Source organism: Tachypleus tridentatus, chromosome 5 (assembly GCF_004210375.1).
Source record: "Tachypleus tridentatus isolate NWPU-2018 chromosome 5, ASM421037v1, whole genome shotgun sequence".
Classification (NCBI taxonomy): Eukaryota; Metazoa; Arthropoda; class Merostomata; order Xiphosura; family Limulidae; genus Tachypleus; species Tachypleus tridentatus.
In genome coordinates, this window is record NC_134829.1 from 49,047,158 (window position 1) to 49,162,999 (window position 115,842).

The following is a 115,842-nucleotide window of genomic DNA, read 5'->3' on the forward strand; positions in this document are numbered from 1 at the left end:
ACCGAAGATGGGTTAATGAATTTCGACTAGTGGCATTTAGTGACCTACTTTCAGAGCTAACAGATAAATATATTTCAAGGGTTTTCAAGTTTTCTTTATGTGTGTTCCAGGACTGAATAAAATAAGAGATATACCATTAAAGTTCCATTTATAAGCCGAACCTTACTCGCTATGGATACCTTGAATGTTCTACGTTAAAGGTTATTTTTTGCCACGTATTTCTATACATGTAAACTTGCGAGCGAAGAAGTGGACACTGGGATTCTTTATATTAAAGCAGCTGTATACGAAGGTGTCTGTGTGTTTTCTTGTAGCAAAGCGACATTGCGCTATTTGCTGTGTTCACTGAGGGGAATCGAACACATAATTCCAACGTTGTATATTGGAAGATTTAACGCTGTCCCACCAGGGAACCCGTATATGAAGGAAGCCACGCATTTGGTTACTGTAACGTTAAAACGTGTTAATAAAACGAAACCAACATTAACACATGTTTAGTTATTTAAGTAAAAAAAGACAGTTTTAACTACAATCTCTGACATAGTGTTTACTACAAGTTTGTCACGGAACTTTGAAAACAACTAAACCTAAAAATACATAAGTCTATCCGACAGTACACGATTGTTTATGTACACCAATAGGAATACACTTTTTACTAAAATGGCTGATAATTTACAAATACGAGGATAACGTATAGGTATCAAGAAAATCATGCTAATATAACTCTGTGTTAACTATAGAATGATGCCACACCTCCAATATAACTACAGATTGCGCCCTTATGAGAAGTTGATATTACGTTACTACCGAGACTTATTAATTAACATCATACGGTCTTAACGTATTTTGTGTACACTACATGACATATCACTAGGAGTTATTAAATAGAACCAGAATACTTTCATCCCAGAAGGCATATAGTAAGACGAATAAGTTGGAAGAATAAAAAAATGTTAATGGACTTTCAGTTTCAATAGAAACCACAATGTATGCGTCATTGGATTACGTATGAACTAACTCGTTACTCAGCTACGACTTCCATAATAAATGTAACAGACAAATGTTGGGTTTTTATTATCCTTTAATGGTTGAATTTACATTGACATTGATTAGGTAACAGTGGCTTTATTCTGATATATGTACATATATATATATATGTATATATATACGCATATCAATGTCTATTTATATATATATAGACACATATATACACACACACCCACACACATGTATATATATAGACATCCCTAATTCAGAGCTATTGGGATTAAGATATCAATACATAGACTGATAAATAGACATCTTGTTTGAAAATAATTTCATATTTCGGGTTAGTTTGTACACTGGTGTTCACAATAAAAAACAAGAGCACCGCAATAAAAGGGAGAACGGAGATTAAACGATACGAATATATTTAATTATTATATTATATATATATATATATTTTTTGCCTGATAGAGAACTGGATGATATGTAAGTACCTGCGGGATAAACTTGATATTAAGGTCAGGTCAAGGGTATTTCTAGAAAATTGAGATTAAACTGACCAGTGATGTACGTGGGTGCTAGATATTAAGGCTAATACTGAGTAGATTCACAAGAGACTTACATTAGTTTAATAAAGGAAATTGGGGCCACAAGAAATTCGTATAGGATCGACTTGAGATCGAATGAAACGTGAGACAGACATTAGATCAAGGTCATTTAAGGATAAGATCAGTAAGTCCTATCAGTAACGAGCGAAAATCCAGGTCAGATTCTACCTGGTGTCAGGATAAATATATTAGATAGTCTGAAAAAGGAGAGCTTGAACTCGGGGTCAAAAATAACGCGGAGACTAGATATAAGACACAGAGTTACAAAGTGGACAAAAAGAGTTACAAAGTGGAGAAAATAAACAATAAATATTTTCTTGCTGGTCAGACGAGGGAATCGCTTCTTGAAAGCCTGTTTTACAAGGTAAACCACGTAAATTGTTTCTGTTGTCATAGAAACTAGTTTGATGGTAAATTGAAATCGTAGTATGTGACGGGCACTTGGTAGTCCAAAAGTTAGAAACTGAAATAATCTCGAACCTGGCAAGTCCTCTTGTTCGTGGTATCCAGAGTACCTTACTTAGCTTTGCTTCCTTCACATTCTGACTGTCCTCGAAGTTTCCGGATATATACGAGGAATTCCGATATCTGCTGAAGACAATGGCTTATCCTGCCACATTCCATAGACATCAGCCGACACTGTTTAAAAATAAAATATATTATCTATCCATATGTCTATTTTATTAACACCAGCAACAGAAAGAAATCCTTAAGATCAATATCAAGTTTCAGTTATCACCAAAGACCTATTTTATCATCTTATGTTGACGATATAAACATTTATGTTGGACAGGAGTCAGAATTCAATGTTATTCAAAATACAACAAAGGAATTTGAAGCGTTTTTTGGAATCAAAGTTTAACAAAGAAAACATTCTTTGGTTTATGGTTTGGCGCTTGGAAAACACGAACCAAAAATAAAGTAGGCTATATATGGTCATACCAAGAAATAAAATGTATTTGAAGTGTATTCAGGAAATTCTTTTGTATGGATTCACAGAAACTGGGGTGAAATGAAAGAGAAGTGTAATAAATTTATTGCAATCCAGAATAGTTTGCAATCTTTTTTTTTATCATTAAAAGGAAAAATATTAATTCTTAATCAAACTATTATTAATATTATATGACACAGATTTCAGGTATTAGAACCGCCTAATGGCCCGGCATGGCCAAGTGTGTTAAGGCGTTCGACTCGTAATCCGAGGGTCGCGGGTTCGAATCCCGGCCGCACCAAACATGCTCGCCCTTTCAGCCGTGGGAGCGTTATAATGTGACGGTCAATCCCACTATTCGTTGATAAAAGAGTAGCCCAAGAGTTGGCGGTGGGTGGTGATGACTAGCTGCCTTCCTTCTAGTCTTACACTGCTAACTTAGGGACGGCTAGCGCAAACAGCCCTCGAGTAGCTTTGCGCGAAATTCAAAACAAACAAACAAACAGGTATTATAACCGCCTAACAGTTTGATAATTAATTTTCGAAATATTTTTATGTAATTTGTTCGAAGGAAAGATCACCAAGTTGATAGCAGTACTTTACCTTTTAAAGAAGATGGATTGAATATTATATCCTTGAACAATAAACTATTTTCTAGGATTCGTTACTCCGAACGTGTATTACAAAAACAACCATTACGAATTTCAACTCAAACTATTTCTTAAACTGGCATATCAACGATTTGAATCTCTTACAGTTTTTTTAATGTATCGTATGGAACCACGAGGAATGTTTTATGTCCAGTGTTAGAAGGAAAATTTAAAACTATTCTGTTGAAGTATTTTTATATAACCTTTTTTTTTGTTAAATTTGTATTTATTAGGTAATGCAGGAAGTTCATTTTCTTGTTTTTCGTGGCTGATAAATAATGTGATAACAGTATTAGACATTGTAGATAAAGAAAAAAATAGATGGAAAACGTAAGGTTAATCTTGACGTTACAATTACAGATGGTTAAAAAATGAAGGTCGTTTGAAACATAAAGTGACTGCGATTACAATACAATTTTAACATGTTAATTCTATAAGATTAACTAATAATGAACCAGTTAATACTTCTAGTTTATGGCCGCCAATAACAGAACAAGATGCAAAACTTGTCCAGAAACTTAGATAAAAGAAAAGAAAAAAATTTTTTATGAATGACTATCATTCTCAATTACCATAAAGTATATAATATATAGGATATAATACATAGAATATAATACATAGAATATAATATGTACAATAGATATGTACAATTCTATATATAGAATATAATACATAGAATATAATACATAGAATATAATATGTACAATTCTATATATAGGATATAATACATAGAATATAATACAAAGAATATAATACATAGAATATAATATACAATATAATATATAGAATATAATACATAGAATATAATATGTAGAATATAATATATAGAATATAATACATAGAATATAATACATAGAATATAATACATAGAATATAATACATAGCATATAATATATAGAATATAATATATACAATATAATATATAGAATATAACACATAGAATATAATACAAAGAATATAATACATAGAATATAATATGTACAATATAATATATAGAATATAATATATAGAAGTCGGGCCAAGAAACGTGACGTGGATATACAGGAGAGACTTATGAGGGATGCATTACCTAATCCAGTGCGTTTAAAGATAATAAACGTGACTAACAACGAATTATGTCCGTATTGTAATACCGTCATAGGTGACAAATGACACATGTATTTAAAATGTATCACAAATGAATTTTATCAGACATGAAGTTTAAGTTATACCCAACAGTTTTGGTAAGAACATGTGAATCGTTTGTTGTTTGTTGTTAAGCGCAAACTTACAGTGGCACAGCGGCATGTCTGCGCACTTATACAGCTAGAAACCCGGTTTTGATACCAGTTTTGGTCAGAGCACAGCTAGCCCTTTTATGTAGCTTTCTGCATAATAACAAACAATTTACCTTTACCGGAGCCTTCATGGGGTAACAGTGCATTGTTCCCGGATGTAGGTTACGTACGGTAAGAGAGCCGAAATATCTCAATAAACATATGCAAACGAAGAAAGATGTCTATTTATAATTCATCATATTAATTTATTTACGTAATGAGTCTTAAACAAACCAGCTATTCCATAATGTGTCTACTTTAACGTTTTAAGAATTGTTGGAGAAACATCTCTACATGTAGAGAGAAAGTGGTTCAAGTTTTTATTAGCCTGTAATATTTTAATGTTCCTGTAAAAAGAAAAAAAAATTCAACTAAATATTTTGAGCCTGTTTGTAAAACGACTATATGTAAATTATACTCTGTATTTATAAAGCTTAGTTATAAACAAACACTTTTTCTTGCCTACAAATTCGAGACACAATACAACACTATCCACGTGTTTCGCTCCTCTATATAGAGCTTTCGGTACCCATACCAGCCGTTTATATATATATATATTTAACACTGTCCATGGTTATCGTTCTAAACAAGCCATCTATAACTAGAACTTACAATAATATCTAGGTTGAGACACCAAAAGTATACTTATAGTGATCTTGTGAACAGCGATGGTTTATCAGTGAACCTTTATCACATAAACAAACAAGTGTAAAGTTAAGTAGCAATGAAGAACTAACTCCTATAGTGTGATGTTTTTGTACGTGGTCCTTACAAGGGAAGCAGAATCAATGTTTTAATATAGTGTTTGTACCCTGAAATTAAAAACCGTAAAGTTTGTTGGTTGGTTGTTTTTGAATTTAGCGCAAAGTTGCACAAGGGCTGTCGTCCCTAATCTAGCAGTGTAAGATTACAGGGAAGGCAGCTAGTCAATTTTTGGTCTACTTTTTTACCAACGAATAGTGGGATTGACCGTAACATTACAACGTCCCCACGGCTGAAAGGGCGGGCATATTTGGTGTGATGGGAATTCGAACCCGGGACCTTCAGATTACGAGTAGAGCGTCCTAACGACCTGGTTGTGCTGGGCCATAACCGTAAAGGAAAGAGAAACAGTTTTAGATTGTACGTGACCCTTCCAGGTCGCGATCAACAACATGACCAAACAATGAGTCCAGGGGAACAACAACACTATCAAACAATGAGTCTAGGGGAACAACAACACGGTCAAACACCGACTCCAAGAGAACAACAACACTACCAGACATTGACTTCAGGGAAACAACAATACGGTCAAACACTGACTTCAAGGTAACAATAACAGTACCAAACACTAATCCAGACATACTGAAATGGATAAGGATCTCTACGTAATCTCATGTTAAAGTAGTGCTACGTATTTCAAGAGTCCAGTTACTTAATTGTTTACTTAAATAAGCTTCGTTAAACTTTTAGCTTATAATTTGCTCAGCAAGTTTAAGTCTCTACTGATGATAATAAGAAGTGTCATATTTCGTTTACTTTAAATATATTTTATTTTAAACGCCATGTTACTAGAACACTTCTCCGAGAGGTATTTTAAACTACGAATACCAAACCGTGTTTGATGATGGATGAGATATTCTTACAAAAATTGGCACCGTTTGAAGTTTAATCAACTTTTTCTTCACCAGCTGCTATCCAAAATGACTGCAGTAGTGACGTCAGTTACAGATGTGTGACGTCAAGATACACATTCTTCAAAACCACGGTAGGTGCAGAATTTAGAGGCGCGAGCTTTGTAAGCGCTTGTTTATTGAGTAAAGTTTCTTTAACAGCGTCTTCACCACGAAGAAAGATACAAAAAAATATTTAAACCACAGAACTGATTGGAAGTTTTGGTTTTTTTTAATTTTATTGGAATTGCAAAATCTTCTGTCATTTGGTGAAGTTAATGGTTGGAGAGAAAGCAGGCTGAATAATATCTAATCCATGCATTATTAACTAATTATTATTAACTATTTCACGGTCCCTTGTATCTTTGTCTTTGATTTCAATATTTATTTATATTATTTCATTATTGTTTTTTAAATTTTATTGTATAATAAGAACTAAAATATTTGTAAGCAAATGTTTTTATTTCCGGAAGCTGGCCCGGCATGGCCAGGTGGGTTAGGGCGTTCGACTCGTGATCTGAGAGTAGCGGGTTCGAATACCCGTCACACAAAACATCCTCGTCCTTTCAGCCGTGTGGGCGTTATAAGTTACGGCCAATCCCACTATTCGTTGGAAATAGAGTACTTCAAGAGTTGGCGATGGGTGGTGATGACTAGTTGCCTTGCACTGATAAATTAGGGAGACTACTAGCACCGATAGCCCTCGCGAAATTGAGAACAAACCACTCCCGAAGCTGGAAGAATTGTTTTCAGGTTTACAGATCATTTTATAGTCTGTTATTAAGGATTTATTACAATGGTGAAACAGGATACTTACTCATAATCACAGGCTTTCTCTCATTAATTATATGTTTAGCATGTACTCCGTAAACATTTGTTTCCACGTGATAACAATTCATGTGTTTTAAATCAATTCGATAAGATAAATTCAAATAAATCAAAGTTTTTGACGGACTTTGTTGAAGTAACTAAATATTTATCGAAGGAAAAAAATTATAACGCCGGGAAACATTTGTTTTTACTGCTTTTCGGGCTCAACATACAAAACAAAACTTGTAACTGTTGTCATTTATGCTGTACTTTGCATTGAATGCTGTACACGAAATGTTCGTACGACTTATTGCAGACCCGTATATTTGACGAGGTTCCTCGTCATTGTGCTGAGCCTACTACGCAGGAAATGATGTATGGTTTTGTCATAAGTCACAGCTCCGTCCTCTTGTAGGCCTGGCATGGCCAGGTGGTTAAGGCATTCGACTCGTAATTCGAGGGTCGCGGTCTCCAATCCCTGTCACACCAAACACGCTTAACCTTTCAGTCGTGGGGGCATTATAATGGTACGATCAATCCCACTATTTGTTAGTAAAAGAGTAGCCCAAGAGTTGGCGGTGGGTGGTGATGACAAGCTGTCTTCCCTTTAGTCTTACACTGCTAAATTAGGGATGGCTAGCGCAGATAACCCTCGTGTAGCTTTGCACAAAATTCGAAACAAACCAAATCAAATCCTTATAGCTATCTTTAAAACCGAATAGAACAAGCGATGTGACCTGTAGAGGGAAGACTTTAAACCCATAAAAAACTCAACAAGAACAACGCATTAGAACTCGCACATATTAATCCACGATTTGGTAATCTAAATATCAAACTACAACAATTTCTTTAGATGTCATCTTGAATATCAAGTTTGGGTTTTCAAATTTGTAATCATATCTGTTGATTGCGGTTGTTTGAAAACAAATTCTAGCTCGAATAAACACTGGACTAAAATAAAGCATTAAACGTTGCTGTTTGTTTGTCGAGTTCAGCACAAAGCTACACAACGGGCTATCTGAGCTCTGTCCACCACTGGTATCAAAACTTGGATTTTAGGGTTGTAAATCCGCAGACATACCGCTGAGCCATCGGGGGACGGTAAGAATCAAACAAAAATGCTCATTCTAAACTACTGAATATTTGTGACGCAAGGTGTCGTTCATGTTGGGAATTCTAAGTGTGAAAGAAAAACTTTAACATTTCCGTCAGTTTAAGTTCAAACATCCAACGAGCGACAGTTTATTTCTTGGGTCAACAACAAACAAATTGTTCCCTTGTAATACGAAACATTTATTACGTACTTTTAGAACCTGAGATGCATTAACTGATGATGTATTTAATATTTACGTTCTTACTAACCCTTTGTGTACTTCCTGACAAACTGTTCACGTTGGAGTTTCTTCGCAGCGCCGTGCTGGATTATAAAGTAATATTAATGTATTAATTCTGTACTATATCAGATAACCGCAAAGTATAAATTTGGGTATGAGACTTAGAGAGTGTACGGAACTGTGGAATCAAATTTGTTTGCCCAGTCAGACAGAAGATTAATGGTGTTTCAACGAGTTATCACTTACTGTCACAAAATTTAACTGGCTCCAAGCTGAAGATGGTCGTTCTTCTAGAGAAAACGTTTTGGTCTCATAAAGAAATATTTCTTTCAGAAGTTCTTTTGCATAAATATTTTTTCTTGATTCAGAAAATATAACTTTTTACAAATTATCATTAAAAAAGTATTTTCAAGTTAATAGCAGTTTATGATTTAAATATGGCGGCTTTAGCAGAAACAGTTCCTTTCTAGTTTATAGTAGTTCTATTAGGAACAGTTCCTTCCTAGTATATAGTAGTTCTATTAGGAACAGTTCCTTCCTAGTATATAGTAGTTCCATTAGGAACAGTTCCTTCCTAGTATATAGTAGTTCTATTAGGAACAGTTCCTTCCTAGTTTATAGTAGTTCTATTAGGAACAGTTCCTACTTAGTATATAATGGTTCTATCAGGAACAGTTCCTTCCTAGTTTATAGTAGTTCCATCAGGAACAGTTCCTACTTAGTATATATTAATTCTATCAGGAACAGTTCCTTCCTAGTATTTAGTAGTTCCATCAGGAACAGTTCCTACTTAGTATATATTGGTTCTATCAGGAACAGTTCCTTCCTAGTTTATGGTAGTTCTGTTAGGAACAGTTCCTACTTAGTATATAGTGGTTCTATCAGGAACACTTCCTTCCTAGTTTATAGTAGTTCTATTAGGAAAAGTTCCTATTCAGTATGTAGTGGTTCTATCAGGAACAGTTCCTTCTTAGTATTTATTAGTTCTATTAGGAAAAGTTCCTACTCAGTATGTAGTGGTTCTATCAGGAACAGTTCCTTCCTAGTTTATGGTAGTTCTATCAGGAACAGTTCCTTTCTAGTTTATGGTAGTTCTGTTAGGAACAGTTCCTACTTAGTATATAGTGGTTCTATCAGGAACAGTTCCTCCTTAGTATTTATTAGTTTTATTAGGAAAAGTTCCTACTCAGTATGTAGTGGTTCTATCAGGAACAGTTCCTTCCTAGTTTATAGTAGTTCCATCAGGAACAATTCCTACTTAGTATATATTGGTTCTATCAGGAACAGTTACTTCCTAGTTTATAGTAGTTCCATCAGGAACAGTTCCTACTTAGTATATAGTGGTTCTATCAGGAACAGTTCCTTCCTAGTTTATAGTAGTTCTGTTAGGAACAGTATATAGTAATCAGGAACAGTTCCTTCCTAGTATTTAGTAGTTCTGTTAGGAACAGTTCCTATCATATATTGGAATCAGTTCCTTCCTAGTTTATAGTAGTTCTATTAGGAAAGTTCCTACTCAGTATATAGTTTTATCAGGAACAGTTTCTTCCTAGTATATAGTGGTTCTATCAGGAACAGTTCCTACTTAGTATGTAGTAGTTCCATCAGGAACAGTTCCTACTTAGCATATATTGGTTCTATCAGGAACAGTTTCTTTCTACTATATAGTAGTTCCATCAGGAACAGTTCTACTTAGTATATAGTGGTTCTATCAGGAACAGTTCCTTCCTAGTATATAGTAGTTTTATCAGGAACAGTTTCTTCCTGGTATATAGTGGTTCTATCAGGAACAGTTCCTTCCTAGTTTATAGTAGTTTTATCAGGAACAGTTTCTTCCTAGTATATAGTGGTTCTATCAGGAACAGTTTCTTCTTAGTATATAGTAGTTTTATCAGGAACAGTTTCTTCCTAGTATATAGTGGTTCTATCAGGAACAGTTCCTACTTAGTATGTAGTAGTTTTATCAGGAACAGTTCCTTCCTAGTATATAGTGGTTCTATCAGGAACAGTTCCTTCCTAGTATATAGTAGTTTTATCAGGAACAGTTTCTTCCTAGTATATAGTAGTTCCATCAGGAACAGTTCTACTTAGTATATAGTGGTTCTATCAGGAACAGTTTCTTCCTACTATATAGTAGTTCCATCAGGAACAGTTCTACTTAGTATATAGTGGTTCTATCAGGAACAGTTCCTTCCTAGTATATAGTAGTTTTATCAGGAACAGTATCTTCAGGAACAGTTCCTTTCTAGTATATAGTGGTTCTATCAGGAACAGTTCCTTCCTAGTTTATAGTAGTTTTATCAGGAACAGTTCCTTCCTAGTATATAGTGGTTCTATCAGGAACAGTTCCTTCTTAGTATATAGTAGTTTTATCAGGAACAGTTTCTTCCTAGTATATAGTGGTTCTATCAGGAACAGTTCCTACTTAGTATGTAGTAGTTTTATCAGGAACAGTTTCTTCCTAGTATATAGTGGTTCTATCAGGAACAGTTCCTTCCTAGTATATAGTAGTTTTATCAGGAACAGTTCCTTCCTAGTATATAGTAGTTCCATCAGGAACAGTTCCTACTTAGTATATAGTGGTTCTATCAGGAACAGTTCCTTCCTAGTATATAGTGGTTCTATCAGGAACAGTTCCTTCCTAGTATATAGTGGTTTTATCAGGAACAGTTTCTTCCTAGTATATAGTAGTTCCATCAGGAACAGTTCTACTTAGTATATAGTGGTTCTATCAGGAACAGTTCCTTCCTAGTTTATGGTAGTTCTGTTAGGGACAGTTCCTTCCTAGTTTATAGCAGTTCTATCAGAAACAGTTCTTAAGTACTATACAGTGGTTCTATCAGGAACAGTTCCTACTTAGTATGTAGTGGTTCTATCAGGAACAGTTCCTTCCTAGTTTATGGTAGTTCTGTTAGGGACAGTTCCTTCCTAGTTTATAGCAGTTCTATCAGAAACAGTTCTTAAGTACTATACAGTGGTTCTATCAGGAACAGTTCCTACTTAGTATGTAGTGGTTCTATCAGGAACAGTTCCTACTTAGTATATAGTGGTTCTATCAGGAACAGTTCCTTCCTAGTATATAGTAGTTTTATCAGGAACAGTTCCTTCCTAGTATATAGTAGTTTTATCAGGAACAGTTTCTTCCTAGTATATCGTGGTTCCATCAGGAACAGTTCCTACTTAGTATGTAGTGGTTCCATTAGGGACAGTTTCTAGAATGGACACTGTGGCTTCATCAGAGACCATTTTGGTTAGAATATAGCGATTTAATCATGGACAATTTCTAGAATGAATACCGTGGATCCATCAGAAATAGCTTCTAGTGTGGATGCTGTGGCTCCATCGTGGACATTTTCTAGTTACAATATAGTGGTGGCTTTAGCAGGGACAATTTCTGATTAGAACATAATGATTTCATCAGGGAGAGTTTCTGGGTAGAAAACATTTGCTGGTAACATTAAATAGATTCTATGTGCTTGCATTGCAAACAAATATATGAGATATTTACAACATCTTAAATGTAAATCTTAGAAGTGACTTTAACTTACATTTTTATGTACACGATTAGTTCTTATATGCGGGTAACAACGTTAAATAAATTGTACCACTTATAGCTATTAATTGTACTTCTTGTACGGAACGTGGTAGTCCGCAGTTTTGCTCCGTTTGTATATATTTTGCATGTCGTCTTAAGGTAATTAATTACGTGAGCTTTTGATGATTCAAATCAGTTATTTCTAATATTTTCTTTCTAAACAAGTAGTGACTGATGACTTTTAAATAAAGAGTAGAGTCACGCTGTGACCGGAGAAAAGGTTGATCGTCAAACAGTAATGAAAAAATCCCACGAGCACATAACCGCCACATGCAGCTTCGTGCTAGAACCAATTATCCCCCGCAAGCAGCTCAAATCCCTGTCTTTAAGTTGACGTGAGGAATTAATGTAGAACATACGTAAGCCAGTTGGTTTTGTGTTATGTCAGGTTACGTAAGAACAAAGTTTAGGGGCAGTTGTGAAAGAATATGTTATTAAGCCAGCGATTGTTATAGGCGACAATGTACTACTATTATGTAAAGCCGACTTTATCTGTCCGCTTCACTCTTCTAAGCAGTCACTGATTGGTTGTGATTTCGGTGAAGTTAGTACGTTGTAGCGAATCAAAGAATAGGATAGGTTTCAGTGAAGAAATGAAATTAATTATATAAATAGTAAACTGTGATAGATTCCAAACAAGAATTGTCAAGCATTTAGAACACAGCATTAATCTTTATGAAACTTTTACACACTTAGTGTGGAAATAAGACAAACATTAACCTAGACTGGTTCATATACATAACAACATGTATTTATTAACCAAGACTGACCCACATACACCTCATAACAATATGTATTTATTAACCAAGACTCACCCATATACTCCTCATAACAATATGTATTTATTAACCAAGACTCACCCATATACTCCTCATAACAATATGTATTTATTAACCAAGACTCACCCATTTACTCCTTATAACAATACGTATTTATTAACCAAGACTCACCCATATACTCCTCATAACAATATGTATTTATTAACCAAGACTCACCCATTTACTCCTTATAACAATACGTATTTATTAACCAAGACTCACCCATATACTCCTCATAACAATATGTATTTATTAACCAAGACTCACCCATATACTCCTCATAACAATACGTATTTATTAACCAAGACTCACCCATTTACTCCTTATAACATATACTCCTCATAACAATATGTATTTATTAACCACGACTCACCCATATACTCCTCATAACAATATGTATTTATTAACCAAGACTCACCCATATACTCCTCATAACAATATGTATTTATTAACCAAGACTCACCCATTTACTCCTTATAACAATACGTATTTATTAACCAAGACTGACCCATATACTCCTCATAACAATATGTATTTATTAACCAAGACTGACCCATATACTCCTCATAACAATATGTATTTATTAACCACGACTCACCCATATACTCCTCATAACAATATGTATTTATTAACCAAGACTCACCCATATACTCCTCATAACAATATGTATTTATTAACCAAGACTGACCCATTTACTCCTTATAACAATATGTATTTATTAACCAAGACTAGTCCATATACTCCTCATAACAACGAATTTGAAAGAGATGGGAGAAGAATTATCTGTTGTGAGTTGAAAACTGATTTACTTGGAGTCATCTGATCAGATGTGAAATATGTTTAAATATTCCAGATGAACATATAACAAAGAAAGGAAGGTAACAAAAATATGTTGGTTCAAAAAAAAGATTAAATTAAAGAAAAACTTTCTAAATTAAAAAAAATAAATTCAATGGTATTAAAGAAGGTTTAGAAGATTATATTAGATGAGGAAACGGGAAATTATGACATCAAAAAGGGTGTATAAAACGTAACTATTAACAGTAATAATTTATTTAAGGACATTAGGAGAAGCACAATGTTAGGATGGAGGTAGAATTCTTGTGGAATGATAAAGGATTATGAGATAAGCAGAATGTTAGGAAGGAGGAAGAATTCTTGTGGAATGATAAAGGATTATGAGATAAGCAGAATGTTAGGATAGAGGTAGAATCCTTGTGGAATGATAAAGGATTATGAGATAAGCAGAATGTTAGCATGGAGATAAAATCCTTGTGGAATGATAAAGGATTATGAGATAAGCACAATGTTAGAATGGAGGTAGAATCCTTGTGGAAAGGTAAAGGATTATGAATAAGCAGAATGTTAGGATGGAATTGAACACTTGTGGAATGATAAAGGATGCAGATAAGCAGAATGTTAGAATGGAGGTGGAGGAAAGATAGATTATGAGATAAGCAGAATGTTAGGATGGAGATTGAATACTTGTGAATGATAAAAGGATTTTGATGTTAAGATGGAGGTAGAACCCTTGTGGAATGATGAAGGATTTTGAGATAAGCAGAATGTTAGGATGGAGAGTGAATCCTTGTGGAATGATAAAGGTTTTTGAGATAAGCAGAATGTTAAGATGAAGATTGAATACTTGTGGAATGGTGAAGGATTTTGAGATAAGCAGAATGTTAGGATGGAGATAGAATACTTGTGGAATGATAAAGGATTTTGAGATAAGCAGAATGTTAAGATGGAGGTAGAACCCTTGTGGAATGATAAAGGATTTTGAGATAAGCAGAATGTTAAGATGGAGGTAGAACCCTTGTGGAATGATAAAGGATTATGAGATAAGCAGAATGTTAGGACGGAGGTAGAACCCTTGTGGAATGATGAAGGATTTTGAGATAAGCAGAATGTTAGGATGGAGAGTGAATCCTTGTGGAATGATAAAGGTTTTTGAGATAAGCAGAATGTTAAGATGGAGATTGAATACTTGTGGAATGGTGAAGGATTTTGAGATAAGCAGAATGTTAGGATGGAGATAGAATACTTGTGGAATGATAAAGGATTTTGAGATAAGCAGAATGTTAAGATGGAGGTAGAACCCTTGTGGAATGATAAAGGATTATAAGCAGAATGTTAAGATGGAGGTAGAACCCTTGTGGAATGATAAAGGATTATGAGATAAGCAGAATGTTAGGACGGAGGTAGAACCCTTGTGGAATGATGAAGGATTTTGAGATAAGCAGAATGTTAGGATGGAGATAGAACCCTTGTGGAATGATAAAGGATTATGAGATAAGCAGAATGTTAGGATGGAGGTAAAACCCTTGTGGAATGATGAAGGATTTTGAGATAAGCAGAATGTTAGGATGGAGATAGAATACTTGTGGAATGATAAAGGATTTTGAGATAAGCAGAATGTTAAGATGGAGGTAGAACCCTTGTGGAATGATAAAGGATTATGAGATAAGCAGAATGTTAGGATGGAGGTAGAACCCTTGTGGAATGATGAAGGATTTTGAGATAAGCAGAATGTTAGGATGGAGATAGAATCCTTGTGGAATGATAAAGGAATGATAAATATTATGAGTGATAAGAGGCAGCTTTTTAACATTTTTAAAAAGTTTATTATTTAATATTTTTAGTTTAGTTCAGAGGATAAGAAAAGCCGCGATGGGTTAATAGGACCTTTGTTATCCCAAAACATTATGTTAAACACAGCCAGTAATGAGAACCAACACTGTAATTTGTGTTCGTTTCCTGCTTTAGTTTTGTTAGAGCTGATAAATTAACTCAAGGAAATTATTCTACGATTTTGAAAACTTTGAAAAACTTTTAATATGTTGTTGTCAATACGTATACTGAATTATATTTACATCCATAAATTGTTTCATTCGTTGAAACGACTTACGCGCGCACGCGCAGTTAAATAATACGGTGCAGAAGCATTTTCAGGACAAACAAAAACTACTATATATTACTACTATAGATTAAAACATCCTCCGATGCGACAGTGGTAAGTCTTCGGATTTACAACGCTAAAATCAGCGGTTCGATTCCATTCGATGGACGAAAAGATAGCCCGATGTCGCTTTGATCTAAGATTTTGACGAACACAAATACATAGATTAGAAGTTGTCATCAGCGTACATCGGCACTGTTACATATAACATAGCACTGTATTTCCTCTAATTACTTAAACAATAAAGCGTTTAAGGCAATGGTCGTATTTAAATGAAAGAAATGACTTCTTAATATAAGTTATGTTACACACACATCGCTGTGTTAATAAATACTAAATTTTTTATTAGTTTCAGGTTTACTTCTTCCTCTAGCAAATGTAAAAGTCATTTGACGCGTAAACAGTTGTTCTATCGTAATGAGCCATAGCTGAAGTACAAGAACACGTTTTATGAAGAGTAACAGACAGACAGAAATTAAACAAGGAGAACACCACCAAAACATAGGGGCAATTACCCAACTAGTTTACTCGACTTGTAATCCGAGGGGCGAGGATTCGAATCCCCGTGACATCAAACATGCTCTCCATTTCAGGTCTGGGGGACACTATAATGTTATGGTCAATTACACTATTCGTTGGTAAAAAGAGTTGGCGGTGGATAGTGTTGACCAGTTGTCTTCCCTCTAGTCTTACACTGCTAAATTAGGGACGGCTAGCACAGAGAGCCCTCGGGTAGCTTTGTGCGAAATTCAAAACGAACCGTACGTAAATATCATAAAATGCTGCATAGCTTGTTTTGAGGATATGTATTAATAGTAAACAATGAATCAGGTTCATAAACATAGGAGTTGAAAGCAGTCACATGTTAGACTCAGTTAAATGACTTTCGCTGTATTATCAGTCGCTAAAGATTTTTTTAAAGAGTTATTAAGAGTGAGGAAAGCTTAGGAAATCTCAGGAAAAAGGTACCCGCAGGTACAGCGGTAAGCCTACCGATTTATAACGCTACAACCAGGGATTCGATTGCCCTCGATGAATTCAGTAGATGACCCGATGTAACTTTGCTATAAGGAAAACACACACACGCTCATAAAAATATCCTACACACGAGGTCACGAGCAAGGTTATAGGTTAAGGGTTCCTATGGTTACTGGTTCTTGTTCTTTACGGGTATCATGAGTTTAATGTTCATCGCTCTATGGTATATTCTAAATAAGATTAATTAATACCAAACGGGTGCAGAAGTACTGAATACGGCACTATTTATGTAAGATACTACGTCGAATGAAGCAACACATAACAACGGTTTTGTGTTCGTTTTAAACATTTCAAATCTTATCTTAAACATACGTATTGTTTTGGAGAGGATATTGCCTAATGGACATAAGAGAAATATTATGCATGAGTAAGCTAAGCTGCTTTACAGCACGCAGATGATGACGTCTGAGAACACGTGAGCTACGTATTTTCATCTCTCGAAATGAAATTGAGCCTGAAGTCCTGGTGACTATAGATAAGCTCACATCTGGTGCTCAGCTAGAGACATTGTATTTATCCATACTCACTGGGATTTGATTGTTACGTAAATACGAAACAGGAAATATAATACATTTCATTGAAGGAGGAAGTTCGGAACAGAACGAAACAACTGAACATCTTGATTAATATTTTTCCTTTAGTTTAATTGCAAAAAGCGACCTCTAGAGACATTCATTGATGAAAACACCATAGATATTATATATATCACTTCAAATAATCTACTATATTTATTTCTTTGCTTTCTAAGAGTTAAAAGTTTCATTACCAGTTATTTCTGTAATTTAAAGATTTATAAATATCATTTCAACACCATTTTTGTAGACTTTAAAAGTCTGTATTTTCAGCACTTGTAGTTTTAAACTATAGTAATCAAAAGAACCACTTGTTTGGGTGGTTGGAGTTAACGGTACTAAAAAAAACGTTTGTGAAAAACAAACAGTTAAACGTATCTTGCCTGATAATTAGAATACTCGATTTGCAATCTGTTGATTGTGTGTTCGAATCTTGCACCTGACCGTTCACATCCTTTCAGTTGTGGGGCGTTATAATATACGATCAATTCCACCTTTCGTAGAGTAGCCCAGCAGTCGGTAGGGGTCATGTTGGCAATCTGTCTCTAGTCTATTACTGCTAAATTAGGGAGAACTAGCGCAGACTGCTTTCGAGTAGCTTTACGCGAAATTCAACAATCAAACCAAACAATTTTCTCAACTGCCCCTATGATGCTTTCTTTCCAGCAGTGATACAGTTGGGTAAAACGCAGGTAGCTGTATTATTTAGTATAAAGCTCCTGAGATTTGATTAGATATTGCATGTTCAAAAATGTCTCCAAGTTACAAGTGAAATAAAAACGTTTCTTTCAAGAACATAGCTTGATATTAACCCTTTTATCATGTCATCAACCACGTCATTGATGACATCAATGTCTTGTTTTATTTTCAAGATGGATTCCGCTTCTTCGATTTTTTAATTTTAAAAAATTAAAAGTTGAAAGAAATGATGTATGAATTATTTTCTATTTTGCTTTTAGGAGAGACAGCAATGTGATGGAAGTGTATATAACTTCTTTGGATCTTTCAAAATAATCAATGAAAACAACAATCACATGGTTTAATCTCTTGATATTAACTACAGTATAGTTGTGTTGTTCTTTTTTCTAACTAGAGAGAAGAAATTTATATGTATTAGAGACAGTTTGTAGCTTTTCAGTGCTACGTTCATAAATAAGCAGTTCTTTTAGTCCTAGGTTTTTTTTTGTGCATACATTTCCTAACTTATCCGACACAAGATGGAAAGTTTAGATGAAAATATAGCCCTTATTCACGGTAGCAGAAAATTCCAAACTTTCAAAGAAGTGCTCTAAAAATATCCATGGTCGGTAAAGAGTTATTCTAACAATAAACATGGAGAGGGGGTTAATATGTGAATTTGTCTCTGATGGCTTCAGACTTCTAAGAAAGTGCTCTGAAGGATATCCATGGCAGATAAAGAGTTATTCTAACAATAAACATGGGGGATTAATATGTGGATTTGTCTCTGATGGCTTCAGACTTCTAAGAAAGTGCTCTGAAGGATATCCATGGCAGATAAAGAGTTATTCTAACAATAAACATGGAGAGGGGGTTAATATATGGATTTGTCTCTGATGGCTTCAGACTTCTAAGAAAGTGCTCTGAAGGATATCCATGGCAGATAAAGAGTTATTCTAACAATAAACATGGGGGATTAATATGTGGATTTGTCTCTGAAGGCTCAAACTTCTAAGAAAGTGCTCTGAAGAATATCCATGGCAGATAAAGAGTTATTCTAACAATAAACATGGGGGGTTAATATGTGGATTTGTCTCTGATGGCTCAGACTTCTAAGAAAGTGCTCTGAAGGATATCCATGGCAGATAAAGAGTTATTCTAACAATAAACATGGGGGATTAATATGTGGATTTGTCTCTGAAGGCTCAAACTTCTAAGAAAGTGCTCTGAAGAATATCCATGGCAGATAAAGAGTTATTCTAACAATAAACATGGGGTGTTAATATGTGGATTTGTCTCTGAAGGCTCAAACTTCTAAGAAAGTGCTCTGAAGGATATCCATGGCAGATAAAGAGTTATTCTAACAATAAACATGGAGAAGGGGTTAATATGTGGATTTGTCTCTGAAGGCTCAAACTTTTAAGAAAGTGCTCTGAAGGATATCCATGGCAGATAAAGAGTTATTCTAACGATAAACATGGGGGGTTAATATGTGGATTTGTCTCTGAAGGCTCAAACTTCTAAGAAAGTGCTCTGAAGAATATCCATGGCAGATAACGAGTTATTCTAACGATAAACATGGGGGGTTAATATGTGGATTTGTCTCTGAAGGCTCAAACTTCTAAGAAAGTGCTCTGAAGGATATCCATGGCAGATAAAGAGTTCAGTCAAGAATAGTAATGTGTGGAAATGCCTCAGATAATATAGTATACAGATAATATAGTATACAGATAGTAGAGTATACAGATAATATAATATACAGATAATATAGTATATAGATAATATAGTATACAGATAATATAATATACAGATAATATAGTATATAGATATTATAGTATACAGATAATATAATATACAGATAATATAATATACAGATAATATAGTATGCAGATAATATAATATACAGATAATATAGTATATAGATAATATAGTATACAGATAATATAATATATAGATAATATAGTATACAGATAATATAATATACAGATAATATAGTATACAGATAATATAATACAGATAATATAATATACAGATAATATAGATAAGATATATAGTATACAGATAATATAATATACAGATAATATAGTATACAGATAATATAGTATACAGATAATATAATATACAGATAATATAGTATACAGATAATATAATATACAGATAATATAGTATATAGATAATATAGTATACAGATAATATAGTATACAGATAATATACTTGTGTATTTACTTGTCTGATTGTCAGAAAACAATGGAGATGTTCGTCATTTGATCGCGTAAATAGAAACTTATGTGTATATATGTATGTGTTGGAAACATAGAGGACAGAGAATACTGTTGATTAAGTAGAAACAGAGAGTATTTTGGCCAGCTTTGGTCTTGTTTGTGTTGGAAACAGAGAGAACATAGAACATTGTTGATTTATTTAAATGGAAACAGAGATTCTGTTTGGACGAGATATTTACTTGGCTCTGTTGTGAGTGTAGTGGCACAGAACAGTGCAATTTTCTGAACTTATAGGAATTATAACAGTTAATACTATAAGAACATATTTACAATACAGGCCACAACGCTGTAGATTGATTGGTTGAAAAAGACTGAACGGTTAAAGAAAACCGTTGGCAGTGTTGTATTCAAACCTTTCCACCAGGGGAGGAAATATCAGTTGGGGAGATGAATCAATTTTAATTTTCACAAAATTAAAAAATGTGATTCTAAAGAGGTAAGAATATTCATACAGGGTTGATTTACCCCCTTCCCTACACTCCTTGAATTTAATACTGGCTCAAGGTAGATGACTATTCTTTTAAAGTTATTGTACGCAAGTTAATTAGATGAATATTTTTAATTGTTTTTACGTCTGTTCTTAGTTAGATGAATATTTTTAATTGTTTGTACGTCTTTTTTTAGTTAGATGAATGTATTTGAATTGTTTGTTCGTTTGTTCTTAGTTAGATGAATATTTTTTAATTGTTTGTACGTCTTTTCTAAGTTAGATGAATATTTTTAATTGTTTGTACGTCTTTTCTAAGTTAGATGAATATTTTAAATTGTTTGTACGTCTTTTTTAAGTTAGATGATTGTATTTGAATTGTTTGTTCGTTTGTTCTTAGTTAGATGAATGTATTTGAATTGTTTGTACATCTGTTCTTAGTTAGATGAATATTTTTAATTGTTTGTACGTCTGTTCTTAGTTAGATGAATATTTTTTAATTGTTTGTATGTATGTTCTTAGTTAAATGAATATTTTTGAATTGTTTGTATGTATGTTCTTAGTTAAATGAATATTTTTGAAGTGTTTGTACGTCTATTCTTAAATGAATATTTTGAATTGTTTGTACATGTGTTTTGAAAGGTTGTAGGTTCATTTTGTGTGTGATGTATGTACATATAAAAATCATAACATGTGAATAACTAAGGTTATACAGGTAAATACAGGTATCCATCCATCACAAAGAAAGTAACAATTACAGAAATGGTTACCTCTTTACGACAGACGTCAAGCCAAGCAACTATCTCTAAATATTTCATGCCATGTGAGACCTGATGGTTAGCGTTCCACGAGAGGCGTTGATAAGCGCTTTAAAACGTGTGGGTCTTCGACTCACAGGCGCGAGAATTCTCGGCGTTTCAGTACGACACCGATTATGTTTTCTGTTCTGATTTTTCAAACCACCATCTGAGAATTTGGGGTCCCGTCAAACAGAATATGGAGGGGGGGCCCCGTTTACGATTCTTACATCTAGAATTGTGGGGGGGAGCACTTGACCATGGCAGCTAATTCCACGACATGATTGTTAATAACCGTGCACACATTGGATGCTGCAGTCAGTTCACTTTATCTCCCGTCAGAAGCACCCAAACAGTTACAATATTTTTATCATTCAGTAATTTAACACCTCAATTTACTTCCGACATGTTAACGCTTTAACACTTTGGTTCGCTCATTCGATTTCTATATTATTTCGCGCAAAGCTACGCGAGGAACATCTGTGCTAGTAGTCTCTAATTTAGCAGTGTAGGACTAGAGGGAAGGCGGCAGCTGGTCAACACTATCCACCGCCAACACTTTTCACCAACGAATAGTGTAATTGACCATAACATTATAGTGTCCCTCAGACCTGAAAGGGAGAGCATATTCGGTGTGAAAGGGGATTCGAATCTGCAAGTTGCGAGTCGAGTGCCTTAACCACTAGACCATGCAAGATGTGCAATGAATACAGTTCTTTTCATTGTTATTTGATGCAAATTCCAGAACTTGTTTACTTTCTTCGCAGCTTCAAATTGCATATCCCTGAAACGTGGCGTCCATCACTTACATGTTGTTTTTTTTTTTTCTGGTGTTTTTCGTTATTATTTTATACAAATTCTGGGCTAACATAAAAATGGTGTTCATCGTTCATGTTGTTTTGTTTTTCTGGTGTTTTTCATTAAATTATTTTCACACCAAGCTATTAAAATTCACATACGGTTTAGTGTTAGTTTGTCAGACGTTGACACAGATTCATTCGTCATTCGATAGTCATTCGTGTCTAAACACGTAATAATTTAATAATAAAGTTTGTGGATACGAACAAACACGTTTCGTACAATACGTCACAGAGATTGAAATGACCAAATACTACACTTTAAACATTTCTTGGATGGTTATAATATCAGTTGTCTTTTGGCGTGATAGCTTGTCTGAAATTACTGAATAAATTTGTAACACACAAATTAATGTTGTTTTCTTTTATGTAATAACTCCACCTAGCCAATATATCAGGCAATAATTGTTCATAATTTACCTAGTCGCGTGGTTGATTTAAATTCTTAGTTACAACTGTAAATGTTATAGATGTGATTAACAACAAAAACTGTAAAAACATGTTCGTAATATAACTGCCCCTACAGAACCAACGAATATATTGTATCATAAGCCACACGCTGTCGCGAAGGTACTGTTGCGCGTGGGAGGCAGAGAAACGATCAATGGGGTCGGCAAGGCGTGTGCACTCAGGCAAACACACGCGATTTTAGTGAACGTTGTACGCGTCCATTCAGCCGCGTTCTGTACTCGAGCTCAGCCTTTCATGAATGGCACCTGCACGAGAAATCAGTTCTGGAACGATGCCAAAATCGTAATCCAGCGCACTGGACCGTTCAAGTCCTTCCGCTTTTTAAGTCTTATGCCAAACCCATTTTGGCAGCGTAATCGCTCGTTTTAAAGTCTCAGCGAAGAAAACAGTCGAAACGTTCACAAAGTTTCTCCCCTATCGGTTTGTAGGAAAGAAAGAATAATAACCACAATGAGAAGTGCTGTAAAACTAGCTGTTATTGCTAACCATTTCTGCCAGCATCCCGTGTTCAATTGTCTCGCATGTTTTCATAGGTTAAACAAGAAAACCAATCAAGAATCGATTTAACGAACCAGGGGTTTCTCTAATGTGCAGTTGGTCACAAGTTGTACACTTGTAAAAATATTTGTACAATTTAAAATTTCTCTATGTAACTAAATTCAAATGGATAATTAAAAAAAAAAAATTAAGATTAGAAAATTCCATTCCAGATTTGAAAATAAATGTATTTTCTGGAATATTCTTCATGTGTTCGATCATTTGTTACTAGGACTGAGAAACATGAGTTGCAATACGACGTCGTGTATTATAAAATGATTATGTTAAAAAAAAATATAATTTTGCAGTTGAAAAAAAATCTTAGGAAAGCTCTGTAACCAACAGTCTTTGGGTCATGAGTTCCTTTCTTTTCAAAGAATCAGATAAGCCTAGTAATGAAAATCAGCGAAACAAGTGACTACATGAAAAGTCCCTCTAAAACGAAGCACAAATAAGATTCAGTAATAGATAAGAAGTGATATAAAAGAATCAAGCAGAACAATGACAAATTCATAAATATGTACGATCATATATTTCGTAAAGATAGAAAAAAAATACAAAAACGATACCCTTGAAATTCCAAACAACAACAATAACAAAATGGCTGCATAACATCAATCAAGAAACTATGTTCATGTGAATAGTTCTTCAATCAAGAAACTATTCATGTTAACAGTTCTTCAGTCAAGAAACTATGTTCATGTTAACAGTTCTTCAATCAAGAAACTATGTTCATGTTAACAATTCTTCAGTCAAGAAACTATGTTTATGTTAACAATTCTTCAGTCAAGAAACTTTGTTCATGTTAACAGTTCTTCAATCAAGAAACTATGTTCATGTGAATAGTTTTTCAATCAAGAAACTATGTTCATGTTAACAATTCTTCAGTCAAGAAACTATGTTCATGTTAACAGTTTTTCAGTCAAGAAACTATGTTCATGTTAACAGTTCTTCAGTCAAGAACCTATGTTCATGTGAATAGTTTTTCAATCAAGAAACTATGTTCATGTGAATAGTTTTTCAATCAAGAAACTATGTTCATGTTAACAATTCTGTTGTTTTCCCTAGCCGGAAGCTACGCAATGGGCTGTCTGCGCTCTGTCTACCAGAGGAATCAAACTCCAGATTTTAGAGTTGTAAGTTTACAAACTTACCGCTGACTTACCGAGCGGCAAATTGAATGCAGTGTTTCACTGTGTCCATCGCATGGTGTCGAACCTGTACTTCAGAGGTACGGGTTCTGGAGCTCTTTGCTGAGCCATCCGAGTAAATAAATGAACAACGACAAAAAACTGAGAAATTCACTGAGAAAACAAATGAAAGGTCAAAGTTGAAACATGCATGGCATTAAAGAAAACAAACAAAATACAAATCTCGTATCAGAGAAATTAAGGAATGTTACACTTTTGATAACATTAGTTTTTTTTGTACGAGTTTCGTCTCACAATCTAACACTCGATTGCCATAATTAGCATTAATCTATATTTGTTTCCGACACGTTCACAAAACGTAACAAATAATAATAATTAGCGAGAAGAAATTAATTTACCATCATCACAAAATCGATATTTTTTTTTTTCCCTCTTTTCACAGACCATTTGCGGAATTCTTGATAACTCAGTGTTTTATAAACTTTCTTATTTAAAAGTGATAAAAAATCTACAATTTTTTAAGCTTCTCTCTGATATGTAATTGATTTTTTTCATTTTTTTCGATACGACACGCGACATTTTTCGTGTGTTTGCACGAGACAGTTTTTAATCTACCACCTATTTCGTCATCAATAAACTTATTGGTTTGTTTACCAAACGTTGTCTTGAAATGTTGCAAACAGTTATACGTTTATTGTACAATATCAAAAAATGCAACGTATAAGACGTTGTTGAAGAAAAAGATGGAAGGATTAAGAGACGTAATGTGAATTTTAACAGTTTTTCAAAGGGTAAAAAATCAAAAACTTACTTTTAGCTCAGTAACTGAAGAACTTTTATTTTAAGTACATTTATTTGTGTGTTTAGAAAACTTCAACGGTTTGTTTGTTTTTTGAATTTCGCGCAAAGCGACACGAGGTCTATCTGCGCTAGCCGTCACTAATTTAGTAGTGTAAGACCACAGGGAAGGCAGCTAGTCATCACCATCCACCGCCAACTCTTTTACCAACGAGGAGTGGGGATTGACCGTCATTTATAATGCCCCTACGGCTAAAAGGGCGAGCATGTTTGGTGCGATGGGGATTCGAACCCGCGACCCTCAGATTTTGAGTTGAACGCCTTAACCCACCTGGCCATACCGGGCCTAGCTTCAAGAGCATGCACTTGACAGTTTTGGGAGAATGTTATATATATGTATATATATACTCGTTTTATCACTTTAAAATACTAAAATAGGTTTTGACCTATTACTAGAGTGGTGAAAATGTAATTCTTAGTGAGATGCTAATTTAATATGCTTTAACCGTTTTTTTTTTTTTTTTTTAATTTCGGAGAAAACTGCATTTAGAAATCGTAAACTACAGCCATCTATTGGCTACGTATTAAACTATTATTTTCAAACATGCTTACAGATAACTTTAAACATCAAGTGCTTTTGAAGAATTATATGTTTTTCATTCTGATAAACGTTCGAATATCTGCTGCTAATTCTTCATGCGAATACATCTAAAGCTATTTCAATGCCTCCGTTTGTACGTTTAATTTATATACATGGTATTTGGAACAGTTTCTTTTTTTAAACCAGGGCGGTACTTTATGGGATACATGGACTAAAATGGCCAGTTCAGAGACATTTAAGGCATAGTCATTCTTAATCCAGAACCAGTGATCAGAAACACACGCCGCCTGCACAGATACACTTCATTGAATAGAGGGAATGACTGCTACAGGCTTTAGCAACATATACGGACACAACTCAGAATATTTCATGGATGAAGCTAATGGATATTGCACCTCAGATGGGGAAGGACACAACTCGGAATATTTTATAGTTGAAGATAATAAATATTACACCAAGGATAGGAACACCATGTAATATATTTTACAGATAAGCTAATAAATATTATGCCATAATTAGGAACACGACTTTATTTCATGGCTAAGGGTACCAGATGCTACACCACAGAAAGTTAATAAATTTTACACGTTTTGAATTCAATAACGACGTTCGTCAAACAATGGAAATTATAGAGAATTAATCTCAATTTATTGCAACATTTGGGAAACACGTTATGAGTTTTTCGGTGTCTTTACGTTTATTTTAAATTGTGTTAACTAAAATTTCTATATATCTTTAATAGCTTCTTGTTTATAATATTTATATTTTCTCCAAGAAATAAACCGTCGTTCGTTCGATGTTTGAGTTTAAACTGTCGGGTGTACTCTGCTGGGCTAACACTAGTATTAGTAATACACTGCTGGCCTAACACTAGTATTAGTAATAAACTCCTGGCCAAAATCTTAAGGCCAATGAACAGTAAGAAAATATATGCATTTTTCGTTGTTGGGTTGTTAGACTCAACCAATTATTTGATTAGAGCTTCGAAATATGAAAATAAGAAAGGGGAAAAAAAAAAAACCTTTTAGCATTTGATATGGAAAATGTGAACACTATGAAATTGGCCTAAATACTAGCTGGTCACAAGTTTAAGATCATACCAAAAAGAAGTCCTGAACAGAGTAGGAAATGTCCATCAAGAGGTCTCAGTAGTGAGTTGCACGGCCGTCATTGCGAATAACTTCAAACATTCGCTTTGGCATGGCCGATATAAACGTTTGCAGAAGGCCAGCTGGAATGTTATTCCAAGTGGTGAAGATGGCTTCACGAAGATCATGCACTGTTTGGAATTGACGTCCATTTCTACAGACTTCCCTTGCTATCCACCCCCAAACATTTTCAATGGGGTTCAGTTCGGGCGAGCACGCTGGATGGTCCAAAAGAATCACGTTATTCGCCATGAAAAAGTCCTTTGTCCTGCGGGCATTGTGGATTCCAGCGTTGTCCTGCTGAACGATCCAGTCATTTCCACACAAGCGAGGGCCTTCAGGCAATAGGGATGCTCTCTCCAACATGCCAGTGTAGTCAGCTGCTGTTTCACGTCCCTGTATAACCTGAAGTTCCATTGTTCGATGGAAGGAGAAAGCACCCCAGATCATGATGGAACCTTCTCCACTGTGTCGTGTAAAAAATGTCTCTGGTGGGATATCCTTATCGTGCCAGTAACGTTGGAAGCCATCTGGACCATCCAGGTTAAATTGTTTTCTCATCAAAGAACAAAACCTTCTTCTACTTTTCTACGTCCCATGTTTGGTACTTCTCAGCAAAGTTTAACCGAGCTGTTTCGTGGTGTGGAAGGAGGTGTGACCTCTGAAGATGTTTACGGTTTTTAAAGCCTTTCTCTCGTAAATGCCGTCTTATTGTTATTGAGCTACATTCTGCGTCTGTTATGCAAGCTAGAATTTGTTTTCAGATGTATTTAAAGAGGCTGCGGAACAAACCGCAATCAACAGATATGATTACAAATTTGAAATACCCAAACATGATATTCAAGATGACATCTAAAGAAATTGTTGTAGTTTGATATTTAGATTACTAGATCGTGTATTAGTATGTGTAATTCTAATGCGTTGTTTTTGTTGAGTTTTTATGGGTTTAAAGTCTGCCCTCTACAGGTCACATCGTTTGTTCTATTCGGTTTTCTATAAGGATTTGGTTTGGTTTGTTTTGAATTTTGCGCAAAGCTACACGACGGCTATCTGCGCTAGCCATCCGTAATTGAACTGTGTAAGACAAGAGGGAAGGCGGCTAGTCATCACCACCCACCACAAATCCTTGGGCTACACTTTTACTAACGAATAATGGAATTGATCGCCACTTATAACGCCCCCACGGCTGAAAGGGTGAGCATGTTTTGTGTGGGAGGGATTCGAACACACGACCCTCGGATTGCAAGTCGAGTGCCTTAACTGTCTGGCCATGCCGGACAGTATTCATATTTGAGTAGCTCGTGCATCTTTGGTTTTTCTCTTACGTATTGCCTCATTTAATGATATTATAACGAAATTTATCTTGTTTTAAGCGCAAATCTGTGCGAATGGCAACTAACACTGTTCCTATTTTAGGGTTCGAACTTCAAATTTTAGTATTATAAGTCCCCAGATTTATTGCTTTCCCCAGTATTTCATTCACCCTCCCCAAATAGAAACTTTTTAGAAAAAATATTACTTTAGGATTATTTTATTCATACCCCTAGTGACGCAACGGTTCACTTCAATCTATAAAACAAGATTTTATTATCATTATAACCTCAAATATCCACGAAGACCCAGTTTAAGAGCTATAGTTTTATTTATCGAACATTATTATTTTGTAAAGTAAGTCACTCCCTATATAAGTATAAAATTATAAATCGATGTTTTTATTGCTGCTTGTTTTACGTTATCTATCCAATGCTGAATTTGTTAATAGCTCCTACGTGGGTGTGCACGGGCGTATTGAAAATATTCGATTAATATGAATAAATTTATCTGCTAAAGATATCTCTTTCACGACCGCGTTTCGTTTTCATGTCTGAAAAACATTAAAGCATAAATAAAATTTTATAAGTTACGGTTTTCTTTTTCAATATCTTTTTTGTGTCCTATTGTGTTTCAAGGAGACGTATCTGGTTGATGTTTGTTTAGGAACCAATATTCGGTTTACCCATATCGATCCGGATTAAAACTTCATGTGAAATATTATAAAGGGTTTATTTGTTTGACAGAGTCTTCCTGATTCTGAGTAAAGAAACCGCTGTAGTTTGAAACATTAATTCATGTTTTTTTTCTCCAGTTTATTCGAGATATTCATTCATTTCTTGGCATTTTCTTATTTTTTGTCTCATATTTCTTCCAATAGGAAAAAGTTAAATTTTTCCTGGCATTAAACTTAGTTGAATATATATACATATATTTTCCTTTTTCGAAAATAACTTTGTAATATTTAGTTTTACAATAACATTGCACAACAATTTTTCAAAAGTTTTGCTTCCTGAAAAGTTTTTGCTGATTGTGACAGGTACCTGGTGGGTATGCACAAATATAGTTTTGGTTTTGCTTCATCACGTAGGAACTATGAGAAATAGACAGTTAACTGTTTACCGGCAATAACGTATTTAATTGCGTTTATGTTTCTAATACGCTATTAAGTTCAACATAATTAAGTGTTTTGCTCCTGATTTTCATTTCTATTCAATGTCCGGTGCATCACGTTGCAGTGTCCAACAGTAGTCAGCAAACATTGACGGATTCCAGTTGCCCTGATATCGTTTTTCCATTGTAGCAAAACTGAAGATTTCGATGAAACGGTACGTGATGGGCAAATTTGGATGCGGTTTTCATGATCGGCAGCCAAAAATCTATAAGGGACACCCAACAGTGTTCAAGAAGCAAAAACGTTGTTGTGCAGTGTAATTTACCTCACTGTTCAGGGCCAAACATGCTCAAGTGTTAAGCAAGCCGGCTGCTGGTCAGAAGGTCAAAAGTTCATGCTGTGATGCCGCTAAACATGCACCGCATTTTCAGCTGTTGGGACGTTACGAAAACCAAGGATTAATGATATTATTTCGGTTCAATATCCATAAAACATCCTTTGATGATGGGCGCTACCTTTTCTCTGGTCAGTACTTGAAAATTAGGGATAGCTGTATCTGAACCCATGGAATATTTAACTCATGTTAAGTACTCTCCAGGTTCGAAATACTGATACCTTTTTATTACTTATTCTCCCTGGCCCGGCATGGCCAAGTGGTTAGGGCGTTTGACTCGTAATCTGAGGGTCGCGAATTCGAATTTGCGTCACATTAAACATGCTAGCATTTTCAGCTGTGGGAACGTTATAATGTGACGGTCCATCCCACTGTTCATTGATAAAAGAGTAGCCCAAGAGTTGGCGGTGGGTGGTGATGACTAAATGCTCCCCTTTAGTCTTACACTACTATTTAGGGATGGTTAGTGCAGATAGTTCACGTGTAGCTTTACGCGAAAGTCCAAAAACAAACTTATTCTCCCTGTTCTTTGAAAAAAAAATCAAAAAAGCTTATAAACTAGATGTGAATAGCTCAAGGGCATGGCCAAGCGTATTAAGGCGTTCGACTCGTAATTCAAGGGTTGCGGGTTCGCATCCCGGTCGCACCAAACATGCTTGCCCTTTCAGCCGTGGGGGCGTTAGAATGTGACGGTGAATCCCACTATTCGTTGGTAAAAAGAGTAGCCTAAAAGTTGGCGGTGGGTGGTGATGACTAGCTGCCTTCCTTCTAGTCTTACACTGCTAAATTAGGGACGGCTAGCACAGATAGCCCTCGTGTAGCTTTGCGCGAAATTCAAAACAAACAAACAAACTCAAGGAAACACGTCAGCTTGTTCTCTTTAGGAACATTACACTTACAGAACTAGTAGCATTGATGGAAAGTTATTATTTTAAACGCAAATCCCCATGAACCACAACAGAACACTCTCTCTATGTGTGGTGAGTATATTCTGTAGCATTACGTGGAACTATGTGTGTTTTTCTTATAGCAAAGCCACATCGGGCTATCTGTTGAGCCCACAGAGGGGAATCGAAACCCTGACTTTAACGTTGTAAATCCATGGACTTACTGCTGTGCCAGCGTGGAACTATTTTCGGTTTAAACCTATCCATATTATATTGTAAACAGGAATTACAGGTGTGGTAAGAGTTCAATATTGTTTCCTCTCACCCATTAAAACAAGATACGTTACGTATTTCGTTATTTATTTTAAGAAATTAATTAATATTTTATTTTTAATGAGGTGAGTAATGATTATAAAAAGAGGTAGAAAATGTACACTTATCTCCAATAGTAAAATCTCATCTATTTAGATGTAATATAACGAAGGAAAGTGAAGTAAACCTAGTGGTCATTTCCTGAGTTCCATCCCCACTTTTTTGTGTGTTAAATCCCGTTTCCCCTTTTCTTGGAAGAGAAATGCATATGAAGAATTGCTCTTTGTAAACCTCCTCTGAGAAAGAAATATGCAGTTGGTTAGAAAACGGAACAGTTCAGCTCCAATTACTATTGTGGAAAATATGTTTATATAACGCGGTGTTTGGTGTTTTATTCGTTTTGATGCTATAATGAATTAATCACCAACAAAGTTCTCTTCTTGTTATAAAATATAATATAATCAGTTGGCTTGTGTGATGACCATATATGGTGTGTAATACCCTCCTGTGGCTTGTTGTCCATTGTGTGTTTAGGTCTTGAATGGGCTAGTGGTTATAGTGCTTGACTCGCCATCTAAGGGTCGCAAGTTCGAATCCTTGTTTCACCCAACATTCTTGCCTTTCAGCAGTGGAGACGTTATAATGTTACGGCCAATCCCGCTACTTGATGTTAGAATAGTATCCCCCAGAAATGAAAGTAAACGATGTCAGCTACCAGTCTTCTTACGAAGCCATCACTGTTAACTTTGGAATAACTAGCGCAAATAGTCCGCGTGTAGCTTTGCGCGAAATTAAAAAAACAAAAAAACAATTGGCGTTTAAATCACTAATCAAAGAATTTTATCATAACAATTAAAACAAAACAGAATTCAAATTCATGAAAACGTAAAAAAAGGTTGCGTGTTTTGTGCGATCAATAACATACATTGATAGTGCTACATATTTGAGAGTTTGGAACCAATCCTAGGTACACGGTAAAAGCCCTTGCTGTAAGTGAGCTACCCTGATTAAGTTTAGATGTTATTTCATGACTCAGTGACAGAGTGAAAGGAAGGTTGGCCAATTTGTTCTGTGCTGCCGAGGCAGTCTGTGCTTGAAATCCGAGTATAATATACGTAAACACTTAAAATAAAATAGATAAACTTACAAACCACGTAGTGATACAGCGTTGGAACTAATTATGGAAACAAAAATAGCAAGAAGAAATGGCATAAAAGGCAAACATTACACAATTTCCAACCATTTTATGGTGTAAAAACAACAGTTTATACTGTGATTTGTTGTTATTAAACCAATAAAAGTGTTAAATCAGCATTAATCTATAAAGACATTATGCTACTATACCCAGTAGTAGTAGTGTTACAATCAGATTTCCAGGAGTGAAATATCACTTCAAAACTTGTGGATACCAAAGTTTTGACTAGTTAACGAACAATTACAGTATGGCTCCATGTTTTACTAGAAGACGTAAGTAAGACTGTGAAACGAATACGTGAAACCAGATTGGTAAGATAAGTGGTTAAGACAGAAAATCGAAACTCTTAAAAGTGATGGTAAGGACTTCAAAGTATTTTCTTAATGATACTGAGGATGATTCGAGTACGGATCTTGTTAACGAGTTTGCTGTAAATACAGGTACGAATTTAATTTTGTCAAGAAAACAGTATGAAGCAGTCTCAATAGACATTTAGTTGCTGGAAAACTGTTGCTGAAAAAAGTTAACCAACTTAAAGGAGTAATCCGAGATCGAATTGTTTGCATACAATCAAGTAAATCTTTTAACAGCAAAGAGGAGGACGGTGTTATAGTTTACGTACAATATGCACAATAATTCATGGTGGAGAGTTTATGCAAATTTGGGGCTGGATCTCAGCGTGAAGTTTCGACGGTTTAAATAAAATGGATGACAGCCTCAATGCTGAAAGGTTCAGGTAGTTTCTTATTCATAATCGTATTTCTTTACGAATACGACTCATCGGGTTTGGATTAACCTTTCAGTAAGACAGTGATTTGGCTTGGTTTGAATTTCGCGCAAATCTACAAGAGGGCTATCTTAGCTTTCCGTCCCTAATTTAGAATTAAAAGACTAGAGGAAATGCAGTTAGTCACTACCACCCATCACCAACTCTTGGACTACTTTTTTTTTTACCAACGAATATTGGGATTGCCCGTAATTTTATAACGGCTTCATGGCTGAAAGGGCAAGCATGTTTGGTGGGACGGAGATTCGAACTCGTAACCCTGAGATTGCGAGACAAGTGCCCTAACCACTCGGCCACGCTGGGCCGTAAGACAATAATAATCACCAGAAGTGCGCCTTCACATGTTTGGCGGTAAACATGCTGAATGAACTCTTAATATCATGGTTTGATCCGTGAACAGTTTTAAACTTGTTTATATTTCAAAACTGTACATTAATAAACTGCAGACAGCATGAGAACAAAGTGAAATATTTTGGGGGTCCACATACAAGATTTTATTATTTGCTTATTTTTTTCATTTGATGTAACAATGTCTTTTTTTGTACCATTAATAAATACGCCATCTAGTTACTGTTACTTGTTGTTTATGACTCTTCCGTGTTTATGGTTTATGTGTTCTATAAATAATTCCATTACTGTATAACTGTGAACAACGTCGTGCTCCTAAAATATATTGCCAACGAATGTGTGGAAAATAAGGTCGGACTTACCAAAGCCTCTAGGTTATCAACCTTCTTGAGTTGCTATTTATTTGATCTTAAAATATTTCTGAAATAGTAGGCAGAACTGTAGTAACGTGTTTTCACAGAAGATGGAGCGTTGCAGTAAATACATGTCACAATAAAGGTTATTATTGTATAACACAAAATAATCAACGTTGTCTATTTTTAGTATTTAATTCTATTAAGGGTGCTTACTTTTCTGGGCTATTCTACCGTATTGACAAGTGGCAAGGGTACATTGTAACTCGTTACCGAGACAGGAACAGTCGTCGTCTTGGCGACAGGGCTCACCCTCCAATCTTTCACAACTTTCCTAGAATAAAGAAACGAATAACACATTTATAACACATAAAGCAATACTGAACATTTTTATTTATAAGATTAAAGTTTGTTTTTTAATGAGCAGACTATACTTACCCGGGAAAACATTTTACCCTTTGATATCTTATTTTGTAACTTTAATGATTATTAGAATGAAATATATAAGATTTGTTACGTTTATTAATAAGTATAATATTTTATAACCGCTTCGCAGAAGGTGTGTCAAGACAAGAAGTAAGATAGACGAGATGCATATCTCATATTCTTAAGCATGACCTATCATTGTTCTAAAACACGTGTTAGGTTTTCCAACTGGCGTGGTAACTCGAATACGACCGTCCATTGTTTGAAACCTCTTCAAAGTTATGTTAAAACACAAAAGCATGAAATGAAATTCAAAATGATAAGGCGTAACTTTTACAAAGGTAATTTTTATATTTGATTACATTCTATTATATGTTTTATAAGTATATTCTTTGTAAAAGGTAAGTTCTTGAAACAAGCAATTAGATTATAAATAATTATCTTTAATTACACTGATGTAGAATTATTGGATATAATCCTATATTAATGCTGTTAAATAATTGAACATGAAACGCTTATTTTACTTTCCTTTTAATTATAGTAATTATTAGTCAGTATTTGCGAACGTTTTTTTTTTAAAAAAGTTTTATTTTACTATCTAATATCGACATAATAAAATCGTGAAATTCGAAAATGGTGCTTGAAAAACTATTTATTTAAGTTAGAACTGTTCTAACAGTGATGTTTTTGAGATGTTCAAACGCTGGTTTGGTGTTTATGTTGAGCATTAATTAATATCGCATAATTCAATATTTGTTTGGAATTTTGTTTTGGAATTTCGCACAAAGTAACTCGAGGGCTATCTGTGCTAGCCGTCCCTAATTTAGCAGTGTAAGACTAGAGGGAAGGCAGCTAGTCATCACCACCCACCGCCAACTCTTGGGCTACTCTTTTACCAACGAATAGTGGGATTGACCGTCACATTATAACGCCCCCACGGCTGGGAGGGCGAGCATGTTTTGGCGCGACTCGGGCGCGAACCCGCAACCCTCAGATTACGAAGCGCACGCCTTAACGCGCTAGGCAATGCCAGGCCCAATTCATTATTTCAAACACATTTTACTTAGGAAAACACTCATTGTAAGTACATATATTTGACCATCGTGACTGTTAGACATACATACGTTGATTGGATCAACGTCTGAGAGCACGTTCAAATACAAACGTTAAAAGTACCTCTAGACATTCTGAAAGGAATAGAACTCTGTGAAATAAGTTTGACCGTATACCATATATGTGATTCATGTTACATTAAAATGTTAATGAACTAAGACAAATATGGGTCAAATCATTCTGGGATTTCGGCCAATAATAGATCATATCCATGCAAAACTGCAGAGGAAATAGAGTTTTTTAAAGTTAAGCAGAAAGATACACAATGGGCTATCTGTGTTCTGCCTACCACGATTATCCAAACCCAATTTCTATCGTTATAAATTTGCAGACATACCGCTGTGCCACTGGGAAGGGACAGACGGTAAATAATACCTTGCACTAATTGGACACAATAGATCGCCGAATACAAAATATGTTTCTATTACTTTTGTGTCACTCCTACATGCGTACAGCTTGTATGGTTCCACGATTACCTATCTTACTAGCCATCTAAAGTTTGTGTTTCTCTTCGAACGTTGCTAGACATGCTTTATGAGCATTACACACAGTAATTAACTGTTTCCAAATTTAGGCCTAGCATAGTCTGGTTAAGAAAGACGCCGGATTTGCATTCTGTGAGCCACCGGATTAAAACCTGTCGCCAAACATGCTTGTTCTCCCAGCCATTCCCGTTACTGCAAAAACTCGCTATTCATTTTAAAGGGGGCCCGGCATGGCCAAGCGCGTAAGGCGTGCGACTCGTAATCCGAGGGTCGCGGGTTTGCCACCCGCGTCGCGCTAAACATGCTCGCCCTCCCAGCCGTGGGGGCGTATAATGTGACGGTCAATCCCACTATTCGTTGGTAAAAGAGTAGCCCAAGAGCTGGCGGTGAGTGGTGATGACTAGCTGCCTTTCCTCTAGTCTTACACTGCTAAATTAGGGATGGCTAGCGCAGATAGCCCTCGAGTAGCTTTGTGCGAAACTCCAAAAACAAACAAACAAACTCTCAGCCATGAGGATGCTGTAATATAACGGGCAATCCAACTGTTCGTTGGTAAAGAGTGCCCCAAAATTTGTCGGTAAGTTATGTTGACGAGCTGTCTTCTTTCTAGTTTATCACTTCAAAATTAGAGACGCCTAGTGAACTTAGCCATTGAATAGTCTTGCATGAAAGCTCAATAAATAGACAAGTAAATGATCTTGAAAAATTCCTTTAATTTCTTGGTATGTAAAATGTATGGTACCGATTACAGATTTTCTTTACAGTTTGACAAGTAGATGTATTTAAGGGACATAAAAACTTAAAAAAAAAATGTTTTAGGAAGAAATAGTATAAGAACCAGAATGGTGTTAAATTATTGGATGAATTTGTTACTGACTGGAGAATTAACTAAAACAAACTAGTTTGTTCATAGAATTACAGGATAAAAATAGGTTACGAAAGGGTAATTTGTAAAGGTACCTTTTTATCCAACATTTGTAGACTTCAGGTTAAAATAATTAAAAACAATTTCGCGAAGGTAAATACAAAGGCTTGGTATGTTTTTGAATTTCGCGCAAAGCTACTCAAGGGCTATCTGCGCTAGCTGTCCCTAATTTAGTAGTGTAATGCTAGAGGGAAGGCAGCTGGTCATCACCACCCACCGCCAACTCTTGAACTACTCTTTTACCAACGAATAGTGGGATTGATCGAAACATTATAACTCCCCCACGGATGAAAGAGCGAGCATGTTTGGTGCGACGGGAATTCAAATCCGCAATGACGAGTCAAACGCTTTAATCCACCTGACCATGCCGGGCCCAAAACTTTAACGCCCCCGGGTGGGATCGAACCATCAACCTATCGGTTAACAGACGAGCGCGCCACGGAGGCTTGAATACAAAACACCCAATAGACATAATGTAGAAAGTACAGAAAAGTTTATAGGATCTTCTACTCTTTAAAATTTAATTTTTATTTTGTTTGAATTTCATGCAAAACTACACGAGGGCTATCTGAGCTAGCCGTACCTAATTTAACAGTGAAAGACTAGAGGAGGACAGCTGATCATCAAGACCAGCCGCCAATTCTTGAGCCACTCTTTTACCAATAAATAGTGGGATTGACCGAAAATTATAGCGCCATCAAGGCTGAAAGAACGAGCATGTTGGGTGTGACGGGGATTCTAACCTGCGACCCTCGGATTACGAGTCGAGCGCCCTAACCACTCCTTTTTGTGAACTTATTTATAGTTTAGCCTAGTTTGTTTTACTATTTGTTAATCCCCTGATAAGATGCGTTATGAGGTGCAGAAAATATCAAACAACTTATGACAGCAAACAAATCAATAATCACGCAATGTTATCCGAACTGTGAAGTTTCAGAAATCAAACTTGATAACATGTGTTCTAGAAGTGGATCACGTCTTCTTTAAAAACACAATTTTTTTTTATAGCGTGAAGTTATGGCTTATTATCACAAGTTTTACAGAACATGTTCGAAACCTTGCTCTTTGACTTGACTCACTCGGTGAAAAACTTTAAACTGTATCAGTAAACGCCATGTTTTCTCAGCAGCAAGGTCGTTTGATACGTATTCTAACAGCGCTGGAAGCAGTTACGTAAATAAGAATCAATGGCCACTTTTGTGAACGCCCATAGATTCAACTTTTCGCCAACAAGGTAAATCTGTTGAAGACTTGACTTTGTAAATGCCAGTCACGTGAAAAACGCACGCCGAAGCAACAGTTGGCATCTCGAAATATAAAAATAAGAAGTTACTTTTAGAGAATAGAACAAGAATAGAACATTTTTAAGTGTTTCGAAAGTGAACAACAGCAATGAGTTGTACTAAGGAAATAAACAGCAAAAATCTTATTGTTCGGAAACTATGAGTTGTTTTTCGAAAGTGAGAAATAATGAAACGCATTTTGAAGATTAGAGAAGTGAAATTGTGGAATGTATTTTGAAAGTAATCAGTAACGGAATACGTCTTTAAGGTAATAAACAATGGAACGTACTAAATTGTGGAATGTATTTTGAAAGTAACCAGTAACGGAATACGTCTTTAAGGTAGTAAACAATGGAACGTACTATGAAGGAAGGAAAGAGTGAAATAAGTCTTGAAAATATGAGAAATGTGAACATATATCATACGAAGAAGTTTGGTTTCTTTTGAAATTCGCGCAAAGCTACATGAGGGCTATCTGCGCTAACCGTCCCTAATTTAGTGGTATAATACTAGAGGGAAGGCAGCTAGTCATCACCACCGACCGCCAACTCTTGAGCTACTCTTTTACAAATAATAAGTGGGATTGACCGTCACAATATAACGCCCCCAAGGCTGAAAGGGTGAGCATGTTTGGTGTGATGGGGATTCGAACTCGTGACTTCACACTACGAGTCGAGTGTCTTAGCCACCTGGCCACGCAGATAGCCCTCGTGTAGCTTTGCGCGAAATTCAAAAAACAAACGAACAAACAAACCACCCGGCCATGCCGGGCTTAGGAAGAAGTAATGGAACGTTTTTGAAGAAATGAAGCAGTGCTAATTCTCGTTGAAGATAAATAATAGCAGAACAAAGGTAAGAAGCAACAGAGTATATACTGAAAGAGATAAAAGCAACAGATATAAAGCATAGCAAATAATTTGTTCTAAATCCCGACGTAGTCTACATAGAATAAAGAAGTTCTCTGAAAATCGACTAACCAAATAAGATGAATGTGCGAACAAAATACAAATAAATCACTATTTAGACTATTTGTTTATTCTCTGGGGCTTTCAAATGTCAAAACTATTTTTATGATTTCGATAATGTCATATAATGTTGGCTCGTAAGCTTCAAAACGTTGTTTTTGTTTCTTCTCGGAACCCGTTTCTGTGTTTCAACAATATGTTCTTTTATTGCCATCGGAGAATGGAAGAGTGTATCGATACAAAGAAACCTCGGTTTCTTTATTATTGAGTGCAAAGCTGCACAATGAGCTATCTATGATGTACCAACAACGACTGTGGAAACCTGATTTTTAACGTTGTACGTCCAGAGCCTTACCTGAGACACTCGGGGACTTGAGATTTGGAAACTAAACATTGGGACTAAGTTAAGAGGAACACCACTCATAAACTGCTTTACAATATTAGATTGTCACGTTTATTATAAAGAATTTCTGGGTCTTTAGCGTGTTTTGATTTCAGGCCTAGAAAAGATGCACGATGAGCTTTAACTCATAGTGAAATGAGAGTTAAAATCAATGTATTGTTTTCATTGACGTTCTCTCACAGCTTATTTACTTTGTGAGTGATCCATTAAGAAACGTGATATATCAAAACACACACCCGAAAAGGGTAATTTTAAGATGTCCAAAGTGTGAGTGCGTTGCTGATGGCCTGGCATGGCCAATCGCGTAAGGCGTGCGACTCGTTATCTGAGGGTCGCGGGTTCGCGCCCGCGTCGCGCTAAACATGCTCGCCCTCCCAGCCGTGGGGGTGTATAATGTGACGGTCAATCCCATTATTCGTTGGTAAAAGAGTAGCCCAAGAGTTGGCGGTGGGTGGTGATGACTAGCTGCCTTCCCTTTAGTCTTACGCTGCTAAATTAGGGACGGCTAGCGCAGATAGCCCTCGAGTAGCTTTGTGCGAAATTCCAAAACAAAAAAGCGTTGCTGATAAAATTATCTTTAAACTGTTTGCCACTCTGATTTCCTAAATGTATTAAAACGTTAGGTTTTGTAGAGTTAAAAATAGTATGTTTTTTTTTTTTAATTTCGCGCAAAGCTACACGAGTGCTATCTGCGCTACCCGTTCCTAATTTAGCAGCGTAACACTAGAGGGAAGGCGGCTAGTCATCAACACCCACCACCAACTCTTGGGCTACTCTTTTACCAATCAATAGTGGGATTGACCGTCATATTATAACGCCCCCACAGCTGAAAAGACGAGCATGTTTGATGCGACCGTGATTCGAACCCGCGATCCTCAGATTACAAGTCGAACGCCTTAACCCCCCTGGCCATGCCGGGCCATATAGTATGGACTATATATACATATGATACCTTTCATTTGTTTTTAATTGAGAACAAAACTCCACGGGTATCGAAATTCGGCTTTTAACGTAATAAGTCTCAAGAGATTACTGCTATGCCACCAAAGAATATACACTTTATTTACTGATTATTTTTCTGGTTTAATAAATTACAAGAAAGTCCCTATAAAAGGCGAATATGAATTATTTTAATTATAGAGAGATAAATGTTTTTTTTTCTTTTAAATAGGTATAGAAATAAAACTGAGTCTTCAAGAAACAATTGAAAAGTTAATTCTCTATAATCATCCTTACTTATAAGTAAAATATCATTTAATAAAATGAAAACTGTGAATATAGCTTTATGAAAACATCACCTCAAGTTAATACATTATATTCAAAGGCAAAGTAAGTGCCAGGAGGATAAATCATGAAAATTCATAAAGCAATTCAGAATAGTATCGTGCACTATATATGTAAGAAATTTATAAATAGGTCGATTACGTTATGTTAAAATTATTTCAGAGCCTCAACACGTCGTTATAGCCTGTGTCGTCAGGTCCGTTCATGCTCTTGTTAATGATTAAGCATCTTTACAACAGCCTCGCAGCGCAGTATTCATTGCAAAAGGCTTCATCGTGATGCGGTCATTTTCAAGCTAAACAGCCAGCTAATGGACATGAATGACGGCCACAGTAACCGTAAAACAGTGCGATTGCACAGACGTTCAGAAATCCACAGGCGCTTTGTCGAGTGACGTGAACGATACGCCATCGTATGAAATAGCACGAATACCTACTAGGCTTAAACATTTGTGATACAACTCACGTTAGCTGCAGGTTTTTTTTTTCATCTTAATTTGTCCATCTTAGACTCAACATCAGAGGCGTGTAAAATAACAATTGATGTCTATTTTTGTTTCCCACAAGTCACTGCTTCCAAGAGGCCACTTTGTCAAAACCAGAACTCGTCAGCTGGGCTGGATGATGAGAGAAAGGAACTATTTGTATATGCAGCATAACACTTTAAAAGACATACGTTACACGCTGAAAGCTGGGGATACATTAGGAACCAGTACCCTACCATTTGTGATAAAAGTCGCGTAAACTGTAGATTTTTTTTTATTGTCTAGCCCAGCTGACGAGTTACGAGTTGTGATATCGAACAAAAGGCCTTTTGTGAGGTTGTTTGTGGGAAACGAAACATATTTCTTAAATGCTGTTTTCACACTTCTTCTAGTTTGAATTCAAAATTAATAAATTAAAAATGTGAACGAAAACAAAAACATGAGCAGTTTATGTTGTTTTTATGACAAATTTTGGACTTATTGATTACTAACATTTCGCAAGCTTTCGGCGTTTAAACCGTAACTTTTAAAGTATGATTACTCGTATCGTTTTACAGCTGGTTGAGTTACGCGACGGTTGAAAAGATTTGTCATGGAAGCACCTTGTGTACATGTGGCTTGTTTGTTTTTTTTCCAAAGAGAGATCCTTCATGATTATGTCGCATATTGTTGCCTAGTGCACGTGGACGACGCAGAAAACTGACATTTGTGTTCATGAATTTTCATCTGTTATAAGCTGTCGCAGTATGATTACCACGACTTGTTGCTTTGTTTGTTTTTAAAGATATACAATGGGTTATATGCACTCTGCCCGCCTCGGGTATCAAAACCCGGTTTCTAGCATTGTAAGTCTGGGAGTCGACTTGTAGCAGGTCTTTTTTTTATTGTCCTAGTGCCTCAAGATGATTCAGGTTCCTTTGTTTGTTTTCCAATGCCATTATGTTCTTCATGTTCTGGGTGTATGAATACTTTGTGCCGGAAAGTGCTGTTACATACTTTTCTCAAAAATGATCAATATTTAGTGGTACCACACAACCTACAAGCACCAAAAAGTGCGAAAATGTAGTACTGATACATGCCGTTCGACAGTTATTTTACATCGGCTGCGGTTTTCACGTGACTTGCTGATTTGGATTTTGAAAATTAGCGCAGTGAAATAGAATACATTATAACAAAACCACGCAAAACCAACGTAACGACCCAAACAACACTCATATATCTCAATATTTTCCTTTTTTGTATTATTATATAAAATGTTGCAATATTAAAAAAAACAGTTTTTTTTAAACCGCATTTAGAATAAAATTTAATCTCGTCGAGAGATACCTTAAGTGTCAGCCGACTTTATAATACGGACAATCGATTTCCCAATGAAAGGCAATAGATTTCATTCTGTTCTAATGACTGACATGCATGTGTGTTGTCGAATATTTCATTAAGTTATAACATAACAAATCTGGAATGATAAAAAGGACAGAGTTGACGAGGTAATAAGAAACAGGCATGCTACTGCTCCTAATATTGACCTGATAATACTAAAGTGTATTTTCAAAACTTTCGTCAGACTGTACACATGTTTCGTTCTGATCCCCAGCGCCTGGAGACTGTTGCTCAAGTTACGCTAATCGCTCCGGGTTGCCTTCATCGTCTTGTTGTCCACAGTACGTAACTGGTTTGTCCATCATTCACTTATTCAAACATGTTACTCATATCCTGTTCTGAACGCATCAACTCCGATAGAAACTTTACTTCTATTGATATTCCAGGCAAAAACAAAACAAAAAACAAGACAGAAAAATACATAAATATTGCTTATATATACGTAGAAAAATATTAAATGAAAAAGAAAACTGAAAACGTTATTTTATAAAGAAAGGAAAAAGGATACAGAAATATAAAGTTTTTGAAAAAGTGTAATTTTAATGAGTGGTAACTAGCTAAATAATTCATTCATCTTGTTCGCTATATCTACATATTACATTGTGGCATCCAACATCGCCTTTACTTCGGCTTCTCCTAAAAAATAAAAGTATTACGTAAAAGACAGTTCTACAGGGATTGACGTACAACTCTCCATATTTCTGCTGAAGATTTTCTGGTGTTATCTCTGATAAATAACAACTATTAAATAGTTTTGATAATTTGTATTTATACGAAGAATGAATTTATTTCAGGAATACAAACAAAACTATAAGATCTGAAAAATACCGAAGTTAGTTTGTAGCTAAACACAGAGCTACATAATGAGCTATCTGTGCCGTGCCCACATCGTGTATCGAAACCCGGTTTTTAGCGTTATAAATCCGTTGACTTATCGCTGAACCACTGGTAAGCGAATACCGAACACTTTAAGAGTACTATTGTATCCTGTCTGCTTGCTTTAGTAAATACCTTTTAGACCAAATTTTATGTTATCTGTGAATTACAAAAAAACCAACAAACTAAAATAAAATGTTGAAATTCCAAGATATTAGTTTTAAAGCTTTAGTTTCAGCTAAGTTCATATTTCGTTATCAAAATTTTAAGAACTTAGAAGCTTTTCGCATCAAGCTTTATCTTGTTTGTTAGTTTTAGTCTTTTTAAAAGTAATATTACAATATTATCGCACATTGAATGTTAGATTACGTCCACGACGATGTACTTCTTATTACTACGCGACAGAATCAAGTACTTCTAGCTGACAGGAGTTAGAATTTTCAGCCTAGTTGTAAAGGACGTTAACTGAATGAATATGTGAGTTTAATGTATTTGGGTAAACTGATTAAACTTCAAAAAACTAAAACCACAAACTCAGCAGATGTATACCAGTTTTCTTCACTTCCTGACTTAATATCCTATGGATTTGTGCTTTGATAAAACATCAAATATTAACTCATTGTTTCCAAACAACATTAAACGGTTTGTATATGACACAATATCACAGTATGACACATAATAAATATTCTTCGGTAAGTCTTGGTAAAAACAATATTGATATCACTCATTTACTATCTATCGGTTACTAACAGAGTAGGTGGTGTTGCTCTGATGAAAATGGTTTTATCTAATTGAGTTTTATATTTACGTACTAATTGAATGATCCGCTCTAAAGTTTCTTTGTCTTGTTGTCAGAAGTAACAGATATTATGGGCAGAGAAGCACGTGAAGGCTCCATGTAGTTTTAAAATCGTTTTAACACAGTTAATAATGAACATAATGATTAAGAAAATCCTCACAAAGAGAATAAACATAAATCAAAGCCCCCTTAATCACACATTACCAAAACAAAACAACAAAAAACACGCCCTATTCAATTTAAGACCAACTGGCTGTTGTGTTTGTCACAAATGTTGGTTGGTCTCTTTGCCCTCAATAAGCACAACGCTGTATCTGTACCACGAGAGTCCAAATTACTCGAAACAGATTTTAAAGACACAATAAAATAACTTTTAACAGCATTAACGTTTACTTAATAGTTAACTTTTTGTCTTAACCTTTGATTTTCACAACAAAAATTACACAGCATAAATTATATCTTGTTGATATACCAGGTTAGCTATTGTTCCTTCTTCTCACAGTATAAACAGGTTTTCACGAGATCCAACATTGGCGGTGACAGAATGAGACTTGGGATCCCTGGTGGTTCAAGAGGGTTTAGGAAATTAGTTGACTGACTTACAGCATCAACTATAACTGGAATACTGTCAGTTGATCTGTAGGTGAATTTACGTTTGGGAATCTTTTACAATAACTGATGATTTACGCAACCATTCATAATTTTGGCAAACATTTCTCTCTAGTTCTTCCATATCCTTAACTAAGTTACCACATTTGTCTGGAATAATAATGTAGTTGTTTGATTGGAAACTTTCAGACATTAGCATAAAATTATAAATAAGACGTTTGCTTTTATGCCACTGAAGTTATAAAGACAGAGAAAATTGAAATAAGCCACACATTAACATGCATATTATGCATTTAACAAACAACATTGTTGGCCTAGCAATAATATTGTAACAGTTTTGTTGCTAAAAGACGACGTATATTGTTGAGTATTATCAAAAGAAGCGTAACACGAAGACGGAAACCGAATTTAGTTTAAAATTTAACCAAAGATTAATTTTGGTTTGAATTTCGCGCAAAGCTACGCGAGGGTTATTTGTGCTAGCCGTCCCTAATTTAGTAGCGTAAGACTAGAGGGAAGGCAGATAGTATTTACCGCCCACTGCCAACGCTTGGGCTACTCTTTTATCAACGAATAGGGGGATTGACCGAAACATTATAACTTCCCCATTTCTGAAAGGACAAGCATGTTTGGTGTGACGGGGATTTGAACCCGTGACCCTCCAATAACGGGACGAATGCTTTAACCACTTAGCCATGCAGGACTAAAATTAGTTTTAATTTTTCACTAAACTATTTGTGGGAACATTTACTTTCGTGTTATTTCTGGGGACTGCAGGACTCACCATGATAAGTTTGATGGTGTTAGGTCAAATAGCGTCGAGGAGTTAACGGACAGGCAAACATGTAATTTCGCCTTCACATATATGGCTTATTGTATACTAGCAGGAGTACCCGTCCCCTTGCCGGAAGTTATGTAAGTTCATGATTAATGAAAGTTTACATTAAGACATGAAAAGTTACTTCTCTTATATGTAATTGTAAAAAAGCAAAAAAACTGCAAAATACAAAATGTGAAACTGCAAGTTTGCATATATCTTCGCATGGACCAAACAAACAGACATGCTAAATTTGATGAAGATCCACCAATAGTGGGCGAAGTAGTGGTAAGAAACGCAAAACTGCAAAACTGAAAATTTGTATGTACCCCAAGGATCCAATGAACCTCCAATTAGTTACATGGACATATTTATATAGATGACGCTTTACAATGATGAAGAGTGATTTATTCAGCAGTAGTCCGATAGGAGAATGATATTAATAAATACATTATTTACAAGCAATATTGAAACATTGTTTTTTGTACTGCTTTTCAATACTAAAGTGGTTCAGTTAACTGTAAATAAGAAAATGTTAGGCCTGTTATTTTTCATAATTTCTTTTCCAGCTTTTGGCGCTTAAATTGTAACTTTTAAAATGTAAAATATTGTTTAAACAATATCAAACTGTTAATAGTGAATGTTTATCATCTTCGTTAACACGTGTAATTTCAAATAATAAAATATAGAATCTTTGAATGACGTAGAAGTCTGATATATTTGTCGATTCGTTTTCATCTGTGCGACAACTTAACTAGATGTATACATAATGAAGCCAGGCTGAAACGACTGTTCATAAAAAATACTTGGCTGTATTTGAAATAACAGCATGCAGCCTTTAATAAAACATGAAAATATGTTTTGGAGATTATCACACTAATTACGTTCATTTGTTTGGTTTCAGTATGGAGTTGTATATTGAGATACGTGAGGTGTATTAACTGCATGAACCGAACGTTAACGTTATTAGCTCATAAATTACTATGAGTCACTAGTGAGTGGGTAAATAATTAAAAGTTCGAGATGGTTCGTGTGATATCCTAAGATTTAGGTTAAGTATTTTATAAGAAGCATAGATTAAAATGAAGAATGTTAAATACACAAAAATAAAATGGGATGTAATGTTATATATTTTAAGTACATAATATATCCAAAGCAAATAAATGTTGCTGTTGTTAACACATCCAGATAGTGTTGTAGTATTACATGATCATTCAGGGCAACATTAAGTAATCGCATGTTATATTTTATTATCACTGTTTGTAGTTCAACACAAAGCTATATAAAGGGTAATCTGTATTCTGCGAAAATTGGTTACTTTGTTATCATGAAACAAATATATAGGGTCACAAAGTGTGACTTTGGATTTTGTTCATCTTGAATTTCGCTCTTTCTGCTCTAGTCGTCTCTAATTTTGAAATGTTAGACCAGACGGAAAGCAACTACTTACCTCCACCTACAGCCAATTCTTGGCTTACTTTTTTTACCAACGATTAGTGGGATTGACCGTCATGTTATAATGCACCCCTGGCGAACACGTGCGGTGACGGTAATTCGATCTGGTTTGGTTTGTTTTGAATTTCGCGCAAAGCTACTCGAGGGCTATCTGCGCTGACCATCCCTAATTTTGCAACGTAAGACTAGAGGGAAGGCAGCTACTCATCACCACCCACCGCCAACTCTTGGGCTACTCTTTCACCAACGAATACTGAGATTGACGGTCACATTATAACACCACCACGGATGAAAGAGTGAGCATGTTTGGTGTGACGAGGATTTGAACCCGCGACCCTCGGATTACGAGTCGAGTGCCTTAACCACCTGGCCACGCGGAGCCTATTCAGTGTCAGTCAGTTCACTGTTAGTTTGTGTATGGTGTAATTACAGTTAAGTTTTAGTTGTGTGTCAGAATCGATTGGTCAATGAAATCGTCGAAGGAACTACATAAGGTTTTGTCTTATAAAATCTTTGGATATTAATCAAAATACCTTATGCTACTATAAACTCTCAATTATATCAGTAAAGCTGAGTAACTGATTCTCGTGGCAAATAAATATTTTAAGTATCACCTAAATGAGCAACTTTACTTCGCTTCCACAACAGTACGAACATCATAGACAGGCTATAATGTATTATACGGTCTGAAACAGAGATCGATGTTTAGTATACTTGTAATATCTCAGCTTAGCATGTACCTTGCGGTACTCCATCAAGCGGGTGACACGCATCTACTGTAATGATCAAAACAATCCATTTTTGCCACGTGAATGCCACATAACTGTATGTACTTAAACGATATTAATTCGAAACAGTGTTGCGAGAAACATTTCGTCCTAATTGTACACACCAACACTGTAAGAGAGATAATTCATGCTAATTATGGATGTTGATCTCTTTATGAAACGAATCAACTCATATTGATTGTATATAGAAAGGTGGTTATATTTAACAAGAAAGACTTACCGAATCGAATGTTCAATATTTAAATTTTTTAATTTATGGTAAAATCCTGATAGTAAAATGACATCACGATATACTTATAGATGAATGATTTTTGGACTGTTGACATTGGCACAAATTTCGTCTACATTGTTAACAAAATCATGTCCACGGGAGAAATGTTTCGAACCTGAAACTTAACGGTTTGGTTTGTTTTGAATTTCACACAAAGCTACTCGAGGGCTATTTGCGCTAGCCGTCCCTAATTTAGCAGTGTAAGACTAGAGGGAAGGCAGCTAGTCATCACCACGCACCACCAACTCTTGGGCTACTCTTTTACCAACTAATACTAAGATTGACCGTCACATTATAACGTCCTATGGCTGAAAGGGCAAATATGTCTGCTGTGACGGGTATTCTGACCCGCGACCTTGAGATTACGAGTCGAGCGCTTTTACCACCTGGCCATGCCAGGGCCCATTTGTATAATGGGATTCTTAAATAAGGTAGAGCCAAAGGACACAAAATTTCTAAAAAAAATAAAAACGACTTTTGATCGTTTTGTATTAAAGACTGGCACAGTAGAACGAATATAATAACAGATAATTACAAGACTGTACCCAGTACTAGTTCGGACAAAAGTAAAAATCGTGGTTACGAGAGAGAACCTCCATAATGAAGGTTATAATTAAAAAAGACAAATCCCGAAGTAAAGGTTATAATTACAAAGACTATAGTCTGTTTGTTATTAAAGTCGACGGGTTATCTGATCATCACGGACATAGAGGCATGGTTTTAAGCGTTATAAGCATTCAGACTTGTCGCTGTACTTCTGGAGGGATTCATTGAAAGGCTTAATACACGAAAGTTTAAGATTAGAAATTTTCAGAAGGACGTGGCTCAACCATCTTTTTCCCTTTGGTTTAACTGAAGCTAAAGTATGAGTCGATCAAGACAGCTGGTCTGAAGAATTATTCATTTGTTCTTATCTAAAAGTAACTGCCCCTTACCTGGTCCCGGGAAAAGCCAACAGCCCTGTTGACCACTCGACCAAACGCTCCCATTTCGTTTAATTTCTTTTCTTCTTCTTCGGGAAGGATGAGGTCTGTTTCATGTCCACCAGAAGGCGCTTCACGTACGATACTACCATACTTGTACTTGTCTTTTTGTTTTCCTTTAATGGATCCGTAGGCCAAAGCTCCTTTCATGTATTTTCGACTGGAAGATGGATGGTTTGGAACTCCATGAAACTTGTTTAATTTCGCCAGATAGCGCTGTTTTTCCAGGAAAGCTTTTTCCTCAGGGCTATTGACAACAGTACCAAATACGCCTAGAGTTTCTTCGGGAAAGGGACTGTTGGCAAAAGTGCCGGACAAAACGCTGTTAATGGAATTGGGTGAGATTGACTTTGATTTATAGCGGGTCTTATCGTAGCGGTTCTTACCCGTTTTTCTGTATTTGTTGTTATAATACCGATTAGATTTAGTCCCAATCTTTGGACTACTCTTCATTCGGCTAGCCTCTACAGGTTCTCTTAAGATCTTTCCAAACTTCGGATACTCTGGAACATAGACTTCAACAGGTACACGAAGACCTGATCGGTTTCGGTTTGTGGGCTTTGTTTTTGGAAAGCTTGAAGAACGTGGCTTATCAACTAAATAACCAAATAAAGCCTGTGGATATGACGTCACGGGAAAGGTAGGTATTTCATTTGTTATTTCACTATGACGTGCCATTCGTCTCATATGACGCCAAACAGCACGTAGCTCAGCACATGTTGGCTCCGGTTCAGAAAATTCAGGTAAATGAGAAGGAATCTGTTCCATTTGGCGTCGAGAAACGGAAATGACGTCATCAGAGCTCAAAGCATCATTCAATAATTTTTCTCTCTGCATTAATATATCCTCTAGTTTCGGTGTAACAAACGAGTCAAATGGAAAATTCTTGGCAAAAGTTCCAGTGGGCGCCATTAGAAGCAGTAACAGAAGCCGCCAAGGGATCGTCAACATATTTACGCTTGCTCTTATTTCTTCCCGTCTCCTGTTGATTTTTCTTTTCCTCTGTAAAGATAAAAACAACAACAACTTAATTTTCAGTGAATTTTATTTTGGTTTCAAATGCTCAAAATATTTATGGAAAAAATATTTATCTAAATTACGTTTGATGATTAGATTTCACGAAATCATAGAAACCTTATTCAGGTATTCAAGTTAATATGTGCTTAAAACGTGCTGGTAATGTAAAACAAAAAAAGCGTTTTGAAGTCCTCATTAGTTCTAATGATTATTTGTTTTCACGGACTATTTTTTTCAGGAAAGTAATAACACGGTTGTGAATTTCCAAATTCTTAAGTTGCATCGGAGCAGTAATGGTCGGTAACGAGATACACAAGTCTGATGTGGGTATTAAGCCGCCTAATCGGCTTTTTGGTTGTCATTTACTGTACTGAATGTTATGGTAAGAACGAAGTTGACTAAAATGCGAAAATAACAAAATAAACGACCTTTTTGGCATATCAGGTTGTTGGGAATGTGTCTCGAGATAATAAGTCTACAGAAAGGATAAAATATGATTAAAGTTAATCCAGTGAATATAGTCTAATACTAGCTTCAACAAATATAGTCATTTTGATCTAGTTGGGATTTGACCACAATAACACTGGAATACGTTATTCTAAGCCTTAATATTTTTTTAGATACATTAATTGATTTTGTTTGTTTTGAATTTCGCGCAAAGGTACACGAGGGCTATTTGCGATAGCCGTCCCCAATTTTGCAGTGTAAAACTAGAGGGAATGCAGCTAGTGATCACCACCCACCGCCAACTCTTGGGCTACTCTTTTAGAAACAAATAGTGGGATCGATAGTAACATTATAACGCCCTCACGGCTGAAAGTCCCTTAACCACCTGGTCATGCAGGGGCCTGATGCATTAGAATTCTTTATATATAAATTAACATATTCAAATCATGTTTCTACTCGATCAAAGTATTGTTACATTAGTTGCTCTGTATGCAATCTTCTAAATGAAGATATGTATTCATAACGGTTTCTCCTGCAGGTCAATTAGTCACTGTGAACTTTGTAAGCTTGTAAAATCTGGTTTAGAAAAGTTGGAAAATGTATGTCAAATTTTGTATTTTAAGCTATTTAATAAAACACACAGACACATATATAAAGCACTAAATTTAGAAAGTTAGATAGCATACTAACTGAACTGCACATCAGAAACTATTTTTCACTTTTTTTTTATTCTAATATCTCTTTAAACAAAATGTAACACATGTGACTGAACTGAACTAAACCTAATTCTTAGTGAATTATTTCAAAAACATAATATGTGGAACAAAGGTGGATATTTAAAACTTTAAATTAATACCCCATATTTTTAGACTTCTCATTTTGTTTTTCTTAAATTTTAAACATTTTAAATTTATGAGGTTTCTGATTCTAAACCTTTGTACAAATCAGGATGTTTAAGATTCCATAAAAAAACATTTGAATTTAACAAAACTGTTAATACTGAGTGGCTATATTTACTCTTGTAAACTGTAAGACTAGAAGGAAGGCAGCTAGTCATCACCACCGACCGCCAACTCTTGGGCTACTCTTTTACCAACGAATAGTGGGACTGACGCCTCCATGTTTGAAAGGGCGAGCATGTTTGGTGTGACGGGGATTCGAACTCGAGACTCTCAGAATATGAGTCAAGCGTCCTAACCACCTGGCCATGCTAGGTCTACAGAGTCAAGCGTCCTAACCACCTGGTCATGCTAGGTCTACAGAGTCAAGCGTCCTAACCACCTGGCCATGCTAGGTTTACAGAGTCAAGAGTCCTAACCACCTGGCCATGCTAGGTCTACAGAGCCAAGCGTCCTAACCACCTGGCCATGCTTGGTCTACAGAGTCAAGCGTCCTAACCACCTGGCCATGCTAGGTCTACAGAGTCAAGTGTCCTAATCACCTGGCCATGCTTGGTCTACAGAGTCAAGCGTCCTAACCACCTGGCCATGCTAGGTTTACAGAGTCAAGCGTCCTAACCATCTGGCCATGCTTGGTCTACAGAGTCAAGCGTCCTAACAACCTGGCCATGCTTGGTTTACAGAGTCAAGCGTCCTAACCACCTGGCCATGCTAGGTTTACAGAGTCAAGCGTCCTAACCAGCTGGCCATGCTTGGTCTACAGAGTCAAGCGTCCTAACCACCTGGCCATGCTAGGTCTACAGAGTCAAGTGTCCTAACCAGCTGGCCATGCTAGGTTACAGATAAAGAAAAGAACAGTGTTGCAAAATTATCCACTAACTACATTGTCTTCACTTATTTCACTCAAAATATTACGTTTTAACGTTAAAATAGTATCAATACTTAATTAAGCTGTCGCCAAATCTACTTTATTGCAACATATATACCACAATCACCAGCACAGGTACTTGACTCGCAATTTGTAGGTCTCGGGATAGACCCACGGCGTCGAACATGCTCATGTTTTCAGCCGCGGGAGCATCATGATGTCACAACCAATTCCACTATTCGTTGATAAAAAAGGGTATTTGAAGAGTTACAATTTTCTTTACAAAGTAGTTATATAAAATAAAACTCGAATAAGGAAGAAATACAGTTTCAAATGATAGAAACTTAAACACACTTTCTCCGGTTATTCAAAATGATCTCCGTCTGTGCAAAATACAAAAGTAATAACAATGTAGACAAAAATTATTAAAAGTAATAAAAAAGTTTGCGTGAGGTTCTACAAACCAGACTTAGGGCATCTTCAGAAAAGTTTAACTTTAGAAGAATAGAGGTTTAGTTTGTTTGTTTGTTTTTTTGGAATTTCGCACAAAGCTACTCGAGGGCTATCTGTGCTAGCCGTTACTAATTTAGCAGTGTAAGACTAGAGGGAAGGCAGCTAGTCATCACCACCCACCGCCAACTCTTGGGCTACTCTTTTACCAACGAATAGTGGGATTAACCGTAACATTATAACGCCCCCACGGCTGAAAGGGCGAGCATGTTTGGCGCGATGGGGATGCGAACCCGCGACCCTCAGATTACGAGTCGCACGCCTTAACACGCTTGGCCATGCCGAGCCCAAACGTAAACGCCGCCGGGTGGGCTCGAACCACCAACCTTTCGGTTAACAGCCGAACGCACTAGCCGATTGCGCCATGGAGGCGTCAGAGGTTCAGTGTGTTTCTTTAGGGAAGTTTAACATCCGATGATTATAAGTCTAGAATGATTTTAGATGTCGGAAGAAAAAGATAGGTTTAGTTTGCTTGTAGGCCTGGCATGGCCAAGCGCGTAAGGCGTGCGACTCGTAATCCGAGGGTCGCGGGTTAGCGCCCACGTCGCGCTAAACATGCTTGCCCTCCCAGCCGTGGGGGTGTATATTGTGACGGTCAATCCCACTATTCGTTGGTAAAAAAGTAGCCCAAGAGTTGGCGGTGGGTGGTGGTGACTAGCTGCCTTCCCTCTAGTCTTACACTGCTAAATTAGGGACGGCTAGCGCAGATAGCCCTCGAGTAGCTTTGTGCGAAATTCCAAAACAAACAAACAAAAGTTTGCTTGTTTTGTTATTAATCCAAAGCTCAAAACTAGCTATTTATTCTGTCCCCATCACTGGTATCGAAACCCGAATATAATTATCCAAGTTTACAGTTGAGCCGCTAGGGGTTAGATAGGTTCAGAATCTTTTTTTTTTTTAATAGTAAATTTTAACATCAGCACATAATAAATGTAAGGTATTGTTATAAAAGCTTATGATCAGAAAAAAAGCTTAGGTTATTTTTAGAGAATTTTAACATCAAACAAGATGGTTTTAACATCAGAACACAAAAAGTTTGATGACTTTTATTTTAAGTCTATCCAAGTGATTTCTGAATGCACATGTTATTTCAATTCGTAGTTATTTCACTTAAGCAGTAAAATCACGGTAAAGGCTTTTGATCCGTTGGATTTACCGAACGTCATGATGATGTAGCGACGGGTTAAAATCTCTGATTCTAAGACGTTAACATCGAGGAAAGGTCTATCAGTGTGTGAACGTGCTGGTCTTTCCACGGTGACAAAGAGATTTTCAACCGGAATTTAGTGGAAGATAGAAAATTGATTGTTCTTTGGAGTGTTTTATTTTGCCGTTTTATCTTTTTCTAAATGGCCACAGAGGAGTAGTTGTTGATTAATTTGCTGTGCGTTACTTGAGAGCCTTCAGAAGCAGACGAACTAGCGCAGTTCTCTTGTGGAAAGCATCAAGCATCCCGTCCATAAGGCTTCGCGTACAACATTTTTGAGAATAGCGAGTCAGTTCTCCCTTCCAGAGAAAATTGATGGTTCTTCCTAACACTGTGGACAGTATTGCAAGAACCAGAGAAGTAAGAAAAACAAAGTTAAATACTTTCTGTTTCTAGAATGTTAAAACAGCAATACTCGTCCTGTACTAAAATACTTTATTGCAAAGAGATTATTAAACCGTAAAATAATATCTTCCAACAGATGTCAGTAAAGTGTTATAACAAACTTGATTTGTTCTACTCTGGAAAATAATTTATGATTACACTGCACAACAAAGTTTTTGCTTCTTGAAAACTGTTGGGTGTTCCTTATAGATTTTTTGGCTGCTGATCACGAAAATCACATCCAAATTTGCCCATCACGTACCGTTTCATCGAAATCTTCAGTTTTCACCAGGACATTGCTACAATGGAAAAACGATATCAGGGCAACTGGAATCCGTCAATGCTTGCTGACTACTGTTGGACACTGCAACGTGATGCACCGGACATTGAATACAAACGAAAATCAGGAGCAAAACACTTTTAATTATGTTGAACACAATAGCGTATTAGAAACATAAACGTTATTAAATGCGTTATTGCCAGTAAACAGTTAACTGTCTATTTCTCAGAGTTCATACGTGATGAAGCAAAACCAAAACTATATTCGTGCATATCTACCAGGTACCTGTCACAATCAGCAAAATCTTTTCAGGAAGCAAAAACGTTTAAAAAAAAAATTGTTGTGCAGTGTTATAGGAAGATGAGATGTTTATTTCAAACAGCGTATTTTTATATTGAATGTACGAAAGTTCAGTTTCACGGGAATCCTAAAACAACTTGGAAATAAAACTATTGATTAGGGTAATCGTAATATTTCAGTTTGAACTACGTAAAAATTTGTTTGTTTTTTGGAATTAAGCACAAAGCTACACAATGAACTATCTGTGCTCTGCCCACCACGGGTATGGAGACCCGGTTTATAGCATTGTGAATCCATAGCGATGCCGCTGTACCACTGTGGAGACACGAATAAAAGAAATAACATTATAAAATCATGTCTCATAATGAAGTGTATAAATGTGACGAATGTTTCAGACAAAACATTTAATAAAATTCGTATGTTACGTCACACAAAGGGCTATCTGTGTTACTTGCCATTTGTTTTGAACTGATAGACTATAAGAAAAGCTTCTAATGAACAGCACGCAACACCCACCTGCTGGTCTGATTGAGTAGTGACTAAAACTTTAAAAAATATTTTACTAGTAATAGCTTGAGCAGTTAAGAAACGATACTCGAATTGTACCGAGTGGTTGTTGAGATAAGAAATTTCAAAGCAAAGCTACACATGGCTATTCTTAATTTAGATGTGATAGACGAGATAATTGGCAGCTAGTAAACAGCACACACCGCCAACTATTGGGCCACGTTTATCTCAACAAACAGTTGAATTTGATTGTCACTTTTATAACGCACCCGCAGCCCTAGAACGCGAAATACGGATTCTTGTTTGTTTGCTTGTTTTGGAATTTCGCACAAAGCTACTCGAGGGTTATCTATGCTAACCGTCCCTAATTTAGCAGTGTAAGACTAGAGGGAAGGCAGCTAGTAATCACTACCCACTACCAACTGTTGTGCTACTCTTTTACCAACATGGTTTGATGGGGATTCGAACCCATGACCCTCAGAGTGCGAGACAAGCGCTCTAACCACATGTCAATGCCGGGCCAATAAACTGTTCATTAAAATCTCTTAGATCCGCCGCTGCTTTTAACTTTCTAGATACGGAAATTATTTGAGCTAATGTTCCTGATACCTTTACTTCCTGCACTACTTTCTTTAGTGTTAGGGAGAATTATCTATTTTCCTTTATAAGATGAACTAATTCACTATTTCCTCAAAAGTGTAGGACGCAGAGCCTTATGGACGGGATACTTGGAGATTTCCCTGAGACCAACTGCACTGGTTCGACTGCTTCTGAAAGCCTCGATTATAACACAGCAAATTAATCAACATCTACTCCACTGTCGTCATTTAGAAAAGACAGAGTAGCGAAACAAAGACACTCTAGAGACCAATTTACTATTTAGCAATATATTCCGGCTCAAAATCTCTTTGTCACAGTAGAAAGACAAACACATCGATAGAGTGATGGACCTTTTCTTGGAGTTAAAATCCTAGAATCAAAGATTTTATACTCCCTCACTACATCATCAGCACTTTCGGAAAATTCAATAAGTGAAAAACCTTTACTTTTAATGTATTATTTTAGTGAAGTAACTGTGGAATGAAATTGCGTGTGCGACCAGAAACCATATAGATAGGCCTAGAGAAAGTCCTACTAGACCTAGTAGAAAGTAGATTTCAACAATAAAGTATTATTTCTCAGACTGTGGTTGTTTGGTTTAGGGTCTATAATATGTGAATCTATATACGGAATGCAATGAGTGTATTAAATGTGTACAGTGCATGTTTATTTTACTTTGTGCTGAGCCACTTGAGGGCTAGACGCTAGCCGTTTGTAATTTTCGAAAGATATACAGAAGAACTAACTTTTTAATCTTTCAATCTTGGGTGTTTTTGTTTTGTTTTGTTTTTTTACAAAGGAATAGCGAGATTGAGCGTAGGGTTTTCACCCTACCCCATGTGGAAAGGACAAGTATGTACGGTGACGGGTTCCGATCCCACTACCTACACATTGCCGTTATTGTGCTCTAGCCACCAGGTATACACTGTACGTAGATGATTTTGCAAAATTAATGAATCATACTATGAATCCATGTTGGCCTGGCATGGCCAAGCGCGTAAGGCGTGCGACTCGTAATCCGAGGGTCGCGGGTTCGCGCACCGCGTTGCGCCAAACATACTCGCCCTCCCAGCCGTGGGGGCGTCATCATGTGACGGTCAATCCCACTATTCGTTGGTAAAAGAGTAGCCCAAGAGTTGGCGGTGGGTGGTGATTACTAGCTGCCTTCCCTCTAGTCTTGCACTGTTAAATTAGGGACGGTTAGCACAGATAGCCCTCGAGTAGCTTTGTGCGAAATTCCAAAACAAGCAAACAAACAAGAATCCGTGTTTCGCGTTCTAGGGCTGCGGGTGCGTTATAAAAGTGACAATCAAATTCAACTGTTTGTTGAGATAAACGTGGCCCAATAGTTGGCGGTGTGTGCTGTTTACTAGCTGCCAATTATCTCGTTTATCACATCTAAATTAAGAATAGCCATGTGTAGCTTTGCTTTGAAATTTCTTATCTCAACAACCACTCGGTACAATTCGAGTATCGTTTCTTAACTGCTCAAGCTATTACTAGTAAAATATTTTTTAAAGTTTTAGTCACTACTCAATCAGACCAGCAGGTGGGTGTTGCGTGCTGTTCATTAGAAGCTTTTCTTATAGTCTATCAGTTCAAAACAAATGGCAAGTAACACAGATAGCCCTTTGTGTGATGTAACATACGAATTTTATTAAATGTTTTGTCTGAAACATTCGTCACATTTAATACACTCATTGCATTCCGTATTCAGATTCACATATTATAGACCCTAAACCAAACAACCACAGTCTGAGAAATAATACTTTATTGTTGAAATCTACTTTCTACTAGGTCTAGTAGGACTTTCTCTAGGCCTATCTATATGGTTTCTGGTCGCACACGCAATTTCATTCCACAGTTACTTCACTAAAATAATACATTAAAAGTAAAGGTTTTTCACTTATTGAATTTTCCGAAAGTGCTGATGATGTAGTGAGGGAGTATAAAATCTTTGATTCTAGGATTTTAACTCCAAGAAAAGGTCCATCACTCTATCGATGTGTTTGTCTTTCTACTGTGACAAAGAGATTTTGAGCCGGAATATATTGCTAAATAGTAAATTGGTCTCTAGAGTGTCTTTGTTTCGCTACTCTGTCTTTTCTAAATGACGACAGTGGAGTAGATGTTGATTAATTTGCTGTGTTATAATCGAGGCTTTCAGAAGCAGTCGAACCAGTGCAGTTGGTCTTAGGGAAATCTCCAAGTATCCCGTCCATAAGGCTCCGCGTCCTACACTTTTGAGGAAATAGTGAATTAGTTCATCTTATAAAGGAAAATAGATAATTCTCCCTAACACTAAAGAAAGTAGTGCAGGAAGTAAAGGTATCAGGAACATTAGCTCAAATAATTTCCGTATCTAGAAAGTTAAAAGCAGCGGCGGATCTAAGAGATTTTAATGAATAGTTTATTGACCCGGCATGGACATGTGGTTAGAGCGCTTGTCTCGCACTCTGAGGGTTATGGGTTCGGAATCCCCATCAAACCATGTTGGTAAAAGAGTAGCACAACAGTTGGTAGTGGGTAGTGATGACTAGCTGCTAAATTAGGAAAGGCTAGCGTAGATAGCCCTCGTGGCGCTTTGCGCGAAATTCAAAAGGACAAACAAACGTAACCGTAATTTCTTTCAACAATTGTCACAAATGTGTTGTTAACAAACATGACTTATCGTAAAGACCCGACATGGCCAGGTGGTTAAAACACTCGACTCGTAATCCGAGAGTCGCGGGTTCGAATCCCCGTCACATCAAACATGCTTACCCTTTCAGCCGTGGGGGCGTTATAATGCTACGGTCAATCCCAGTATTCGTTGGTAAAAAGAGTATCCTAACAGTTGGCGGTGGGTAGTGATGACTAGCTGCTAAATTAGGAACGGCTTGCGCAGATAGCCTTCGTGTAGCTTTGCGCGAAATTCAAAACAAAACTAAACTTATCGTGAAAAGCATTTTATAGACAGCGTATTTTCATACTGAATAAATATAAAAGCTTGGCTAAGTAATAGCACCTACCGCCCCCCTGGTGGAATACTCTTTTCTGACTTACGTGTAGAAAATTCAAGAAATTCTTTAGCTTTGAACAGTTGAGAAGCGATACTCCAATTGTAGTGAATATTTGTTTGTTTAGAAGCATTCAAAGAAAAGCACACACAATCTGTCTTAATGTTGGAGTGATTGTTTTAGAGATAAATCACACTGGATTATCTGCTATATCCATCGCTGGAAATCGAACGCTGGATTTCAGTGTTGTGAATCCGTAGACTTATCGCTGTCCCTCCAGAGGACATGTTAAATTAGAGAAAATGTTCCTAGTCAATATCACTCATTGCCAACCATGGGGACACTTTTCTCTCAGCGAATAGGGAAAGTTGACGGTTATTCTTATAACGCATAATTTGTCACGTTAACCATTAGAATACGCTTGGCCCTTGTCAAAGAACTAGTTACATTTCTGATTGAAAGCATTAAATTATTTTACGATGTTGTTACTTCAAATATGCGAAAAGTCAAGTGTTCTGGAAACATACGATGCCTTTTAAAAACACAAAGTTCACAAGTAACATAACATTTTTGGAATTATTTCGTCGAAAACGATCTGAATATTGATAAAGCTTAAACATACGTGTAATTTTAAATGAAAATGACATACGTATTTATTATCTTTATCCACAGTATCGTTATATGAGGCAGCACCTCAGAAACATGATTCAACTTCTAACAGTGAATGAGTGTATACGTTATGTTCGGCAAGCTACCCGACTGATCTTGAAAAATTCTAAACTTCGTACAGAATGATTCACATGAAATCTATTTTGAATAAATCGCACACCAGCGAATAAAGTGGCAATTGTTAGTGATTCCTGATGACTACGTGTAATATGCTTAAGCTAAAAATGAGTGACTTTAAACAATGATACACTTATCACGGGCGTCCGCAAGGGGGCACTTGCCGCCTTTCCAGGATTATTTAACCAAAATAGAAACTATAACACAAATTGAAAACTAAAAACTATTTCTCTAACTATAGTTTCTATGTCAGTTCGTTATCTTGGCCCATTCTGTAATATGTATATATATATAATATATTGTACCACGCAACAGTTGAGATGAGAGAGATCTGTGTATTTTTTATTTTTCTGTTGTACTACTTCGTTCTAATGTGTTTTATACTAGATTCTAAAATAGAGTGATTTCTAGCTTTCCTGTAACGTAGTAGCGATGTACAATCAATATGCAACACTAAATGTTTGGAACATATAAAGCTAATACCAAATCGTTCAAGCAAAAGAATCCAGAGACGATGTACATAATCATGCATGTCTATAATGCCACGTACTAGGGACAAAAGCTCGCAGCTGATAACATAACTTTCGTAATTTTCCATAAATTTGGTAAGCGACGATGGGTTACAGTTACATGGAATTCCCTTCCTTTTCTGTGGTGTTTATTAAACGTCTAGATACAAGTTTAAGGATGAAAGTTTTGCTTTCAAAGAACAAATTCTTTCATTATTAAAACTCGTAAAGTACGACGCTTTCTGGATGTTGAAATGTTATATTAAATTACACGTAATATATATGCTTTTATTAATAGTTAAAAAGCAAGTACAATAGCAAAATAACACAGAGGAATAGTTGGCAGTTTGTTTTTATCTGTGGGGAGGATAGTAAGTTTCGCTATTTTCAATTAAACAGTTCATGCGTGAGTTTAATAACGAAAGAGAAGTACACCTGTCTTTCGCGTGTCGAGCTTTAGAAAAAAGATTTATTTTTTTCATTAAAGGGTACCACGGCTGTAAGAATGTATTCAAAATTAAATTATCGTAAACATCGGTTAAATTATTTTTTATAATTTCATGTTTAACTTTAAAATTGAATTTTTTTTTAAAATTTGAAACTTAATATAAACTTTTTTTGAAAGTTTGTTTTGGTTTGTTTTAAATTTCGCTCAGAGCTACTCGAGGGCTATCTGCGCTGGCCGTCCCTAATTTAGTAGTGTAAAAGTAGATGGAAAGCAGCTAGTCATCACCATCCTCCGCCAGTTCGTGGGACACTCTTTTACCAACGAACAGTGGGATTGACCATCACATTATAACGCCCTCACGGCTGAAAGGGCAAGCATGTTTGGTGTGACGGGGACTCGAACCCACAACCCTCAGATTACGAGTCGAGTGCTTAACCACCTGGCCATGCCGAGCCTTTTTTTGGAAGTTAACATCTTTTCCATTTGTCTTTTTTTGGAAATTATGAAATATACATAAAAGAATAAATTCTTTCGGCAGTCGAAAGTATCACTTATAGGGAGAGGAAGTTTGTGATTTAATATTCAATTTTTTTATTTTTTGCGACCATTTAAAGAACTTTACTCATTTGGAATTGAGTCTCTCCTTTTTATATAGTGTCCAAATTTCGCGACATAATCTTTTTATAAACTCACTTGGGCCCGGTATGATTTCAGTACTAAAATATTGTATGAAAAAATCTTACTCATTACGATTAGTGTTGTCCCCCCAAGTGGCAGAGCTATATGTCTGCGGACTCACAACGCAAGAAACTGGGTTTCGATACCCGTGGTGGGCACAGCACAGATAGTCCTTTGTGTAGCTTTGTGCTACAAACAAACAAAAGAGATTAGTGTCTAGGTTTTTCCAAACTGTTTAATATTTACAACTAAGATTTTGCTAACTAATATTGAAAACTTGTTTCTATAACTTTCTAAGATTTATGACTGATGTTGGGTATCAAAAATTCGTACACATTACGATTCGAGACTCGTTTCTTTAACTTCACAAAATTTCACGACTGAAAAATTTAGTTAACGAAAAATAAAACTCACTGAGGTGAGAGCTTCTTTAACTGTCGGGGTTTTCACGACTGAAATAAATATTAGGAAGGCCTAACGATTAGTGAGTTCGGATTGTGAATTCAGGAGTTCAAAGTTCACATCCCGATGCCACAATATGTTCCCCGTGGGTTAGCAATAAGAATGACCCATTATTCGGTTTCACACGAATATTCCAGTTGTTGTTTTTTATTCTATTCAGGACAGTTATATACAGTTTGGCGCGAAGATTCCCAACAAACAAACAATCTATACGAGTCTTGTACCTCTAAATATCCCAGGTTTAACGACCGTCGTATATAAATCGTTTCATTGTAAAAGGAAACTAAACGTATCAAAAACTACAAGCAGAAGTTTTCGCCTCTGGAAGGGATGTTCAGCTGATAAATAAGTTATTTAGTTTTACCAACTAAGTTTGGGTGAGAGGAACATTCACTGGTGTATGTAAACTCCAGGTATAAGATATGTGATTTACGTTTAAAAATAAACACCTTAATTTGTTTTAGCTTCTGAAATATTCGTTTTGTTAGGGTAGCATATACGTTTTGCAATAATCTGGAAAATCAGGATTTCTAAGATTGGTTTGGTTTGTTGTGAATTTTGCACAAAACAGCACGAAGGCTATCTGCGCTAACCGTCCATAATTTAGCAGTGTAAGAGAAGAGGGAAGGCAGGTAGTCATCACCACCCACCGTCAACTCTCGGGCTACTCTTTTACCAAATAATAGTGGGATTGATTGTGACATTATAACGGCCCCACAGCTGAAAGGGCAAGCATGTTTGGTGCGACGTGGATTCGAACTCGTGACCCTCGAATTAAGAGTCGAGTGCCTTAACCACCTGGCCATGCCGGACCGGACTTCTATGAAAGACGGTTTACAGATTTCATAGCGACATCTGGAAACGACGTTATTCAGAAAGGACTATAATATTTTTAAAGAAAAATCAGTCACTTGAAGCTATATTGAACGATGTTTTCAACAGCATTAAGATACAATTCATAATTATTACTTTACGCTTGCTACTGTTGAACCTACTATTACCACATAATCTGGAAGTACTAGTGGCTTCAGACACTGCTATTTACAAATATATTAAAACAAAAACGAATCAATAGAGTAAGGTGTGTGAAGACTCGCTGTCAACTCTGCTGCTGGTAGCTTCATGTTTTGGAGTAAGAAATACTATTGTCTTACTTTCATTATGCATAATTTACTGCAGTTTTAAAAGTTAATATTAGTACTACACTGCTGGCCAAAATCTTAAGGCCAATGAACATAAAGACAAAATATGCATTTTGCGTTCTTAGACTTAACCACTTATTTAAGTAGAGTTTAGAAAGATGAAAATAATAAAAGGCAAAATAAAAAACAAACAAACTATTTTTGGCATTTAATAGGGAAAATGTGAACACGATGAAATTAGCCTAAATACTAACTGGTCAAAAGTTTAAGACCATACTGAAACGAGGCGTTAATCGGTTAATCGGCAAATTTCTTATAAGACACTGAGGGATACGGAAAGAGAATTTCAAGTGGTCGGCCCAAGCAGGAGGATTAGACGGGTTGTCCGGCAAGATACCATCCAACCGTCGAACCAGATTAAGTCCCTTACGGACGCAGAATGTAGCTCAATAACAGTAAGACGGCATCTACGAGAGAAAGGCTTTAAAAACCGTAAACATCTTCAGAGGCTACGCCTCCTTCCACAATACGAAACAGCTTGGTTAAACTTTGCTGAGAAGCACCAAACATGGGACGTAGAAAAGTAGAAGGAGGTTTTGTTCTTTGATGAGAAAAAAATTTAACCTGGATGGTCCAGATGGCTTCCAACGTTACTGGCACGATAAGGATATTCCACCGGAGACATTTTTTACACAACACAGTGGAGAAGGTTCCATCATGATCTGGGATGCTTTCTCCTTCCGTGGAACAATGGAGTATCAGGTTATACAGGGACGTCAAACAGCAGCTGACTACATTGGCATGTTCGAGAGAGCATCCTTATTGACTAAAGGCCCTCGCTTGTGTGGAAATGACTGTATCGTTCAGCAGGACAACGCTGGAGTCCACAATGCCCGCAGGACAAAGGACTTTTTCATGGCGAATAACGTGATTCTTTTGGACCATCCAGCGTGTTCGCCTGAACTGAACCCCATTGAAAATGTTTGGGGATGGATGGTAAGGGAAGTCTATGGAAATGGACGTCAATTCCAAACAGTGCATGAAGCCATCTTCATCACTTGGAATAACATTCCAGCGAGTCTTCTGCAAACGCTTATATTGACCATGTCAAAGCGAATGTTTGCAGTTATTTGCAATGACGACCGTGCAACTCACTATTGAAACCTCTTGTTGGGCATTTCCTACTCTGTTTAGGACTTCTTTTTCGTATGGTCTTAAACTTTTGATCAACTAGTATTTAGGCTAATTTCACAGTGTTTAGATTTTCCCTATCAAATTTTGAAAAATGTTTTTTATTTTTATTTTCCCTTTTCTTATTTTCATCTTTCGAAGCTTTACTCAAATAAGTGATTGAGTCTAACAAAGCAAAATGCATATTTTTTTCTTTATGTTCATTAGCCTTAGTGTTTTAGCCAGCAGTGTATATAATTCCTAATTGGGTACCTTAGGTGCGTTGTAAAAGTGACTGTCATTCCCGCTATTCAGTTCAAACTTTGTGGCGATTGGTACAGTTATCTAGCTGCTGTTATTCTGGTTAGAAGTTTTGAACTGAATGATCGGCTATACCTGAAATCTAGGGTTTTCTGACTTGGCCAAAAATGCTGTAAGTTCCAATGTAAAAAAGTAATAGTGTGTGTTAGGAATAATCCCTACCAGACTTTACTTTCTAAATCGGTAAGGAACATTGGAAGATTTACTTGCTTGTTTTAACCCAAAGGTGCACAATGGTTGCACCGTATCGAATACTGTCAATTCATGAAAATGGAATAAGCAGGTCAGTTGGTAAACAAACTTGAAAAATAAAAACAAAGAGAAAATTGTTATTTGTATATCGATTCCTCACGGACAAAATAAAATGAAACTTAACAAACATTTTACTCTTACGTGTTGTATTATCTAAAACAACTGTTTTGATTTGGTTCTTACGTGTTGTATTATCTAAAACAACTGTTTTGATTTGATTTGATATCAAACAGAAAGCTACACAACGGGCTACTTGTGAGCTGCCCGTCACGAGTATCAGAAGCCGATATTTAACATTGTAAACTTGCAGATTTACCTCTGATCCACGAGCGGACACATACGTCATAAAACTATTAGTTACGTACATTTCGGCTAAAATGTCTTACAATATTTACAATTAATCATTAAGCAGATAAAGATTCAGTTCTTAAGTTACCCAGTGGCACAGCGGTAACTCTGTGAGCTTATAACAATGGAAAAGATGTTTTGATATCCAAAAGCAGGTAGAACAAAGATATCCCCATGTGTAGCTTTGTTTGTGCTTAACATAAAACCAAAATGGTGTTAAAAGTGAAAAAACAATAACACAAAAACAATGAGGCCAAGAAGAAATGTAAAACAAACGTAAGTTGCTGACTAAATATGTACAAATGAACTTTTCATGTTAAGATTAACTAACCGCGAAGGATTATAAACAAGGTCTTTATTCTAAGCTTCTCAGCGTTTCTAAAAGTTTTTTTATCAACTCGAACTTGCATAAAAATTTGATAAGTTTAGCGAATCAACATCACACGCTTCAGCTTTGTTTTTTCTTATTTCCAGATATTCACGCATGCTCTATCCGTCCTTAATTTTAAAGCAACAAACTTGAAAGCGGGCAGCGAATCAATAGATCCCAACGTTAGGCTATTCTTGTCTATCTAAATAACTGGGATTTGATCGTAATACATATAATTTACCACTGGTCCAAGACTGGGGAGCATTTTTTATTGTTTAAGTAACGAAAAGCGAACAGTGGGCCTGAACGCTCATCACTGAACACGATGGGTATCTTATTGATGGAATTTTATCACGCTAATCAGTGAGTCATGAAAGGTATCTTATTGATGGAAATTAATCACGCTAACCATTGACCCAAGATGGATCACTTATCAATGGCATTTTATCTTGCCAATCATTGACCAACGATAGATCATTTATTGATGGCATTTTATCACGTTAATCAATCTTTGAGCCACGATGGGTCACTTACTGTTGGCATTTCGTCAGGCTAATTGCTGAGCCACACGTAATGTTGACATTTCATCAGGCTAATCGCTGAGCCACACGTAATTTTAGCATTTCATCAGGCTAATCGCTGAGCCACACGTAATTTTAGCATTTTATCAGGCTAATCGCTGAGCCACACGTAATGTTAGCATTTCATCAGGCTAATCGCTGAGCCACACGTAATGTTGGCATTTCATCAGGCTAATCGCTGAGCCACACGTAATGTTGGCATTTCATCAGGCTAATCGCTGAGCCACACGTAATGTTAGCATTTCATCAGGCTAATCGCTGAGCCACACGTAATGTTGGCATTTCATCAGGCTAATCGCTGAGCCACACGTAATGTTAGCATTTCATCAGGCTAATCGCTGAGCCACACGTAATGTTGGCATTTCATCAGGCTAATCGCTGAGCCACACGTAATGTTAGCATTTCATCAGGCTAATCGCTGAGCCACACGTAATGTTAGCATTTCATCAGGCTAATCGCTGAGCCACACGTAATGTTAGCATTTCATCAGGCTAATCGCTGAGCCACACGTAATGTTAGCATTTCATCAGGCTAATCGCTGAGCCACACGTAATGTTAGCATTTCATCAGGCTAATCGCTGAGCCACACGTAATGTTAGCATTTCATCAGGCTAATCGCTGAGCCACACGTAATGTTGGCATTTCATCAGGCTAATCGCTGAGCCACACGTAATGTTAGCATTTCATCAGGCTAATCGCTGAGCCACTCGTAATGTTAGCATTTCATCAGGCTAATCGCTGAGCCACACGTAATGTTAGCATTTCATCAGGCTAATCGCTGAGCCACACGTAATGTTGGCATTTCATCAGGCTAATCGCTGAGCCACACGTAATGTTAGCATTTCATCAGGCTAATCGCTGAGCCACACGTAATGTTGGCATTTCATCAGGCTAATCGCTGAGCCACACGTAATGTTGACATTTCATCAGGCTAATCGCTGAGCCACACGTAATGTTGGCATTTCATCAGGCTAATCGCTGAGCCACACGTAATGTTGACATTTCATCAGGCTAATCGCTGAGCCACACGTAATGTTGACATTTCATCAGGCTAATCGCTGAGCCACACGTAATGTTGACATTTCATCAGGCTAATCGCTGAGCCACACGTAATGTTGACATTTCATCAGGCTAATCGCTGAGCCACACGTAATGTTGACATTTCATCAGGCTAATCGCTGAGCCACTCGTAATGTTAGCATTTCATCAGGCTAATCGCTGAGCCACACGTAATGTTGACATTTCATCAGGCTAGTCGCTGAGCCACTCGTAATGTTGACATTTCCTTCTAATAATATTTAAATTTCGGAGACGCTTTCGGTTTACCAGTGGTTGTCAAACCTCATATCCAAGGTGTTTGTGACAGATTTGAGAAAATTAGTTATTAACAAAAAAAAAACATCTGTGATTTTACTAGATACTTTTTAATTTGTTTTTCTGTCTCTACATCACTTTGAATACTGCATAACTCGTGTTTTGCCACACTTCTGTTCTTCATTCGCTAAGTTAAGCAGAAATGAAATTCAAAATGGCGCACATCAAATATACACAGAAATAAAGGTTCATAATGTAAGATTTATATATATATGTGTGTGGGAGAACCAAGGATAGATCAAAAAGTGCGAAATAATTCACTTTTTGATCACTAATAAACATTAATTTGACTAACAGCCATGTATAGTTTCAGGTTAACAGTACAACCAATATCCTTAGAGTGACTATAATGTAATAAATTGTAAGTGAACGGTCCTGTATCTCTGTTCCATGTGAATAGATAAGACTTTTATTTTTCACACCATACTGACTAGACAAAGGTTCCATTTTTATTCGCGCTGGGGCGACTAATTGCACTTATTCGTTCACACTTACAAATCCCAGTTCGACACATTACGATCTGTGTTTAAACTGAAGGACAGTTTGTCTGCCTTGTATTGTACAATAAATTTCTAAAGAGTTATGGATAATAATACTTAAATATACAAAGCTATAACGTAACTATTGTTTTCAACTAATTAATAGACAATATTCATTTATTTATTAAAAAAAATATAAATAAATACACGTACACATCTTGAAGAACAGAAACGCCCTCTACCTCATGAAAATTCAGGAGATACTCCTTTATGCGCATGCACACTAACTGCATTCTTGGTGGAAGTAAATATTTACATGACTGCATTTGTTAGTATTATGTTTAATAACTATCTGACGAACCAAAATCAGCTCATGCTAACAGCTCTAAGCCTAACATAATTATCTTAACATAAATATTGAAGCGCGTGTGATAATATTAATTAAATTCATTGAGTTACTGAAACGTTACTGGAATCACACAAAGACACAAAGCTCATGTTAATACAGTTTATTTACTTTAAACTTTATTGAAACAAAAAAATTCTAAATAAAATTATTTTGAATTTTTTTAGGCTCTCTAATTTATATCTTAATATCTTGTATTCATTACACATAATACATTTTATTGTATTTTAACGGTCATTACTAGTAGATTAGATACATGCAGGACGAAATTACAAATCTATAAGGTATAATTCTGTAAGTTCATTGTTTGTCCACAAACTCATTGAAACATTATAATTATGGAATATAATTACTATAAGATACTGCAGTTTCCAGGTTGAGAACAAATATTTCCTTTAGTTTAGAGGGTAGTGCAGGGGGATGTAGTTTATAAGTTAATAAAATAAAATAAAAACAAACCCAGTGTGAGTCGGTTGATATTATGACTTTATCAGCAGCTGACTTCTGTGTGTTTTGGCTAGCACGATCCTAGATTCTAGGTAGCTGAGTAATGTATTTATATTATTGCTTGTTTTTTTAAAATTTCGAGCAAAGCTACACGAGGGCTATATACACTAGCCGTCCCTAATTTAGCAGTGTAAGACTAGAGGGAAGGCAGCTAGTCATCACGGCCAACCGCCAACTCTTGGGCTACTCTTTTACCAAAAAATAGTGGGATTGACTGTCACATTATAGCGCCCCTACGTCTGAAAAGGCGAGCATTTTTGGTGCGACAGAGATTCGAACCCGCGACTCTTGGATTACGAGTCGAGTGCCTTAACCACCTGGCCATGCCGGTGCCATATATATTATTCTACCATCCTCTCGCTGTATATATATTTATTTCACTTTTATGTAAAGCTTGAATTCTTCGTATGAATTCTCTGTTGTTTTTTTTTCGTAGAGTATTTCCATGAAATTGTAGAATCAATATAAATTAGTTTTTACGTAATTTGACTTCCGAAGCAAAAACAAGCACCTGCTGTTTTATAAATGTTTGAGCGTAACAGAAATTTAAAGACAGAAGTGAAAAGCGAAGAAGATTTCTTTTAACACAAATAATTCTACGGTTTTAATGTTCCTAAACAATAAACTCAGTAGCTTCTCGCCCTAAATCATCGAGAAATAAATCAGTGGTTTAAAGAATGATTATACTGCAATTACAAAGTGTTTGGAGCTTAAGAGTCTTCAAGTTTTCTTTATCAATAACGGTGAAAGTTATTGATTTTATGACTATTATACCGTGCACTTGTGTTGACTCATATAGAGCGGCGATCACTTGTGCTGTGTTTGATAATACAATCTAAACCTACACGGTTTGATAACATAATCTTATATCACTATTGCAGGATACTACCTTTTAAATTTTCAGCAATCGCGTATCTTAAAACACTGTAGGTTCTTCGAAAAATCAGAAAAGTACTTCTACAATTAAATAGCAAGGGACTGCATATTAATATAAAATAGTCCTGACAGAAATTGGGGCCGTTTTTTTTTTTGGAATTGATATATATTAGAAGTCGATAAAAAGAGTATCGATTTAAAATCTACAGCACTGAAGTGAACCAGCTATGATTGGAAGTTGATTTCACATTCTATCATCATTAAATGAAAATCTATACTCCAGAAATGTTATTATTAAAACCACCGCCAGATGGAGGAGTATAGTTAGTAGAATAGCATTTTTATTTTTAAACGAACCAAGTAGAAGTGAACAACTCATGGGCTTTTATTACAAACATAATGTTAAAATGAGCTGTTAAAAATATAACTATAATACCAGTTACATAATAATATTGAAGTACACAAGCCTATAAAAACATATAGTTCAAGCAGTTTCTATCCTTTTTGTAAATCAATCTTTATTTTTCATATTATAAAACCAAATTTCGTTTAGTTTGTTTTAATTAAAAATGACAAAGCAGGAAGTGAAACAGATCAGAGTCGCTCTTTCCCTCTCTCTATTGTTTCTGTTGGCTCATGACCAAGGCATGCTCTTTCCGAAGACTATAAAATCACTGATATGTGCTGAAGTAATCGAATTGGAGATAGAGAAAAGACATTAATAAAAATGGTCCGCACAATATACATACAGACCACGCTATATGAACGGAATGATAGGTAAACAGTAAAACTGTTTTTCTCCGTTGTTAACTTATAAGTAAAAAAAAAAATGTATATTCAGACTTTTTGTTATGTTTTTGTCGGAAAACGGAAGACATGTGATTACCACTTGTACTTATGATTGTTCAGTACGGAAATGCACCAAGAAGTAAAGCCTACCGCGTTGTAAAACTAAAGTAGATCCAGTCTCATATACGTTCTCACGCAGGACATGTCACTATCTCTCAAATTTCAATTTCCGGTCTCTAAGCAGCATCTACGTCGCTTCACGAAGCAGATGTGACTCATGGGACCTGCGCCTGTTACTAGCTCTACACATGATTAACTTTAGGGACCGTTTCCATCCCAAATAAATTAAAAAGGTGTGTTTATTTTCCAACTTTATCAATTTGAGGTAACGTTTTCCTTGCTTTTAAAATTAAAGAAAAACAAAAACAAAAATGAAACTTAAATATTTTTCATATAGAAAAGTGACATTGGTATGTTTTGGAATAGTTTGCAGTTCTATATAAATATATATAAACAGTTCATAAATTTACTTCTTCATTGATAGACATCATATAAACCCTTCATTCTGCAAAAACTTTGGTCAGTTCTGTATCTTACGTTTTACACATTAAGTCTTGGCTGGAATTAAACGCGTTATTTCTTTGTGTGAAGTACACACACATACACAACTAATTTCAAACAAAAGAAAACGAAATCCAACCAAATCCACCCACCTCTTTACCTATTTATCTGTTTGTCTGTGATGCAAAACATTTCCATATGTTTGTTCATCTTCATTCAAAAAGTACGTCGAAGACGAATACCATTGCATCATTCAGAAAAGATAAACAGTATAACACACATACTAAAGAGAGAGAATCACGTGCACCCTAGTCAAAGAAGTGGCTGCAAAAGTGTGACATAAAAAAATGTGTGTATGTTTATGTATATATATATATATATATATCTTATGTTAGGTTTAATATCTTATTACAGCCTCACGTGTGGAATGAAATTAAAGTGTTTATGAAGATTTAAGTATGTGGTGTAGAAGTCTGCGGAAAAAGAACTTTTACAGGGGCTAGTAATTGCTTCGACAACTTTCTTTGTTTTTTAAGTTCTATTATGCTATTATGCTCTATTAAGTTCTATTATGCTATTTTATCAAAATTCAAAATCCGTTTAGAATTCCAGGTATTGGACTGTTTAAAATTCATTGAAATGACTGAAACATACTTTTTATTCTAATAATTTATTATTTATAATTGTTTTAGACTGAACTGTTTGAAGTAAGCTATATATGCTCACATCTTATGATAACCCATTATATAAATTTAGTATTTTTATTTGTTTTTCTGAATTTCGTGCAAAACTATACGAGGATAATCTGTCCCAGCCGTTCCTAATTTTGAAATGATAGACTAGAAGGAAAGTAGCTAGTGAATATCACTCACTACTCTTCACCAATGAATAGTAGGAGAGACCGCCACATTATAATGCCCTTACGAACATTTTCATAAACAGGTTTCTAACCCACGGCCCTCAGGTTTCGAGTCAAGCCATGCTAAGAGTAACCTTAGTTACCTAGTAATGATATTCTATATAATTAGACCACATTCTTTTTAGAGTAGAATAATAATATGTAATTAACTATCAAACTATTATTTTTAATTAATAGATACATATTTATGCATACTTAATAAGTTATGTACAAAGCTATGAACTCTAGTAGTTAGTCGTAGAATAAAAGAAAAAAATCACTTTTTGTTATTCCCTGTTAACGCTATTAGTAATACTGGTTGGTTATTGAAATTTCACAATTCAGTTGAATTTTTGTTTAAAATGATAACAAAATACATTACCTTGGAAAACAGTGTAAGTAAATTAATTTTCAATAAATATCTTTCTTCTTTCGGCCCGGCATGGCCAGGCGCTTATGGCGTTCGACTCGTAATCTGTCACACGAAACACGCTTTCAAACGTGGGGACGCTATAATCTCACAGTCAATCTCACTATTTGGTGGGTAAAAGAGTAGTCCAAAATTTGGGGGTGGGTGGTGATGACTAACTCCCTTCCTTTTTAGTCTTACACTGCTAAATTAGGGATGGCTAGCGCAAATTGCTCTCTTGTAGCTTTGCGCAAAAAGTCTAAAACAACAGTTTGAGGTTAGTGTGAGAAAATAACTTAATGCTGTTCTTTGTAATCTATGTAAAGTCTGATATCCACTACGACAGAATTATGCACGTGTAGGTATCATTCCATCAATGGTTAAAAGTATTTATAGAAACATAGAATTAAGTTTAATCTATTTTTTTTATAAAATTGCAAGTAAGATATCTAAAATAATTTTGTTCATTATTTTGAATATTTACTGTTCCTTCTGGTCTGTAGCGAGTAAAAGAATCTGATAACTGGTGATAACTTGACATAAATACTCCATAATAATTGATTATTTATCAAAAGCGAAAATGATCTTTAACTGCAAAGTTATAGTAAAATGTCGTTTTTTTAAATTAATAAATACGCGACGTATAATAATCAATATATATTTGGTTTAAGTACGATATTCTGGTATGTCTCCGTCTTTAGCACTAAAAGACGCACGAAAAGGTTTTTTTAATTTCGCGCAAAGTTACACGAAGACTATCTGGGTTAGCCGTCCCTTATTTAGCAGTGTAAGGCTAGAGGGAAGGCAGCTAGTGATCATCACCCACCGCCAACTCTTGGGGTACTTTCTTATACCAACGATTAGTGGAATTGACCGTCACATTATAATGCCCTCACATTTGAAAGGGCGAGCATGTTTGGTGTGACAGGGATTCGAACCCGCGACGTCATGCAGGGCCACTGCACGAAAAGAGATGGTGGTGGCTTCAGGCTGAATATTTTCACCACAGAGTTTGAGATAATATATGTCCTATACATCTCTTATTGTAATTACAAGGAACCTCCACAGTATTGTGTAACCCAGCCATAGAATAAATATATATATTCAAAATAACTCTGTGAGCTCATGGACTGTAATCTGCTTCATATTCTGTCTTTGGTAAATAAATTATTTTAGAGAAAGTGTTGTAAGGACTCGGCTACATGAGTTGCTCTGGAACAATTTCGAGAATTTTCCAACAATATAACTTCTTATTTGAACTTAGCAATCAATTGGCCCAATCAGAAGTTCAACGATACTGTTTCGTTCTAACGACAACGAAAAACGCATTCCACAATCCTTGGACTTCTTTGTAGATTTTGGCTCGCTTGACATTAGATTTTGTTCGCTTCACGGAAAACCGTCCATTAAAAAAATGATTGAACCAAAAACCAAGTCAGAGAAAGCTTGAGATGTTGCTTCTTATTGAAGCATCTCAGAATGACGAAAAATAAAAGAAAAACAATATTTTGTTTCTGTGCATTCAAACAGTTGATATTATCAGTTAGAAAAACAGATCTCTAAAGGAATTTCTTAAATATTTTTAATAACTTTGAACCACCGATGATTTCTGGGAATTAATAAACCTTTTATCAGTTAGAAAAACAGATCTCTAAAGGAATTTCTTAAATATTTTTAATAACTTTGTACCACTGATGATTTCTGGGAATTAATAAACCTTCTTCACTTTCAGCTATCTTGAAATTTTTATTACGTATTGAAAGTATTTTAATGAATTGGGGAATCTTTGAATTTCAATTTTTCCTGTTAACCATCTGAAAACAATTATTCTTTCAAGCATATTCTGGAAGGGTGTACCCTTTAGACATGGTTACCAAGCACTGTTGATTAGAAAGCTCTCTTAAAATCCTAACTTATAGAGAACAGTTAACATGTACTAAAACTCTGAATTTCGTAGTTAGTGAACAGGGTTCGAGCCCGTATAGCATCATAAACAATTCACACTACCTTGAGTTGTGAGACCATTATAAGAGTGATAGTCAGTCTCTTAGCGTAGATGTTCTGTCGTAAGGTGCTGCCGCTGGGCTTCCTTCCTTCAGGTCAGCATATCAAAATTAAAGATGACGGCGGACAGCATTAGTAGCTTTGACACAATTACAAAATACGATTATAAACGTCTCTTTACACAATGTTTAAGGCGGTCATATTGATAGATTAGAAACTGAAGCTGGTATGACATTTTCATTAGACGACTCAAACTTATTTCAGGAAACAAAAATAAACACGTGTTTGAGAAATTACATAATGAAGTCGGGTTGTCCCAGTTGATGGTAAACAAGATAAAATCTCTTTTTATTGGATATATAATTATGAAATGGAGAGAACACAAAATGTTATTATTAACTGTTACACACTGTGTAACATTTTACCAACTGTTTACACGGAGTAAACAGAAATATAACGTAATGTTACAGATGACAAAGGTTTTACAAATATAACGTAATGTTACAGATGACAAAGGTTTTACAAGCTTGTTTGTTCTTAAATTTCGTGCAAAGCTACACTAGGGCTATCTGTGCTAACCGTCCCTAATTTAGCAGTGTATGACTAAGGAAAGACAGATAGTCATCACCACCCACCACCAATTCTTGGGTTACTCTTTTGCTAACGAATAGTGGGATTGACCGTCACATTACAAGATCCTCACGGCTGAAAGGGCGAGCATGTTTGGTGTGGCGGGGATTCGAACCCGCGACCCACAGATTAAGAGTGGAGTACCTTAATACCTGGTCATGCCGGGCCAGTTTTACAACTTACATTACTAAATATTGCAGCTGGTTAATGTTGCAAAAGCAGAGATTTTATCAAATCAGCTGAAAAAGCGTAAATAATGATATTAAATAATGATAATCTGAAAATAAATGATTTAACCAACGATATAAATAAATGTTACAGACAAAACAGGCCTAAACAGCGATATTACTAAACTTTATAACTAGAAAAGGTGTAAATGTTATATCTGAGACTGAGTGAAAGCGATAACGCTAAATAATAAAGTTGACTACTGAAAAAGAACTTCATTTATCACTGCAACAGTTTATCATATGGTAAAAACTAAAATTGCGAGGTAATTTGCAAAATCTAATTACATTTTGTTGGTTGTAATTCTAACGTCATCTGTAATACTCAATATTTTTGTTTATGCAAGTGACGAATAAATAAATCATTTTCATCGCTACAACAAACAAAACGTTACTAGTAAACTGTTCTAGGTTATCACGTAAATAGAAAGCAAATTAATTTCTTAGTTTAAAATCGGTAGCTCGTTATAAGATCAATCGTACAGAATTCTAAATACAAGAGTAAAAACATTACTAAACTTACAGATTACTGAAGTCAGCTAATATTATTACTAAACTTATAGATTACTAGGAGTCAGCTAATAATATTACTAAACTTACAGATTACTGAAGTCAGCTAATATTATTACTAAACTTACAGATTACTCAAGTCAGCTAATATTATTACTAAACTTATAGATTACTAGGAGTCAGCTAATAATATTACTAAACTTACAGATTACTGAAGTCAGCTAATAATATTACTAAACTTACAGATTACTGAAGTCAGCTAATATTATTACTAAACTTACAGATTACTCAAGTCAGCTAATAGTATTACTAAACTTATAGATTGCTAGGAGTCAGCTAATAGTATTACTAAACTTATAGATTACTAGGAGTCAGCTAATAATATTACTAAACTTATAGATTAATAGGAGTCAGCTAATAGTATTACTAAACTTATAGATTGCTAGGAGTCAACTAATAATATTACTAAACTTATAGATTACTAGGAGTCAACTAATAATATTACTAAACTTATAGATTAATAGGAGTCAGCTAATAGTATTACTAAACTTATAGATTGCTAGGAGTCAGCTAATAATATTACTAAACTTATAGATTGCTAGGAGTCAGCTAATAGTATTACTAAACTTATATATTACTAGGAGTCAACTAGTTTGTTTTTAGAATTTTTGGAGTACAATGAATTAGAACAAACTAACCGTCTACATTACCAAAATTCCAATAGTAACTGTTGGGAGCTTCCTCAGAACAAATGGTTATTAATTAAGTTTCCAAGTTCCTATCAGTAAACCAGCAGTAATAATTAACTTCTAGATCAATTTGCACCACAAGATATGTAACTAATTTTAACACTACTGAAAGTCCAGTACCGATATTATTGAAGTTCTCAAAATTACATTACTAAACGTTTGAATTTTCAAGAATTCAAAAGCAACATATTAATATTTAAATCACTTAGCTTATAATCAGTGATATTACTAAAACCGTAGATTAAAAAGACTCAGACAGCGATAACACTAGCTTTCAGATCATGAGTAAAACACTGATAACATTAACTTTCTAGATTATAAAAAGTCTGACACTGATAAAAGTAACTTTCAGATTATAAAGAGTCAGACACTGATAACATAAACTTTCAGAATATAAAATGTCAGGGACTGATAACGCTAACTTTCAGATTATGAGGAATTAAACCTTGTACACTAACTGTCAGATTATAAAGAGTTAGAGAATTAAAGCACTAACTTTCAGATTATAAAGAGTCAGAAACTATTAGCGCTGGCTTTCAGATTATGAAGAATCAGATACTGATAACACTAACTTTCTAGATTATATAAATGAAACACTTTGAAAAGCAGCTTTTGATATTACGAAGAGTGAAACATTGATTACACTAACTTCCTAGATTATAAAGCGTCGGGCATTCATAACATTAAATTTCTATATTATAAAAAGTCAGAAAATGATAACACTAACTTTCAGATTATAAAGAGTAGGACACTAATATCGCTGACTTTCTGATTATAAAGAGTCATACACTGATTACTCTAACTTTCAGATTATAAAGAGTCAAACACTGAATACTCTAACTTTCAGATTATAAAGAGTAGGACACGAATATTGCTGACTTTCAGATTATAAAGAGTCATACACTGATTATTCTAACTTTCAGATTATAAAGAGTCAAACACTGATTACTCTAACTTTTAGATTATAAAGAGTCAAACACTGAAAATACTAACATTGAAATTATAAAGAGTCAGAGACTGATAACAGTAAATTTCTGATTATAAAGAGCGAGACACTGATAACACCAGGTGTTTAGATTATAAAGCGTTAGAGACTGATAACACTATCTTTCAGAATATAAAGAATCAAACAAGAACATTAACTTTCTAGATTATGAAGAGTCAAACTCTGATAACAATGGGTTTCAGATTATGAAGAGAAAACACTGATAACACTAACTTTCTACATTATTATAGAAATCAAACACTTATAACACCAACTTTCAGATTATAAAGCGTCAAACAATGATAACAGTAACGTTCTAGATTATAAAGAGTCAGAGAATTATAACACTAACTTTGAGATTATAAAGAGTCACACACTGATAACACTAACTTTCTACATTATTATAAAAATTAAACACTTATAACACCAACTTTTAGATTATAAAGAATCAAACACACGTAACACTAACTTTCAGATTATAAAAAGTCAGAGACTAATAACACTACGTTTCACATGAGAAAGAGTCAAAAACTCATAAAATTAACTCTCTAGATTATAAAGAGTCACACACTAATGACAACACTAATTTTCAGATTATGAAAAATCAAACACTGATAACACTAATTTTCTAGATGATAAAGAGTCACAAACTGATATCACTAACTTTCTAGATTATACAGAGTCAAACACTCAGGCCCCTAATTTTATAGATTTTAAAGACTCAGACAATGATGACATTAAGTTTTAGAGTATAGTGCGTAAAATACTGATAACATTAACACTCAGAGTGAAAAAGAGTCAGACTCTAATAAGACTAATTTTCTAGATTATGAAAAGTGAAACACTAACTTTTAGAATAGTAAAAGTCAGACGGTGATAACACTAACTTTCACATTATAAAGATGCAAACATTAAGAATACTAACTTTAAAATGATAAATAGTCAGACACTGATAAAAGTTACTTCCTAGATTATAAAGATTCAGAGAAAGATACAGCGACTATCAATTTATAAAGAATGAGACACTGATAACACTAAATTTCTAGATTATAGAGTAAGGCAATGATAACACAAGGTTCGTAGTTTATAAATAGTAAGACAATGATAACACTAGTTTGTAGATTACAAATAGTAAGACAATGATAACACAAGATTTGTAGATTATAAATAGTAAGACAATGATAACACCAGGTTTGTAGATTATAAATAGTAAGACAATGATAACACTAGGTTTCTAGATTATAAATAGAAAGACAATGATAACACAAGGTTTGTAGATTATAAATAGTAAGACAATGATAACACAAGGTTTGTAGATTATAAATAGAAAGACAATGATAACACAAGGTTTGTAGATTATAAATAGTAACACAATGATAACACAAGGTTTGTAGATTATAAATAGAAAGACAATGATAACACTAGTTTGTAGATTATAAATAGTAAGACAATGATAACACAAGGTTTGTAGATTATAAATAGTAAGACAATGATAAAATTAGTTTATAGATTATAAATAGTAAAACAATAATAACACTAGTTTCTAAATTATAAATAGTAAGACAATGATAATATTAGTTTGTAGATTATAAATTGTAAGACAATGATAACACTAAATTTCTAGATTATAAAGAGTAAGGCAATGATAACACAAGGTTCGTAGTTTATAAATAGTAAGACAATGATAACACTAGTTTGTAGATTACAAGTAGTAAGACAATGATTAAAAAACAAGGTTCGTAGTTTATAAATAGTAAGACAATGATAACACTAGTTTGTAGATTACAAGTAGTAAGACAATGATAACACAAGGTTTGTAGATTATAAAGAGTAAGGCAATGATAACACCAGGTTTGTAGATTATAAAGAGTAAGGCAATGATAACACTAGTTTGTAGATTACAAGTAGTAAGACAATGATAACACAAGGTTTGTAGATTATAAATAGTAAGACAATGATAACACTAGTTTGGAGATTATAAATAGTAAAACAATGATAACACAAGGTTTGTAGATTATAAATAATAAGACAATGATAACACAAGGTTTGTAGATTATAAATAATAAGACAATGATAACACAAGGTTTGTAGATTATAAATAATAGGACAACGATAACACAAGGTTTGTAGATTATAAATAGTAAGACAATGATAACACAAGGTTTGTAGATTATGAATAGTAAGACAATGATAACACTAGTTTGGAGATTATAAATAGTAAAACAATGATAACACAAGGTTTGTAGATTATAAATACTAAGACAATGATAACACTAGTTTGTAGATTAGAAATAGTAAGACAATGAAAATACAAGGTTTGTAGATTATAAATAGAAAGACAATGATAACACTAGTTTGTAGATTATAAAGAGTAAAACAATGATTACACAAGGTTTGTAGATTATTATTAGTAAGACAATGATAACACAAGTTTGCAGATTATAAATAGTAAGACAATGATAACACCAGGTGTTTATATTATAAAACGTTAGAGACAGATAACACTATCTTTCACAATATAAAGAATCAAACAAGAACATTAACTTTCTAGATTATGAAGAGTCAAACTCTGATAACAATGGGTTTCAGATTATGAAGAGAAAACACTGATAACACTAACTTTTTAGATTATGAAGAGTCAAACTCTGATAACAATGGGTTTCAGATTATGAAGAGAAAACACTGATAACACTAACTTTCTATATTATTATAGAAATAAACACTTATAACACCAACTTTCAGATTATAAAGCGTCAAACAATGATAACAGTAACGTTCTAGATTATAAAGAGTCAGAGAATGATACAGCGACTATCAATTTATAAAGAATGAGACACTAATAACACTAAATTTCTAGATTATAAAGAGTAAGGAATGATAACACAAGGTTCGTAGTTTATAAATAGTAAGACAATGATAACACTAGTTTGTAGATTACAAATAGTAAGACAATGATAACACAAGATTTGTAGATTATAAATAGTAAGGAATGATAACACAAGGTCCGTAGTTTATAAATAGTAAGACAATGATAACACTAGTTTGTAGATTACAAATAGTAAGACAATGATAACACAAGATTTGTAGATTATAAATAGTAAGACAATGATAACACCAGGTTTGTAGATTATAAATAGTAAGACAATGATAACACAAGGTTTGTAGATTATAAAGAGAAAGGCAATGATAACACTAGTTTGTAGATTATAAATAGTAAGACAATGATAACACAAGGTTTGTAGATTATAAATAGTATGGCAATGATAACACTAGTTTATAAAATATAAATAGTAAGACAATGATAACACAAGGTTTGTAGATTACAAAGAGTAAGGCAATGATAACACAAGTTTGTAGATTATAAATAGTAAGACAATGATAACACCAGGTTTGTAGATTATAAATAGAAAGAGAATGATAACACTAGTTTGTAGATTATAAATAGTAAGACAATGATAACACTAGTTTGTAGATTATAAATAGAAAAAGAATGATAACACTAGTTGTAGATTATAAATAGTAAGACAATGACAACACAAGGTTTGTAGATTATAAATAGTAAGACAATGATAACACTAGTTTGTAGATTAAAAATAGTAAGACAATGATAACACAAGGTTTGTAGATTATAAAAAGTAAGACAATGATAACACTAGTTTGTAGATTATAAATAGTAAGACAATGATAACACAAGGTTTGTAGATTATAAATAGTATGGCAATGATAACACTAGTTTGTAGATTATAAATAGAAAGACAATGATAACACTAGTTTGTAGATTATAAATAGTAAGACAATGATAACACTAGTTTGTAATTTATAAATAGTAAGACAATGATAACACATGGTTTGTAGATTATAAATAGTAAGACAATGATAACACTAGTTTGTAGATTAAAAATAGTAAGACAATGATAACACAAGGTTTGTAGATTATAAATAGTAAGACAATGATAACACTAGTTTGTAAATTATAAATAGTAAGACAATGATAACACAAGGTTTGTAGATTATAAATAGTATGGCAATGATAACACTAGTTTGTAGATTATAAATAGTAAGGCAATGATAACACAAGGTTTGTAGATTATAAATAGTAAGACAATGATAACACTAGGTTTATAGATTATAAATAGTAAGACAATGATAACACAAGGTTTGTAGATTATAAATAGTAAGACAATGATAACACTAGGTTTATAGATTATAAATAGTAAGACAATGATAACACAAGGTTTGTAGATTATAAATAGTAAGACAATGATAACACTAGTTTGTAGATTATAAATAATAAGACAATGATAACACAAGGTTTGTAGATTATAAATAGTATGGCAATGATAACACTAGTTTATAAAATATAAATAGTAAGACAATGATAACACAAGGTATGTAGATTACAAAGAGTAAGACAATGATAACACAAGATTTGTAGATTATAAATAGTAGGGAATGATAACACAAGGTTCGTAGTTTATAAATAGTAAGACAATGATAACACTAAATTGTAGATTACAAATAGTAAGACAATGATAACACAAGATTTGTAGATTATAAATAGTAAGGAATGATAACACAAGGTTCGTAGTTTATAAATAGTAAGACAATGATAACAATAGTTTGTAGATTACAAATAGTAAGACAATGATAACACAAGATTTGTAGATTATAAATAGTAAAACAATGATAACACCAGGTTTGTAGATTATAAATAGTAAGACAATGATAACACAAGGTTTGTAGATTATAAAGAGAAAGGCAATGATAACACTAGGTTTCTAGATTATAAATAGTAAGACAATGATAACACTACCTTGTAGATTATAAATAATAAGACAATGATAACACAAGGTTTGTAGATTATAAATAGTAAGACAATGATAACACCAGGTTTGTAGATTATAAATAGAAAGAGAATGATAACACTAGTTTGTAGATTATAAATAGTAAGACAATGATAACCTTAGTTTGTAGATTATAAATAGTAAGACAATGATAACACAAAGTTTGTAAATTATAAATAGTAAGACAATGATAACACAAGGTTTGTAGATTATAAATAGTATGGCAATGATAACACTAGTTTGTAGATTATAAATAGTAAGGCAATGATAACACAAGGTTTGTAGATTATAAATAGTAAGACAATGATAACACTAGGTTTATAGATTATAAATAGTAAGACAATGATAACACAAGGTTTGTAGATTATAAATAGTAAGACAATGATAACACTAGGTTTATAGATTATAAATAGTAAGACAATGATAACACAAGGTTTGTAGATTATAAATAGTAAGACAATGATAACACTAGTTTGTAGATTATAAATAATAAGACAATGATAACACAAGGTTTGTAGATTATAAATAGTATGGCAATGATAACACTAGTTTATAAAATATAAATAGTAAGACAATGATAACACAAGGTATGTAGATTACAAAGAGTAAGACAATGATAACACAAGATTTGTAGATTATAAATAGTAGGGAATGATAACACAAGGTTTGTAGATTATAAATAGTAGACAATTATAAATAGTAAGACAATGATAACACTAAATTGTAGATTACAAATAGTAAGACAATGATAACACAAGATTTGTAGATTATAAATAGTAAGGAATGATAACACAAGGTTCGTAGTTTATAAATAGTAAGACAATGATAACACTAGTTTGTAGATTACAAATAGTAAGACAATGATAACACAAGATTTGTAGATTATAAATAGTAAGACAATGATAACACCAGGTTTGTAGATTATAAATAGTAAGACAATGATAACACAAGGTTTGTAGATTATAAAGAGAAAGGCAATGATAACACTAGGTTTCTAGATTATAAATAGTAAGACAATGATAACACTACCTTGTAGATTATAAATAATAAGACAATGATAACACAAGGTTTGTAGATTATAAATAGTAAGACAATGATAACACCAGGTTTGTAGATTATAAATAGAAAGAGAATGATAACACTAGTTTGTAGATTATAAATAGTAAGACAATGATAACCTTAGTTTGTAGATTATAAATAGTAAGACAATGATAACACAAAGTTTGTAGATTATAAATAGTAAGACAATGATAACACTAGTTTGTAGATTAAAAATAGTAAGACAATGATAACACAAGGTTTGTAGATTATAAATAGTAAGACAATGATAACACAATGTTTGTAGATTATAAATAGTATGGCAATGATAACACTAGTTTATAAAATATAAATAGTAAGACAATGATAACACAAGGTTTGTAGATTACAAAGAGTAAGTCAATGATAACAATAGTTTGTAGATTATAAAGAGTAAGGCAATGATAACACAAGTTTGTAGATTATAAATAGTAAGACAATGATAACACTAGGTTTGTAGATTATAAAGAGTAAAACAATGATAACACTAGGTTTGTAGATTGTAAATAGCAAGACAATGATAACACTAGTTTGTAGATTATAAAGAGTAAGACAATGATAACACTAGTTTGTAGATTATAAATAGTAAGGCAATGATAACACAAGGTTTGTAGATTATAAAGAGTAAGATAATGATAACACAAGGTTTGTAGATTACAAAGAGTAAGACAATGATAACACTAGTTTGTAGATTATAAAGAGTAAGGCAATGATAACACAAGTTTGTAGATTATAAATAGTAAGACAATGATAACACTAGGTTTGTAGATTATAAATAGTAAGACAATGATAACACTAGGTTTGTAGATTATAAATAGCAAGACAATGATAACACTAGGTTTATAGATTATAAATAGTAAGACAATGATAACACAAGGTTTGTAGATTATAAATAGTAAGACAATGATAACACTAGGTTTATAGATTATAAATAGCAAGACAATGATAACACAAGGTTTGTAGATTATAAAGAGTAAGGCAATGATAACACAAGTTTGTAGATTATAAATAGTAAGACAATGATAACACTAGGTTTGTAGATTATAAATAGTAAGACAATGATAACACTAGGTTTGTAGATTATAAATAGTAAGACAATGATAACACTAGGTTTGTAGATTATAAATAGTAAGACAATGATAACACAAAGTTTGTAGATTATAAATAGTAAGACAATGATAACACTAGTTTGTAGATTAAAAATAGTAAGACAATGATAACACAAGGTTTGTAGATTATAAATAGTAAGACAATGATAACACTAGTTTGTAGATTATAAAAGGTAAGACAATGATAACACAATGTTTGTAGATTATAAATAGTATGGCAATGATAACACTAGTTTATAAAATATAAATAGTAAGACAATGATAACACAAGGTTTGTAGATTACAAAGAGTAAGACAATGATAACACTAGGTTTGTAGATTGTAAATAGCAAGACAATGATAACACTAGTTTGTAGATTATAAAGAGTAAGACAATGATAACACTAGTTTGTAGATTATAAATAGTAAGGCAATGATAACACAAGGTTTGTAGATTATAAAGAGTAAGATAATGATAACACAAGGTTTGTAGATTACAAAGAGTAAGACAATGATAACACTAGTTTGTAGATTATAAAGAGTAAGGCAATGATAACACAAGTTTGTAGATTATAAATAGTAAGACAATGATAACACTAGGTTTGTAGATTATAAATAGTAAGACAATGATAACACTAGGTTTGTAGATTATAAATAGCAAGACAATGATAACACTAGGTTTATAGATTATAAATAGTAAGACAATGATAACACAAGGTTTGTAGATTATAAATAGTAAGACAATGATAACACTAGGTTTATAGATTATAAATAGCAAGACAATGATAACACAAGGTTTGTAGATTATAAAGAGTAAGGCAATGATAACACAAGTTTGTAGATTATAAATAGTAAGACAATGATAACACTAGGTTTGTAGATTATAAATAGTAAGACAATGATAACACTAGGTTTGTAGATTATAAATAGTAAGACAATGATAACACTAGGTTTGTAGATTATAAATAGCAAGACAATGATAACACTAGGTTTATAGATTATAAATAGTAAGACAATGATAACACAAGGTTTGTAGATTATAAATAGTAAGACAATGATAACACTAGGTTTATAGATTATAAATAGTAAGACAATGATAACACAAGGTTTGTAGATTATAAAGAGTAAGGCAATGATAACACAAGTTTGTAGATTATAAATAGAAGGACAATGATAACACTAGGTTTGTAGATTATAAATAGTAAGACAATGATAACACTAGGTTTGTAGATTATAAATAGTAAGACAATGATAACACTAGTTTGTAGATTATAAATAGTAAGACAATGATAACACTAGTTTGTAGATTATAAATAGTAAGACAATGATAACACTAGTTTGTAGATTATAAAGAGTAAGACAATGATAACACAAGGTTTGTAGATTATAAAGAGTAAGGCAATGATAACACATGTTTGTAGATTATAAATAGTAAGACAATGATAACACTAGGTTTGTAGATTATAAATAGTAAGACAATGATAACACTAGGTTTATAGATTATAAATAGTAAGACAATGATAACACTAGGTTTGTAGATTATAAATAGCAAGACAATGATAACACTAGGTTTATAGATTATAAATAGTAAGACAATGATAACACTAGGTTTGTAGATTATAAATAGCAAGACAATGATAACCTTAGTTTGTAGATTATAAATAGTAAGACAATGATAACACAAAGTTTGTAGATTATAAATAGTAAGACAATGATAACACTAGTTTGTAGATTAAAAATAGTAAGACAATGATAACACAAGGTTTGTAGATTATAAATAGTAAGACAATGATAACACAATGTTTGTAGATTATAAATAGTATGGCAATGATAACACTAGTTTATAAAATATAAATAGTAAGACAATGATAACACAAGGTTTGTAGATTACAAAGAGTAAGTCAATGATAACAATAGTTTGTAGATTATAAAGAGTAAGGCAATGATAACACAAGTTTGTAGATTATAAATAGTAAGACAATGATAACACTAGGTTTGTAGATTATAAAGAGTAAAACAATGATAACACTAGGTTTGTAGATTATAAATAGCAAGACAATGATAACACTAGTTTGTAGATTATAAAGAGTAAGACAATGATAACACTAGTTTGTAGATTATAAATAGTAAGGCAATGATAACACAAGGTTTGTAGATTATAAAGAGTAAGATAATGATAACACAAGGTTTGTAGATTACAAAGAGTAAGACAATGATAACACTAGTTTGTAGATTATAAAGAGTAAGGCAATGATAACACAAGTTTGTAGATTATAAAGAGTAAGACAATGATAACACTAGGTTTGTAGATTATAAATAGTAAGACAATGATAACACTAGGTTTGTAGATTATAAATAGCAAGACAATGATAACACTAGTTTGTAGATTATAAATAGTAAGACAATGATAACACTAGGTTTGTAGATTACAAAGAGTAAAACAATAATTACACTAGGTTTGTAAATTATAAATAGTAGGACAATGATAACACAAAGTTTGTAGATTATTAAGAGTAAGACAATGATAACACAAGGTTTGTAGATTACAAAGAGTAAGACAATGATAACACTAGTTTCTAGATTATAAAGAGTAAGGCAATGATAACACAAGTTTGTAGATTCTAAATAGTAAGACAATGATAACACTAGGTTTATAGATTATAAATAGTAAGACAATGATAACACAAGGTTTGTAGATTATAAATAGTATGGCAATGATAACACTAGTTTGTAGATTATAAATAGTAAGACAATGATAACACTAGTTTGTAGATTATAAATAGTAAGACAATGATAACACAAGGTTTGTAGATTATAAATAGTAAGACAATGATAACACTAGGTTTATAGATTATAAATAGTAAGACAATGATAATACAAGGTTTGTAGATTATAAATAGTAAGACAATGATAACACTAGGTTTATAGATTATAAATAGTAAGACAATGATAACACAAGGTTTGTAGATTATAAATAGTAAGACAATGATAACACAAGGTTTGTAGATTATAAAGAGTAAGACAATGATAACACAAGGTTTGTAAATTATAAATAGTAAGACAATGATAACACTAGTTTTCATATTATAAATAGTAAGACAATGATAACACTAGGTTTGTAGATTATAAATAGCAAGACAATGATAACACTAGTTTGTAGATTATAAATAGTAAGACAATGATAACACTAGGTTTGTAGATTATAAATAGTAAGACAATGATAACACAAGGTTTGTAGATTACAAAGAGTAAGACAATGATAACACTAGTTTGTAGATTATAAAGAGTAAGGCAATGATAACACAAGTTTGTAGATTATAAATAGTAAGACAATGATAACACCAGGTTTGTAGATTATAAATAGTAAGACAATGATAACACTAGGTTTGTAGATTATAAATAGCAAGACAATGATAACACTAGTTTGTAGATTATAAAGAGTAAGACAATGATAACACTAGTTTGTAGATTATAAATAGTAAGGCAATGATAACACAAGGTTTGTAGATTATAAAGAGTAAGACAATGATAACACTAGTTTTCATATTATAAATAGTAAGACAATGATAACACTAGGTTTGTAGATTATAAATAGCAAGACAATGATAACACTAGTTTGTAGATTATAAATAGTAAGACAATGATAACACTAGGTTTGTAGATTACAAAGAGTAAAACAATAATAACACTAGGTTTGTAAATTATAAATAGTAAGACAATGATTAGACAAAGTTTGTAGATTATTAAGAGTAAGACAATGATAACACAAGGTTTGTAGATTACAAAGAGTAAAACAATAATAACACTAGGTTTGTAAATTATAAATAGTAAGACAATGATAACACAAAGTTTGTAGATTATTAAGAGTAAGACAATGATAACACAAGGTTTGTAGATTACAAAGAGTAAGACAATGATAACACAAGTTTCTAGATTCTAAATAGTAAGACAATGATAACACTAGGTTTATAGATTATAAATAGTAAGACAATGATAACACAAGGTTTGTAGATTATAAATAGTATGGCAATGATAACACTAGTTTGTAGATTATAAAGAGTAAGGCAATGATAACACAAGTTTGTAGATTATAAATAGTAAGACAATGATAACACTAGGTTTATAGATTATAAATAGTAAGACAATGATAACACAAGGTTTGTAGATTATAAATAGTAAGACAATGATAACACTAGTTTGTAGATTATAAATAGTAAGACAATGATAACACTAGTTTGTAGATTATAAATAGTAAGACAATGATAACACAAGGTTTGTAGATTATAAATAGTAAGACAATGATAACACTAGGTTTATAGATTATAAATAGTAAGAAAATGATAACACAAGGTTTGTAGATTATAAATAGTAAGACAATGATAACACTAGGTTTATAGATTATAAATAGTAAGACAAGATAACACAAGGTTTGTAGATTATAAATAGTAAGACAATGATAACACAAGGTTTGTAGATTATAAAGAGTAAGACAATGATAACACAAGGTTTGTAAATTATAAATAGTAAGACAATGATAACACTAGTTTGTAGATTATAAATAGTAAGACAATGATAACACTAGTTTGCAGATTATAAAGAGTAAGACAATTAACACAAGGTTTGTAGATTATAAATAGTAAGACAATGATAACACTAGTTTGTAGATTATAAAGAGTAAGACAATGATAACACAAGGTTTATAGATTATAAATAGTAAGACAATGATAACACTAGGTTTATAGATTATAAATAGTAAGACAATGATAACACAAGGTTTGTAGATTATAAATAGTAAGACAATGATAACACAAGGTTTGTAGATTATAAAGAGTAAGACAATGATAACACAAGGTTTGTAGATTATAAATAGTAAGACAATGATAACACTAGTTTGTAGATTATAAATAGTAAGACAATGATAACACTAGTTTGTTGATTATAAATAGTAAGACAATGATAACACTAGTTTGTAGATTATAAAGAGTAAGACAATGATAACACAAGGTTTGTAGATTATAAATAGTAAGACAATGATAACACTAGTTTGTTGATTATAAAAAGTAAGACAATGATAACACAAAATTTGTAGATTATAAATAATAAGATAATGATAACACAAGGTTTGTACATTATAAATAGTAAGGCAATGATAACACAAGGTTTGTAGATTATAAATAGTTTGCAATGATAGCACTAGTTTGTAGATTATAAAGAGTAAGGCAATGATAACACAAGTTTGTAGATTATAAATAGTAAGACAATGATAACACTAGGTTTATAGATTATAAATAGTAAGACAATGATAACACAATGTTTGTAGATTATAGATAGTAAGACAATGTGTAACACTAGTTTGTAGATTATAAAGAGTAAGGCAATGATAACACTAGTTTGTAGATTATAAATAGTAAGACAATGATGACACTAGTTTGTAGATTATAAAGAGTAAGACAATGATAATACCAGGTGTTTAGATTATAAAGCGTTAGAGACTGATAACACTATCTTTCAGAATATAAAGAATCAAACAAGAACATTAACTTTCTAGATTATGAGGAGTCAAACTCTGATAACAATGGGTTTCAGATTATGAAGAGAAAACACTGATAACACTAACTTTCTACATTATTATAGAAATCAAACACTTATAACACCAACTTTCAGATTATAAAGCGTCAAACAATGATAACAGTAACGTTCTAGATTATAAAGAGTCAAAGAATGATACAGCGACTATCAATTTATAAAGAATGAGACAATGATAACACAAGGTTTGTAGATTATAAATAGTAAGAAAATGATAACACTAGGTTTGTAGATTATAACAAGTAAGACAATGATAACACTAGTTTGTAGATTATAAATAGTAAGACAATGATAACACTAGTTTCTTGATTATAAATAGTAAGACAATGATAACACTAGTTTGTAGATTAGAAAGAGTCAGAATGACAACACTAACTTTTAGATTATGAAGTGTCAGGCACTGTCAACAGGAAGTTTGAGATTTAAACACTAATAACATTAGCTTTCAGTTTATAAAGAGTCATACAGTGAAAACACTAACTTTTTGGATTAGGAAAAGTCAAACACGGGTAACACTATTCTTCAGATTATAAAGTGTCAGACACTGATAACACTAAATATCTAGATTACCAGTTTTCATTTGTAATATTAGTAAACTTATAAATTGCTAACAGTTCAACAGTTTTATCTCTGACTTTCTACGTTACTAAAAATTAACCTGCGTTAATTAACGCTGTGTTACTAGATTTGCAAGAGAGACAAAGTTTTTATACTAAAGTTTTATTACCAAGAGTTAAACAGTGTTTATTAAACTTAGAGATAATGTAGAAATCAACCAGCTTTCCAAGTGTTTAAAAACATTAAGGTTAGTAATAACTTTCTAGGTTATGAATAAAACATCAATAATTCAAATTTTACAAATTTCATAAAAAATAACCTTCATTACCAGTACTTAAACAGTGATAATATCATAATAAATAACCTTCATTACCAGTACTTAAACAGCGATAATATCATAATTAATAACCTTCATTACCAGTACTTAAACAGTGATAATATAATAATAAATAACCTTCGTTACCAGTACTTAAACAGTGATAATATCATAATAAATAACCTTCATTACCAGTACTTAAACAGTGATTATATTATAATAAATAACTTTCATTACGAGCACCTAAACAATGATAATATCATAATAAATAACCTTCATTACCAGTACTCAAACAGTAATAATATTATAATAAATAACCTTCATTACCAGTACTTAAACAGTAATAATATCACAAGAAATAGCCTCCATTACCAGTACCTAAACAGTGATAATATCATAATAAATAACCTTCGCTAACAGTACCTAAACAGTGATAATATCATAATAAATAACCTTCATTACCAGTACTTAAACAGTGATTATATTATAATAAATAACTTTCATTACGAGCACCTAAACAATGATAATATCATAATAAATAACCTTCATTACTAGTACTCAAACAGTAATAATATTATAATAAATAACCTTCATTACCAGTACCTAAACAGTGATAATATCATAATAAATAACCTTCTTTTCCAGTACTTAAACAGTGATAATATCATAAGAAATAACCTTCGTTACCAGTACGTAAACAGTGATAATATCATAATAAATAACTTTCATTACCAGTACTTAAACATTGATAATATCATAATAAATAACCTTCGTTACCAGTACCTAAACAGTGATAATATCCTAATAAATAACCTTCATTACCAATATTTAAACAGTGATAATATTATAATAAATAACATTCTTTACCAGTACTTAAACATTGATAATATAATAATAAATAACCTTCGTTACCAGTACTTAAACAATGATAATATCATAATAAATAAACTCACTACCAGTACTTAAACAGTGATAATATCCTAATAAATAACCTTCATTACCAATATTTAAACAGTGATAATATCATAATAAAAAACCTTCGTTACCAGTACTTAAACAGTGATAAAATCCTAATAAATAACCTTCATTACCAATATTTAAACAGTGATAATATTATAATAAATAACATTCTTTACCAGTACTTAAACATTGAAAATATAATAATAAATAACCTACGTTACCAGTACTCAAACAAAGATAATATCATAATAAATAACTTTCATTACCAGTACTTAAACAGTAATAATATTATAATAAATAAACTTCATTACCAGTACTTAAACAGTAATAATATCATAAGAAATAACCTTCATTACCAGTACTTAAACAGTGATAATATCATAAGAAATAACCTTCATTACCAGTACTTATACAATGATAATATCATAATAAATAACCTTCACTACGAATACGGAAACACTGATAATATCCTAATAAATAACCTTCATTACCAATATTTAAACAGTGATAATATCATAATAAATAACCTTCATTACCAGTACTTAAACAGTGATAATATCACAAGAAATAGCCTTCGTTACCAGTACCTAAACAGTGATAATATCATAATAAATAACCTTCGTTACCAGTACTTAAACAGTGATAATATCATAAGAAATAACCTTCATTACCAGTACTTAAACAGTGATAATATAATAATAAATAACCTTCGTTACCAGTACTTAAACAGTGATAATATCATAATAAATAACCTTCATTACCAGTACTTAAACAGTGATTATATTATAATAAATAACTTTCATTACGAGCACCTAAACAATGATCATATCATAATAAATAACCTTCATTACCAGTACTCAAACAGTAATAATATTATAATAAATAACCTTCATTACCAGTACTTAAACAGTAATAATATCACAAGAAATAGCCTTCATTACTAGTACCTAAACAGTGATAATATCATAATAAATAACCTTCGTTACCAGTACTTAAACAGTGATAATATCATAAGAAATAACCTTCGTTACCAGTACGTAAACAGTGATAATATCATAATAAATTACTTTCATTACCAGTACTTAAACAATGATAATATCATAATAAATAAATTTCGTTACCAGTACTTAAACAGTGATAATATCCTAATAAATAACCTTCATTACCAATATTTAAACAGTGATAATATTATAATAAATAACATTCTTTACCAGTACTTAAACATTGATAATATAATAATAAATAACCTTCGTTACCAGTACTTAAACAATGATAATATCATAATAAATAAACTCACTACCAGTACTTAAACAGTGATAATATACTAATAAATAACCTTCATTACCAATATTTAAACAGTGATAATATCATAATAAATAACCTTCGTTACCAGTAGTTAAACAGTGATAATATCATAATAAATAACCTTCGTTACCAGTACTTAAACAGTGATAATATCATAAGAAATAACCTTCGTTACCAGTACTTAAACAGTGATAATATCCTAATAAATAACCTTCATTACCAATATTTAAACAGTGATAATATTATAATAAATAACATTCTTTACCAGTACTTAAACATTGATAATATAATAATAAATAACCTTCGTTACCAGTACTTAAACAATGATAATATCATAATAAATAAACTCACTACCAGTACTTAAACAGTGATAATATACTAATAAATAACCTTCATTACCAATATTTAAACAGTGATAATATCATAATAAATAACCTTCGTTACCAGTAGTTAAACAGTGATAATATCATAATAAATAACCTTCGTTACCAGTACTTAAACAGTGATAATATCATAAGAAATAACCTTCGTTACCAGTACTTAAACAGTGATAATATCCTAATAAATAACCTTCATTACCAATATTTAAACAGTGATAATATTATAATAAATAACATTCTTTACTAGTACTTAAACATTGATAATATAATAATAAATAACCTTCGTTACCAGTACTTAAACAATGATAATATCATAATAAATAAACTCACTACCAGTACTTAAACAGTGATAATATACTAATAAATAACCTTCATTACCAATATTTAAACAGTGATAATATCATAATAAATAACCTTCGTTACCAGTAGTTAAACAGTGATAAAATCCTAATAAATAACCTTCATTACCAATATTTAAACAGTGATAATATTATAATAAATAACATTCTTTACCAGTACTTAAACATTGATAATATAATAATAAATAACCTTCGTTACCAGTACTTAAACAATGATAATATCATAATAAATAAACTCACTACCAGTACTTAAACAGTGATAATATACTAATAAATAACCTTCATTACCAATATTTAAACAGTGATAATATCATAATAAATAACCTTCGTTACCAGTAGTTAAACAGTGATAAAATCCTAATAAATAACCTTCATTACCAATATTTAAACAGTGATAATATTATAATAAATAACATTCTTTACCAGTACTTAAACAATGATAATATCATAATAAATAACTTTCGTTACAAGTACTTAAACAGTAATAATATTATAATAAATAACCTTCGTTACCAGTACTTAAACAGTAATAATATCATAATAAATAACCTTTGTTACCAGTACTTAAACAGTGATAATATCATAGTAAATAACTTTCATTTCCATTACTTAAACAGTGATAATATCATAATAAATAACCTTCATTACCAGTACTTAAAGAGTTATAATATCAAAAGAAATAACCTTCGTTACTAGTAGTTAAACGGTGATAATATCATAAGAAATAACCTTCGTTACCAGTACTTAAACAGTGATAATATCATAATAAATAACCTTTTTTACCAGTACTTAAACAGTGATAATATCCTAATAAATAACCTTCATTACCAAATTTAAACAGTGATAATATTATAATAAATAACCTTCTTTACCAGTACTTAAACAGTGATAATATCATAATAAACAACCTTCATTACCAGTACTGATACAGTGATAATATTATAAGAAATAACCTTCATTTCCACTACTTAAACAGTGATAATATCATAAGAAATAACCTTCACTACCAGTACTTAAACAGTGATAATATCAAAATAAATAACCTTCATTACCCGTACTTAAACAGTAATAATATTATAATAAATAACCTTCATTACTAGAACTTAAACAGTGATAATATCATAATAAATAACTTTCATTACCAGTACTTAAAAAGTGATAATATCATAATAAATAATTTTCATTACCAGTACTCAAACAGTAATAATATTATAATAAATAAACTTCATTACCAATACTTAAACAGTAATAATATCATAAGAAATAACCTTCATTACCAGTACTTAAACAGTGATAATATCATAAGAAATAACCTTTATTACCAGTACTTAAACAGTGATAATATCTTAATAAATAACCTTCATTACCAGTGATAATATCATAATAAATAACCTTCATTACAAGTACTTAAACAGTGATAATATCATAAACAATAACCTTCATTACCAGTAGTTAAACAGTCATAATATCATAAGAAATAACCTTCGTTACTAGTACTGAAACAGTGATAATATCATAATAAATAACCTTTATTACCAGTACTTAAACAGTGATAATATCCTAATAAATAACCTTCATTACGAGTACCTAAACAATGAAAATATCATAATAAATAACCTTCATTACAAGTACTCAAACAGTAATAATATTATAATAAATAAACTTCATTACCAGTACTTAAACAGTTATAATATCACAAGAAATAACCTTCATTAGCAGTACTTAAACAGTGGTAATATCATAATAAATAACCTTCGTTACTAGTACTTAAACAGTGATAATATCATAATAAACAACCTTCATTACCAGTACTTATACAGTGATAATATCATAATAAACAACCTTCATTACCAGTACTTATAGAATGATAATATCATAATAAATAATCTTCACTACCAATACGTAAACAGTGATAATATCCTAATAAATAACCTTCATTACCAATATTTAAATAATGATAATATTATAATAAATAACCTTTATTACCAGTACGTAAACAGTGATAATATCCTAATACATAACCTTCATTACCAATATATAAACAGTGATAATATTATAATAAATAACCTTCTTTACCAGTACTTAAACAGTGATAATATCATAATAAACAACTTTCATTACCAGTACTTATACAGTGATAATATCATAAGAAATAACCTTCATTACCAGTACTTAAACAGTGATAATATCATAATAAATAACCTTCATTACCAGTACTTAAACAGTGATAATATCATAGTAAATAACTTTCATTTCCAGTACTTAAACAGTGATAATATCATAATAAATAACCTTCATTACCAGTACTTAAACAGTAATAATATCATAAGAAATAACCTTCATTATCAGTATTTAAACAGTGATTATATTATAATAAATAACCTTCATTACCAGTACTTAAACAATGATAATATCATAATAAATAACCTTCGTAACGAGTACCTAAACAATGATAATATCATAATAAATAACCTTCATTACCAGTACTCAAACAGTAATAATATTATAATAAATAAACTTCATTACCAGTACTTAAGCAGTAATAATATCATAATAAACAACCTTCGTTACCAGAACTTATACAATGATAATATCATAAGAAATAACCTTCATTACCAGTACTTAAACAGTGATAATATCATAATAAATAACCTTCATTACCAGTACTTATACAGTGATAATATCATAAGAAATAACCTTCATTACCAGTACTAAACAGTGATAATATCATAATAAATAACCTTCATTACCAGTACTTAAACAGTGATAATATCATAGTAAATAACTTTCATTTCCAGCACTTAAAATGTGATAATATCATAATAAATAACCTTCATTACCAGTACTTAAACAGTGATAATATCATAAGAAATAACCTTCATTATCAGTATTTAAACAGTGATTATATTATAATAAACAACCTTCATTACCAGTACTTAGACAATGATAATATCATAATAAATAACCTTCATTACCAGTACTCAAACAGTAATAATATTATAATAAACAACCTTCATTACCAGTACTTAGACAATGATAATATCATAATAAACAACCTTCATTACCAGTACTTAGACAATGATAATATCATAATAAATAACCTTCATTACCAGTACTCAAACAGTAATAATATTATAATAAACAACCTTCATTACCAGTACTTAGACAATGATAATATCATAATAAATAAACTTCATTACCAGTACTTAAACAGTGATAATATTATAATAAACAACCTTCGTTACCAGTACTTATACAGTGATAATATCATAAGAAATAACCTTCATTACCAGTACTTAAACAGTGATAATATCATAATAAATAAACTTTATTACCAGTACTTAAACAGTGATAATATCATAAGAAATAACCTTCATTACCAGTACTTAAACAGTGATAATATCATAATAAATAACCTTCATTACCAGTACTTAAACAGTGATAATATCATAAGAAATAACCTTCACTACCAGTATTTAAACAGTGATAATATCATAATAAATAACCTTCATTACCAGTACTTAAACAATGATAATATCATAATAAATAACCTTCGTTACGAGTGCCTAAACAATGATAATATCATAATAAATAACCTTCATTACCAGTACTCAAACACTAATAATATTATAATAAATAAACTTCATTACCAGTACTTAAACAGTAATAATATCATACGAAATAACATTCATTACCAGTACTTAAACAGTGATAATATCATAAGAAATAACCTTCATTACCAGTACTTAAACAGTGATAATATCATAATAAATAACCTTTGTTACCAGTACTTAAACAGTGATAATATCATAGTAAATAACTTTCATTTCCAGTACTTAAACAGTGATAATATTATAATAAATAACCTTCATTACTAGAACTTAAACAGTGATAATATCATAATAAATAACTTTCATTACCAGTACTTAAACAGTGATAGTATCATAATAAATAACCTTCATTACCAGTACTTAAACAGTGATAATATCATAATAAATATCCTTCGTTACGAGTACCTAAACAATGATAATATCATAATAAATAATTTTCATTACCAGTACTCAAACAGTAACAATATCATAAGAAATAACCTTCATTACCAGTACTTAAACAGTGATAATATCATAAGAAATAACCTTTATTACCAGTACTTAAACTGTGATAATATCTTAATAAATAACCTTCATTACCAGTGATAATATCATAATAAATAACCTTCATTACCAGTACTTAAACAGTGATAATATTATAATAAATAAACTTCATTACCAGTACTTAAACAGTGATAATATCTTAAGAAATAACCTTCGTTACTAGCACTTAAACAGTGATGATATCATAATAAATAACCTTTATTACCAGTACTTAAACAGTGATAATATTCTAATAAATAACCTTCATTACGAGTACCTAAACAATGATAATATCATAATAAATAATTTTCATTACCAGTACTCAAACAGTGATAATATCATAATAAATAACCTTTATTACCAGTAATTAAACAGTGATAATATTCTAATAAATAACCTTCATTACGAGTACCTAAACAATGATAATATCATAATAAATAACCTTCATTACCAGTACTCAAACAGTAATAATATTATAATAAATAAACTTCATTACCAGTACTTAAACAGTGATAATATCATAATAAATAAACTTCATTACCAGTACTTAAACAGTGATAATATCATAATAAATAAACTTCATTACCAGTACTTAAACAGTGATAATATCGTAATAAATAACCTTCATTACCAGTACTTATACAATGATAATATCATTAGAAATAACCTTCATTACCAGTAGTTAAACAGTGATAATATCTTAAGAAATAACCTTCGTTACTAGCACTTAAACAGTGAGAATATCATAATAAATAACCTTTATTACCAGTACTTAAACAGTGATAATATTCTAATAAATAACCTTCATTACGAGTACCTAAACAATGATAATATCATAATAAATAATTTTCATTACCAGTACTCAAACAGTGATAATATCATAATAAATAACCTTTATTACCAGTAATTAAACAGTGATAATATTCTAATAAATAACCTTCATTACGAGTACCTAAACAATGATAATATCATAATAAATAACCTTCATTACCAGTACTCAAACAGTAATAATATTATAATAAATAAACTTCATTACCAGTACTTAAACAGTGATAATATCATAATAAATAAACTTCATTACCAGTACTTAAACAGTGATAATATCATAATAAATAAACTTCATTACCAGTACTTAAACAGTGATAATATCGTAATAAATAACCTTCATTACCAGTACTTATACAATGATAATATCATAAGAAATAACCTTCATTACCAATATATAAACAGTGATAATATCATAATAAATAACCTTCATTACCAATATATAAACAGTGATAATATCATAATAAATAACCTTCATTACCAATATATAAACAGTGATAATATCATAATAAATAACCTTCATTACCAGTACTTAAACAGTGATAATATCCTAATAAATAACCTTCATTACCAATATATAATCAGTGATAATATCATAATAAACAACCTTCATTACCAGTACTTATACAGTGATAATATCATAAGAAATAACCTTCATTACCAGTACTTATACAATGATAATATCATAAGAAATAACCTTCATTACCAATATATAAACAGTGATAATATCATAATAAATAACCTTCATTACCAATATATAAACAGTGATAATATCATAATAAATAACCTTCATTACCAATATATAAACAGTGATAATATCATAATAAATAACCTTCATTACCAGTACTTAAACAGTGATAATATCCTAATAAATAACCTTCATTACCAATATATAAACAGTGATAATATTATAATAAATAACCTTTACCAGTACTCAAACAGTGATAATATCATAATGAATAACCTTCATTACCAGTACTTAAACAGTGATAATATCATAATAAATAACCTTCATTACCAGTACTTATACAATGATAATATCATAATAAATAACCTTCATTACCAGTACTTATACAATGATAATATCATAATAAATAACCTTCATTACCAGTACTTATACAATGATAATATCATAATAAATAACCTTCATTACCAGTACTTATACAATGATAATATCATAAGAAATAACCTTCATTACCAGTACTTAAACAGTGATAATATCATAATAAATAACCTTCATTACCAGTACTTATACAATGATAATATCATAATAAATAACCTTCGTTACTAGTATTTAAACAGTGATAATATCATAATAAATAACCTTCATTACCAGTACTTAAACAGTGATAATATCATAATAAATAACCTTCATTACCAGTACTTAAACAGTGATAATATCATAAGAAATAACCTTCATTACCAGTACTTAAACAGTGATAATATCATAATAAATAACCTTCATTATCAGTACTTAAACAGTGATAATATCATAATAAATAACTTTCATTACCAGTACTTAAACAGTGATAATATCATAGTAAATAACTTTCATTACCAGTACTTAAACAGTGATAATACCAAATTTCTGTACTATACATAACCATTAATGGTAGCTTTCTACATTAACCAGGAACGAGCACTGGAAGCACTAACCTCTACAGTATCCAGGGGCTAATACTGACAAACCTACTACATTAATAAGAAACTAACATTGACAGTACTAACTTTCTACATTATCCAAGAACCAACAATGACTATTCTAACCTTGTACATTATCCATACAAACAACAGAGACAGTGCTAAACATTTAGAATTCAAACGTGACATGTACTAATCCTCTTGGTTCCGCATGGCCAGGTGGGTTAAGGTGTTCGACTCGTAATCCGAGGGTCGCGGGTTCGAATCCCCGTCGCACCAAACACGCTCGCCCTTTCAGCCGTGGAAACGTTATAATATGACGATCAATCCCACTATTCGTTGGTAAAAGAGTAGCCCAAGAGTTGGCGGTGGGTAGTGAAGACTATGTTCCTTCCCTCTAGTCATACACTGCAAAATTAGGGATAGCTAGCGCAGATAGCCCTCGTGTAGCTTTGCGCAAAATTCCAAAACAAACAAACAAACTAATCCTTTTATTAGCCCCCCCCCTCCTAGTTGCACAGCAGTACGGCTGCGGACTTACAACGCTAGAATTCGGATTTCGTTACCCGTGGTGAGCAGGGAACAGATAGCCCATTGTGTAGGTCTGCGCTTAATTACAAACAAGAAAACCAATAAACTAACCCTTTTAGTTAACCAGGAACCAGCTGTTAATCCTACATCAATGACAGAGATCTAGCCTTTTAGTTTACTCAGGGACTGATAGTAGCAGTCTTATCGTTTTAAACAACCCAGGTATGTTTCTAATTTCATGAACTTCATAATAAATTGCCTCCATTACCAGTACTTAATAACATTGGCAGTACTAACAGTTTAGGTTATCTGGGACTTAACAATAACCTCCAATTGACCTCTTAGACTACCAGTAAACCTGCATTGGCAGTAATACCTCTGTTGTTTCTCAAAGCACCAGCTGGTACACTTTCTACGTTATAAAGTGCCCAATAGAAGTGTTAACACCCTTTAAGACTATCGAAGAATAAAAAATGAATGGCTAATCTTTCACTCCACAGCGGCTTAGTTGTAAGTGTGAAGGCTTATAACGCTCAAACCTGGGTTTCGATACCCGTGGTTGGCAGAACAGAGATAACCCATTGTGTAGTTTTGTGCTTAAGAATAATCAAAACAAAGCATGTCAATTGACCTTTCACATTGTCAAGGAATCCTGACAGTGTTTATCTTCTATATTACCAAAGAACCAACTATACAATACTAACTTTTAAAATTTAAAGATATTTACATTACTAACCTTCTAGATTATAAAAGAATCAACAGTGACTGGTATAACATTTCAGATGTAGATATAATTTTTCTCCCAATCTACTTTCTCTCTGTAACCTTTTAATCAAGGCTTCAAAAGGTTTTCCTAATTTTTTTACCCTTTCTAATAAGTGGACAGTAATGTCATAGCGATACGCTCCAACGACAGAACCCAAAATACAATACGAGATTTCTCTTCCGTAATATTTTACTTCCCCATTTATTTTACTTCCTCATTTTTGGTCTTCGTTCCCGTTCCAAATTGTTTTTTTTAGTTTCTAAGATTTTCAAAATATCAAAATTACTTCCGTTCTTTCTGGTCATTATTCGTAAGAATATTTAATTAAAAATAACATAACTGAAGTCCTAGATTATCAATGACCTATTGCTAGTGACTGGTATTTCTAGCTTCCTGCCAAAGAATTAAGAGTAATAGGGGTAACATAAAGTTACCAAAAAGAAACACCAACAGAAACAACGATAACCGTCTGGATTTTTAAGTAACCATCAAACTTCTAAACTATCAACTAACTTAAAAACAACCTTCCGTATTATGGTTAATCGCCTTGATTTCTAGAAAAAATTAGTGATTTCTTGGGAATCAAATAGGTTAATGCTGATACCGGTATTTTGTAACTTAATAACAATAAACAACCAATAGTAAGACAATTAACCGCCTTGAAGTAAAAAAAACAACAACCACTAAACTTCTATACCAACAGCTACAAAAAAAAGGAAACCTAAAATAAGAGTGTTTGTTAACCATCCGGATTCCTAAGAAACCACCAAACTTCTAGTCTAGCAACTATGTAAATACACTTTACTGTAACAAGGTTAACCGTCTTGATATCTCAGAAACCACCTACAGTAGGAGTGTTAACCGTCTGGATTCTTAACAAACCTCCAAACTTCTAGACAACCAACAAACAAGTAATGTTAAACATCTAATATCCTGATAAACCACTGAACTTATAGGCTACCAACTACTAAGAAACAACCTTCAATAACAGTGTTAACTGTCAGGATTTATATGAAATCATCAAACTTTTATGTCACCAACTACCAAAAACCAATAGAGAATATAAATTTTAACCATCAGCATTCCTATGAAACAATTTATTTTATAAGTTATAAACTTCCAAGAAATAATATACAGTAAAACTGTTATTCGTCTGGATTTAAAAAAAACACATTAAACTACTAGACCACAACCTACCAAAAATCATCATACGGTAAGAATGCTAACCGTCTCGATTTTTAAAACACCGTCAAACTTCTAAACAAAAACAAAACAACAACAACAACCTAGAGTAACAGTGGTTATGTCCTTAATTACTTAGAAAGTACCATATTTCTTGACAACCAACAATTACTTACAGTAACTGCGGGAACTACCTGAATTACTAAGAAATCATCAAACCCATGGGTTATCGAAAATAAGCTACAATAAGAGTTAGCCGTCTAGTTTCCTCTTAAATTATCAAACTTCAAGAATAAAGACTACTAAGAAACAGTCTATGATAATAGTGTTAACCGATCTGATTACTAAGAAATCATAAAACTTTTAGTTCAACATTTACCAACAAACAACAGAGTAACTACGAAACATCTAGGTTACAAACTACCAAAAAACAATAGAGCAACCGCGAAACATCTAGGTTACAAACTACCAATAAACAACAGAGTAACCACGAAACATCTGTTACAAACAACCAACAACAGAGTAACCACAAAACATCTGTTACAAACAACCAACAACAGAGTAACCACGAAACATCTAGGTTACAAACTACCAAAAAACAACAGAGTAATCACGAAAATCAAGGTTACAAACTACCAACAAACAATAGAGTAACCGCGAAACATCTAGGTTACAAACTACCAATAAACAACAGAGTAACCACGAAACATCTGTTACAAACAACCAACAACAGAGTAACCACGAAACATCTAGGTTACAAACTACCAAAAAACAACAGAGTAACCACGAAAATCAAGGTTACAAACTACCAACAAACAATAGAGTAACCGCGAAACATCTAGGTTACAAACTACTAATAAACAACAGAGTAACCACGAAACATCTAGGTTACAAACTACCAATAAACAACAGAGTAACCACGAAACATCTAGGTTACAAACTACCAATAAACAACAGAGTAACCACGAAACATCTGTTACAAACTACCAGCAACAGAGTAACCACGAAACATCTAGGTTACAAACTACCAATAAACAAGCTACAGTAAGAGTGTTAACTGCCTGGTTTCTTTAGAAACCATTACACTTCTAGACCGTAAGCTATCAGAAAACAACCTACTGTAACAGTGTTAATCACTATGATTCTTACTAAACCATCAAACTTCTAGATTACCAACTACCAAGAAACAACGTACAGTAACAGTGTTAATCACTATGATTCTTACTAAACCATCAAACTTCTAGATTACCAACTACCAAGAAACAACGTACAGTAACAGTGTTAATCACTATGATTCTTACTAAACCATCAAACTTCTAGATTACCAACTACCAAGAAACAACGTACAGTAACAGTGTTAATCACTATGATTCTTACTAAACCATCAAACTTCTAGATTACCAACTATCGAGAAACAACGTACAGTAACAGTGTTAATCACTATGATTCTTACTAAACCATCAAACTTCTAGATTACCAACTACCAAGAAACAACGTACAGTAACAGTGTTAATCACTATGATTCTTACTAAACCATCAAACTTCTAGATTACCAACTACCGAGAAACAACGTACAGTAACAGTGTTAATCACTATGATTCTTACTAAACCATCAAACTTCTAGATTACCAACTACCAAGAAACAACGTACAGTAACAGTGTTAATCACTATGATTCTTACTAAACCATCAAACTTCTAGATTACCAACTACCGAGAAACAACGTACAGTAACAGTGTTAATCACTATGATTCTTACTAAACCATCAAACTTCTAGATTACCAACTACCGAGAAACAACGTACAGTAACAGTGTTAATCACTATGATTCTTACTAAACCATCAAACTTCTAGATTACCAACTACCAAGAAACAACGTACAGTAACAGTGTTAATCACTATGATTCTTACTAAACCATCAAACTTCTAGATTACCAACTACCGAGAAACAACGTACAGTAACAGTGTTAATCACTATGATTCTTACTAAACCATCAAACTTCTAGATTACCAACTACCGAGAAACAACGTACAGTAACAGTGTTAATCACTATGATTCTTACTAAACCATCAAACTTCTAGATTACCAACTACCGAGAAACAACGTACAGTAACAGTGTTAATCACTATGATTCTTACTAAACCATCAAACTTCTAGATTACCAACTACCAAGAAACAACGTACAGTAACAGTGTTAATCGCCTGAATTCATAAGAAATCACCCACTAGTCTTTTACTTTACCAAATATCAAAAACAACCTACAGTAACAGTGTTAACCGTCTGAATTCATAACAAACTAACAACATACAAAAAACAACTTACAATAACGCTACTAACCGTCTGGATTTCTAACAATCCACGACAATTCTAGGTTACCAAGCATCGGAAAATAATTAGAATAAGTGTGTTAACCACCTTAATTCTTAAGAAACCACAAAATGTTTAGAAAAACAACTACCGTAAAACAGCTTAATGTTAAACGTCTTGGTTTCTAAGAAACCATTTCAATTCTAGACTACTTACTGCGAAAAAAACAAACACAAATCTACTTAAAGAAAATTCTTTAAATATTTGAAGAACTATGAAAAGCAACATAAACTTATAGATTGCTAAAATAAAACGAAAGTAACAGTACTGGTCGTCTAAGGAACTGTTACTGGCTTCACTAACCATTTTGAAACTATCAAAACTATGAAGTTATTGTTTGTTTTAATGACACTGACCAAGACCATATTATCTCTACTGAAAAGTGCTATTGACAATTCAAGCTACTAAATGCAAATGAACACATACTTATTTCTTAATAAATGAAGTAACCGTGAAGCCTATAGTTTTTAGTCGCTGAAGTATAGTGCGCAAACATCAGTGTAGAATATACATACATAGAAGTAAGATATTGTGTAGCTCACACATATATAATTTATTCATAATTATGTGCATTTTACATCATTCAGGTTTACCCAATTTTAAAATTGTAAAAATAAAACTTTTTTTGTTTTTCTTTTATGGGGCAGAGATATTTAGAATAGCTAAACGCTCTAATTTGGTTAGAAAGAAACACCATTCCGCTGACCATCGTAAGAGCTAGGACTGAGACAGGAAAGGACCTTACTTGGTGTGCTGATAGAAGTTTGTTGCGCCTCAGGTAGAAGACGAACCGAGCGAAGCTGGCTGTATGTTCGACGGGAACCAATCTTACTAGATTGCAACTTCAGAATGTCGAGGAATGCTTGGTGGGCTGCAATCTCAGCATTAAATATTTCCTCAGCCCCAGGGTCCTAATTCGTTGGTCGCCTGCCATCACGCGTCACCTGCCACCCACGCGCTGCGAAGCCAAGCGAATGCCGTCTATTTCCTGCTTGACGTAAGCGCAGAACTTGAGATGTTGGGATGTCCATTAGGGGACGCTCAGAGCACAGGCCAACGCACGCTACGATGGCAACAGATGTAGCAGTAGTGGGATGTTTAATAAAGAATCTGAGGAGGTAAACAGGGGTTGGGGGAAGGTTCAGAAACTGATTTTATTATACATTTTTAGAAGGATCGTTCACATTGAAAGATTTCGGTGAAAGTCGAATTTTGTATGAAAGAAGTAATAACTTGCAAAAATTGACGAGACTTTCTAGTGACGGTTCAACATCCTAGAATTAAAAAACACAAACTGGACGAGAGTGGCAAATGAGGTAACTTCTGCTTATTGAAACTGACAGAAGGGTAAATGTTTTGGTAAAGTAACGATTCTATGAGACAATTTTCTACATTCAGTTGACTAGAAAGCTGAAGAGAACCAATGCTATAATAACTTGTATAACATGTAGGTAGTAAGCTAAACTCAACTACTGCTGTTAACATTTCGAACTATCTTTTTATCGACTTATTGTCTTTATGGCATGTTCCAAATTGAATTAACGGTACCTAGTTAGAAAAGCTTTTGAATGAATATTTTCCAAACTGTAAGGAAAAATGATATGAGCATTTCAATATAGAAATATGCCATATAATTTAAAGATGGACAATAACGTAAGCGGTCTTCGAATAGGAATGAGCGACAGCATGTTTATAACGAGCCCTCAAAAAGAGAAATAATTTATGTGGAAGTGACACGAAAGATGCTTACAAGGATAAAGGATGGATAAACAAAACTAACAACAATAAAATAAAACAGAAAGTGATGAAGTAACAAGCTCATCTCGTTATGAATCCCTTACTAAGCAGGAAACGTACATGCATTGTTCGTTTGTTTTGAATTTCGCGCAAAGCTACACGAGGGCTATCTGCGCTATCCATTTCTAATTTAGCGGTGTAACACCAGAGGGAAGGCAGCTAATCATCACCACCCACCATCAACTCTTGAGTTACTCTTGTACCAACGGTTGAAAGGGCGAGCATGTGTGTTGTGAGGGGGGATTCGAACCAGCGACCGTTGGATTACGAGTCGAATGCCTTAACCATCTGGCAATGCCGAGCCACATTTATTGTATGAGTACCTCATTCAGAAAATGTTACATACAAATAAATCCTAACGTAATATGTTATCCGAAGAACGTAGATGATTTGGTTCAATAACCGAAATCTCTCCCTTCTGCATGAGTTACAACGTTTTGAAGCTAACAACGTCATTTCTAGTAGTTTTACGAAGATAATTAATAAACGGGACAAGCTCATCTAGAAATATCTTTGTTATTGTAGCCACGACACTGGTAGGGTTTCATTCAGAGAAGCGTCAGAGGTTTGTTGTTGTTGTTGTTTTTTGTTCGCTGTTACATTGCGGCGGAAGCTTTACAAGAAAAAGCAGCTGAACTAAAGTCCAGTTAAGCCTCGTATTAGGTTTTTCTAAACGAAAGCTTGGTACAGCGTTTTATATAACACAGAAAACGTTAACGGTATTATATTAAAAGTGATGACAATGATTGTAGAGTAACGGTTAATCATAAATATGTTTATTTAGGGTAAGAATACAATACAGAGACGTATCTTCGTGTATGGATTATAACTTGTGAGATGTGTATTAAAGTGACATCAGAATACAGAGACGTATCTTGGTGTATGGATTATAACTTGTGAAATGTGTATTAAAGTGACATCAGAATACAGAGACGTATCTTGGTGTATGGATTATAACTTATGAAATGTGTTTTAAAGTGACATCAGAATACAGAGACGTATCTTGGTGTATGGATTATAACTTGTGAGATGTGTATTAAAGTGACATCAGAATAGAGAGGCGTATTTTGGTGTATGGATTATAACTTGTGAGATGTGTTTTAAAGTGACATCATAATACAGCGACGTATCTTGGTGTATGGATTATAACTTGTGAAATGTGTATTAAAGTGACATCAGAATAGAGAGGCGTATTTTGGTGTATAGATTATAACTTGTGAGATGTGTTGTAAAGTGACATCAGAATACAGAGACGTATCTTGGTGTATGGATTATAACTTGTGAGATGTGTATTAAAGTGACATCAGAATACAGAGATGTGTCCTGGTGTATGGATTATAACTTGTGAGATGTGTATTAAAGTGACATCAGGATACAGAGATGTGTCCTGGTGTATGGATTATAACTTGTGAGATGTGTATTAAAGTGACATCAGGATACAGAGACGTATCTTGGTGTATGGATTATAACTTGTGAAATGTGTATTAAAGTGACATCAGAATAGAGAGGCGTATTTTGGTGTATGGATTATAACTTGTGAGATGTGTTGTAAAGTGACATCAGAATACAGAGACGTATCCTGGTGTATGGATTATAACTTGTGAGATGTGTATTAAAGTGACATCAGAATACAGAGACGTATCCTGGTGTATGGATTATAACTTGTGAGATGTGTATTAAAGTGACATCAGGATACAGAGATGTGTCCTGGTGTATGGATTATAACTTGTGAGATGTGTATTAAAGTGACATCAGGATACAGAGATGTGTCCTGGTGTATGGATTAGTGTGAAAAATGTGTACATGTGTAAGAACAGAACTTGGAGATGAATCAATTTGTAAGGCATATATTGGTGTAAAAATAGAATACGGAGAAATGTCCTGTTGTATGAATTAACTGTAAATTATGTAATAACATAAGAAGAGAATACGGAGAGGTATTCTGTTGTATGAATTCCTTTGTAGGATATATATTAATGTAACAATAGAACATGAACAACTCATCTCATGTAAGAATAAATGTGTAATATTAATGTACGAGGAAAGTATGGACATGTTCTGGTGTATCAATTAATGTGTAAGATATGTATTAATGTACGAGGAGAACACGGACATGTCCTGATGTATGAATTATTATGCAAGATATGTACTGATGTAAGAATAGAAGGTGAACACTTTCCCTGCGATTTGAATTAACCTGTAAGATTGTATTAATGTAATAATAGAACACATTAATTGGAACACATGAGTTTGTAGAATGATAGAGTACCATTGTTACATCTATCCATCCACCAATCCTTCCAGCCAGCCATCCATTCATTGATCAAGTATTGAAATCTTGTAGTGTTTATAAAAATATGTTTTATTTCTGCAACTGTAATTATATTATTAATATTCAAGTCTTGGAATAACCCACCATGGCTTTTATTTCGATTTTAAAGACCTGAGTGCCAACTGTGATTAATTAGTATTAAGCTAAAGTTTTTCATGATTCTTGAAAGAAAGTTCATGGACATATTCTAGGAATGATACGCCCTTCCCTCTTGCAAGCGAACTTGAAGTTACGTTAGTGTTACCACACAGTAATCTAGTTTAGAGCCTTTTATCTCTTAAATGTCGTGGCTTATAAGAACTCGTAATTAGTGCCAGATAAAAGATAAGAAATAAATCTAACACACCTCGTTTATTTTTTTATTACATATATAAGTGACGTTTATTCACGATTTTTGAAGAGATGGTTTCGTATACTAGATATGGGCTCCCGATACGATTTTTACTTTACGTATTTAAGTTCGCGTCTACAGCGTAATTATTAACTATTATTTCAAATAAGTGTAGAAAATTAGGTGTTCTTTATAAATCATTTAAAATTAAGTTAAATTCAGTTTCGACAGCATAAAAATATGTGTTTATTATTTCGGATTCACCAGAAGACAGTAACAAAAACTAATTATATTTTATTCGTGTATCTTATTAATTTCAGCAGAAGAAACTACTGTGAAATAATCGTTTGGTTCCTTCTGGACGTCCAGAAGAGAACAATAAGATTACTTGTTTGCAAGTGTTTCTGAATTAAGCAGAACAGGTGACATTAGTGAGACCTAAGAGTTTGTGACACCAATAAAAACTAAATCATTTGTGTGCCTTTATATTCAATGGAATACACAAAAGTGAAAACATTGTTACACATGACTGTGAGTGTTACATATTTGTGTATACTTCTGATCTGGAAGAAGACGTTATGGAAAAAACTAACTGTTCACGCGTATGTCAGAGTTAAGCAGACGGCACCCAGAAGTTGAGGTCGGAGGGATAATTCTTTCCCAAAAGCAAAACAAAATAGTTCCTCAGTCTGGTTTACATTCAAAATATTAGTTATTTTCCCTTTCTGAAAATAAAAATATTCTGACTTTTTTAAAACAGTTTTGTTGGAAATTTCCATTGCAAAAATACAGTATCTTTGTTCTAAGTTACACAGATGAACGTAAAATTCTGAATGAAAGTTAATTACCTAGATTGTAGCCTACAAACTAAATTGCACATAGAAACTGTTCTGCACCGCATGGCCAGGTGGGTTAAGGCGTTCGATTTGTAATCTCAGGGTCGCGGGTTTGAATTCCTGTCACACCAAACATGCTCGTCCTTTCAGCCGTGGGGGCGTTATTATGTTACGGTCAATCCCACTATTCGTTGGTAAAAGAGTAGCCCAAGAGTTGGCGGTGAGGGGTGATGACTAGCTGTCTTCCCCCTTTCTTACACTGCTAAATTAGGGACGACTAGCGCAGATAGTCCTGGTGTAGCTTTGCGCGAATTTCAAAAAACAAACAAACATAGATACTGTGTTGAGGTAAAAGTAACTTAAGAAACACACAACAAATACGTAACAAAGGAGCAAAGTAAATTCAATATACTGACCTCAAACTGTTGATGGATAACAAAAGTGCGTAACATAAATTAGAACATAGTAAAAGCAATACTTGAAAAATATTTATGTGCAACATCAAATATATTCTTTTGTGACAGAAGAAATTTTAGGTAATACCCCCCAGCTCCGGTCTTGAAGACATCAGCACGAATTAATCCACGTGTTTAAATTAAGCAGAATAAACCACTGAAAATTAATTAATTAATTTTGAATTAGTTATTTGTGGATGCTTCTTAATTTAGCAGAGGAGAATAGTAAAATTAATTGTTTGTGTATGTTTGTGAATAAAGTAGGGAATACCAGTGAAAATGATTGTTTGCAAATTCTTTTGATTTAATCAGAATACGCTAGCGACAGTTACATGTTTATGCATAGTTCTAAATTAATCAGGATACACCAGCAAGAGTTAAATGTTTGTATGTTGTTTTGAATTAATGAGAATACACCAGCGACGGTTAAATGTATGTGTGTGGTTCTAAATTACCCAGAATACACCAGCAAGAGTTAATTATTGGTGTATAGTTCTCAATTAATCAGAATAGACCAGCAAGAGTTAAATGTTTATATGTAGTTCTGAATTAATAAGAATACACCAGCGACAATTAAATGTATGTGCAGAGTTATGAATTAATCAGAAGAAACTACAGAGAACTGATTTTTTACTCGTGTCTATTAATTAAGCGGAAGGCATTGGTGAGAGTAACTATCTGGGTTTGTCTCAACAGTAGGCAGAAGACAATGTTTAATTAATTTATGTTTATACATCTGAACTAGGCAGAATACACCAGTAAGGCTAATTACTTGTTTGTATTTCAGGATATAGCTGAACACATCAGTAACAACTAATTATTCTTTGATACTTTTGTGTGGGGTATCAACGTTTCAACGTTTCGCTGGCTGTTCAGGGACTGTTGGGTAAGTTACAATGTGTCACAAAATTAGACAATAAGGAATCTTTGCACTTCTCTCTTGTAAGCTTATTAAAGACAGCCCTGGAAGTTTAATATTGGTATATTAACCAACTGTATATTCAGGTAATTTGAGAAGTGCATGAATTAAATGTGTTTGTTTGTTTGTTCTTGAATTTTGCGCGAAGCTACTCTGCGCTAGCCGTCCCTAATTTAGCAGTGTAAGATTAGAGGGAAGGCAGCTAGTCATCACCACCCACGGCCAACTCTTGGACTACTCTTTTACCAACGTATAGTGGGATTGACCGTCACATTATAACGCCTCCACGGCTGAAAGGGCGAGCATGATTGGTGCGACCGAGATTCGAACCCGCGACCCTCGGATTACGTTTTACATTGTTACGTAATTTGCTATTAAACCAGCCAAAGGAAAAAAAACGTAAGAAAACATTTGTCTTGATTCTCTATTATTAGATCGTTAAATAGAAATATTGAAAACTGACAGAAAGGGTTTGTTTATCCTTTCAGTATTTTATGTCGACAATTCCTTGTTATTAATGTGAATTAAAATTAAGCTGTTCGTTGGTAGCCACACATTTTTAACAATAATCTGCTTGATACTAGGTAATAATTTAAACACATTAATCAATTAGTAAGTGATTTATCAATAGTTGGAATAAATCAAAGATCAACATAACCACACATACGGTTCAATTCCCCATTTCACAGAATGTTATGTGTTAGTAAGAGTAATTTGCCCTAAACAATAGACAGAACTGCTCGAAATTAACAATAACTAGCAATTCTCAGAACTGCTCCAAGTTAATAATAACCAGCAGTTATAGGGCTAAGCATGGCCAGGTGGTTAAAGCGCTCGACCCGTAATCTCAGGGTCGCGGGTTCGAATTCCTGTCACACCAAACATACTCGCCATTTCAGCCGTGGGGCCCTATAATGTGACGGTGAATCCCACTATTCGTTGGTAAAAAAGTAGTCCAAATGATCTTAATTACTAAGTAACTAACAGTTAACAGAACTACTTTAAATTGACAATAATTGGCAGTTCTCAGAAATATTCAAAGTTCACAGTAGCTAGCAGTTCTCAAAACTGATCTTAATTACTAAGTAACTAACAGTTAACAGAACTACTCGAAGTTAACAATAACCAGCAGTTCTCAGAAATAATCAAAGTTAACAATAACTAGCAGTTTTCTGCGCCGATCACGTTTAATAACAGCCAACAATGCTCAGTGCTTTTATCACAGTTAACAATAACAGATACCAGCAATCAAGGTTTAGGAACTACTCCCAAGTATCAATAATCAGTTCTCAAAAGTAACTACAGTTCAAATAGCCAGCACTTTTCAGAAGTAACCAAATATAAAATTTGTTGTTAATGGTTGCAGAAGCTAGATTAATTATTTCATTTGTAAAAAAAAAAAAAAGAGAAAATCATATATGTGATTAATTTGGAATATCACGAAGTTTGGTTTGGTCTGTTTTTAATTTCGTCCAAATCACGATATTATCAAATGAAATATTTTACCATAAATATAAACGCTATTTGTGATACAAGATATGTTACTCAAACTATAACCAGAACATTAAAATACCAGAAAACGTTGTATTAAAGTCAGCTATCTTTCTGTCTATCTACCTACCTACCTATCTTTATTATCTATCTATCTATAGTGTTAAGCTAGCACTAAAATAGTAATAAAGTTAAAATGTGTTTATATTTATTTGTCTCAGAAACATTTTAGGGTTGAAGCTTTGGTATCGTACGTACTGTTTGTTATTCTTAGGGTTTAATACAAATACAACAGGGTATTATATGTAACTTGATCTGACAGCAATTCTTTTAAATACTTCTTAGTGGAACGGTTCTTTCTGTCGCTATTAATATAGGTGTTTATATTTCAAAGCATCTAAACCATTGTTGACGAGAAAAATTCGGTGCGTGACCAACCTTAAAATGTCATCAATTTCAGCACCACGCGCCAGCTGGTTTGCTTGCCATTTTAGCTTCAAGACGAAGAAATAATTTCAAATAATACCGGCTAGGAATTATTGAAAATGTTTCATAGTCATAAGGATGATTATATTAAATGACGTCCGAGAATTTTTTAACTCTTAAATTTACGTCTTCTATTTATATAGAAGATTTTATAAAACGCAGAAATACAGAGTGGGATGCTAAAAACATAACAGCTGTTGTCGATGGATTTTTTTTTCTACGCTCGTACTTATAAAAATATTTACATTATCAAATTCTAGAACTGTTAGCAATTTTTGTTCTTCTATTTGTTATCTATTTACAGCATTTTAGCTGTGATAAAAACACCATCAGAAACATTAGCTCTTAATATTCCCCTCCCCAGAAGCTTAGCGGTGAGTGTGGAGGTTTATAATACTAAAAACCGGGTTTTGATACCCGTGGCGAGCATATCAATTAGAGAATTTAAAATAACAGAAAGAAAGTACAGAAAGAACACAGATATAAATGGTTAGAATATAACGGATTTACGAAAAAACTTCTGAAGACATGTGTTTAATATATTGTTAATAGATAAACATTATAAAGAAAGGCTTAAATATGAGTAATGACACTACATCTTAATTTAAAATAATTACTGCTATCTTTTAATGTTCCCCTTCCATCACTAGTCGAACGGATATATGTTATCAGGTTCTTCAACATTGATTGGTTGAAATGCTGGCAGATTTGGTTAAAATAACCGGTGGTGCGGATGACGTTATTAAAGATGAAGCACCTACTACTCTCTCAAATGTCGTTCATCTGTAACGACTGTCAACCATACCGCCATCAGAGGATAAAGAGATTAATTAATGTGTTCAAAAGCCATACAACATAGAGATGCCATGTAACTCTTGATTTTGTAACATAATCCAGAGCACGGATGGTGAACAGAACAATACCAGGTAGTAAAGTTCTCGCGGGAAGAAATGTTTGTTTCCCACGTCGTATACTATTAGCTGAACCAAAGAGTGCAATGTTGTGTATTTTTCAGGTAAAAAACGAGATATTATCTAGTTTTATATGGTTAATCATGGTGTATACCAAATACATAGTTTTGTTTGTTTAGAATTAAGCACAAAGCTACACCTAGAATATCGAAAGCTGGATTTTAGCGATGCGAGTCCGATGCAGACATGTGCCAGGGGGGAGGGACAGTAAATGTATTGGATAATGTGATGGTGTATCACTCTACACGGTTAATTTTAACCACAGAGTACAGTGTATAGTTGAATTAAATGATAATATCTAAATTTAAACTGTTAACAGTAGGCGTGTAGAAAAGATAAGTAGGCCTAGGTGATCAAATTTAGTAAAATAATATTAACGACGTAGTATATAAAAGATACAGTAAAACTGCGAGATAATAAATAGTTCTACATAGTTAATAGTAACCTCACAGTCACTAAAGTGATGCGTTGTGTATCATTCAGAAATGATGTAATACTTTCTAACTCGACCATTAATACTAAGTAGGTAGTAAAACTGAAGGTAATTTTCAGAATTAATAGCTGTCTAGTTGGAGGTGGTTAACAGTGACCGAAATGGACGACATATTGTTATTGATGTTATTATTAATAACATGATCAATAATACATAATTACTTAAAAGTAGAGATGTTAAAACATGTCTGTAACACGCCTGACGATATATATATATATACACGGAAAAAGGTACATTTTTTTTTTTTAGTAATTAAAAGA

General features: G+C 33.5%; 1 protein-coding gene and 1 non-coding gene across 4 annotated transcripts; both read right to left on the reverse strand.

Annotated features, from left to right (window-relative positions):
* Positions 1 to 1,063: 1,063 nt before the first annotated feature.
* On the reverse strand, positions 1,064 to 106,423 carry LOC143251121 (uncharacterized). 3 transcript variants are annotated; one of them, XM_076502491.1, is made up of 5 exons: positions 106,217 to 106,415; positions 74,456 to 74,591; positions 49,017 to 50,066; positions 33,935 to 34,052; positions 1,064 to 2,234 (listed from the first exon to the last, which is right to left on the reverse strand). In XM_076502491.1, exons 2-5 carry the CDS (start codon positions 74,471 to 74,473, stop codon positions 2,131 to 2,133), a joined length of 1,290 nt encoding a protein of 429 aa, XP_076358606.1. In that variant the 5' UTR covers positions 74,474 to 74,591; positions 106,217 to 106,415; the 3' UTR covers positions 1,064 to 2,130. The 3 variants fall into 3 exon arrangements, with proteins under 3 accessions (XP_076358606.1, XP_076358608.1, XP_076358607.1); XM_076502493.1 differs by lacking the exon at positions 74,456 to 74,591 and having other exon boundaries at positions 106,217 to 106,423; XM_076502492.1 differs by lacking the exon at positions 33,935 to 34,052 and having other exon boundaries at positions 106,217 to 106,422.
* Positions 53,104 to 53,177, reverse strand: TRNAN-GUU (transfer RNA asparagine (anticodon GUU)). Its single transcript has one exon. It is a non-coding gene; the product is annotated as a tRNA-Asn (tRNA).
* Positions 106,424 to 115,842: the final 9,419 nt, after the last annotated feature.

Coding starts and splice junctions, on each gene's coding strand:
- LOC143251121 (XM_076502491.1), bottom strand. Junction 34,053..49,016: donor TTGGCTTTTCCCGGGACCAG/GTAAGGGGCAGT, acceptor TCTTTATTCTAG/GAAAGTTGTGAAAGATTGGA. Junction 2,235..33,934: donor CGGTAGAATAGCCCAGAAAA/GTAAGCACCCTT, acceptor ATTTTTAAACAG/TGTCGGCTGATGTCTATGGA.